Raw genomic sequence first — 144,179 nt, forward strand, 5'->3', positions numbered from 1 at the left:
AATATTAATAAAATAATGTAAATTTGTATGAAAATAAAGATGCAAAATTCCCATAAAATAGCGCATTTCTTATAAAAATATATATACCACAATACACATAAAATATTTAAATTTGTATTGAAATAAATATACAAAATGCACATACAATAAGGTAAATTTGTATTGAAAGAGATATGCAAAAATATATATAAAACAATGTAAATTTGTTTCAAAATATATATACGAATACAAATAAAAAACGTAGATTTCTATAAAAATATATATACAAAATACACATAAAATTAAGTAAATACGTATAAAAAAATGTATACAAAATACACATAAAATAATGTAAATTCGATTTAAAATAAATAAACAAAATACCAATAAAAGAATGTGTATTTGGATAAATATAAATATACAAAATACATATACAAAATAAACATAAAATAAGGTAGATTTGTAATAAAATATATGTACAAAATACACATAAAATAATGTAAATTTATATGAAAATATATATAGAGATACACATAAAATATCATGAATTTGTATAAAAATATATATTCAAAATAAAAATTAAATAATGTAAAAGCGTATAAAATATATATACAAAGTACATATAAAATAATGTAAATTCGTATCAATATAAATCAACAAAACACCAATAAAATAATATATATATATGAATAAAAATAAATTTACAAAATACACATAACATAACTAAAATTTGCATTAAAATATATACAAAAATACATAGAAATAATTTGAGTTTGTATGAAAATAGATATACAAAATACACATAAAACTAGGTAAATTTCTTTTGAAATGTATATACAAAATAGCCATAAAATATTGTAAATTTGTGTCAAAATATATAAACAAATACAGATAAAATAACGTAAATTTGTATGAAAAATATATACAAAATACACATAGACAATTCGTATCAAAATGAATGAGCAGAATATCAATAAAATAATGTATATTTGTATGAAAATAAAGATGCAAAATACCCAAAAAATAAAGCATATGTTTACAAAAATACAGATACAAAAATACACATCGAATAATTAAATTTGTATCAAAATTAATATACAAAATGCGTATATAATAAGGTAAATTTGTATTGAAAAAATATGCAACATACACGTTTACTCATACAAATTTATATTATTTTATTGGTATTTTGTTTATTTATTTTGATACGAATACATGATTATTGTGTATTTTGTACACATTTTTTATACGTATTTACATTATTTAATGTATTTTGTTTATATATTTTCATACAAATTTACGTTATTATATGTGTATTTGTATAAATATTTTGATACAAATTTACTTTATTTCATGTATTTTGTATATATATTTCAATTCAAATTTAGCTTATTTTATGTGTATTTTGTATATCTATTTTCATAAAAAATTAAATACTTTTGTGTATTTTTATATATAGTTTTATACAAATTTACGTTATTTTATGGGTATTTTGTATATTTACATTTATTCATATACACTTTTTTTTATTGGTATTTTGTTTATTTATTTTGATTCGATTTTACATTATTTTATGTCTATTTTGTATACATTTTTTATACGTATTTACTTAATTTTATGTGTATTTTTTATATATATTTTTATATATATATAATTTTTTTTTTGTTTCTTCTTATATATATATATATATATATATATATATATATATATATATATATATATATATATATATATATATATATATATATATATATATATATATATATATATATATATATATATATATATATATATATATATATATCTACGTTATTTTATGTGTATTCGTATACATATTTTGAAACAAATTTACATTGCTTTATATGTATTTTGCGTATCTATTTCAATACAAATTTACATTATTCTATGTATTTTTTATATATTTATTTTAATACATATCTAATTTTTTTTTATGTGTATTTTGGTATATATATTTTTATAAATAAAAAAAATGTGTTATTTTATGGGTATTTTGCCTCTTTATATTCATACAAATTTACATTATTTTATTAATATTCTGTGTATTTATTTTGATACGATTTTACATTATTCTATTTGTGTTTTGTATAAAAAAATTTTATACAAATTTACGTTATTTTAAGTGTATTTGTTTATGTATTTTCATTCAAATTTACATTATTTTATGTGTATTTTGTATATGTATTTCCATACAAATTTACCTAATTTTATGTGTATTTTCTATATTTATTTTCATACAAATTTAAAATATTTTTTGTGTATTTTTGTATATAGTTTGATACAAATTTTGGTTAATTTATGTGTATTTTGAATATCTATTAAATATATATACAAAATACATATGAATTTATGTAAATACGTATAAAAATATATATACAAAATACATATCAAATAATGTAAATTCGTGTCAAAATAAATAAACGAAATATCATAAAAAGAATGTGTATTTGAATGAAAATAGATAATAGATAATAAATTTGTATAAAATATATATGCAAGATACACATTAAATAATGTAAATATGTATAAAAAAGTATATACAAAAAACAAATAGAGTAATGTAAAATCATATCAAAATAAATACACCGAATATTAATAAAATAATGTAAATTTGTATGAAAATAAAGATGCGAAATTCCCATAAAATAGCGCATTTCTTATAAAAATATATATACCAAAATACACATAAATTTTTTTAATTTGTATTGAAATAAATATACAAAATGCATATACAATAAGATAAATTTGTATTGAAAGAGATATGCAAAAATACATATAAAACAATGTAAATTTGTTTTAAAATATATATACGAATACAAATAAAAAAACGTAGATTTCTATAAAAATATATATACAAAATACACATAAAATTAAGTAAATACGTATAGAAAAATGTATTCAAAATACACAAAATAATTAAATTCGAATTAAAATAGATAAACAAAATACCAATAAAAGAATGTGTATTTGGATAAATATAAATATACAAAACACATATACAAAATAAACATAAAATAAGGTAGATTTGTAATAAAATATATGTACAAAATACATATACAATAATGTAAATTTATATGAAAATATATATACAAATACACATAAAATACCATGAATTTGTATAAAAATATATATTCAAAAGAAATATTAAATAATGTAAGAGCGTATAAAAATATATATACAAAGTACATATAAAATGAAAATTAAGATGCAAAATACCTATAAAATAATGCATTTTTTTATAAAATTATTGATACCAAAATACACATAAAATATTTGAACTTGTATTAAAATAAATATACAAAATGCACATACAATAAGGTAAATTTGTATTGAAATAGATATGCAAAATACATATAAAATAATGTAAATTTGTTTCAAAATATATATACGAATACACATAAAATAACGTAGATTTCTATGAAATACATATACAAAATACACATAAAATTAAGTAAATACGTATAAAAAAATGTATACAAAATACACATAAAATAATGTAAATTCGTATAAATGTAAATAAACAATATACCAATAAAATAATGTGTATTTCTATAAATATAAATATACAAAATGCACATAAAATAACGTAAATTTATATAAAACTATATACATAAAATAACGCAAATTTCTATAAAAATATGTACAAAAATGAACATTAAATAAATTTGCATATAAATATATATACAAAACACACATTAGATAATGTAAATGAGTATAAAAATACAAACACAATAAAATAACGTAATTTTTTTATGAAAATGTATATACAAAATACACATCAAATAATTTAAATACGTAGAAAAATATATATACAAAAAAAAACATAAAATAATGTAAATATGTATGAAAATATATACACAAATACACATAAAATAATGTAAATTTGGATAAAATATATATCATAAAATAATGTAAATTCGTATCAAAATAAATAAACAAAATACCAATAAAAGAATGTGTATTTGCATGAATATAAATATACAAAATACACATAAAATAACGTAAATTTATATAAAACTATATACAAAAATACACAGAAGTAATTAAATTTGTATGAAAATATATACAAAATACACACGAAATAAGCTAAATTTGTATTGAAATATATATACAAAATACATGAAATAAAGTAAATTTGTATCAAAATATTTATACAAATACACATATAATAACGTAAATTTGTATGAAAATATATAAACAAAATACACATTAAATAATGTAAATACGTATAAAAAATATGTACAAAATACACATATAATCATGTAATTCGTATCAAAATAAATAAACAAAATACCAATAAAATAATATAAATTTGTATGAGTAAACGTGTATGTTGCATATTTTTTTAATACAAATTTACCTTATTATATACGCATTTTGTATATTAATTTTAATACAAATTTAATTATTCGATGTGTATTTTTGTATCTGTATTTTTATGAACATATTCTTTATTTTTTGAGTATTTTGCATCTCTATTTTCATACAAATTTATATTATTTTATTGATATTCTGGTCATTCATTTTGATAGGAATTGACATTATTCTATGTGTATTTTGACACAAATTTACAATATTTTATGGGTATTTTGTATATACATTTCAAAAGAAATTTACCTAGTTTTATGTTTTTTTTTTATATCTATTTTCATACAAACTCAAATTATTTCTATGTATTTTTGTATATATTTTAATACAAATTTTAGTTATGTTATGTGTATTTTGTAAATTTATTTTCATTCAAATATATATTATTTTATTGGTGTTTTGTTGATTTATATTGATACGAATTTACATTATTTGTACTTTGTATATATATTTTTATACGCTTTTCCATTATTTAATATTTATTTTAAATATATATTTTTATACAAATTCATGGTATTTTATGTGTATTTGTATATATATTTTCATATAAATTTACATTATTTTATGTGTATAGTGTACATATATTTTATTACAAATCTACCTTTTTATGTTTATTTTGTATGTGTATTTTGTATATTTATATTTATCCAAATACACATTCTTTTATTGGTATTTTGTTTATTTATTTTAATTCGATTTTACGTTCTTTTATCGGAATTTTATTTATTTATTTTGATACGAATTTTCATTTTTTTTAGGTGTATTTGATATATATATTTTTATACTTATTTACATAATTTTATATGTATTTTTAATATATATATATATTCATAGAAATTTACTCTATATGTATATGTATAGAAAATACACATGAAATACTCTAAATTCGTATCGAAATAAATGAACAAAATACCGATAAAATAATTTAATTTTGTATGAAAATATATATAGAAAATACACATAAAATAACGTAAATACAAATAAATATATACACATAAAATGATTTGAATTTGAATGAAAATAGATATAAAAATAAACTTAAAATAAGGCAAATTTATAATGAAATATATATACAAAATACACATAAATTAATATAGATTTGTTTCAAAATATATATATACGAATACACATAAAATAACGTAGATTTCTATAGAAATATATATACAAAATACACATGAAAAGTGGAAATACGTATAAAAATATATATACAAAATACACATTAAATAATGTAAATTCGTGTCAAAATAAATAATTAAAATATCAATAAAAGAATGTGTATTTGTATTAAAAAAATATACAAAATACACATACAATAAGGTAAATTTGTATTGAAATAGATATGCAAAATACATATAAAACAATGTAAATTTGTTTCAAAATATACATACGAATACACATAAAATAACGTAGATTTGTATAAAAATATATATACAAAATACACACAAAATGAAGTAAATACGTATAAGAAAATGTATACAAAATACACATAAAATAATGTAAATTCGTATCAAAATAAATAAACAAAATACCTATAAAGAATGTGTTGTATATATATAAATATACAAAATACACATAAAATAACGTAAATTTGTATAAAACTATACAAAAATACACAGAAGTAATTAAACTCGGATGAAAATAGATATACAAAATACAGATAAAATAAGCTAAATTTGAATTGAAATGTATATAGAAAATACATAAAATAATGTAAATTTGTATCAAAATATTTATAAAAATACATATAATAACGTAAATTTGTTTAAAAATATATAAACAAAATACACATTAAGTAATGTAAATACGTATAAAAAATATGTACAAAATACACATATAATCATGTAATTCGTATCAAACTAAATAAACAAAATATCAATAAAATAATGTAAATTTGTATGAGAAAACATATACAAATACATATAAAATAACGCTAATTTCCATAAAAATATATGTCCAAAAATGAACGTAAAATAAAGTAACTTTGGATAAAAATATATATACAAAACACACATTAAATAATGTAAATGCGTACATAAAATAACCTAAATTTGTATAAAACTATATACAAAAATACACAAAAATAATTTAAATTTGTATGAAAATAAATATACAAAATACATATAAAATTAGGTTAATTTGTATTGAAATACATATACAAAATACATATAAAATAATATAAATTTGAAAGAAAATATATAAACAAATACACATATAATAACGTAAATTTGTATGAAATATATAATCAAAATACACATTAAACAATGTAAATATGTATAAAAAAATATATACAAAACAAAAATAGAATAATGTAAAATCGTATCAAAATATATACACAGAATATTAATAAAATAATGTAAATTTGTATGAAAATTAAGATGCAAAATACCTATAAAATAACGCATTTTTAAAAAAAATATTGATACCAAAATACACATAAAATATTTGAATTTGTATTAAAATAAATATACAAAATGCACATACAATAAGGTAAATTTGTATTGAAATAGATATGCAAAATACATATAAAATAATGTAAATTTGTTTCAAAATATATATGCGAATACACATAAAATAACGAAGATTTCTATTAAAATACATATACAAAATACACATAATATTAAGTAAATACGTATAAAAAAATGTATACAAAATACACATAAAATAATGTAAATTCGTGTAAATGTAAATAAACAATATACCAATAAAAGAATGTGTATTTGTATAAATATAAATATACAAAATGCACATAAAATAACGTAAATTTATATAAAACTATATACATAAAATAACGCAAATTTCTATAAAAATATGTACAAAATGAACATAAAATAAATTTGCATAAAAATATATATACAAAACACACTTTAGATAATGTAAATGAGTATAAAAATATGTATACAAAATACCTATGAAATAATCTAAATTCGTATCGAATTAAATTAAGAAAATATCAATAAAATAATGTAATTTTGGATGAAAACATATATACAAAATACACATAAAATAACCTAAATACAAATACAAGTATACACGTAAAATAATTTAAAATTGAATGAAATAAATATACAAAATAAACATAAAATAAAAAAACTTGTAATGAGATATATGAAAAAATACACATAAAATAATATAAATTTGTATGAAAATATATATACAAATACACTTAAATAACATGAATTTGTATAAAATTTGTATCAAAATATATACTTATACACACAATAAAATAACGTAATTTTTTTATGAAAATGTATATACAAAATACACATAAAATAATTTAAATACGTAGAAAATATATATACAAAAACACATAAAATAATGTAAATTTGTATGAAAATATATAAACAAATACACATAAAATAATGTAAATTTGGATAAAATATATATACAAAATGAACATTAAATAATGTAAATATGTATAAAAAAAAATATACAAAAAACACATAGAATAATGTTAAATCGTATCAAAATAAATAAAGAAAATATCAATAAAATAATGTAAATTTGTATGAAAATAAAGATGCAAAATATCCATATAATAACGCATATTTGCATAAAAATATATATACAAAAATACATATAAAATAGTTAAGTTTGTATTAAAATAAATATACAAAATGCACGTACAATAAAATAAATTTGTATTGAAATAGATATGCAAAATACACATCAATAATGTAAATTTGTATCAAAATATATATACGAATACTCATAAAATAGAGTAAATTTCTGTGAAAATATACATACAAAATAGATATACAAAATACACATATAACTAGTTAAATTTGTATTTAAATACATGTACAAAAAACACATAAAATAATGTAGATTTGTATGAAATGAAAACAAATACATTTTATATAAAATATATATACAAAATACACATAGAATAATTTAAAATCATATTAAAATAAATACACACAATATCAATAAAATAATGTAAATTTGTATGAAAATAAAGATGCAAAATACCCATAAAATAAAGCATATTTTTATAAAAATACATATACAAAAATACACATAGATTAATCAAATTTGTATTAAAATTAATATACAAAATGCACATTCAATAAGGTAAATTTGTATTGAAAAAATATGCAAAATACACATAAAATAATGTAAATTTGTTTCAAAATATATATACGAATACACATAAAATAACGCAGATTTCTATAGAAATATATATACAAAATACACTTGAAATAATGTAAATACGTATAAAAATATATATATAAAATACACATTAAATAATGTTAATTCGTGTCAAAATAAATAAACAAAATATCATGAAAAGAATGTGTATTTGTATGAAAATAGATATACAAAATACACATAAAATAACCTAAATTTGTATAAAACTATATACAAAATACACAAAAATAATTTAAACTTGTATGAAAATAAATATACAAAAAACATATAAAAATAGGTAAATTTGTATTGAAATACATATACAAAATACACATAAAATAATGTAAATTTGAATGAAAATATATAAACATATAGACTTAAAATAACGTAAATTTGTATCAAATATATATACAAAAAAAACATTAAATAATGTAAATATGTATAAAAAAATATATACAAAACACAAATAATGTATAATCGTATCAAAATAAATACAGAAAATATTAATAAAATAATGTAAATATGTATGAAAATTAAGATGCAAAATACCCATAAAATAACGCATTTTTTATAAAAATATAAATACGAAAAAACATAAAATATTTGATTTTGTATTAAAATAAATAGATATACAAAATACACATAAAATAAGCTAAATTTGAATTGAAATATATATACAAAATACATAAAATAATGTAAATTTGTATCAAATTACCTATACAAACACACATATAATAACGTAAATTTGTATAAAAATATATAAACAAAATACACATTAAATAATGTAAATACGAATAAAAAAAATGTAAAAAATACACAAATAATCATGTAATTCGTATCAAAATAAATAGACAAAATACCAATAAAATAATGTAAATTCTATGAGAAAACATATACAAAATACTCATAAATAACGCAAATATCAATAAAAATATATATAATATAATATATTTTTATACATATTTAAAATATTTGATGTATATTTTGTATATATATATTTTATCCAAATTTACGTGATTTTATATGTATTTGTTTATATATTTTCATACAAATTTACATTATTTTATGAATTTTGTATATGTATTCAATACAAATTTGCCTAACTTTATGTGTATTTTGCATATCTATTTTCAAACAAATTTAAACTATTTTGTGTATATTTGAGTATATTTTATACAAATTTTAGTTCTTTTATTTGTTTTTTGTATATATTTTCTACAAATATCCATTCTTTAATTGGAATTTTGTGTATTTAATTTTTTACAATTTACTTTATTTTATGTGTATTTTGTATACATATTTTCTACGTATTTAAACTATTTTATGTGTATTTTATATATATATTTTCATAAAATTTACGTTATTTTATTGTGTGTATTCGTATATATTTTGAAACATTTTATACAAATTCATTTTATTTTATGTGTATTTGTATATATATTTTCATACAAATTTATATTATTTTATGTATTCTTACATATATTTTATTACAAATTTACCTTATTTTATGTTTATTTTGTATATTTATTTCATTCAATTTTAAATTATTTAATGTATATTTGTATTTGTATTTAGGTTATTTTATGTGTGTTTTCTATATATATTTTCATCCAAAATTACATTATTTTATTGTTATTTTCTTAATTTAACTCGATACAATTTAGATTATTTCATAGGTATTTTGTATACATATTTTATACTCATTTACATTATCTAATGTGTGTTTTGTATATATTTTTTGCAAACTAGTTTTATGTGCATTTTGTACATATATTTTATAGAAACTTAAAACGTTATTTTATGTGTATTTTGTATATGTTTTCTCATACAAATTTACATTATTTAATTAGTTTTGTTTATTTATTTTGATACGAATGACTTGATTATTGGTGTATTTTTAAATATTTTTATACGTATTTACATTACTTAATGTGTATTTTGTTTATATATTTTTTACAAATTTACGTTATTATATGTGTATTTGTAAAAATATTTTGAAAAGAATTTACTTTATTTTATGTATTTTGTATATATATTTCAATTCAAATTTAGCTTATTTTTGTGTGTATTTTGTATATCTATTTTCATACAAATTTAATTACTTCTGTGTATTTTGGATATAGTTTTATACAAATTTACGTTATTTTATGTGCATTTTGTATATTTATATTTATACAAATACACATTCTCTTATTGATATTTTGTTTATTTATATTTATACGAGTTTACATTATTTTATGTGTATTTTGTATACATTTTTGATTCGTATTTACTTAATTTTATTTGTATTTTGAATATATATATTTATAGAAATCTACGTTATTTTATGTATATATATATTTTGAAACAAATTTACATTGTTTTATATGTTTTTGCATATCTATTTCAATACAAATTTACATTATTGTATGTGCATTTTGTATATTTATTTTAATACAAATTGAAATATTTTATGTGTATTTTGGTATATATAATTTTATAAAAAATGCGTTATTTTATAGGTATTTTGCATCTTAGTTTTCATACAAATGTACATTATTTTATTAATATTCTGTGTATATATTTTGATACGATTTTATATTATACTATTTGTGTTTTGTATATATTTTTTTATACATATTTTCATTATTTAATGTGTATTTTTTATATATATTTTATACAAATTAACGTCATTTTAAGTGTATTTGTTTATATTTCATTCAAATTTACATTATTTTAAGTGTATTTTGTATATGTATTTCAATACAAGTTTACCTAATTTTATGTGTATTTTGTATATTTATTTTCATACAAATTTAAATTATTTTTGTGTTTTTTTGTATATACATATAGAGTAAATTTCTATGAAAATATATATTCAAAATACATATAAAATTATGTAAATAAGTATAAAAATATATATATCAAATACACTTAAAAAAATGAAAATTCGTATCAAAATAAATAAACAAAATTCCGATAAAAGAACGTATATTTGTAGGAAAATAAATATACAAAATACACATAAAATTACGAAAATTTGAATAAAAGTATATACAAAAAAAAAAAAAAATAAATTTCAATTTGTATGAAAATAGATATACAAAATACACATATAATTAGTTAAATTTGTATTTAAATACATGTACAAAATACACATAAAATAATGTAAATTTGTATGATATGAAAACAAATTCACATAAAATAACGTACATTTGTATAAAATAGATATACAAAATATAAATAGAATAATGTAAAATCGTATCAAAATAAATACACAGAATATCAATAAAATAATGTAATTTTGTATGAAAATAAAGATGCAAAATACCCATAAAATAAAGCATATTTTTTTAAAAATACATATACAAGAATACACATAGAATAATCAAATTTGTATTAAAATTAATATACAAAATGCACGTACAATAAGGGAAATTTGTATTGAAAAAATATACAAAAAGCACATAAAACAATGTATATTTGTTTCAAAATATATATACGAATACACATAAAATAACGTATATTTCTATAGAAATATATATACAAAATACATTTGAAATGACGTAAATACGTATAAAAATATATATACACAATACACATTAAATAATGTAAATTCGCATTAAAATAAATAAACAAAATATCAATAAAAGAATGTGTATTTGTATGAAAATAGATATACAAAATACACATAAAATATTGTAAATTTGTATGAAACTCTATTAAAAAAATACACAAAAATAATTTAAATTTGTATAAAAATATATACAAAAGACCTAGAAAACTCGGTAAATTTCTATGGAAATACATATACAAAATACACATAAAATAATGTAAATTTGAATGAAAATATATAAACAAATGCACTTAAAATAACGTAAATTTGTATGAAATATATATAGAAAATACACATTAAATAATGTAAATATGTATAAAAAAATATATACAAAACACATATAGAACAATGTAAAATAGTACCAAAATAAATACACAGAATATTAATAAAATAATGTAAATTTGTATGAAAATAAAGATGCAAAATACCCATAAAACAACCCATTTTTTATGAAAATATATATACCAAAATACACATGAAATATTTAAATTTGTATTACAATACATATACAAAATGCACATACAATAAGGTAAATTTGTATTGAAATAGATATGCAAAATACACATAAAACAATGTAAATTTGTTTCAAAATATATATACGAATATACATAAAATAACGTAGATTTCTATAAAAAAAATATATACAAAATACACATAAAATGAAGTAAATACGTATAAAAAAATGTATACAAATACACATAAAATAACGTAAATTCGTATCAAAAGAAATAAACCAAATGCCAATAAAAGAATGTTTACTTGTATAAATATAAATATACAAAATACACATAAAAAATAACGTAAAATTGTATAAAACTATATACAAAAATAAACAAAAATAATTAAATTTGTATGAAAATAGATATACAAAATACAGATAAAATAAGCTAAATTTGAATTGAAATGTATATAGAAAATACATAAAATAATGTAAATTTGTATCAAAATATTTATAAAAATACATATAATAACGTAAATTTGTTTAAAAATATATAAACAAAATACACATTAAGTAATGTAAATACGTATAAAAAATATGTACAAAATACACATATAATCATGTAATTCGTATCAAACTAAATAAACAAAATATCAATAAAATAATGTAAATTTGTATGAGAAAACATATACAAATACATATAAAATAACGCTAATTTCCATAAAAATATATGTCCAAAAATGAACGTAAAATAAAGTAACTTTGGATAAAAATATATATACAAAACACACATTAAATAATGTAAATGCGTACATAAAATAACCTAAATTTGTATAAAACTATATACAAAAATACACAAAAATAATTTAAATTTGTATGAAAATAAATATACAAAATACATATAAAATTAGGTTAATTTGTATTGAAATACATATACAAAATACATATAAAATAATATAAATTTGAAAGAAAATATATAAACAAATACACATATAATAACGTAAATTTGTATGAAATATATAATCAAAATACACATTAAACAATGTAAATATGTATAAAAAATATATACAAAACAAAAATAGAATAATGTAAAATCGTATCAAAATATATACACAGAATATTAATAAAATAATGTAAATTTGTATGAAAATTAAGATGCAAAATACCTATAAAATAACGCATTTTTTTAAAAAATATTGATACCAAAATACACATAAAATATTTGAATTTGTATTAAAATAAATATACAAAATGCACATACAATAAGGTAAATTTGTATTGAAATAGATATGCAAAATACATATAAAATAATGTAAATTTGTTTCAAAATATATATGCGAATACACATAAAATAACGAAGATTTCTATTAAAATACATATACAAAATACACATAATATTAAGTAAATACGTATAAAAAAATGTATACAAAATACACATAAAATAATGTAAATTCGTGTAAATGTAAATAAACAATATACCAATAAAAGAATGTGTATTTGTATAAATATAAATATACAAAATGCACATAAAATAACGTAAATTTATATAAAACTATATACATAAAATAACGCAAATTTCTATAAAAATATATGTACAAAAATGAACATAAAATAAATTTGCATAAAAATATATATACAAAACACACTTTAGATAATGTAAATGAGTATAAAAATATGTATACAAAATACCTATGAAATAATCTAAATTCGTATCGAATTAAATTAAGAAAATATCAATAAAATAATGTAATTTTGGATGAAAACATATATACAAAATACACATAAAATAACCTAAATACAAATACAAGTATACACGTAAAATAATTTAAAATTGAATGAAATAAATATACAAAATAAACATAAAATAAGGTAAACTTGTAATGAGATATATGAAAAAATACACATAAAATAATATAAATTTGTATGAAAAGATATATACAAATACACTTAAATAACATGAATTTGTATAAAATTTGTATCAAAATATATACTTATACACACAATAAAATAACGTAATTTTTTTATGAAAATGTATATACAAAATACACATAAAATAATTTAAATACGTAGAAAAATATATACAAAAAAACATAAAATAATGTAAATTTGTATGAAAATATATAAACAAATACACATAAAATAATGTAAATTTGGATAAAATATATATACAAAATGAACATTAAATAATGTAAATATGTATAAAAAAAAATATACAAAAAACACATAGAATAATGTTAAATCGTATCAAAATAAATAAAGAAAATATCAATAAAATAATGTAAATTTGTATGAAAATAAAGATGCAAAATATCCATATAATAACGCATATTTGCATAAAAATATATATACAAAAATACATATAAAATAGTTAAGTTTGTATTAAAATAAATATACAAAATGCACGTACAATAAAATAAATTTGTATTGAAATAGATATGCAAAATACACATCAATAATGTAAATTTGTATCAAAATATATATACGAATACTCATAAAATAGAGTAAATTTCTGTGAAAATATACATACAAAATAGATATACAAAATACACATATAACTAGTTAAATTTGTATTTAAATACATGTACAAAAAACACATAAAATAATGTAGATTTGTATGAAATGAAAACAAATACATTTTATATAAAATATATATACAAAATACACATAGAATAATTTAAAATCATAATAAAATAAATACACACAATATCAATAAAATAATGTAAATTTGTATGAAAATAAAGATGCAAAATACCCATAAAATAAAGCATATTTTTAAAAAAATACATATACAAAAATACACATAGATTAATCAAATTTGTATTAAAATTAATATACAAAATGCACATTCAATAAGGTAAATTTGTATTGAAAAAATATGCAAAATACACATAAAATAATGTAAATTTGTTTCAAAATATATATACGAATACACATAAAATAACGCAGATTTCTATAGAAATATATATACAAAATACACTTGAAATAATGTAAATACGTATAAAAATATATATATAAAATACACATTAAATAATGTTAATTCGTGTCAAAATAAATAAACAAAATATCATGAAAAGAATGTGTATTTGTATGAAAATAGATATACAAAATACACATAAAATAACCTAAATTTGTATAAAACTATATACAAAAATACACAAAAATAATTTAAACTTGTATGAAAATAAATATACAAAAAACATATAAAAATAGGTAAATTTATATTGAAATACATATACAAAATACACATAAAATAATGTAAATTTGAATGAAAATATATAAACATATAGATTTAAAATAACGTAAATTTGTATCAAATATATATACAAAAAAAACATTAAATAATGTAAATATGTATAAAAAAATATATACAAAACACAAATAATGTATAATCGTATCAAAATAAATACAGAAAATATTAATAAAATAATGTAAATATGTATGAAAATTAAGATGCAAAATACCCATAAAATAACGCATTTTTTATAAAAATATAAATACGAAAAAACATAAAATATTTGATTTTGTATTAAAATAAATAGATATACAAAATACACATAAAATAAGCTAAATTTGAATTGAAATATATATACAAAATACATAAAATAATGTAAATTTGTATCAAATTACCTATACAAACACACATATAATAACGTAAATTTGTATAAAAATATATAAACAAAATACACATTAAATAATGTAAATACGAATAAAAAAAAATGTAAAAAATACACAAATAATCATGTAATTCGTATCAAAATAAATAGACAAAATACCAATAAAATAATGTAAAATTCTATGAGAAAACATATACAAAATACTCATAAATAACGCAAATATCAATAAAAATATATATAATATAATATATTTTTATACATATTTAAAATATTTGATGTATATTTTGTATATATATATTTATCAAATTTACGTGATTTTATATGTATTTGTTTATATATTTTCATACAAATTTACATTATTTTATGTGAATTTTGTATATGTATTTCAATACAAATTTGCCTAACTTTATGTGTATTTTCCATATCTATTTTCAAACAAATTTAAACTATTTTTGTGTATATTTGAGTATATTTTTATACAAATTTTAGTTCTTTTATTTGTTTTTTGTATATATATTTTCCTACAAATATCCATTCTTTAATTGGAATTTTGTGTATTTAATTTTTTTACGAATTTACTTTATTTTATGTGTATTTTGTATACATATTTTTCTACGTATTTAAACTATTTTATGTGTATTTTATATATACATTTTCATAAAAATTTACGTTATTTTATTGTGTGTATTCGTATATATTTTGAAACATTTTATACAAATTCATTTTATTTTATGTGTATTTGTATATATATTTTCATACAAATTTATATTATTTTATGTGTATTCTTACATATATTTTATTACAAATTTACCTTATTTTATGTTTATTTTGTATATTTATTTCATTCAATTTTAAATTATTTAATGTGTATATTTGTATTTGTATTTAGGTTATTTTATGTGTGTTTTCTATATATATTTTCATCCAAAATTACATTATTTTATTGTTATTTTCTTAATTTAACTCGATACGAATTTAGATTATTTCATAGGTATTTTGTATACATATTTTTATACTCATTTACATTATCTAATGTGTGTTTTGTATATATTTATTTATGCAAACTAATTTTATGTGCATTTTGTACATATTTTTATAGAAACTTAAAACGTTATTTTATGTGTATTTTGTATATGTTTTCTCATACAAATTTACATTATTTAATTAGTTTTTTGTTTATTTATTTTGATACGAATGACTTGATTATTGGTGTATTTTTTAAATATTTTTTATACGTATTTACATTACTTAATGTGTATTTTGTTTATATATTTTTTTTACAAATTTACGTTATTATATGTGTATTTGTTAAAAATATTTTGAAAAGAATTTACTTTATTTTATGTATTTTGTATATATATTTCAATTCAAATTTAGCTTATTTTGTGTGTATTTTGTATATCTATTTTCATACAAATTTAATTACTTCTGTGTATTTTGGATATAGTTTTATACAAATTTACGTTATTTTATGTGCATTTTGTATATTTATATTTATACAAATACACATTCTCTTATTGATATTTTGTTTATTTATATTTATACGAATTTACATTATTTTATGTGTATTTTGTATACATTTTTGATTCGTATTTACTTAATTTTATTTGTATTTTGAATATATATATTTATAGAAATCTACGTTATTTTATGTGTATTCGTATATATATTTTGAAACAAATTTACATTGTTTTATATGTTTTTTGCATATCTATTTCAATACAAATTTACATTATTGTATGTGCATTTTGTATATTTATTTTAATACAAATTGAAATATTTTATGTGTATTTTGGTATATATAATTTTATAAAAAATGCGTTATTTTATAGGTATTTTGCATCTTAGTTTTCATACAAATGTACATTATTTTATTAATATTCTGTGTATATATTTTGATACGATTTTATATTATACTATTTGTGTTTTGTATATATTTTTTTATACATATTTTCATTATTTAATGTGTATTTTTTATATATATTTTATACAAATTAACGTCATTTTAAGTGTATTTGTTTATATAATCTCATTCAAATTTACATTATTTTAAGTGTATTTTGTATATGTATTTCAGTACAAATTTACCTAATTTTATGTGTATTTTGTATATTTATTTTCATACAAATTTAAATCATTTTTGTGCTTTTTTGTATATACATATAGAGTAAATTTCTATGAAAATATATATTCAAAATACATATAAAATTATGTAAATAAGTATAAAAATATATATCTCAAATACACCTAAAAAAAAGAAAATTCGTATCAAAATAAATAAACAAAATTCCGATAAAAGAACGTATATTTGTAGGAAAATAAATATACAAAATACACATAAAATTACGAAAATTTGAATAAAAGTATATACAAAAAAACTAAAAAATAAATTTCAATTTGTATGAAAATAGATATACAAAATACACATATAATTAGTTAAATTTGTATTTAAATACATGTACAAAATACACATAAAATAATGTAAATTTGTATGATATGAAAACAAATTCACATAAAATAACGTACATTTGTATAAAATAGATATACAAAATATAAATAGAATAATGTAAAATCGTATCAAAATAAATACACAGAATATCAATAAAATAATGTAATTTTGTATGAAAATAAAGATGCAAAATACCCATAAAATAAAGCATATTTTTTTAAAAATACATATACAAGAATACACATAGAATAATCAAATTTGTATTAAAATTAATATACAAAATGCACGTACAATAAGGGAAATTTGTATTGAAAAAATATACAAAATGCACATAAAACAATGTATATTTGTTTCAAAATATATATACGAATACACATAAAATAACGTATATTTCTATAGAAATATATATACAAAATACATTTGAAATGACGTAAATACGTATAAAAATATATATACACAATACACATTAAATAATGTAAATTCGCATTAAAATAAATAAACAAAATATCAATAAAAGAATGTGTATTTGTATGAAAATAGATATACAAAATACACATAAAATATTGTAAATTTGTATGAAACTCTATTAAAAATACAAAAATAATTTAAATTTGTATAAAAATATATATACAAAATACATATAAAACTAGGTAAATTTCTATTGAAATACATATACAAAATACACATAAAATAATGTAAATTTGAATGAAAATATATAAACAAATGCACTTAAAATAACGTAAATTTGTATGAAATATATATAGAAAATACACATTAAATAATGTAAATATGTATAAAAAAATATATACAAAACACATATAGAATAATGTAAAATAGTACCAAAATAAATACACAGAATATTAATAAAATAATGTAAATTTGTATGAAAATAAAGATGCAAAATACCCATAAAACAACCCATTTTTTATGAAAATATATATACCAAAATACACATGAAATATTTAAATTTGTATTACAATACATATACAAAATGCACATACAATAAGGTAAATTTGTATTGAAATAGATATGCAAAATACACATAAAACAATGTAAATTTGTTTCAAAATATATATACGAATATACATAAAATAACGTAGATTTCTATAAAAAAATATATACAAAATACACATAAAATGAAGTAAATACGTATAAGAAAATGTATACAAATACACATAAAATAACGTAAATTCGTATCAAAAGAAATAAACCAAATGCCAATAAAAGAATGTTTACTTGTATAAATATAAATATACAAAATACACATAAAAAATAACGTAAAATTGTATAAAACTATATACAAAAATAAACAAAAATAATTAAATTTGTATGAAAATAGATATACAAAAGACACATAAAATAAGCTAAATTTGAATTGAAATAAATATAGAAAATACATAAAATAATGTAAATTTGTACCAAAATATATATTCAAATACACATATATTAAAATTAATATACAAAATGCGTATATAATAAGGTAAATTTGTATTGAAAAAATATGCAACATGCACGTTTACTCATACAAATTTATATTATTTTACGTATTGGTATTTTGTTTATTTATTTTGACACGAATTACATGATTATATGTGTATTTTGTACATATTCTTTATACGTATTTACATTATTTAATGTGTATTTTGTTTATATATTTTCATACAAATTTACGTTATTATATGTGAATTTGTATAAATATTTTGATACAAATTTACTTTATTTCATGTATTTTGCATATATATTTCAATTCAAATTTAGCTTATTTCGTGTGTATTTTGTATATATTTTCATACAAATTTAATTACTTCTGTGTATTTTTGTATATAGTTTTATATAAATTTACGTTATTTTATGTGTATTTTGTATATTTATATTTATACAAATACACATTCTTTTATTATTATTTTGTTTATTTATTTTGATACGAATTTACATTATTTTATGTGTTTTTTGTATTCATTTTTTTATACGTATTTACTTCATTTTATGTGTTTTTTGTATATATATTTTTATAGAAATCTACGTTATTTTATGTGTATTCGTATATATATTTTGAAACAAATTTACATTGTTTTATATGTATTTTGCATTTCTATTTCAATACAAATTTACCTTATTGTATGTGTTTTTTGTATATTTATTTTAATACAAATTTAATTTTTTTATGTGTCTTTTGGTATATATATTTTTATAAATAAAAAAAATGCGTTATTTTATGGATATTTTGCTTCTTTATTTTCATACAAATTTACATTATTTTATTAATATTCTGTGTATTTATTTTGATACGATTTTACATTATTCTATTTGTGTTTTGTACATATTTTTTTATACAAATTTACGTCATTTTAAGTGTATTTGTTTATGTATTTTCACTCAGATTTACATTATTTTATGTGTATTTTGTGTATGTATTTCAATACAAATTTACCTAATTTTATGTGTATTTTGTATATTTATTTTCATACAAATTTAAAATATTTTTGTGTCTTTCTGTATATAGTTTGATACCAATTTAGGTTATTTTATGTGTATTTTGTATATCTATTTTCATACAAATACACATTCTTTTATTGATATTTTGTTTATTTATTTTGACGCGAATTTTTTGTGAATTTGTTTTCATTTCATACAAATTTACATTATTTTATGTGTATTTTTTACATGCATTTAAATACAAATTTAACTATTTATATGTGTATTTTGTATATCTATTTTCATACAAATTGAAATTTATTTTTTTGTTTTGTATATATTTTATTCAAATTTTCGTAATCTTATAAAAATATATATACCAAAATACACATAAAATATTTAAATTTGCATTGAAATAAATATACAAAATGCACATACAATAAGGTAAATTTGTATGGAAAGAGATGTGTAAAAGTACATATAAAACAATGTAAATTTGTTTCAAAATATATATACGAATACAAATAAAAAAACGTAGATTTCTATAAAAATATATATACAAAATACACATAAAATTAAGTAAATACGTATAAAAAAATGTATACAAAATACACATAAAATAATGTAAATTCGATTTAAAATAAATAAACAAAATACCAATAAAAGAATTTGTATTTGGATAAATATAAATATACAAAATACACATACAAAAAAAACATAAAATAAGGTAGATTTGTAAAAAAATATATGTACAAAATACACATAAAATAATATAAATTTATATAAAAATATATATACAAATACACATAAAATACCATGAATTTGTATAAAAATATATATTCAAAATAAATATTAAATAATGTAAAAGCGTATAAAAATATATATGCAAAGTACATATAAAATAATGTAAATTCGTATCAATATAAATCAACAAAACACCAATAAAATAATATATATTTGAATGAAAATAAATTTACAAAATACACATAACATAACTAAAATTTGTATTAAAATATATACAAAAATACATAGAAATAATTTGAGTTTGTATGAAAATAGATATACAAAATACACATAAAACTAGGGAAATTTCTTTTGAAATGTATATACAAAATACCCATAAAATATTGTAAATTTGTGTCAAAATATATAAACAAATACACATAAAATAACGTAAATTTGTATGAAAAATATATACAAAATACACATAGAATAATGTCAATTCGCATCAAAATGATTGAGCAGAATATCAATAAAATAATGTAAATTTGTATGAAAATAAAGATGCAAAATACCGAAAAAATAAAGCATATGTTTATAAAAATACATATACAAAAATACACATCGAATAATTAAATTTGTATTAAAATTAATATACAAAATGCGTATATAATAAGGTAAATTTGTATTGAAAAAATATGCAACATACACGTTTAATCATACAAATTTATATTATTTTATTGGTATTTTGTTTATTTATTTTGATACGAATTATGATTATATGTGTATTTTGTACATATTTTTTATTCGTATCTTCATTATTTAATTTGTATTATTGTTAATTATTTTCATACATAATTACGTTATTATATGTGTATTTGTATAAATTTTTTGATACAAATTTACTTTATTTCATGTATTTTGTATATATTTCAATTCAAATTTAGCTTATTTTATGTGTATTTTGTATATATTTTCATACAAATTTAATTACTTCTGTGTATTTTTGTATATAGTTTTATATAAATTTACGTTCTTTTATGTGTATTTTGTATATTTATATTTATACAAATACACATTCTTTGATTGGTATTTTGTTTATTTATTTTGATACGAATTTACATTATTTTATGTGTTTTTTGTTTACATTTTTTTATACGTATTTACTTCATTTTATGTGTATTTTGAATATATATTTTTGTAGAAATCTACGTTATTTTATGTGTATTCGTATATATATTTTGAAACAAATTTACATTGTTTTATATGTATTTTGCATATCTATTTCAATACAAATTTACCTTATTGTATGTGTTTTTTGTATATTTATTTTAATACAAATTAAATTTTTTGATGTGTATTTTGGTATATATATTTTTATAAATAAAAAGAATGCGTTATTTTATGGGTATTTTGCTTCTTTATTTTCATACAAATTTACATTATTTTATTAATATTCTGTGTATTTATTTTGATACGATTTTACATTATTCTATTTTTGTTTTGTACATATTTTTTTTATACAAATTTACGTTATTTTAAGTGTATTTGTTTATGTATTTTCATTCAAATTTACATTATTTTATGTGTATTTTGTGTATGTATTTCAATACAAATTTACCTAATTTTATGTGTATTTTGTATATATATTTTCATACAATTTTAAAATATTTTTGTGTATTTTTGTATATAATTTGATACAAATTTAGGTTCTTTTATGTATTTTGTTAACCTATTTTCATACAAATACACATTCTTTTATTGATATTTTGTTTTTTTGACACGAATTTACATTATTTAATGTGTATTTTGTATATATATTTTTATACGTATTTACATCATTTCATGTGTATTTTGTATAGTTTTAAGCAAATTTATATTATGTAGTGTGTATTTTGTATATATATATATATATATATACACATTCTATATATATATATATATTTTGTTTATTTATTTTGATACTAATTTACATTATTTTATGTGTATTTTGTATACATTTTTTATACGTATTTACTTAATTTTATGTGTATTTTGTATATATATTTTTATAGAAATCTACCTTATTTCATGTGTATTCGTATATATATTTTGAAACAAATTTACATTGTTTATATGTATTTTGCATATCTATTTTTGTGTATTCTGTATTTATTTTTGTTATACATAGAATAATGTAAAATCGTATCAAAATAGGTACACAGAATATCAATAAAATAATTTAAATTTGTATGAAAATAAAGATGCAAAATACCCATAAGATAAAGCAGATTTTTTTTTTAAAATACATATACATAAATAAGCATAGAATAATTAAATTTGTATTAAAATTAATATACAAAATGCACACATACAATAAGGTAAATTTGTATTGAAAAAAAACGCAAAATACAAATAAAACAGTGTAAATTTGTTTCAAAATATATATACGAACACACATAAAATAACGTAGATTTCTATAGAAATATATATACAAAATACACATGAAATTATGTAAATACGTATAAAAATATATATATAAAATACATAATAAGTAATGTAAATTCGTGACAAACAAAATATCATGAAAAGAATGTGTATTTGTATGAAAATAAATAATAGATAATAAATTTGTATGTAATATATATGCAAGATACACATTAAATAATGTAAATATGTTTAAAAAAATATATATACAAAAAACAAATAGAATAATGTAAAATCGTATCAAAATAAATACACCGAATATTAATAAAATAATGTAAATTTGTATGAAAATAAAGATGCAAAATTCCCATCAAATAGCGCATTTCTTATAAAAATATATATACCAAAATACACATAAAATATTTAAATTTGTATTGAAATAAATATACAAAATGCACATACAATAAGGTAAACTTCTGTTGAAAGAGATATGCAAAAATACATATAAAAATTTGTAAATTTGTTTCAAAATATATATACGAATACACATAAAATAACGTAGATTTCTATAAAAATATATATACAAAATACACATAAAATTAGGTAAATACGTATAAAAAAATGTAAACAAAATACACATAAAATAATATTAATTCGAAACAAAATAAATAAACAAAATACCAATAAAAGAATGTGTATTTGTTCTGTGTATTTTTGTATATAGTTTTATACAAATTTACGATATTTTATGTGCATTTTGTATATTTATATTTATACAAATACTCATTCTTTTACTGGTATTTTGTTTATTTATTTTGATACGATTTTTATGTGTATTTTGTATTCATTTTTTTATACGTATTTACTTCATTTTATGTGTATTTTTTATATATATTTTTATAGAAATCAACGTTATTTTATGTGTATTCGTATATATATTTTGAAACAAATTTACATTGTTTTATATGTATTTTGCATATCTATTTCAATACAAATTTACCTTACAGTATGTGCATTTTTTATATTTATATTAATACAAATTTTAATATTTTATGTGTATTTTGGTATATATATTTTTTAAAAAAATGCGTTATTTTATGGCTATTTTGCATCTTTATTTTCATACAAATTTACATTATTTAATTAATATTCTGTGTATTTATTTTGATACGATTTTACATTATTCTATTTGTGTTTTGTATATATTTTTTATACATATTTACATTATTTAATTAGTATTTTGTATATATATTTGATACAAATTTACGTTATTTTAAGTGTATATGTTTATATATTTTCATTCAAATTTCCTTTATTTTATGTGAATTTTGTATATGTATTTCAATACAAATTTACCTAATTTTATGTGTATTTTGTATATTTATTTTCATACAAATTTAAATTATTTTTGTGTATTTTTGTATATAGTTTTATACAAACTTAGGTTATTTTATGAGTATTTTGTATATCTATTTTCATACAAATACACATTCTTTTATTGATATTTTGTTTATTTGTTTTGACGAGAATTTAAATTATTTAATGTGTATTTTGTATATATATATTTTTATACGTATTTACATCATTTCATGTGTATTTTGTATATATATTTCTATAGAAATCTACGTTATTTTATGTGTATTCGTATATAGATTTTTAAACAAATTTACGCTTTAATGAGCATTTTGTATATTTTTTCAATACAAATTTACCTTATTGTACGTGCATTTTGTATATTAATTTTAATACAAATTTAATTATTCTATGTGTATTTTTATATATGTATTTTTAAAAAAATATGCTTTATTTTATGGGTATTTTGCATCTTTATTTTCATACAAAATTACATTATTTTATTGATATTCTGTGTATTTATTTTGATACGATTTTACATTATTCTATGTGTATTTTGTATATATTTTTCATTTAATTTAGTTTATTTTATGTGTATTTTGTATATCCATTTATTTTAATACAAAATCAAATATTTTATGTTTTTTCGTATATATATTTTTATAAAAAATGCGTTATTTTATGGGTATTTTGTATCTTAATTTTCATACAAATTTACATTATTTTATTAATATTTTCTGTATTTATTTTGATACGATTTTACATTATTTTATTTGTGTTTTGTATATATTTTTTTATACATATTTACATTATTTAATGTGTTTTTTGTATATATATTTGATACAAATTTACGTTATTTCAAGTCTATATGTTTATATATTTTCATTTAAATTTACATTATTTTATGTGTATTTTGTATATGTATTTCAATACAAATTTACCTAATTTTATATGTTTTTTGTATATTTATTTTCATACAAGTTTAAATTATTTTTGTGTATTTTTGTTTATAGTTTTATACAAATTTAGGTTATTTTATGTGTTTTTTGTATATCTATTTTCATACAAATACAAATTCTTTTCATGATATTTTTGTTTATTTATTTTGACACGAATTAACATTATTTAATGTGTATTTTGTATATATATTTTTATACGTATTTACATTATTATAAGTGTATTTTATATTTATATTTATATAGAAATCTGCGGTATTTTATGTGTATTCGTATATATATTTTGAAACAAATTTACATTGTTTTATGTGTATTTTGCATATTTTTTCAATACAAATTTACCTTATTGTATGTGCATTTTGTATATTAATTTTAATACAAATTTGATTAATCTATGTGTATTTTTGTATATGTATTTTTTTAAAAATATGCTTTATTTTATGGGTATTTTGCATCTCTATTTTCATACAAATTTACATTATTTTATTGATATTCTGTGTATTTATTTTAATATGATTTTACATTATTCTATGTGTATTTTGTATATATATTTGATATAAAATGTATTTGTTTTCATTTCATACAAATCTACATTATTTTATGTATTTTTTGTACATGTATACACATAATATATTTAAATTTGTATTGAAATAAATATACAAAATGCACATACAATAAGGTAAACTTCTATTGAAAGAGATATGCAAAAATACATATAAAACAATGTAAATTTGTTTCAAAATATATATACGAATACATATAAAATAACGTAGATTTCTATAAAAATATATATACAAAATACACATAAAATTAAGTAAATACGTATAAAAAAATGTATACAAAATACACATAAAATAATGTAAATTCGAAACAAAATAAATAAACAAAATACCAATAAAAGAATGTGTATTTGTATAAATATAAATGTACAAAATACACATACAAAATAAACATAAAATAAGGTAAATTTGTAATGAAATATATGTACAAAATACACATAAAATAATGTAAATTTATATGAAAATATATATACAAATACACATAAAATACCATGAATTTGTATAAATTATATATTCAAAATAAATATTAAATAATGTAAATGCGTATAAAAATATATATACAAAGTACATATAAAATAATGTAGATTCGTATCAATATAAATCAACAAAATACCAATAAAATAATATATATTTGAATAAAAATAGATGTACAAAATACACATAACATAACTAAAATTTGTATTGAAATATATACAAAAAAACAAAAATAATTTGAGTTTATATGAAAATAGATATTCAAAATACATATAAAACTAGGTAAATTTCTTTTGAAATATATATACAAAATACCCATAAAATATTGTAAATTTGTGTCAAAATATATAAACAAATACACATAAAATAACTTAAAATAACGTAAATATGTATCAAATATATATACAAAAAACACATTAAATAATGTAAATATGTATAAAAAATATATATACAAAACATAAATAAAATAATGTAAAATCGTATCAAAATAAATACAGAAAATATTAATAAAATAATGTAAATTTGTATGAAAATTAAGATGCAAAATACCCATAAAATAACGCATTTTTTATAAAAAATATATTTACGAAAAACATAAAATATTTGATTTTGTATTAAAATAAATAGATATACATTCTTTTATTGGTATTTTGTTTATTTATTTTGTTTCGAATTTACATTATTTTATGTGTATTTTGTTTACATTTTTTATACGTATTTACTTAATTTTATGTGTATTTTGTATATATATTTTTATAGAAATCTACGTTATTTTATGTGTATTCGTATATATATTTTGAAACAAATTTACATTGTTTTATATGTATTTTTGCATATCTCTTTCAATAGAAGTTTGCCTTGTTGTATGTGCATTTTGTATATTTATTTCAATACAAATTTAAATATTTTATGTGTATTTTGGTATATATATTTTTATAAGAAATGCGCTATTTGATGGGAATTTTGCATCTTTATTTTCATACAAATTTACATTATTTTATAAATATTCGGTGTATTTATTTTGATACGATTTTATATTATTCTATTTGTTTTTTGTATATATTTTTTTTATACATATTTACATTATTTAAATGTATCTTGCATATATATTACATACAAATTTATTATCTATTATTTATTTTCATACAAATACACATTCTTTTCATGATATTTTGTTTATTTATTTTGTCACGAATTTACATTACTTAATATGTATTTTATATATATATATTTATACGTATTTACATAATTTCATGTGTATTTTATATATATATTTCTATAGAAATCTACGTTATTTTATGTGTATTCGTATATATACTTTGAAACAAATTTACACTGTTTTATTTGTGTTTTGTGTTTTTTTTTTTCAATACAAATTTACCTTATTGTATGTGTGCATTTTGTATATTAATTTTAATACAAATTTAATTATTCTTTGTGTATTTTTGTATATGTATTTAAAAAAAAATATGGTTTATCTTATGGGTATTTTGCATATTTATTTTCATACAAATTTAAATTATTTTATTGATATTCTGTGTACTTATTTTGATACGATTTTACATTATTCTATGTATAACAAAAATAAATACAGAATACACAAAAATAGATATGCAAAATACATATAAACAATGTAAATTTGTTTCAAAATATATATACGAATACATATGAAATAAGGTAGATTTCTATAAAAATATATATACAAAATACACATAAAATTAAGTAAATACGTATAAAAAATGTATACAAAATACACATAAAATAATGTAAATTAGTATCAAAATAAATAAACAAAATACCAATAAAAGAATGTGTATTTGAATAAATATATATATACAAAATACACATTAAATAATATAAATTTGTTTAAAACTATACAAAATGCACATGAAATAATGTAAATACGTATAAAAATATATATACAAAATACACATTAAATAATGTAAATTCGCGTCAAAATAAATAAACAAAATATCAATAAAAGAATGTGTATTTGTATGAAGATAGATATAGAAAATACACATAAAATAACCTAAATTTGTATCAAACTATATACAAAAATACACAAAAATATTTTAAATTTGAATGATAATAAATATACAAAATACTCATAAAATTAGGTAAATTTGTATTGAAGTACATACAAAAAATCAACATAAAATAATGTAAATTTGAATGAAAATACATAAACAAATACACATAAAATAACGTAAATTTGTATAAAAAATATGTACAAAACACAAATAGAATAATGTAAAATCGTATCAAAATAAATACACAGAATATTAATAAAATAATGTAAATTTGTATGAAAATAAAGAAGCAAAATACCCATAAAATAACGCAATTTTTTTATTTATAAAAATATATACCAAAATACACATTAAAAATTTAATTTGTATTAAAATAAATATACAAAAAACACATACAATAAGGTAAATTTGTATTGAAATAGATATGCAAAATACATATGAAAAATGTAAATTTGTTTCAAAATATATATGAATACACATAAAATAACGTAGATTTCTATAAATATATATATACAAAATACACATAAAATTAAGTAAATACGTATAAAAAATGTATACAAAATACACATAAAATAATGTAAATTCGTATCAAAATAAATAAACAAAATACCAATAAAAGAATGTGTATTTGTATGAATATAAATATACAAAATACACATAAAATAACGTAAATTTATATAAAACTATATAAAAAAATACACAGAAGTAATTAAATTTGTATGAAAATATATACAAAATACACACGAAATAAGCTAAATTTGAATTGAAATATATATACAAAATACATGAAATAAAGTAAATTTGTATCAAAATATTTATACAAATACACATATAATAACGTAAATTTGTATGAAAATATATAAACAAAATAAACATTAAATAATGTAAATACGTATAAAAAAATATGTACAAAATACACATATAATCATGTAATTCGTATCAAAATAAATAAACAAAATACCAATAAAATAATATAAATTTGTATGAGTAAACGTGTATGTTGCATATTTTTTCAATACAAATTTATCTTATTATATACGCATTTCGTATATTAATTTTAATATATGTGTATTTGAACATATATTTTGATACAAATTTACATTATTTTATGTATTTTCTATATTTATTTCAATTCAAATTTAGCTTATTTTATGTGTCTTTTGTATATCTATTTTCATACAAATTTAATTATTTTTGTTTATTTTTGTATATAGTTTTATACAATTTTACGTTATTTTATGTGTATTTTGTATATTTATATTTATACAAGTAAACATTATTTTATTGGCATTTAGTTTATTTATTGTGATACGAATTTACTTTATTTTATGTGTATTTTGTATACATTTTCTTATACGTATTTACTTCATTTTATGTGTATTTTGTATATATATTTTTTTGGAAAGCTACGTTATTTTATGTGTATTCGTATATATATTTTGAAACAAATTTACATTGTTTTATGTGTATTTTGCATATCTATTTCATTATAAATTTACCTTATTGTATGTGCATTTTGTATATTTATTGTAATACAAATTTAAATAATTTATGTGTATTTTGGTATATATATTTTCATAAAAAATGCGTTGTTTTATGGGTATTTTGCTTCTTTATTTTCATACAAATTTACATTATTTTATTAATATTCTGTGTATTTATTTTGATACTATTTTACATTATTCTATTTGTGTTTTGTATATATTTTTTTATACATATTTACATTATTTAATGTGTATTTTCTATATATTTTCATACAAATTTACATTATTTTTAGTGTATTTGTTTATCTATTTTCATTCAAATTTACATTATTTTATGTGTATTTTGTATATGTATTTTTATACAAATTTAAATTGTTTTTGCGTATTTTTTTAATAGAGTTTTATACAAATTTACAATATTTTATGTGTATTTTGTATATCTATTTTCATACAAATACACATTCTTTTATTGATATTTTCTTTATTTATTTTGATGCGAATTTACATTATTTAATGTGTATTGTGTATTTATTTTTATACGTATTTACGTCATTTCATGTGTATTTTGTATATATATTTCTATAGAAATATACGTTATTTTATGTGTATTCGTATATATATTTTGAAACAAATATACATTGTTTTATATGCATTTTGTATATTTTTTCAATACAAATTTACCTTATTGTACGTGCCTTTTGTATATTAATTTTAATACAAATTTAATTATTCTATGTGTATTCTTGTATATGTATTTTTAAAAAAATATGCTTTATTTTATGGGTATTTTGCATCTTTATTTTCATACAAAATTACATTATTTTATCGATATTCTGTGTTTTTATTTTGATACGATTTTACATTATTCTATGTATATTTTGTATATCTATTTTATACAAATGTACGTTATTTTATGTGAATTTGTTTTCATTTCATACAAATTTACATTATTTTATGTGTATTTTGTACATGTATTTAAATACAAATTTAACTAATTATATGTGTATTTTGTATATCTATTTTCATACAAATTGAAATTTATTTTTTTGTTTTTTTGTATATATTTTTATTGAAATTTTCGTAATTTTATGTGTATTTTGTATATTTATTTTCCTACAAATATACGTTCTTTTATCGGAATTTTGTTTATTTATTTTGATACGAATTTTTATTTTTTAGGTGTATTTGATATATATATTTTTATACTTATTTACATAATTTTATATGTATTTTGAATATATATTTTCATAGAAAGTTTCTCTATATGTATATACAAAAAAACACAAAAATAATTAAAATTTGTATGAAAATAAATATACAAAATACACATAAAATTAGGTAAATTTGTATTGAAATACATATACAAATTACACTTAAAATAATGTAAATTTGAATGAAATTATATAAACAAATACACTTAAAATAACGTTAATTTGTATAAAATATATATAAAAAATACATTAAATAATGAAAATATGTTTAAAAAAATATATACAAAACACAAATAGTATAATATAAAATCTTATCAAAATATATACACAGAATATTAATAAAATAATGTACATTTGTATGAAAACTAAGGTGCAAAATACCTATAAAATAACGCATTTTTTTTTAAATTATATATACCAAAATACACATAAAATATTTGAATTTGTATTAAAATAAATATACAAAATGCACATACAATAAGGTAAATTTGTATTGAAATAGATATGCAAAAACATATAAAACAATGCAAATTTGTTTCAAAATATATATACGAATACACATAAAATAACGTAGATTCCTATAAATATATATATACAAAATACAAATAAAATTAAGTAAATACGAATCAAAAATGTATACAAAATACACAAAATAATGTAAATTCGTATAAATATAAATAAACAAAATACCAATAAGAGAATGTGTATTTGTATAAATATAAATATACAAAATGCACAAAAAATAACGTAAATTTGTATAAAACTATATACAAAAATACACAGAAGTAATTAAATTTGTATGAAAATAGATATACAAAATACACACAAAATAAGCTAAATTTGAATTGAAATATATATACAAAATACATAAAATAAAGTAAATTCGTGTCAAAATATTTTTAACAAATACACATATAATAACGTAAATTTGTAAAAAAAATATATAAACAAAATACACATTAAGTAATGTAAATACGTATACAAAAAATATTTACAAAATACAGAAATAATCAAGTCATTCGTATCAAAATAAATAAACAAAAAACTAATTAAATAATGTCAATTTGTATGAGAAAACATATACAAAATACACATAAAATAACGTTTTAAGTTTCTATAAAAATATATGTACAAAAATGCACATAAAATTAGTTTGCATAAAAAAATATATACAAAACACACATTAGATAATGTAAATGAGTATAAAAATATGTATACAAAATACCTATGAAATAATCTAAATTCGTATCGAGTTAAATTAAGAAAATAACAATAAAATAATGTAATTTTGGATGAAAATATATATAGAAAACACACATAAAATAACCTAAATACAAATACAAATATACACATTAAGTAATTTAAAATTGAATGAAATAAATATACAAAATATACATAAAATAAGGTAAATTTGTAATAAAATATATGTAAGAATACACGTAAAATAATATAAATTTGTATGAAAATATATATACAAATACACAAAATAACATGAATTTGTATAAAATTTGTTTCAAAATAAATACGAATACACACAATAAAATAACGTAAATTTTTATGAAAATGTATATATAAAATACACATAAAATAGTTTAAATACGTAGAAAAATATATATACAAAATACACATAAAATAATGTAAATTCGTAAAAAATTAAATACACAAAATTCCAATAAAAGAATGTATATTTGTAGGAAAATATATATACAAAAAACAAATAAAATAACTAAAATTTGTATAAAAATATATACAAAAAACACAAAAATAATTTAAATTTGTTTGAAAATAGATATGCAAAATACACATAAAGTTAGGCAAATTTGTATTGAAATACATATACAAAACTCACATAAAATAATGTAAATTTGTATGAAAATATATAAACAAATACATATAAAATCACGTAAATTTGGATAAAATATATATATACAAAATATACATTAAATATTTTAAATATGTATAAAAATATATTATATTATATATATTTTTATTGATATTTGCGTTATTTATGTATTTTGTATATGTTCTCATAGAAATTTACATTATTTTATTGGTATTTTGTCTATTTATTTTGATACGAATTACATGATTATTTGTGTATTTTTTACATTTTTTTATACGTATTTACATTATTTAATGTGTATTTTGTTTATATATTTTTATACAAATTTACGTTATTATATGTGTATTTGTATAGGTATTTTGATACAAATTTACATTATTTTATGTATTTTGTATATATATTTCAATTTAAATTTAGCTTATTTTATGTGTATTTTGTATATCTATTTATTTTAATACAAAATCAAATATTTTATGTTTTTTCGTATATATATTTTTATAAAAAATGCGTTATTTTATGGGTATTTTGCATCTTAATTTTCATACAAATTTACATTATTTTATTAATATTTTCTGTATTTATTTTGATACGATTTTACATTATTTTATTTGTGTTTTGTATATATTTTTTTTATACATATTTACATTATTTAATGTTTTTTTTGTATATATATTTGATACAAATTTACGTAATTTTAAATCTATATGTTTATATATTTTCATTCAAATTTACATTATTTTAAGTGTATTTTGTATACGAATTTACATTGTTTTATATGTACTTTGTATATATATATATTTTTATACGCATTTACATTATTTAATATCTATTTTTATATATTTACATTTTTATACAAATTCATGGTATTTTATGTGTATTTGTATATATATTTTCATATAAATTTACATTATTTTATGTGTATTTTGTACATATATTTTATTACAAATCTACCTTATTTTATGTTTATTTTGTATGTGTATTTTGTATATTTATATTTATCCAAAGTCACATTCTTTTATTGGTATTTTGTTTATTTATTTTAATACAAATTTACATTATTTTATGTGTATTTTGTATATATATATTTTTACGTATTTACATAATTTTATGTGTATTTTGAACATATATTTTTTTATAGAAATTTACGTTATTTTATGTGAATTCGTATATATATATTTTGAAACAAATTTACATTGTTTTATATGTGTTTTTGCATATCTCTTTCAATACAAATTTACCTTATTGTATGTGCATTTTGTATATTTATTTCAATACAAATTTAAATATTTTATGTGTATTTTGGTATATATATTTTTATAAGAAATGCGCTATTTTATGGGAATTTTGCATCTTTATTTTCATACAAACTTACATTATTTTATTTTCATAGAAATTTACTCTATTTTATGAGTATTCGTATATATATTGTGATACAAATTTACATTATTGATGTGTATTTTGCATATCTATTTCAATACAAATTAACTTTATTGTACGTGCATTTGTATATTTATTTTAATACAAATTTAATTATTTTATATGTATTTTTTTATATATATTTTTATGCAAATATGCGTTATTATATGGATATTTTGCATTTTTATTTTCATACAAATTTACATTATTTTATTGATATTCTGTTTATTTATTTTGATACGTTATTTTATTGTGTGTTTTCGTATATATTTTGATACAAATTTTATACAAATTGTTGTTATTTAATGTGTATTTGTATATATGTATTTTGATACAAATTTATATTATTTCATGTGTATTTTTACATATATTTCATTACAAATTAACCTTATTTTATGTTTATTTTGTATATTTATCTCATTCAATTTTAAATTATTTTATGTGTATATTTGTATTTGTATTTAGGTTATTTTATGTGTATTTTCTATATATATTTTCATCCAAAATTACATTATTTTATTGGTATTTTCTTAATTTAATTCCATACGAATTTAGATTATTTCATAGGTATTTTGTATACATATTTTTATACTCATATTTTTTTTATACTCATATTTTTATGCAAATTTATTTGATGTGCATTTTTGTACATATATTTTCATAGAAATTTGCGTTATTTTATGTTTTTTGTATATGTTTTTTCATTCAAATTTATATTATTTCATTGGTATTTTGTTTATTTATTTTGATACGAATTACATGATTATATGTGTATTTTGTACATATTTTTTATACGTATTTACATTATTTAATGTGTATTTTGTTTATATATACAAATTTACCTTATTATATGTGTATTTGTATAAATATTTTGATACAAATTTAATATATATATATATATATATATATATATATATATATATATATATATATATATATATATATATATATATATATATATATATATATATATATATATATATATATATATATATATATATATATATATATATATATATATATATATTTCAATTCAAATTTAGCTTATTTTATGTGTATTTTGTATATCTATTTTCATACAAATTTAATTACTTTTGTGTATTTTTGTATATAGTTTTATACAAATTTACGTTATTTTATGTGTATTTTGTATATTTATATTTATACAAATACACATTCTTTTTTTGGTATTTTGTTTAATTATTTTGTTACGAATTTACATTATTTTATGTGTAATTTGTATACATTTTTTTATACCTATTTACTTCATTTTATGTGTATTTTGCATATCTATTTTCAAACAAATTTAAATTATTTTTGTGTATTTTTGTATATATTTTTATACAAATTTTAGTTATTTTATTTGTTTTTTGTATATATATTTTCCTACAAATATACATTCTTTTATTGGAATTTTGTGTATTTATTTTGTTACGAGTTTACATTATTTTATGTGTATTTTGTATATATATTTTTCTACGTATTTAAATTATTTTATGTGTATTTTATATATACATTTTCATAAAAATTTACGTTATTTTATTGTGTGTATTCGTATATATTTTGAAACAAATTTTATACAAATTCATGTTATTTTATGTGTATATATATTTTCATACAAATTTGTATTATTTTATGTGTATTTTTACATATATTTTATTACAAATTTACCTTATTTTATGTTTATTTTGTATATTTATTTCATTCAATTTTAAATTATTTAATGTGTTTATTTGTATTTGTATTTAGGTTATTTTATGTGTGTTTTCTATATATATTTTCATCCAAAATTACATTAATTTATTGTTATTTTCTTAATTTAACTCGATACGAATTTAGATTATTTCATAGGTATTTTGTATATATATTTTTATACTCATTTACATTATCTAATGTGTATTTTGTATATGTATTTTTTATGCAAATTAATTTTATGTGCATTTTTGTACATATATTTTTATAGAAATTTGCGTTATTTTATGTGTATTTTGTATATGTTTTCTCATACAAATTGACATTATTTAATTAGTTTTTTGTTTATTTTTTTTGATACGAATGACATGATTATTTGTGAATTTTGTACATATTTTTTGTATACGTATTTACATTACTTAATGTGTATTTTGTTTATATATTTTTATACAAATTTACGTTATTATATGTGTATTTGTTAAAAATATTTTGAAACAAATTTACTTTATTTTATGTATTTTGTATATATATTTCAATTCAAATTTAGTTTATTTTGTGTGTATTTTGTATATCTATTTTCATACAAATTTAATTACTTCTGTGTATTTTTGTATATAGTTTTATACAAATTTATGTTATTTTATGTGCATTTTGTATATTTATATTTATACAAATACACATTCTTTTATTGGTATTTTGTTTATTTATATTTATACGAATTTACATTATTTTATGTGTGTTTTGTGTACTTTTTCTATTCGTATTTACTTAATTTTATGTGTATTTAGTATATATATTTTTATAGAAATCTACGTTATTATATGTGTATTCGTATATATATTTTGAAACAAATTTACATTGTTTTATATGTATTTTGCATATCTATTTCAATACAAATTTACCTTATTGTATGTGCATTTTGTATATTTATTTTAATACAAATTCAAATATTTTATGTGTATTTTGGTATATATAATTTTTAAAAAAATGCGCTATTTTATAGGTATTTTGCATCTTAGTTTTCATATAAATTTACATTATTTTATCAATATTCTGTGTATATATTTTGATACGATTTTATATTATACTATTTGTGTTTTGTATATATTTTTTTATACATATTTTCATTATTTAATGTGTATTTTTTATATATTTTATACAAATTTACGTTATTTTAAGTGTATTTCTTTATATAATTTCATTCAAATTTACATTATTTTAAATGTATTTTGTATATGTATTTCAATACAAATTTAGCTAGTTTTATGTGTATTTTGTATATTTATTTTCATACAACTTTAAATTATTTTTGTGTATTTTTTATATTGTTTTATAATTTTAGGTTACTTTTTGTGTATTTTGTATAGCTATTTTAATACAAATACACATTTTTTATTGATATTTTGTTTATTTATTTTGACGCGAATTTACATTATTTAATGGCTTCCTACAAATGAATAGACCATTTATTATTATTATTATTATTTTACTGCTATTTTGTTTATCTATTTTGATACGAATTACATGATTATATGTGTATTTTGTACATGTTTTTTATACGTGTTTACATTATTTAATGTGTATTTTGTTTATATATTTTTTAACAAATTAACGTTATTAAATGTGTATTTGTGTAAATATTTTGATACAAATTTACATTATTTTATGTATTTTGTATATACATTTCAATTCAAATTTAGCTTATTTTATTTTTATTTTGTATATATATTTTCATACAAATTTAATTACTTCTGTGTATTTTTGTATATAGTCCAATACAAATTTACGTTATTTTATGTGTATTTTGTATATTTATATTTATACAAATACACATTCTTTTATTGGTATTTTGTTTATTTATTTTGATACGAATTTACATTATTTTATGTATATTTTGTATACCTTTGTTTATACGTATTTACTTCTTTTTATGTGTATTTTGTATATATTTTTATAGAAATCTACGTTATTTTGTGTGTATTCGTATATATTTTTTGAAACAAATTTACATTGTTTTATATGTATTTTGCATATCTATTTCAATACAAATTTACCTTATTGTATGTGCATTTTGTATATTTATTTTAACACAAATTCAAATATTTTATGTGTATTTTGGTATATATATTTTTATAAAAAAAATGCGTTTCTTTATGGGTATTTTGCATCTTAATTTACATACAAATTTACATTATTTTATTAAGATTGTGTTTTTATTTTGATACTATTTTACATTATTCTATTTGTGTTTTGTATATATATTTTTATACATATTTACATAATTTAATGTGTATTTTTTATATATATTTTATACAAATTTACGTAATTTTAGGTGTATTTTTTATATATTTTCATTCAAATTTAAATAATATTTTATGTGTATTTTGTATATGTATTTCAATACAAATCTACCTAATTTTATGTATATTTTGTACATGTATTTAAATACAAATGTATTTGATTATATGAGTATTTTGTATATCTATTTTCATACAAATTGAAATTAATTTTGTGTATTTTTGTATATATTTTTATACAAATATATTTTGCATATTTTTTTTCCTACATATATACGTTCTTTTATCGTAGTTTTGTTTATTTATTTTTATACGAATTTACATTATTTTAGGTGTATTTGATATGTTTATTTTTATTCTTATTTATATCATTTTATTTGTTTTTTGAATATATATTTTCATAGAAATTTACTTTATTTTATGGGTATTCGTATATATATTTTGATACAAATTTACATTATTTATGTTTATTTTTCATATCTATTTCAATACAAATTTACCATATTGTATGTGTATTTTGTATATCTATTTTAATACAAATTTAATTATTTTATGTGTATTTTTGTAAAAATATGCGTTATTATTTGGGTATTTTGCATCTTTATTTTCATACAAATTTACATTATTTTATTGATATTCTGTTTATTTATTTTGATACGATTTTACATTATTCTATCTGTATTTTGTATATATATTTTTATACACATTTACATTATTTAATGTATATTTTGTATATATATTTTATATAAATTTACGCTATTTTATGTGTATTTGTTTATATATTTTCATACAAATTTACTATATTTTATGTGTAATTTGTATATGTATTTCAATACAGATTTGCCTAAATTTATGTGTATTTTGCATATCTATTTTCAAATAAATTTAAATTATTTTTATGTATTTTTTATATATTTTTATACAAATTTTAGTTATTTTATTTGTATTTTGTATTTATATTTTCCTACAAATATACATTCTTTTAGTGGAATTTTGTTCATTTATTTTCAAAAGAATTTACATAATTTTATGTGTATTTTGTATATATATTTTTCTACGTATTTACATTATTTTATGTGTATTTTTATATATATTTCATAAAATTTACGTTATTTTATTGTGTGTATTCGTATATGTTTTGATACAAATTTACATTATTTTATGTTTATTTTGCATATCTATTTCAATATAGATTTACCTTATTGTATGTGTATTTTGTATATTTATTTTAATAAAAATTTAATTATTTTATGTGTACTTTGTATACATTTTCTTATACGTATTTACTTCATTTAATGTGTATTTTGTATATATATTTTTATAGTAATCTACGTTATTTTATGTGTATTGGTATATATATTTTGAAGCAAATTTACATTGTTTTATATGTATTTAGCATATCTATTTCAATATAAATCTACCTTATTGTATGTGCATTTTGTATATTTATTGTAATACAAATTTAAATATTTTATTATTTTAGTATATATATATTTTTATAAAAAGAGTTTTATACAAATTTAAAATATTTTATGTGTATTTTGTATATCTATTTTCATACAAATACACATTTTTATTGATATTTTATTTATTTATTTTGACGAATTCACATTATTTAATGTGTATTGTGTATATATATTTTATACGTATTTACGTCATTTCATGTGTATTTTGTATATATATTTCTATAGAAATATATGTTATTTTATGTATTCGTATATATATTTTGAAACAAATATACATTGTTTTATGTGCATTTTGCATATTTTTTCAATATAAATTTACCTTATTATACGTGCATTTTGTATATTAATTTTAATTCAAATTTATTTATTCTATGTGTATTTTTGTATATGTATTTTCATAAAAAATGCTTTATTTTATGGGTATTTTGCATCTTTATTTTCATACAAATTTACATTATTTTATTGATATTCTGTGTATTTATTTTGATACGATTTTACATTATTCTATGTATATTTTGTATATATATTTCATACAAATGAACGTTATTTTATGTGAATTTGTTTTCATTTCATACAAATTTACATTATTTTATGTGTATTTTGTACATGTATTTAAATACAAATTTAACTAATTATATGTATTATGTATATCTATTTTCATACAAATTGAAATTAATTTTGTGTATTTTAGTATATTTTTATTCAAATTCTCGTAATTTTATGTGAATTTTGTATATTTATTTTCCTACAAATATACGTTCTTTTATCGGAATTATGTTTATTTATTTTGATACAAATTTTCATTATTTTAGGTGTATTTGATATATATATTTTTATACTTATTTACATAATTTTATATGTATTTTGAATATATATTTTCATAGAAATTTACTCTATTTAATTTGTATTCGTATATATATTTTGATACAAATTTACGTTATTTATGTGTATTTCGCATATCTATTTCAATACAAATTTTCTTTATTGTATGTGCCTTTTGTATATTTATTTTGATGCAAATTTAATTATTTTATGTGTATTTTGTATATATTTTTAAACATATATGCGTTATTATATGGGTATTTTGCATCTTTATTTTCATACAAATTTACATTATTTTATTGATTGTCTGTTTATTTATTTTAATACGATTTTACGTTATTCTTTGTATTTTGTATATATATTTTTAGACATATTTACATTATTTAATGTATATTTTGTACATATATTTTATGGAAATTTACGTTATCTTATGTGTATTTGTTTATATATTTTCATACAAATTTACATTATTTTATGTGTATTTTGTATATGTATTTCAATAAAAATTTGCCTAATTTCATTTGTATTTTGCATGTCTATTTTCAAACAAATTTAAATTATTTTTGTGTATTTTTGTATTATTTTTATACAAATTTTTTTTTATTTTATTTGTATTTTGTATATATATTTTCCTACACATATACATTCTTTTAGAGGAAACTTTGTTTATTTATTTTGATACGAATTTATATTATTTTATGTGTATTTTGTATATATATTTTTCTATGTATTTACATTATTATATGTGTATTTTGTATATATATTTTCATAAAAATTTACGTAATTTTATTGTGTGTATTTGTATATATTTTGATAAAAATTTTCATTATTTTATGTGTTTTTTGCATATCTATTTCAATAAAAATCTACCTTATTGTATGTGTATTTTGTATATTTATTTTAATACAAATTTAATTATTTTATGTGTATTTTTGAATATATATTTTTTTAAATATAAGATATTTTATGGGTATTTTGCATCTTTAATTTTATAAATTTTTACATTACGTACATATCTTTTATACGTATTTACATTATTTAATGTGTATTTTGTTTATATATTTTTATACAAATTTACGTTATTATATGTGTATTTGAATATATATTTTGATACAAATTTACATTATTTTATGTATTTTCTATATTTATTTCAATTCAAATTTAGCTTATTTTATGTGTCTTTTGTATATTTATTTTCAAACAAATTTAATTATTTTTGTTTATTTTTGTATATAGTTTTATACAATTTTACGTTAATTTATGTGTATTTTGTATATTTATATTTATACAAGTAAACATTCTTTTATTGGCATTTAGTTTATTTATTTTGATACGAATTTACATTATATTATGTGTATTTTGTATACATTTTCTTATACGTATTTACTTCATTTTATGTGTATTTTGTATATATATTTTATAGAAATCTACGTTATTTTATGTGTATTCGTATGAATATTTTGAAACAAATTTACATTGTTTTATATGTATTTTGCATATCTATTTCAATACAAATTTACCTTATTGTATGTGCATTTTGTATATTTATTGTAATACAAATTTAAATATTTTATGTGCATTTTGGTATATATATTTTCATAAAAAATGCGTTGTTTTATGGGTATTTTGCATCTTTATTTTCATACAAATTTACATTATTTTATTAATATTCTATGTATTTATTTTGATACTATTTTACATTATTCTATTTGTGTTTTGTATATATTTTTTTATACATATTTACATTATTTAATGTGTATTTTCTATATATATTTCATACAAATTTTCGTTATTTTAAGTGTATTTGTTTATATATTTTTATTCAAATTTACATTATTTTATGTGTATTTTGTATATGTATTTCAATAGAAATTTACCTAATTTCATGTGTATTTTGTATATATATTTTATCCAAATTTAAATTATTTTTTGTGTATTTTTGTATAGAGTTTTATACAAATTTACAATATTTTATGTGTATTTTGTATATCTATTTTCATTCAAATACACATTCTTTTATTGATATTTTGTTTATTTATTTTGATGCGAATTTACATTATTTAATGTGAATTGTGTATATGTATTTTTATACGTATTTACGTCATTTCATGTGTATTTTGTATATATATTTCTATAGAAATATACGTTATTCTATGTGTATTCGTATATATATTTTGAAACAAATATACTTTGTTTTATGTGCATTTTGCATATTTTTTCAATACAAATTTACCTTATTGTACGTTCATTTTGTATATTAATTTTAATACAAATTTAGCTATTCTATGTGTATTTTTGTATATGTATTTTTATAAAAATATGCTTTATTTTATAGGTATTTTGCATCTTTATTTTCATACAAAATTACATTATTTTATTGATATTCTGTGTATTTATTTTGATACGATTTTACATTATTCTATGTATATTTTGTATCTATTTTATACCAATGTACGTTATTTCATGTGAATTTGTTTTCATTTCATACAAATTTACATTATTTTATGTGAATTTTGTACATGTATTTAAATACAAATTTAACTAATTATGTGTATTTTGTATATCTATTTTCATACAAATTGAAATCAATTTTGTGTATTTTGTATATATTTTATTCAAATTTTCGTAATTTTATGTGTATTTTGTATATTATTTTCCTACAAATATACGTTCTTTTATCGGAATTTTATTTATTTATTTTGATTCAATTTTCATTTTTTAGGTGTATTTGATATATATATTTTATACTTATTTACATAATTTTATATGTATTTTGAATATATATTTTCATAGAAATTTACTCTATATGTATATGTATAGAAAATACACATGAAATAATCTAAATTCGTATCGAAATAAATGAACAAAATACCGATAAAATAATGTAATTTTGAATGAAAATATATATAGAAAATACACATAAAATAACGTAAATACAAATAAATATAAACACATAAAATGATTTGAATTTGAATGAAAATAGATATAAAAATAAACCTAAAATAAGGCAAATTTACAATAAAATATATATACAAAATACACATAAAACAATGTAAATGTTTCAAAATATATATACGAATACTCATAAAATAATGCAGATTTCTATAGAAATATATATACAAAATACACTTGAGATGCTGTAAATACGTATAAAAATATTTATTAAATAATGTAAAGTCGTGTAATAATAAATAAAAATATCAATAAAAGAATGTGTATTTGTATGAAAATAGATGTACAAAATACACATAAAATAACGTAAATTTGTATAAAACTATATACAAAAATTTTCAAAAATAGTTTAAATTTGTATGAAAATAAATATACAAAATACACATAAAATTAGGTAAATATGTAAAGAAATACATATACAAAATACACATAAAATAATTTAAATTTGAATGAAAATATATAAACAAATACACTTAAATTAACATAAATTTGTATAAAATATATATAAAAAATACTCATTAAATAATGTAAATATGTATAAAAAATATATATATAAAACACAAATAGAATAATGTAAAATCGTATTAAAATAAATACACAGAATGTAAATAAAATAATGTAAATTTGTATGAAAATAAAGATGCAAAATACCCATAAATTAACGCATTTTTTATAAATATACAAAATACACATGAAAGGATGTAAAAACGAATAAAAATATATATACAAAATACACATTAAATAATGTAAATTCGCGTCAAAATAAATAAACAAAATGTCAATAAAAGAATGTGTATTTGTATGAAAATAAATATACAAAATACACATCAGATAACATAAATTTGTATAAAACTATATACAAAAATACACAAAAATAATTTAAATTTGTATGAAAATAAATATACAAAATACACAAAAAATTAGATAAATTTGTATTGAAATACATATACAAAATACACATAAAATACTGTAAATTTGAATGAAAATACATAAACAGATACACTTAAAATAACGTAAATTTGTATAAAAAAATATATACAAAACATAAATAGAATAAAATCGTATCAAAATAAATACACAGAATATTAATAAAATAATGTAAATTTGTATGAAAATAAAGAAGCAAAATACAAATAAAATAACGCATTTTTTAAAAATATATATACAAAAATACACATAAAAAATTTATTTGTATTAAAATAAATATACAAAATACACATACAATAAGGCAAATCTGTATTGAAATAGATATGCAAAATACATATAAAACAATGTAAATTTGTTTCAAAATATATATACGAATACACATAAAATAACGTAGATTTGTATAAAAATATATATACAAAATACACTTAAAATGAAATAAATACGTATAAAAAATGTATACAAGATACACATAAAATGATGTAAATTCGTATCAAAATAAATAAACAAAATAATAGAAAAAGAATGTGTATTTGTATAAAGATATACAAAATACACATGAAATAACGTAAATTTGTATAAAACTATATACAAAATACACAACTAATTAAATTCTTATGAAAATAGATATACAAAATACAGATAAAATAAGCTAAATTTGAATTGAAATATATATACAAAATACATAAAATAATGTAAATTTGTATAAAAATATTTATAAAAATATATAATAACGTAAATTTGTTTAAAAATATATAAACAAAATACACTTTAAGTAATGTAAATACGTATAAAAAATATGTACAAAATACACATATAATCATGTAATTCGTATCATACTAAATAAACAAAATAGCAATAAAATAATGTAAATTTGTATGAGAAAACATATACAAATACATATAAAATAACGCTAATTTCTATAAAAAATATATGTCCAAAAATGAATGTAAAATAAATTAACTTTGGATAAAAATATATATACAAAACACACATTAAAAAATGTAAATGCGTTCATAAAATAACCTAAATTTGTATAAAACTATATACAAAAATACACAAAAAATATTTAAATTTGTATGAAAAGAAATATACAAAATACACATAAAATTAGGTTAATTTCTATTGAAATACATATACAAAATACACATAAAATAATGTAAATTTGAAAGAAAATATATAAACAAATACACATATAATAACGTAAATTTGTATGAAATATATATACAAAATACACATTAAATAATGTAAATATGTATAAAAAAATATATACAAAACACAAATAGAATAATGTAAAATCGTATCAAAATATATACACAGAATATTGATAAAATAATGTAAATTTGTATGAAAATTAAGATGCAAAATTCCTATAAAATAAAGCATTTTTTATAAAATATATATAATATTCTGTGTATATATTTTGATACGATTTTATATTATTCTATTTGTGTTTGGTATATATTTTTTTATACATATTTTCATTATTTAATGTGTATTTTATATATATATATATTTTATACAAATTAACGTTATTTTAAGTGTATTTGTTTATATAATTTCATTCAAATTTACATTATTTTAAGTGTATTTTGTATATGTATTTAAATACATATAAATAAAATAAATAAACAAAATAAATAAACAAAATACCAATAAAAGAATGTGTATTTGCATGAATATAAATATACAAAATACACATAAAATAACGTAAATTTATATAAAACTATATACAAAAATACACAGAAGTAATTAAATTTGTATTGAAATATATATACAAAATACATGAAATAAAGTAAATTTGTATCAAAATATTTATACAAATACACATATAATAACGTAAATTTGTATGAAAATATATAAACAAAATACACATTAAATAATGTAAATACGTATAAAAATATAAACAAAATACACATATAATCATGTAATTCGTATCAAAATAAATAAACAAAATACCAATAAATAATATAAATTTTTGTGAGTAAACGTGTATGTTGCATATTTTTTAATACAAATTTACCTTATTATATACGCATTTTGTATATTAACTTTAATACAAATTTAATTATTCGATGTGTATTTTGTATCTGTATTTTATGAACATATTCTTTATTTTTGAGTATTTTGCATCTCTATTTTCATACAAATTTATATTATTTTATTGATATTCTGCTCATTCATTTTGATAGGAATTGACATTATTCTATGTGTATTTTGTATATATTTTCATACAAATTTACGTTATTTTATGTATTTGTTTATATATTTTGACACAAATTTACAATATTTTATGGCTATTTTGTATATACATTTCAAAAGAAATTTACCTAGTTTTATGTGTATTTTTATATCTATTTTCATACAAACTCAAATTATTTCTATGTATTTTGTATATATTTTAATACAAATTTTAGTTATGTTATGTGTATTTTGTAAATTTATTTTCATTCAAATATATATTATTTTATTGGTGTTTTGTTGATTTATAATGATACGAATTTACATTATTTGTACTTTGTATATATATTTTATACGCTTTTCCATTATTTAATATTTATTTTAAATATATATTTATACAAATTCAGTGTATTTGAGGTGTATTTGTATATATATTTTGATATAAATATACATTAGTTTATGTGTATTTTGTACCTATATTTTATTAAAAATCTACCTTTTATGTTTATTTTGTATGTATTTTGTATATTTATATTTATCCAAATACACATTCTTTTTATTGGTATTTTGTTTATTTATTTGAAATCAATTTACATTATTTTGTATCTTGTATACATTTTTTTATACGTATTTACTTAATTTTAAGTGTATTTTGTATATATATTTTATAGAAATCTACGTTTTTATGTGTATTCGTATATATATTTTTAAACAAATTTACATTGTTTTATATGTATTTTTGCATATCTCTTTCAATACAAATTTACCATATTGTATGTGGATTTTGTATATTTATTTCAATACAAATTTAAATATTTTGTGTATTTTCGTATATATATTTTTATAAAAAATGCGCTATTTTATGGGAATTTTGCATCTTTATTTTCATACAAATTTACATTATTTTATTAATATTCTGTGTATTTATTTTGATACGATTTTACATTATTCTATTTGTTTTTTTATATATTTTTTTATACATATTTACATTATTTAATGTGTATCTTGCATATATATTTCATACAAATTTATTATCTATTATTTATTTTCATACAAATACACATTCTTTTCATGATATTTTGTTTATTTATTTTCACACGAATTTACCTAGATATGTATTTTGTATATATATTTTTATACGTATTTACATAATTTCATGTGTATTTTGTATATATATTTCTATAGAAATCTACGTTATTTTATGTGTATTCGTATATATATTTTGAAATAAATTTACTTTGTTTTATATGTATTTTTGAATATCTCTTTAAATACATATTTACCTTACTGTATATGCATTTTGTATATTTATTTCAATACAAATTTAATATTTTATGTGTATTTTGGTATATATATTTTTATAAAAAATGCGCTATTTTATGGGAATTTTGCATCATTCTTTTCATACAAATTTACATTATTTTATTGATATTCTGTGTATTTATATTGATAGGATTTTACATTATTCTATTTCTTTTTTGTATATATTTTTTTATACACATTTACATTATTTAATGTGTATCTTGCATATATATTTTATACAAATTTACGTTATTTTAAGTGAATTTGTTGATATATTTTCATTCAAAATTACATTATTCTATGTGTATTTTGTATATGTATTTCAATACAAATTTACCTAATTTTATGTGTATTTTGTATATTTCTTTTCATACAAATTTTAAATATTTTTGAGTATTTTTGTATATAGTTTTATACAAATTTAGGTTATTTTATGTACGCATTTACTTCATTTAATGTGTGTTTTGCATATATATTTTTATGCAAATTTACGTTATTTTATGTGCATTTTGTATATATTTTTTAGAAATTTGCGTTAATTTATGTGTTTTGTATATGTTTTCTCATAAATTTACATTATTTTATTGCTATTTTGTTTATTTATTTTGATACGAATGAAAATAGATATACAAAATATACAAAAAATAAACTAAATTTGTATTGAAATATATATACAAAATACATAAAATAATGTATATTTGTATCAAAAATTTTTAACAGATGCGCATAAAATAACGTAAATTTGTTTTAAAATATACAAATACACATTAAATAATGTAAATATGTATAAAAGAATATATACAAAACACAAATAGAATAATGTAAAATCGTATCAAAAGAAATACACATAATATAAATAAAACAATGTAAGTTTGTATGAAAATAAAGATGCAAAATACCCATTAAATAACGCATTTTTATAAAATATATATACCAAAATACACATGAAAAAATTAATTGGTATTAAAATAAATATACAAAATACACATACAATAAGGTAAATCTGTATTGAAATAGATATGCAAAATACATATAAAACAATGTAAATTTGTTTCAAAATATATATACGAATACTCATAAAATAACGTAGATTTGTATAAAAATATATATACAAAATACACATAATATGAAGTAAATACGTATAAGAAAATGTATACAAAATACACATAAAATAATGTAAACTCGTATCAAAATAAATAAACAAAATACCAATAAAAGAATGTGTATTTGTATAAATATAAATATACAAAATACACTTTAAATAACGTAAATTTGTATAAAACTATACACAAAAATACACAAAAGTAATTAAATTCGTATGAAAATAGATATACAAAATACAGATAAAATAAGCTAAATTTGAATTGAAATGTATAATATATATTTTTATGCAAATTTATTTTATGTTCATTTTTGTACAAATATTTTTATAGAAATTTGCGTTATTTTATGTATATAGTTTTATATAAATTTACGTTATTTTATGTGCATTTTGTATATTTATATTTATACAAATACACATTCTTTTATTGGTATATTGTTTATTTACATTTAAACGAATTTACATTATTTTATGTGTATTTTGTATACTTTTTTTTATACGTATTTACTTAATGTTATGTGTATTTTGTATATGTATTTTTATAGAAATCTACGTTATTTCATGTGTATTCGTATATATATTTTGAAACAAATTTACATTATTTTATATGTATTTTGCATATCTATTTCAATACAAATTTACCTTATTGTATGTGCATTTTGTATATTTATTTTAACACAAATTGAAATATTTTATGTGTATTTTGGTATCAATAATTTTATAAAAAAACGTAAATTTGTATAAAAAAATATGTACAAAACACAAATAGAATAATGTAAAATCGTTCAAAATAAATACACAGAATATTAATAAAATAATGTAAATTTGTATGAAAATAAAGAAGCAAAATACCCATAAAATAACGCATTTTTTTTATTTATAAAAATACATATACCAAAAAACACATCAAAAAATTAAATTTGTATTAAAATAAATATACTAAAAACATATACAATAAGGTAAATTTGTATTGAAATAGATATGCAAAATACATATAAAACAATGTAAATTTGTTTCAAAATATATATACGAATAAATAACGTAGATTTCTATAAAAATATATATACAAAATTCACATAAAATGAAGTAAATACGTATAAAAAAATGTATACAAAATACACATAAAATACTGTAAATTCGTATCAAAATAAATAAACAAAATACCAGTAAAAGAATGTGTATTTGTTTGAATATAAATATACAAAATACACATAAAATAACGTAAATTTATATAAAACTATATACAAAGATACACAGAAGTAATTAAATGTGTATGAAAATATATACAAAATACACACGATATAAGCTAAATTTGAATTGAAATATATATACAAAATACATGAAATAAAGTAAATTTGTATCAAAATATTTATATAAATACACATATAATAACGTAAATTTGTATGAAAATATATAAACAAAATACACATTAAATAATGTAAATACGTATAAAAAATATGTACAAAATACACATATAATCATGTAATTCGTATCAAAATAAATAAATAAAATACCAATAAAATAATATAAATTTGTATGAGTAAACGTGTATGTTGCATATTTTTTTCTCAACAAATATACCTTATTATATACGCATTTTGTATATTAATTTTAATACAAAATTAATTATTCGATGTGTATTTTTGTATCTGTATTTTTATAAACGTATGCTTTATTTTTTGGGTATTTTGCATCTTTATTTTCATACAAATTTACATTATTTTATTGATATTCTCCTCATTCATTTTGATACGAATTGACATTATTCTATGTGTATTTTGTATATATTTTTCATACAAATTTACGTTATTTTATGTGTAAAAATATGTACAAAATACACATATAATCATGTAATTCGTATCAAAATAAATAAACAAAATACCAATAAATAATATAAATTTGTATAAGTAAACGTGTATGTTGCATATTTTTTCACTACAAATTTTCCTTGTTATATACGCATTTTGTATATTAATTTTAATACAAATTTAATTATTCGATGTATTTTTGTATCTGTATTTTATAAACATATGCTTTATTTTTGGGTATTTTGCATCTTTATTTTCATACAAATTTACATTATTTTATTGATATTCTGCTCATTCATTTTGATACGAATTGACATTATTCTATCTGTATTTTGTATATATTTTTCATACAAATTTACGTTATTTTATGAGTATTTGTTTATATATTTTGACACAAATTTACAATATTTTATGGGTATTTTGTATATACATTTCAAAAGAAATTTACCAAGTTTTATGTGTATTTTGTATATCTATTTTCATACAAACTCAAATTATTTCTATGTATTTTTGTATATATTTTAATACAAATATTAGTTATGTTATGTGTATTTTGTAAAAACACATAAAATAACGTAAATTTATATAAAACTATATACAAAAATTCACAGAAGTAATTAAATTTGTATGAAATTATATACAAAATACACACAAAATAAGCTAAATTTGAATTGAAATATATATACAAAATACATGAAATAAAGTCAATTTGTATCAAAATATTTATACAAATACACATATAATAACGTAAATTTGTATGAAAATATATAAACAAAATACACATTAAATAATGTAAATACGTATAAAAAATATGTACAAAATACACATATAATCATGTAATTCGTATCAAAATAAATAAACAAAATACCAATAAAATAATATAAACTTGTATGAGTAAACGTGTATGTTGCATATTTTTTCAATACAAATATATCTTATTATATACGCATTTTGTATATTAATTTTAATACAAAATTTATTATTCGATGTGTATTTTTGTATCTGTATTTTTATAAACATATGCTTTATTTTTTGGGTATTTTGCATCTTTATTTTCATACAAATTTACATTATTTTATTGATATTCTGCTCATTCATTTTGATACGAATTGACATTATTTTATGTGTATTTTGAATATATTTTTCTTACAAATTTACGTTATTTTATGTGTAAAAATATGTACAAAATACACATATAATCATGTAATTCGTATCAAAATAAATAAACAAAATACCAATAAATAATATAAATTTGTATGAGTAAACGTGTATGTTGCATATATTTTCACTACAAATTTTCCTTATTATATACGCATTTTGTATATTAATTTTAATACAAATTTAATTATTCGATGTGTATTTTTGTATCTGTATTTTTATAAACATATGCTTTATTTTTTGGGTATTTTGCATCTTTATTTTCATACAAATTTACATTATTTTATTGATATTCTGCTCATTCATTTTGATACGAATTGACATTATTCTATCTGTATTTTGTATATATTTTTCATACAAATTTACGTTATTTTATGAGTATTTGTTTATATATTTTGACACAAATTTACAATATTTTAAGGGTATTTTGTATATACATTTCAAAAGAAATTGAATTGAAATATATGTACAAAATACATGAAATAAAGTAAATTTGTATCAAAATATTTATACAAATACACATATAATAACGTAAATTTGTATGAAAATATATAAACAAAATACACATTAAATAATGTAAATATGTATAAAGAAATATGTACAAAATACACATATAATCATGTAATTCGTATCAAAATAAATAAACAAAATAACAATAAAATAATATAAATTTGTATGAGTAAACGTGTATGTTGCATATTTTTTCAATACAAATTTACCTTATTATATACACATTTTGTATATTAATTTTAATATATGTTTATTTGAATATATATTTTGATACAAATTTACATTATTTTATGTATTTTCTATATTTATTTCAATTCAAATTTAACTTATTTTAAGTGTCTTTTGTATATCTATTTTCATACAAATTTAATTATTTTTGTTTATTTTTGTGTATAGTTTTATACAATTTTACGTTATTTTATGTGTATTTTGTATATTTATATTTATACAAGTAAACATTCTTTTATTGGCATTTAGTTTATTTATTTTGATACGAATTTACATTATTTTATGTGTATTTTGTATACATTTTCTTATACGTATTTACTTCATTTTATGTGTATTTTGTATATATATTTTTATAGAAATCTACGTTATTTTATGTGTATTCGTATATATATTTTGAAACAAATTTACATTGTTTTATGTATATTTTGCATATCTATTTCAATACAAATTTACCTTATTGTATGTGCATTTTGTATATTTATTGTAATACAAATTTAAATATTTTATGTGTATTTTGGCATATATATTTTCATAAAAAATGCGTTGTTTTATCGGTATTTTGCATCTTTATTTTCATACAAATTTACATTATTTTATTAATATTCTGTGTATTTATTTTGATACTATTTTACTTTATTCTATTTCTGTTTTGTATATATTTTTTTTATACATATTTACATTATTTAATGTGTATTCTCTATATATATTTCATACAAATTTACGTTATTTTAAGAGTATTTCTTTATATATTTTCATTCAAATTTACATTATTTTATGTGTATTTTGTATATGTATTTCAATAGAAATTTAACTAGTCTTATGTGTATTTTGTATAAATATTTTTATACAAATTTAAATTATTTTTGTGTATTTTTTTAATAGAGTTTTATACAAATTTACAATATTTTATGAGTATTTTCTATATCTATTTTCATACAAATACACATTCTTTTATTGATATTTTGTTTATTTATTTTGATGCGAATTTACATTATTTAATGTGTATTGTGTATATATATTTTTATACGTATTTACGTCATCGTTATTGTATGTGTGCATTTTGTATATTAATTTTAATACAAATTTAATTATTCTATGTGTATTTTTGTATATGTATTTTTAAAAAAAAATATGCTTTATCTTATGGGTATTTTGCATCTTTATTTTCATACAAATTTAAATTATTTTATTGATATTCTGTGTACTTATTTTGATACGATTTTGCATTATTCTATGTATAACAAAAATAAATACAGAATACACAAAAATAGATATGCAAAATACATATAAACAATGTAAATTTGTTTCAAAATATATATACGAATTCACATGAAATAAGGTAGATTTCTATAAAAATATATATACAAAATACATAAATTAGTAAATACGTATAAAAAATGCATACAAAATGCACATAAAATAATGTAAATTAGTATCAAAATAAATAAACAAAACACCAATAAAAGAATGTGTATTTGTATAAATATATATATATACAAAATACACATTAAATAATATAAATTTGTTTAAAACTTTACAAAATACACATGAAATGATGTAAATACGTATAAAAAATATATATACAAAATACATATTAAATAATGTAAATTCGCGTCAAAATAAATAAACAAAATATTTTTGTGTATTTTTGTATATAGTTTTATACAAATTTAGGTTATTTTATGTATGCATTTACATTATTTAGTGTGTGTTTTGTGTATATATTTTTATGCAAATTTACTTTATTATATGTGCATTTTTGTACATATATTTTTATAGAAATTTGCGTAATTTGTATATGTTTTCTCATACAAATTTACATTATTTTATTGCTATTTTGTTTATTTATTTTGATACGAGTTACATGATTATATGTGTATTTTGTACATATTTTTTTATACGTATTTACATTACTTAATGTGTATTTTGTTTATATATTTTTAAACAAATCTACGTTATTATATGTATTTGTATAAATATTTTGATACAGATTTACATTATTTTATGTATTTTGTATGTACATTTCAATTCAAATTTAGCTTATTTTAGCTGTATTTTGTATATATATTTTCATACAAATTTAATTACTTCTGTGTATTTTTGTATATAGTTTTATACAAATTTACGATATTTTTTGTGTATTTTGTATATTTATATTTATACAAATACACATTTTTTTTTGGTATTTTGTTTATTTATTTTGATACGATTTTTATGTGTATTTTGTATTCATTTTTTTATACGTATTTACTTCATTTAATGTGTATTTTGTATATATTTTTATAGAAATCTACGTTATTTTATGTGTATTCGTATATATATTTTGAAACAAATTTACATTGTTTTATATGTATTTTTGAATATCTCTTTCAATACAAATTTACCTCTCCATATATACCAAAATACACATAAAAAAATTAAATTTGTATTAAAATAAATATTTAAAAACACATACAATAAGGTAAATTTGTATTGAAATAGATATGCAAAATACATATAAAACAATGTAAATTTGTTTCAAAATATATATACGAATACACATAAAATAACGTAGATTTCTATAAAAATATATATTCAAAAAACACAAAAAATGAAGTAAATACGTATAAAAAAATGTATACAAAATACACTTAAAATAATGTAAATTCGCATCAAAATAAATATACAAAATACCAATAAAAGAATGTGTATTTGTATAAATATAAATATACAAAATACACATAAAATAACGTAAATTTATATAAAACTATATACAAAAATACACAGAAGTATTTTAATTTGTATGAAAATAGATATGCAAAATAAGGTATATATTTGTTTCAAATTCAATAAACAAAATTCAGATTTTATAAAAATAATATAAAATCAGATTATCAGATTTTGTATATCTATTTTCATACAAACTCAAATTATTTCTATGTATTTTTGTATATATTTTAATACAAATTTTAGTTATGTTATGTGTATTTTGTAAATTTATTTTCATTCAAATATATATTATTTTATTGGTGTTTTGTTGATTTATATTGATACGAATTTACATTATATAAATGTACTTTGTATATATATTTTTATACGCTTGTACATTATTTAATATTTATTTTGAATATATATTTTTATACAAACTCATGGTATTTTATGTGTATTTGTATATATATTTTCATATAAATTTACATTATCTTATGTGTATTTTGTACATATATTGTATTACAAATCTACCTTATTTTATGTTTATTTTGTATATGTATTTTGTATATTTATATTTATCCAAATACACATTCTTTTATTGGTATTTTGTTTATTTATTTTAAATCGAATTTACATTATTTTATGTGTATTTTGTATACATTTTTTTTATACGTATTTACTTAATTTTATGTGTATTTTGTAAATATATTTTTATAGAAATCAACGTTTTTTTTATTTGTATTCGTATATATATTTTGAAACAAATTTACATTGTTTTATATGTATTTTTGCATATCTCTTTCAATACAAATTTACCTTATTGTATGTGCATTTGTATATTTATTTCAATACAAATTTAAATATTTTATGTGTATTTTGGTATATATATTTTTATAAGAAATGCGCTATTTTATGGGAATTTTGCATCTTTATTTTCATACAAATTTACATTATTTTATTAATATTCGGTGTATTTATTTTGATACGAATTTACATTAGTCTATTTGTTTTTTGTATATTCTTTTTTATACATATTTACATTATTTAATGAGTATCTTGCATATATATTTTATACAAATTTATTATCTATTATCTATTTTTATACAAATACACATTCTTTTCATGATATTTTGTTTATTGATTTTGACACGAATTTACATTATTTGATATGTATTTTGTATATATATTTTTATACGTATTTACATAATTTCATATGTATTTTGTATATATATTTCTATAGAAATCTACTTTATTTTATGTGTATTCGTGTATATATTTTGAAACAAATTTACATTGTTTTTTATGTATTTTTGAATATCTCTTTTAATACAAATCTACCTTACTGTATATGCATTTTGTATATTTATTTCAATACAAATTTAAATATTTTATGTGTATTTTGGTATATATATTTTTATAAAAAATGCGATAATTTTTGGGAATTTTGCATCTTTATTTTCATGCAAATTTACATAATTTTATTGATATTCTGTGTATTTATTTTGATACGATTTTACATTATTCTATTTCTTTTTTGTATATATTTTTTTATACACATTTACATTATTTAATGTGTATCTTGCATATATATTTTATACAAATTTACGTTATTTTAAGTGTATTTGTTTTTATATTTTCATTCAAATTTACATTTATTTTAATTCAAAATTTCATTATTTTATGTGTATTTTGTATACATTTTTTTTTACGTATTTACTTTATTTTATGTGTATTTTGTATATATATTTTTTTAGAAATCTATTTTTTTTTATTTGTATTCGTATATATATTTTGAAACAAATTTACATTGTTTTATATGTATTTTTGCATATCTCTTTCAATACAAATTTACCTTATTGTATGTGCATTTTGTATATTTATTTCAATGCAAATTTAAATATTTTATGTGTATTTTGGTATATATATTTTTATAAGAAATGCGCTATTTTATGGGAATTTTGCATCTTTATTTTCATACAAATTTACATTATTTTATTAATATTCGGTGTATTTATTTTGATACGATGTTACATTATTCTATTTGTTTTTTGTATATACTTTTTTATACATATTTACATTATTTAATGTGTATCTTGCATATATATTTTACATAAATTTATTATCTACTATCTATTTTCATTCAAATACACATTCTTTTCATGATATTTTGTTTATTTATTTTGACACGAATTTACATTATTTGATATGTATTTTGTATATATATTTTTATACGTATTTACATAATTTCATATGTATTTTGTATATATATATATATATATATATATATATATATATATATATATATATATATATATATATATATATATATATATATATATATATATATATATATATATATATATATATATATATATATATATATATATATATATATATATATATATATATATATATATATATATATATATATATATATATATATATATATATATATATTTGTATATATATATAGAAATCTACTTTATTTTATGTGTATTCGTATATATATTTTGAAACAAATTTACATTGTTTATATGTATTTTTGAATATCTCTTTTAATACAAATTTACCTTACTGTATATGCATTTTGTATATTTATTTCAATACAAATTTAAATATTTTATGTGTATTTTGGTAAATATATTTTTATAAAAAATGCGATAATTTTTGGGAATTTTGTATCTTTATTTTCATACAAATTTACTTTATTTTATTGATATTCTGTGTATTTATTTTGATACGATTTTACATTATTCTATTTGTTTTTTGTATATATATATTTTTATACACATTTACATTATTTAATGTGTATCTTGCATATATATTTTATACAAATTTACGTTATTTTAAGTGTATTTGTTTATATATTTTCATTCAAATTTACATTATTTGATGTGTATTTTGTATATGTATTTCAATACAAATTTACCTAATTTTATGTGTATTTTGTATATTTCTTTTCAAACAAATTTAAATTATTTTTGTGTATTTTTGTATATAGTTTTATACAAATTTTATTTTATGTACCCATTTACATTATTTAGCGTGTGTTTTGTATATATATTTTTTTGCAAATTTACTTTATTTTATGTGCATTTTTGTACATATATTTTTATAGAAATTTGCGTAATTTGTATATGTTTTCTCATACAAATTTACATTATTTTATTGCTATTTTGTTTATTTATTTTGATACGAATTACATGATTATATGTGTATTTTGTACATATTTTCTATACGTATTTACATTACTTAATGTATTTTGGTTATATATTTTAAAACAGATCTACGTTATTATATGTATTTGTATAAATATTTTGATACAGATTTACATTATTTTATGTATTTTGTATGTACATTTCAATTCAAATTTAGCATATTTTAGCTGTATTTTGTATATATATTTTCATACAAATTTAATTACTTCTGTGTATTTTTGTATATAGTTTTATACAAATTTACGATATTTTATGTGTATTTTGTATATTTATATTTTTATAAATACACATTCTTTTACTGGTATTTTGTTTATTTATTTTGATACGATTTTTATGTAATTTTTGTATTCATTTTTTTATACGCATTTACTTCATTTTACGTGTATTTTGTATATATGTTTATAGAAATCTACGTTATTTTATGTGTATTCGCATAGATGGCGCCACTATAAACACTCGCCTGCGCCAGAACGGGCCGGGCCGACCATCAGGACCTACCGGAAAAAAGCGGGAGGACCCATTAGGATCACAGGGAAGAAGCCTACCTTCATGATAGGCTGCAATGTCGCCTGCGCCAGAACGGGCCGGGCCGACCATCAGGACCTACCGGAAAGAAGCCTTGGACCGACCATTAGGATCCACCGGGAAGAAGCCTACCTTCGCAATAGGCTGCAATGTAAAAAAAAAATATATATATATTTTGAAACAAATTTACATTGTTTTATATGTATTTTGCATATCTATTTCAATACAAATTTGCAAATTTACTTTATTTTATGTGCATTTTTGTACATATATTTTTTTAGAAATTTTTATTTTATTTTATGTGCATTTGTATATGTTTTCTCATACAAATTTACATTATTTTATTGCTATTTTGTTTATTTATTTTGATACAAATGAAAATAGATATACAAAATATACATAAAATAAACTAAATTTGTTTTGAAATATATATACAAAATACATAAAATAATGTAAATTTGTATCAAAGTATTTTAACAGATGCGCATAAAATAACGTAAATTTGTTTTAAAATATACAAAATACACATCAACTAATGTAAATATGTATAAAAAATATATATACAAAACACAAATAGAATAATGTAAAATCGTATCAAAATAAATACACAGAATATTAATAAAACAATGTAAATTTGTATGAAAATAAAATTGCAAAATACCCATTAAATAACGCATTTTTTATAAAAATATTTATACCAAAATACACATGAAAAAATTAGTTTGTATTAAAATAAATATACAAAATACACATACAATAAGGTAAATCTGTATTGAAATAGATATGCAAAATACATATAAAACAATGTAAATTTGTTTCAAAATATATATACGAATACACAAAAAATAACGTAGATTTTTATAAAAATATATATACAAAATACACATAAAATGAAGTAAATACGTATAAGAAAATGTTTACAAAATACACATAAAATAATGTAAATTCGTATCAAAATAAATAAACAAAAAACCAATAAAAGAATGTGTATTTGTATAAATATAAATATACAAAATACACATAAAATAACGTAAATTTGTATAAAACTATATACAAAAATACACAGAAGTAATTAAATTCGTATGAAAATAGATATTCAAAATACAGATAAAATAAGCTAGATTTGAATTGAGATGTATATACAAAATACATAAAATAATGTAGATTTGTATCAAAATATTTATAAAAATACCCATAAAATAACGCATTTTTTTTATTTTTAAAAATATATATACCAAAATACACATAAAAAAATTAAATTTGTATTAAAATAAATATACAAAAAACACATACAATAAGGTAAATTTGTATTGAAATAGATATGCAAAATACATATAAAACAATGTAAATTTGTTTCAAAATATATATACGAATACACATAAAATAACGTAGATTTCTATACAAATATATATACAAAATACACATAAAAAGAAGGAAATACGTAAATATAAATGTATACAAAATACACATAAAATAATGTAAATTCGTATCAAAATAAATATACAAAATACCAATAAAAGAATGTGTATTTGTATAAATATAAATATACAAAATACAAATAAAATAACGTAAATTTAAATAAAACTATATACAAAATAAAAGGTAAATTCGTTTCAAATTCAATAAACAAAATTCATATAAAGAACGAATATTTGTAGAAAAATAAATATACAAAATACATAAAATAACGAAAATTTGTATGAAATATATAAAAAAAATAAACAAAATAATTTCAATTTGTATGAAAATAAATATACAAAATACACATGTATTTTGTATCTATTTTCACACAAATCTAATTACTTTGTATTTTTGCATATAGTTTATATAAATTTACGTTATTTTATTTGTATTTATAAATTATATATATATATACAATACACATTCTTTTATTAGTATTTTGTTTATTTATTTTGATACAATTTACATTATTTTATGTGTATTTAGTATACCTTTTTTATACGTATTTACTTCATTTTATGTATTTTGTATATATATTTTATAGAAATCTACGTTATTTTATGTGTATTCGTATATATTTTTGAAACAAATTTACATTGTTTTATATATTTTGTATATCTATTTCAATACATATTTACCTTATCGTCTGAGTTTTTTGTATATTTATTTTAATACAAATAAAATTTTTGATGTGTATTTTGGTATATATATTTTTATAAATAAAAAATGCGTTATTTTATTTTGCTTCTTTATTTTCATACAAATTTACATTATTTTATTAATATTCTGTGTATTTATTTTGATACGATTTTACATTATTCTATTTGTTTTTTGTACATATTTTTTTATACAAATTTACGTTATTTTAAGTGTATTTGTTTATGTATTTTCATTCAAATTTACATTATTTTATGTGTATTTTGTGTATGTATTTCAATACAAATTTACCTAATTTTATGTGTATTTTGTATATTTATTTTCATACAAATTTAAAATATTTTTGTGTATTTTTGTATATAGTTTGATACAAATTTAGGTTATTTTATGTGTATTTTGTATATCTATTTTCATACAAATACACATTCTTTTAATGATATTTTGTTTATTTATTTTGACTATAATTTACATTATTTAATGTGTATTTTGTATATATATTTTTATACGTATTTACATCATTTCATGTGTATTTTGTATAGTTTTAAACAAATTTATATTATTTAATGTGTATTTTGTATATATATATTTTTACAAATACACATTCTTTTATTGGTATTTTGTTTATTTATTTTGATACTAATTTACATTATTTTATGTGTATTTTGTAAACATTTTTTATACGTATTTACTTAATTTTATGTGTATTTTGTATATATATTTTTATAGAAATCTACCTTATTTCATGTGTTTTCGTATATATATTTTGAAACAAATTTACATTGTTTATATGTATTTTGCATATCTATTTTTGTGTATTCTGTATTTATTTTTGTTATACATAGAATAATGTAATATCGTATCAAAATAAGTACACAGAATATCAATAAAATAATTTAAATTTGTATGAAAATAAAGATGCAAAATACCCATAAGATAAAGCTTTTTTTTTTTTAACATACATATACAAAAATACACATAGAATAATTAAATTTGTATTAAAATTAATATACAAAATGCACACATACAATAAGGTAAATTTGTATTGAAAAAAAACGCAAAACACAAATAAAAGTGTAAATTTGTTTCAAAATATATATACGAATACACATAAAATAACGTAGATTTCTTTAGAAATATATATACAAAATGCACATGAAATTATGTAAATACGTATAAAAATATATATATATATATATAAAATACATATTAAGTAATGTAAATTCGTGACAAAATAAATAAACAAAATATCATGAAAAGAATGTGTATTTGTATGAAAATAAATAATAGATAATAAATTTGTATGTAATATATATGCAAGATACATTTAAATAATGTAAATATGTATAAAAAATATATATACAACAAACAAATAGAATAATGTAAAATTGTATCAAAATAAATACACCGAATATTAATAAAATAATGTAAATTTGTATGAAAATAAAGATGCAAAATTCCCATCAAATAGCGGATTTCTTAAAAAAATATATATATACCAAAATACACATAAAATATTTAAATTTGTATTGAAATAAATATACAAAATGCACATACAATAAGGTAAACTTCTATTGAAAGAGATATGCAAAAATACATATAAAACAATGTAAATTTGTTTCAAAATATATATACGAATACACATAAAATAACGTAGATTTCTATAAAAATATATTTACAAAATACACATAAAATTAAGTAAATACGTATAAAAAAATGTAAACAAAATACACATAAAATAAGGTAAACTCGAAACAAAATAAATAAACAAAATACCAATAAAAGAATGTATATCTATTTATTTTAATACAAAATCAAATATTTTATGTTTTTTCGTATATATTTTTATAAAAAATGCGTTATTTTATGGGTATTTTGCCCCTTAATTTTCATACAAATTTACATTATTTTATTAATATTTTCTGTATTTATTTTGATACGATTTCACATTATTTTATTTATGTTTTGTATATATTTTTTTATACATATTTACATTATTTAATGTGTTTTTTGTATATATATTTGATACATATTTACGTTATTTTTAGTTATTTTATGTGTATTTGTTTATATATTTTGACACAAATTTACAATATTTTATGGGTATTTTGTATATATATTTCAAAAGAAATTTACCTAGTTTTATATGTATTTTGAATATCTATTTTCATACAAACTCAAACTATTTTTATGTATTTTTGTATATATTTCAATACAAATTTTAGTTTTGTTATGTGTATTTTGTAAATCTATTTTCATTCAAATATATATTATTTTATTGGTATTTTGTTGATTTATATTGATACGAATTTACATTATTTTATATGTACTTTGTATATATATTTTTATACGGATTTACATTATTTAATATTTATTTTGAATATATAATTTTATACAAATTCATGGTATTTTATGTGTATTTGTATATATATTTTCATATAAATTTACATTATTTTATGTGTATTTTGTACGTATATTTCATTACAAATCTACCTTATTTTATGTTTATTTTGTATGTGTATTTTGTACATTTATATTTATACAAATACACATTCTTTTATTGGTATTTTGTTTATTTATTTTGTTTCGAATTTACATTATTTTATGTGTATTTTGTTTACATTTTTTTATATGTATTTACTTAATTTTATGTGTATTTTGTTTATATATTTTTATAGAAATCTACGTTATTTTATGTGTATTCGTATATATATTTTGAAACAAATTTACATTGTTTTATTTGTATTTTTGCATATCTCTTTCAATAGAAGTTTACCTTATTGTATGTGCATTTTGTATATTTATTTCAATACAAATTTAAATATTTTATGTGTATACATGTACAAAAAATACATAAAATAATGTAGATTTTTATGAAATGAAAACAAATACATTTTATATAAAATATATATACAAAATACACATAGAATAATGTAAAATCATATTAAAAATCAATACAGAGAATATCAATAAAATAATGTAAATTTGTATGAAAATAAAGATGCAAAATACCCATAAATACACATAGATTAATCAAATTTGTATTAAAATTAATATACAAAATGCACATACAATAAGGTAAATTTGTATTGAAAAAATATGCAAAATACACATAAAACAATGTAAATTTGTTTCAAAATATATATACGAATACACATAAAATAACGCAGATTTCTATAGAAATATATATACAAAATACACTTGAAATAATGTAAATACGTATAAAAATATATATACAAAATACACATTAAATAATGTTAATTCGTGTCAAAATAAATAAACAAAATATCATGAAAAGAATGTGTATTTGTATGAAAATAGATATACAAAATACACATAAAATAACCTAAATTTGTATAAAACTATAAACAAAATACACAAAAATAATTTAAACTTGTATGAAAATAAATATACAAAAAACATATAAAATTAGGTAAATTTGTGTTGAAATACATATACAAAATACACATAAAATAATGTAAATTTGAATGAAAATATATAAACATATAGACTTAAAATAACGTAAATTTGTATCAAATATATATACAAAAAACACATTAAATAATGTAAATATGTATAAAAAAATATATACAAAACACAAATAAAATAATGTAAAATCGTATCAAAATAAATACAGAAAATATTAATAAAATAATGTAAATTTGTATGAAAATTAAGATGCAAAATACCCATAAAATAGCGCTTTTTTTTTAAATATATATACGAAAAAACATAAAATATTTGATTTTGTATTAAAATAAATAGATATACAAAATACACATAAAATAAGCAAAATTAAATGAAAAATATATACAAAATACACATAGAATAATGTAAAATCGTATCAAAATAAATACACAGAATATCAATAAAATAAGGTAATTTTGTATGAAAATAAAGATGCAAAATACCCATAAAATAAAGCATATTTTTTTAAAAATACATATAAAAAAATAAATATAGAATAATTGAATTTGTGTTAAAATTAATATACAAAATGCACGTACAATAAGGTAAATTTGTATTGAAATAATATACAAAATGCACTTTAAAGCGTAAATTTGTTTAAAAATCTATATACGAATACACATAAGATAACGTAGTTTTCTATAGAAATATATATACAAAATACACATGAAATGATGTAAATACGTATAAAAATATATATATATATATATATATACAAAATACACATTAAATAATTTAAATTCTCGTCAAAATAAATAAACACAAAATCAATAAAAGAATGTGTATTTGTATGAAAACAGATATACAAAATACTCATAAAATAACCTAAGTTTGTATAAAACTATATACAAAAATACACAAAAATAATTTAAATTTGTATGAAAATAAATATACAAAATACACATAAAATTAGGTAAATTTGCATTGAAATACATATACAAAATACACATAAAATAATGGAAATTTTAATGAAAATATATAAACATGTACACTTAAAATAACGTAAATTTGTATCAAATATATATACAAAATACTAATTAAATAATGTAAATATGTATAAAAAAATATATACAAAACACAAATAGAATAATGTAAAATCGTATCAAAATAAATACACAGAATATTAATTAAATAATGTAAATTTGTATGAAAATAAAGATGCAAAATAGCCATAAAATAACGCATTTTTTATAAAAATATATATACCAAAATACACATAAAATATTAAAATTTGTATTAAAATAAATATAAAAAATGCACATACTGTAAGGTAAATTTGTATTGAAATAGATATGCAAAATACATATAAAACAATGTAAATTTGTTTCAAAATATATATAGGAATACACATAAAATAACGTTGTTTTCTGTAAAAATATATACAAAATACACATAAAATGAAGTAAATACGAATAAAAAAATGATTAAAAAAAACATAAAAATCGTATCAAAATAAATAAACAAAATACCAGTAAAAGAATGTGTATTTGTATAAATATAAATATACAAAATACACATAAAATATCGTAAATGTGTATAAAACTATATACAAAAATACACAGAACAAATACACATTCTTTTATTGGTATTTTGTTTATTTATTTTGTTTCGAATTTATATTATTTTATGTGTATTTTGTTTACATTTTTTCATACGTATTTACCTAATTTTATGTGTATCAAAATAAATAAACAAAATACTATTCAATGAATGTGTATTGTATATATATAAATTTACAAAATACAAATAAAATAACGTAAATTTATATAAAACTATATGCAAAAATACACAAAAGTAATTAAATTTGTGTGAAAATATATATACAAAATACATGAGTATTTTGTATATTTATTTTCATACAAATTGAAATTATTTTTGTATATTTTTTTATATATTTTCATACAAATTTTCGTTATTTAATGTGTATTTTGTATATTTATTTTTTCTACAAATATACGTTCTTTTATCTGAATTTTGTTTATTGAATTTGAAACGAATTTACCTTATTTTGTATATCTATTTTCATACAAATTAAAATACTTCTGTGTATTTTTGTATATAGTTTTATATAAATTTACGTTATTTATACAAATACACATTCTTTTATTGGTATTTTGTATATTTATTTTCATACAAATTTACATTATTTTATGTGTATTTTGTATACATTTTTTTATACGTATTTACTTCATTTTATGTGTATTTTGTATATATATTTTTATAGAAATCTACGTTATTTTATGTGTATTCGTATATATATTTTGAAACAAATTTACTTTGTTTTATATGTATTTTTGCATATATCTTTCTATAGAAGTTTACCTTATTGTATGTGCATTTTGTATATTTATTTCAATACAAATTTAAATATTTTATGTGTATTTTGGTATATATATTTTTATAAGAAATGCGCTATTTGATGGGAATTTTGCATCTTAATTTTCATACAAATTTACATTATTTTATTAATATTCGGTGTATTTATTTTGATACGATCTTACATTATTCTATTTGTTTTTTGTATATATATTTTTTTTATACATATTTACATTATTTAATGTATATCTTGCATATATATTTCATACAAATTTATTATCTATTATTTATTTTCATACAAATACACATTCTTTTCATGATATTTTGTTTATTTATTTTGACACGAATTTACATTACTTAATTTGTATTTTATATATATATTTTTATACGTATTTACATAATTTCATGTGTATTTTGTATATATTTCTATAGAAATCTACGTTATTTTATGTGTATTCGTATATATATTTTGAAACAAATTTACAATGTTTTATTTGTATTTTGCGTTTTTTTTTCAATACAAATTTACCTTATTATATGTGTGCATTTTGTATATTAATTTTAATAAAAATTTAATTATTCTATATGTATTTTTGTATATGTATTTAAAAAAAATGCTTTATCTTATGTTTTCATACAAATTTAAAGTATTTTATTGATATTCTGTGTACTTATTTTGATACGATTTTACATTATTCTATGTATAACAAAAATAAATACAGAATACACAAAAATAGATATGCAAAATACATATAAACAATGTAAATTTGTTTCAAAATATATATACGAAAACACATTACATGGGTATTTTGAATCTTAATTTTCATACAAATTTACATTATTTTATTAATATTTTCTGTATTTATTTTGATATGATTTTACATTATTTTATTTGTGTTTTGTATAATTTTTTTTATACATATTTACATTATTTAATGTGTTTTTTTGTATATATATTTGATACAAATTTACGTTATTTTAAGTCTATATGTTTATATATTTTCATTCAAATTTACATTATTTTATGTGTATTTTGTATATGTATTTCAATACAAATTTACCTAATTTTATGTTTTTAGTATATTTATTTTCATACAAGTTTAAATTATTTGTGTTTATTTTTGTATATAGTTTTATACAAATTTAGGTTATTTTATGAGTATTTTGTATATCTATTTTCATACAAATACACATTCTTTTCATGATATTTTTTTTTTATTTATTTTGACACGAATTAACATTATTTAATGTGTATTTTGTATATATATATATATATATATATATATATATATATATATATATATTTTTATACGTATTTACATTATTTCAAGTGTATTTTGTATATATATTTCTATAGAAATCTACGTTATTTTATGTGTATTCGTATATATATTTTGAAATAAATTTACATTGTTTTATGTGTATTTTGCATATTTTTTTAATACAAATTTACATTATTGTATGTGCATTTTCTATATTAATTTTAATACAAATTTGATTAATCTATGTGTATTTTTGTGTGCGTATTTTTATAAAAATATGCTTTATTTTATGGGTATTTTGCATCTTTATTTTCATACAAATTTACATTATTTTATTGATATTCTGTGTATTTATTTGGTATGATTTTACATTATTCTATGTGTATTTTGTATATATATTTTATATAAAATGTATTTGTTTTCATTTCATACAAATCTACATTATTTTATTTGTTTTTTGTACATGTATTTAAATACAAATTTAACCAATTATATGTGTATTTTGTGTATCTATTTTGTATGTATATTTTCATAGAAATTTACTCTATTTTATGAGTATTCGTATATATATTTTGATACAAATTTACATAATTGATGTGTATTTTGCATATCTATTTCAATACAAATTTTCTTTATTGTACGTGCATTTTGTATATTTATTTTAATACAAATTTAATTATTTTATATGCATTTTTCTATATATATTTTTATGCAAATATGCGTTATTATTTGGATATTTTGCAGCTTTATTTTCATACAAATTTACATTATTTTATTGATATTCTCTTTATTTATTTTGATACGATTTAACATTATTCTATGTGTATTTTGTATATATTTTTTATACATATTTATATTATTTAAGGTTTATTTTGTATATATATTTTATCCAAATTTACATTATTTTATGTGTATTTGGTTATATATTTTTATACAAATTTACATTATTTTATGTGTATTTTGTATATACATTTTCATAAAAAAAATTACGTTATTTTATTGTGTGTATTCGTATATATTTTGATACAAATTTTATACAAATTCATGTTATTTAATGTGTATTTGTATATATATTTTCATACAAATTTATATTATTTTATGTGTATTTTTTCATATATTTCATTACAAATTTACCTTATTTTATGTTTATTTTGTATATTTATTTCATTCAATTTTAAATTATTTTATGTGTATATTTGTATTTGTATTTAGGTTATTTTATGTGTATTTTGTATATATATTTTCATCCAAAATTACATTATTATATTAGTATTTTCTTAATTTAATTCGATACGAATTTAGATTATTTCATAGGTATTTTTTATACATAATTTTATACTCATTTACATTATCTAATGTGTGTTTTGTGTATATATTTTTATGCAAATTTATTTTATGTTCATTTTTGTACATATATTTTTATAGAAATTTGCGTTATTTTATGTATATAGTTTTATATAAATTAACGTTATTTTATGTGCATTTTGTATATTTATATTTATACAAATACACATACTTTTATTGGTATATTGTTTATTTATATTTATACGAATTTACATTATTTTATGTGTATTTTGTATACATTTTTTTATACGCATTTAATTAATTTTATGTGTATTTTGTATATGTATTTTTATAGAAATCTACGTTATTTTATGTGTATTCGCATATATATTTTGAAACAAATTTACATTATTTTATATGTATTTTGCATATCTATTTCAATACAAATTTACCTTAATGTATGTGCATTTTGTATATTTATTTTGATACAAATTCAAATATTTTATGTGTATTTTGGTATCAATAATTTTATAAATAATGCGTTATTTTATAGGTATTTTGCATCTTAATTTTCATACAAATTTACATTATTTTATTAATATTCTGTGTATATATTTTGATACGATTTTACATTATTCTATTTGTGTTTTGTATATATTTTTTTTTATACATATTTACATTATTTAATGTGTATTTTGTAAATATATTTCATACAAATTTATCGTTATTATATGTGTATTTGTTTATATATTTTCTTTCAAATTTACATTATTTTATGTGTATTTTGTATATGTATTTCAATAGAAATTAACCTAATTTTATGTGTATTTTGTATATTTCTTTTCATACAAATTTAAATTATTTTTGTGTACTTTTGTATATAGTTTTATACATATTTAGGTTATTTTATGTACGCATTTACATTATTTAATGTGTGTTTTGTATATATGTTTTTATCCAAAGTTAATTTATTTTACGTTCATTTTTGGACATATATTTTTATAGAAATTAGCGTTATTTTATATGTATTTGTATTTGTTTTCTCATACAAATTTACATTATTTTATTGCTATTTTTTTTATTTAGTTTGATACGAATTACATGATTATATGTGTATTTTGTACATATTTTTTATATGTATTTACATTACTTAATGTGTATTTTGTTTATATATTTTTAAACAAATTTACGTTATTATATGTATTTTTATAAATATTTTGATAAAAATTTACATTATTTTATGTATTTTGTATATACATTTCAATTCAAATTTAGCTTATTTTATCTGTATTTTGTATATCTATTTTCATACGAATTTAATTACTTTTGTGTATTTTTCTATATAGTTTTATACAAATTTTCGTTATTTTATATGTATTTTGTATATTTATGTTTATACAAATACACATTCTTTTATTGGTATTTTGTTTATTTATTTTGATACGAATTTACATTATTTTATGTGTATTTTGTATACATTTTTTTTATTCGTATTTTCTTCATTTTACATGTATTTTGTATATATATTTTTATACAAATCTACGTTATTTTATGTGTATTCGTATATATATTTTGAAACAAGTTTACATTGTTTTATATGTATTTTGCATATCTATTTCAATACAGATTTACCTTATTGTATGTGTATTTTGTATATTTATTTTAATACAAATTAATTTTTTTATGTGTATTTTTGTATATATTTAAAAAAAAAAGCGTTATTTTATGGGTATTTTGCTTCTTTATTTTCATACAAATTTACATTATTTTATTAATATTCTGTGTATTTATTTTGATACGATTTTACATTATTCTATTTGTGTTTTGTATATATTTTTTTATACAAATTTACGTTATTTTAAGTGTATTTGTTTATGTATTTTCATTAAAATTTACAGTATTTTATGTGTATTTTGTATATGTATTTCAATACAAATTTACTTAATTTTATGTGTATTTTGTATATTTATTTTCATACAAATTTAAATTATTTTTGTGTAGTTTTGTATATAGTTTTATACAAATTTATGCTATCTTATGTGTATTTTGTATATTTATTTTCATACAAATACACATTCTTTTATTGACATTTTGTTTATTTATTTTGACGCGAATTTACATTATTTAATGTGTATTTTGTATATATATTTTTATGCGTATTTACATCCTTTCATGTGTATTTTGTATATTTATAAAAAAATGCGTTATTTTATGAGTATTATGCATCTTTATTTTCATACAAATTTACATTATTTTATTTACATTCTGTGTATTTATTTTAACTCGATTTGTGTTTTGTATATATATTTTTTATACATATTTACATTATTTAATGAGTATTTTTTATATATATTTTATGCAAATTTATGTTAATTTAAGTGTATTTGTTTATATATTTTCATTCAAATTTACATTATTTTATGTGTATTTTGTATATGTATTTCTTTACAAATTTACCTAATTTTATGTGTATTTTGTATATTTATTTTCATACAAATTTAACTTATTTTTCTGTATTTTTATATATAGTTTTATACAAATTTACGTTATTTTATGTGTATTTTGTATATGTATTTTCATACAAATACACATTCTTTTATTGATATTTTAATTATTTGTTTTGACACGAATTTACATTATTTAATGTGTATTTTGTATATATATTTTTATACGTATTTACAACATTTCATGTGTATTTTGTATATATATTTCTATAGAAATCTACGTTATTTTATGTGTATTCGTATATATATTTTGAAACAAATTTACATTGCTTTATATGTATTTTGCGTATCTATTTCAATACAAATTTACCTTATTGTATTATATATTTATTTTAATTTTATTTTATTTTTATATCTATTTTCATTCAAATTCAAATCATTTTATGTGTATATATTTATTTGTATTTACGTTATTTTATGTGTATTTTCTATATATATTTTCATTCAAAATTACATTATTTTATCGGTATTTTGTTCATTTATTTCGATACGAATTTAGATTATTTCATGTGTATTTTCTATACATATACATATAGAGTAAATTTCCATGAAAATATATATTCAAAATACATATAAAATTATGTAAATAAGTATAAAAATATATATATCATATACACCTAAAAAAATTAAAATTCGTATCAAAATAAATAAATAAAATTCCGATAAAAGAACGTATATTTGTATGAAAATAGATATACAAAATACACATATAATTAGTTAAATTTGTATTTAAATACATGTACAAAATTCACATAAAATAATGTATATTTGTATGAAATGAAAACTAATTCACATAAAATAACGTACATTGGTATAAAATAGATATACAAAGTGTATTTTGTATATATATATTTATAGAAATCTACGTTATTTTATGTGTATTCGTATACATATTTTGAAACAAATTTACATTGCTTTATATGTATTTTGCGTATCTATTTCAATACTAATTTACTTATTGTATGTGTTTTTTATATATTTATTTTAATACAAATCTAATTTTTTTATGTATATTTTGGTATATATATTTTTATAAATAAAAAAATGCGTTATTTTATGGGTATTTTGCCTCTTTATTTTCATACAAATTTACATTATTTTATTAATATTCTGTGTATTTATTTTGATACGATTTTTCATTATTCTATTTGTGTTTTGTATATATTTTTTTATCCAAAACTACGTTATTTTAAGTGTATTTGTTTATGTATTTTTATTCAAATTTACATTATTTTATGTGTATTTTGTATATGTATTTCCATACAAATTTCCCTATTTTTATGTGTATTTTGTATATTTATTTTCATACAAATTTAAAATATTTTTGTGTATTTTTGTATATAGTTTGGTACAAATTTAGGTTATTTTATGTGTATTTTGAATATCTATTAAATATATATACAAAATACATATGAAATTATGTAAATACGTATAAAAATATATATACAAAATACATATCAAATAATGTAAATTCGTTTCAAAATAAATGAACAAAATATCATGAAAAGAATGTGTATTTGTATGAAAATAGATAATAGATAATAAATTTGTATAAAATATATATGCAAGATACACATTAAATAATGTAAATATGTATAAAAAAGTATATACAAAAAACAAATAGAATAATGTAAAATCGTATCAAAATAAATACACCAAATATTAATAAAATAATGTAAATTTGTATGAAAATAAAGATGCAAAATTCCCATAAAATAGCGCATTTCTTATAAAAATATATATACCAAAATACACATAAAATATTTAAATTTGTATTGAAATAAATATACAAAATGCACATACAATAAGGTAAATTTGTATTGAAAGAGATATGCAAAAATACATATAAAACAATGTAAATTTTTTCAAAATATATATACGAATACAAATAAAAAAACGTAGATTTCTATAAAAATATATATACAAAATTCACATAAAATTAAGTAAATACGTATTAAATAGAATAATGTAAAATCGTATCAAAATAAATACACCAAATATTAATAAAATAATGTAAATTTGTATGAAAATAAAGATGCAAAATTCCCATCAAATATCGCATTTCTTATAAAAATATATATACAAAATACATAAAATATTTAAACTTGTATTGAAATAAATATACAAAATGCACATATAATAAGGTAAATTTGTATTGAAGAGATATGCAAAATACAAATAAAACAAAGTAAATTTGTTTCAAATATATATAAGAATAAAAATAAAAAACGTAGATTTTTAAAAATATATATAAAATACATAAAATTAAGTAAATACGTATAAAAAAATATGTATTTGTAAAAATATAAATATACAAAATACACATAAAATATCGTAAATTTGGATAAAACTGTATACAAAAATACACAGAAGTAATTAAATTTGTATGAAAATATATATACAAAATACAGCTAAAATAAGCTAAATTTGAATTGAAATGTACATACAAAATACATAAAATAATGTAAATCTGTATCAAAATATTTATACAAATACATATAATAACGTAGATTTGTTTAAAAATATATAAACAAAACTCACATTAAGTAATGTAAATACGTATAAAAAATATGTACAAAATACACATATAATCATGTAATTCGTATCAAAATAAATAAACAAAATAGCAATAAAATAATGTAAATTTGTATGAGAAAACATATACAAATAACGCAAATTTCTATAAAAATATATGTACAAAAATGCACATAAAATAAAGTAAATTTGCAAAAAAATATATATACAAAACACACACTAAATAATGTAAATGCGTACATAAAATAACCTAAATATGTATAAAACTATATACAAAAATACAGAAAAATAATTTAAATTTGTTTGAAAAGATATATACAAAATACACATAAAATTAGGTAAATTTGTATTGAAATACATATACAAAATACACATCAAATAATGTAAATTTGAATGAAAATATATAAACAAATACACTTAAAATAAAGTAAATTTGTATAAAATATATATGCAAGATACACATTAAATAATGTAAATGTGTATAAAAAATATATATACAAAAAACAAATAGAATAATGTAAAATCGTATCAAAATAAATACACAGAATATCAATAAAATAATGTAAATTTGTATGGAAATAAATATACAAAATGCATATACAGTAAGGTAAATTTGTATTGAAAGAGATATTCAAAAATACATATAAAACAATGTAAATTTGTTTCAAAATATATATACGAATACACATAAAATAAAGTAGATTTCTATAGAAATATATATACAAAATACATATGAAATTATGTAAATACGTATAAAAATATATATACAAAATACATATCAAATAATGTAAATTCGTGTCAAAATAAATAAACAAAATATCATGAAAAGAATGTGTATTTGTATAAAAATAGATAATAGATAAAAAATTTGTATAAAATATATATGCAAGATACACATTAAATAATGTAAATATGTATAAAAAAGATATATACAAAAAACAAATAGAATAATGTAAAATCGTATCAAAATAAATACCCAGAATATTAATAAAATAATATAAATTTGTATGAAAATAAAGATGCAAAATTCCCATCAAATAGCGCATTTCTTATAAAAATATATATACCAAAATACATATAAAATATTTAAATTTGTATTGAAGTAAATATACAAAATGCACATACAATAAGGTAAACTTGTATTGAAAGAGATATGCAAAAATACATATAAAACAATGTAAATTTGTTTCAAAATATATATACGAATACACATAAAATAACGTAGATTTCTATAAAAATATATATACAAAATACACATAAATTAAGTAAATACGTATAAAAATAGATATACAAAATACAAATTGGCCTAACTTTATGTGTATTTTGCATATCTATTTTCAAACAAACTTAAACTATTTTTGTGTATTTTTGTATATATTTTTATACAAATTTTAGTTTTTTTTTTTTGTTTTTTGTTTATATATTTTCCTACAGATATACATTCTTTTATTAGAATTTCGTGTATTTAATTTTTTACGAATTTACATTATTTTATGTGTATTTTGTATATATATTTTTCTACGTATTTAAATTATTTTATGTGTATTTTATATATACATTTTCATAAAAATTTCATAATTTCATTACAAATTTAAATATTTTATGTGTATTTTGGTATATATATTTTTATAAGAAATGCGCTATTTGATTGGAATTTTGCATCTTTATTTTCATACAAATTTACATTATTTTATTAATATTCGGTGAATTTATTTTGATACGATTTTACATTATTCTATTTGTTTTTTGTATATATATTTTTTTATACATATTTACATTATGTATCTTGCATATATATTACATACAAATTTATTATCTATTATTTATTTTCATACGAATACACATTCTTTTCATGATATTTTGTTTATTTATTTTGTCACGAATTTACATTACTTAATATGTATTTTATATATATATTTTTATACGTATTTACATAATTTCATGTGTATTTTGTATATATATTTCTATAGAAATCTACGTTATTTTATGTGTATTCGTATATATATTTTAAAACAAATTTACAGTTTTATTTGTATTCTGCGTTTTTTTTAATACAAATTTACCTTATTGTATGTGTGCATTTTGTATATTAATTTTAAAACAAATTTAATTATTCTATGTGTATTTTTGTATATGTATTTAAAAAAAAATGCTTTATCTTATATGTATTTTGCATCTTTATTTTCATACAAATTTAAATTATTTTATTGATATTCTGTGTACCTATTTTGATACGATTTTACATTATTCTATGTATAACAAAAATAAATACAGTATACACAAAAATAGATATGCAAAATACATATAAACAATGTAAATTTGTTTCAAAATATATATACGAATACACATGAAATAAGGTAGATTTCTATAAAAATATATATGCAAAATACACATAAAATTAAGTAAATACGTATAAAAAATGTATACAAAATACACATAAAATAATGTAAATTAGTATCAAAATAAATAAACAAAATACCAATAAAAGAATGTGTATTTGTATAAATATTTATATACAAAATAAACATTAAATATTATAAATTTGTTTAAAACTATAAAAAATACACATGAAATGATGTAAATATGTATAAAAATATATATACAAAATACACATTAAATAATGTAAATTCGCGTCAAAAAAAATAAACAAAATATCAATAAAAGAATGTGTATTTGTATGAAAATAGATATACAAAATACACATAAAATAACCTAAATTTGTATCAATCTATATACAAAAATACACAAAAATATTTTAAATTTGTATGAAAATAAATGTACAAAATACACATAAAATTAGGTAAATTTGTATTGAAATACATACACAAAATACACATAAAATAATGTAAATTTGAATGAAACATAAACAAATACACTTAAAATAACGTAAATTTGTATAAAAAATATGTACAAAACACAAATAGAATAATGTAAAATCGTATCAAAATAAATACACAGAATATTAATAAAATAATGTAAATTTGTATAAAAATAAAGAAGCAAAATATTCATAAAATAACGCATTTTTTTTATTTATAAAAATATATATACCAAAATACACATAAAAAAATTAAATTTGTATTAAAATAAATATACAAAAAACACATACAATATGGTAAATTTGTATTGAAATAGATATGCAGAATACATGCAAAACAATGTAAATTTGTTTCAAATTATATATACGAATACACATAAAATAACGTAGATTTCTATAAAAATATATATACAAAATACATATAAAATGAAGTATATACGTATAAAAAAATGTATACAAAATACACATAAAATAATGTAAATTCGTATCAAAATAAATAAACAAAATACCAATAAAAGAATGTGTATTTGTATGAATATAAATATACAAAATAAACATAAAATAACGTAAATTTATATAAAACTATTTACAAAAATACACAGTAATTAAATTTGTATGAAAATATATACAAAATACACACAAAATAAGCTAAATTTGAATTGAAATATATATACAAAATACATGAAATAAAGTAAATTTGTTTAAAAATATTTATACAAATACTCATATAATAACGTAAATTTGTATGAAAATACATAAACAAAATACACATTAAATAATGGAAATACGTATAAAAAAAATATGTACAAAATACACATATAATCATGTAATTCATATCAAAATAAATAAACAAAATACCAATAAAATTATATAAATTTGTATGAGTAAACGTGTATGTTGCATATTTTTTCAATACAAATTTACCTTATTATATACGCATTTTGTATATTAATTTTAATACAAATTTAATTATTCGATGTGTATTTTTGTATCTGTATTTTTATAAACATATGCTTTATTTTTTGGGTATTTTGCATCTTTATTTTCATACAAATTTACATTATTTTATTGATATTCTGCTCATTCATTTTGATAGGAGTTGACATTATTCTATGTGTATTTTGTATATATTTTTCATACAAATTTACGTTATTTTATGTGTATTTGTTTATATATTTTGACACAAATTTACAATATTTTATGGGTATTTTGCATATACATTTCAAAAGAAATTTACCTAGTCTTATGTGTATTTTGTATATCTATTTTCATACAAACTCAAATTATTTCTATGTATTTTTGTATATATTTTAATACAAATTTTAGTTATGTTATGTGTATTTTGTAAATTTATTTTCATTCAAATATATATTATTTTATTGGTGTTTTGTTGATTTATATTGATACGAATTTACATTATTCTATATGTACTTTGTATATATATTTTTATACGCTTTTCCATTATTTAATATTTATTTTGAATATATATTTTTATACAAATTCATGGTATTTTATGTGTATTTGTATATATATTTTCATAAAATTTACATTATTTTATGTGTATTTTGTACATATATTTTATTACAAATCTACCTTATTTTATGTTTATTTTGTATGTGTATTTTGTATATCTATATATATCCAAATACACATTCTTTTATTGGTATTTTGTTTATTTATTTTAATTCGAATTTACATTATTTTATGTGTATTTTGTATACATTTTTTTATACGTATTTACTTAATTTTATGTGTATTTTGTATATATATATTTAAAGAAATCTACGTTTTTTTATTTGTATTCGTATATATATTTTGAAACAAATTTACATTGTTTTATATGTATTTTTGCATATCTCTTTCAATACAAATTTACCTTATTGTATGTGCATTTTGTATATTTATTTCAATGCAAATTAAAAAAATTTATGTGTATTTTGGTATATATATTTTTATAAGATTACGAAAATTTGAATAAAAATATATACAAAAAAACAAAAAAATAAATTTCAATTTGTATGAAAATAGATATACAAAATACAACTATAATTAGCTAAATTTGTATTTAATTACATGTACAAAATACACATAGAATAATGTAAATTTGTAGTAAATGAAAACAAATTCACATAAAATAACGTACATTTGTATAAAATAGATATACAAAATAATTTTATGTGTATTTTGTATATTTATTTTCATACAAATTTAAACTATTTTTGTGTATTTTTGTATATAGTTTTATACAAACTTAGGTTATTTTATGAGTATTTCGTATATATATTTTCATACAAATACACATTCTTTTATTGATATTTTGTTTATTTATTTTGACGAGAATTTAAATTATTTAATGTGTATTTTGTATATATAATTATATACGTATTTACATCATTTCATGTGTATTTTGTATATATATTTTTATAGAAATCTACGTTATATTATGTGTATTCGTATATAGATTTAAACAAATTTACACTTTTATGTGTATTTTGCATATTTTTTCAATACAAATTTACATTATTGTATATGCATTTTGTATATCAATTTTAATACAAATTTAATTATTCTATGTGAATTTTTGTATATGTATTTTTATAAAAATATGCTTTATTTTATGGGTATTTTGCATCTTTATTTTCATACAAATTTACGTTATTTTATTGATATTCTGCTCATTCATTTTGATACGATTTGACATTTTTCTATGTGTATTTTGTATATATTTTTCAAACAAATTTACGTTATTTTATGTGTATTTGTTTATATATTTGGACACAAATTTACAATATTTTATGGGTATTTTGTATTTATATTTCAAAAGAAATTTACCTAGTTTTATATGTATTTTGAATATCTATTTTCATACAAACTCAAATTATTTTATGTATTTTTATATATATTTCAATACAAATTTTAGTTATGTTATGTGTATTTTGTAAATCTATTTTCATTCAAATATATATTATTTTATTGCTATTTTGTTGATTTATATTGATACGAATTTACATTATTTTATATGTACTTTTTATATATATTTTTATACGCATTTACATTATTTAATATTTATTTTGAATATATAATTTTATACAAATTCATGGTATTTTATGTGTATTTGTATATATATTTTCATATAAATTTACATTATTTTATGTGTATTTTGTACATATATTTCATTAAAAATTTACCTTATTTTATGTTTATTTTGTATGTATTTTGTACATTTATATTTATACAAATACACATTCTTTTATTGGTATTTTGTTTATTTATTTTGTTTCGAATTTATATTATTTTATGTGTATTTTGTTTACATTTTTTTATACGTATTTACCTAATTTTATGTGTATTTTGTATATATATTTTTATAGATATTTACGTTATTTTATGTGTATTCGTATATATATTTTGAAACAAATTTACATTGTTTTATATGTATTTTTGCATATCTCTTTCAATAGAAGTTTACCTTATTGTATGTGCATTTTGTATATTTATTTCAATACAAATTTAAATATTTTATGTGTATTTTGGTATATATGTTTTTATAAGAAATGCGCTATTTGATGGGAATTTTGCATCTTTATTTTCATACAAATTTACATTATTTTATTAATATTCGGTGTATATATTTTGATACGATCTTACATCATTCTATTTGTTTTTTGTATATATATATATTTTTTATACATATTTACATTATTTAATGTATATCTTGCATATATATTTCATTCAAATTTATTATCTATTATTTATTTTCATACAAATACATTCTTTTCATGATATTTTGTTTATTTATTTTGACACGAATTTACATTACTTAATATGTATTTTATATATATATTTTTATTCGTGTTTACATAATTTCATGTTTATTTTGTATATATATTTCTATAGAAATCTACGTTATTTTATTTGTATTCGTGTATATATTTTGAAACAAATTTATAATGTTTTATTTGTATTTTGCGTTTTTTTTCAATAAAAATTTACCTAATTTTATGTGTGCATTTTTTATATTAATTTTAATACAAATTTAATTATTCTATGTGTATTTTTGAATATGTATTTAAAAAAAAAATGCTTCATCTTATGGGTATTTTGCATCTTTATTTTCATACAAATTTAAATTATTTTATTAATATTCTGTGTACTTATTTTGATACGATTTTACATTATTCTATGTATAACAAAAATAAATACAAAATACACAAAAATAGATATGCAAAATACATATAAACAATGTAAATTTATTTCAAAATATATATCCGAATACACATGATATAAGGTTGATTTCTATAAAAATATATATTCAAAAAACACATAAAATTAAGTAAATACGTATAAAAAATGTATATTGAAGTAAATATACAAAATGCACATACAATAAGGTAAACTTGTATTGAAAGAGATATGCAAAAAAACATATAAAACAATGTAAATTTGTTTCAAAACATATTTACGAATACACATAAAATAACGAAGATTTCTATAAAAATATATATACAAAATACACATAAATTAAGTAAATACGTATAAAAATATATATACAAAATACAAATTGGCCTAATTTTATGTGTATTTTGCATATCTATTTTCAAACAAACTTAAATTATTTTTGTGTATTTTTGCATATATTTTTATACAAATTTTAGTTATTTTATTTGTTTTTTGCATATATATTTTCCTACAAATATACATTCTTTTATTGGAATTTAGTGTATTTAATTTTTTACGAATTTACATTATTTTATGAGTATTTTGTATATATATTTTTCTACGTATTTAAATTATTTTAAGTGTATTTTATATATACATTTTCATAAAAATTTACGTTATTTTATTGTGTGTATTCGTATATATTTTGAAACAAATTTTATACAAATTTATGTTATTTTATGTGTATTTGTATATATATTTTCATACAAATTTATATTATTTCATGTGTATTCTTACATATATTTTATTACAAATTTACCTTATTTTATGTTTATTTTGTATATTTATTTCATTCAATTTTAAATTATTTTATGTGTATATATGTATAAAACTATATACAAAAATACACAGAACAAATACATATTCTTTTATTGGTATTTTGTTTATTTATTTTGTTTCGAATTTATATTCTTTTATGTGTATTTTGTTTACATTTTTTTATACGTATTTACCTAATTTTATGTGTATTTTGTATATATATTTTTATAGAAATCTACGTTATTTTATGTGTATTCGTATATATATTTTGAAACAAATTTACAATTTTTTATATGTATTTTTGCATATCTCTTTCAACAGAAGTTTACCTTATTGTATGTGCATTTTGTATATTTATTTCATTACAAATTTAAATATTTTATGTGTATTTTGGTATATATATTTTTATAAGAAATGCGCTATTTGATGGGAATTTTGCATCTTTATTTTCATACAAATTTACATTATTTTATTAATATTCGGTGTATTTATTTTGATACGATTTTACATTATTCTATTTGTTTTTTGTATATATTTTTTTATACATATTTACATTATTTAATGTGTATCTTGCATATATATTACATACAAATTTATTATCTATTATTTATTTTCATACAAATACACATTCTTTTCATGATATTTTGTTTATTTATTTTGTCAAGAATTTACATTACTTAATATGTATTTTATATATATATATATATATATATATATATATATATATATATATATATATATATATATATATATATATATATATATATATATATATATATATCTATATATATATATTTTTTTTTTTTTTATACGTATTTACATAATTTCATGTGTATTTTGAAAATATATTTCTATAGAAATCTACGTTATTTTATGTGTATTCGTATATATATTTTTAAACAAATTTACACTGGTTTATATGTATTTTGCGTTTTTTTCCAATACAAATTTACCTTATTGTATGTGTGCATTTTGTATATTAATTTTAATTCAAATTTAATTATTCTATGTGTATTTTTGTATATGTATTTAAAAAAAAATATGCTTTATCTTATGGGAATTTTGCATCTTTATTTTCATACAAATTTAAATTATTTTATTGATATTCTGTGTACCTATTTTGATACGATTTTACATTATTCTATGTATAACAAAAATAAATACAGAATACACGAAAATAGATATGCAAAATACATATAAACAATGTAAATTTGTTTCAAAATATATATGCGAATACACATGAAATAAGGTAGATTTCTATAAAAATATATATGCAAAATACACATAAAATTAAGTAAATACGTATAAAAAATGTATACAAAATACACATAAAATAATGTAAATTAGTATCAAAATAAATAAACAAAATACCAATAAAAGAATGTGTATTTGTATAAATATATATATACAAAATACACATTAAATAATATAAATTTGTTTAAAACTATCAAAATCGTATCAAAATAAATACACAGAATATTAATCAAATAATATAAATTTCTATGAAAATAAAGAAGCAAAATAACCCATTTATAACTTTTTTATAAAAAATATATACCAAAATACACATCAAAAAATTAAATTTGTATTAAAATAAATATACAAAAAACACATACAATAAGGTAAATTTGTATTGAAATAGATATGCAAAATACATATAAAACAATGTAAATTTGTTTCAAAATATATATACGAATACACATAAAATAATGTAAATTTCTATAAAAATATATATTTACAAAATACACATAAAATGAAGTAAATACGTATAAAAAAATGTATACAAAATACACATAAAATAATGTAAATTCGTATCAAAATAAATAAACAAAATACCAATAAAAGAATGTGTATTTGTATGAATATAAATATACAAAATACACATAAAATAACGTAAATTTATATAAAACTATATACAAAAATACACAGAAGTAATTAAATTTGTATGAAAATATATACAAAATACACACGAAATAAGCTAAATTTGAATTGAAATATATATACAAAATACATTAAATAAAGTAAATTTGTATCAAAATATTTATACAAATACACATATAATAACGTAAATTTGTATGAAAATATATAAACAAAATACATTAAATAATGTAAATACGTATAAAAAAATATGTACAAAATACACATATAATCATGTAATTCGTATCAAAATAAATAAACAAAATACCAATAAAATAATATAAATTTGTATGAGTAAACGTGTATGTTCCATATTTTTTCAATACAAATTTACCTTATTATATACGCATTTTGTATATTAATTTTAATACAAATTTATTTATTCGATGTGTATTTTTGTATCTGTATTTTTATAAACATATGCTTTATTTTTTGGGTATTTTGCATCTTTATTTTCATACAAATTTACATTATTTTATTGATATTCTGCTCATTCATTTTGATACGAATTGACATTATTCTATGTGTATTTTGTATATATTTTTCATACAAATTTACGTTATTTTATGTGTATTTGTTTATATATTTTGACACAAATTTACAATATTTTATGGGTATTTTGTATATACATTTCAAAAGAAATTTACCTAGTTTTATGTGTATTTTGTATATCTATTTTCAAACAAACTCAAATGATTTCTATTTATTTTTGTATATATTTTAATACAAATTTTAGTTATGTTATGTGTATTTTGTAAATTTATTTTCATTCAAATATATATTATTTTATTGGTGTTTTGTTGATTTATATTGATACGAATTTACATTATTTTATATGTACTTTGTATATATATTTTAATACGCTTTTCCATTATTTAATATTTATTTTGAATATATATTTTTATACAAATTCATGGTATTTTATATGTATTTGTATATATATTTTCATATAAATTTACATTATTTTATGTGTATTTTGTACATATATTTTATTACAAATCTACCTTATTTTATGTTTATTTTGTATGTGTGTTTTGTATATTTATATTTATCCAAATACACATTCTTTTATTGGTATTTTGTTTATTTATTTTAATTCGAATTTACGTTCTTTTATCGGAATTTTGTTTATTTATTTTGATACGAATTTTCATTTTTTTTTAGGTGTATTTGATATATATATTTTTATACTTATTTACATAATTTTATATGTATTTTGAATATATATTTTCATAGAAATTTACTCTATATGTATATGAATAGAAAATACACATGAAATATTCTAAATTCGTATCGAAATAAATGAACAAAATACCGATAAAATAATGTAATTTAGAATGAAAATATATATAGAAAATACACATAAAATAAGGTAAATACAAATAAATATATACACATAAAATGATTTGAATTTGAATGAAAATAGATATAAAAATAAACTTAAAATAAGGAAAATTTATAATGATATATATATACAAAATACACATAAAATAATGTAGATTTGTTTCAAAATACATATACGAATACACATAAAATAACGTAGATTTCTATAGAAATATATATACAAAATACACATGAAATGTTGTAAATACGTATGAAAATATATATACAAAATACACATTAAATAATGTAAATTCGTGTCAAAATAAATAATTAAAATATCAATAAAAGAATGAGTATTTGTATGAAAATACATATACAAAATACACATAAAATAACGTAAATTTGTATAAAACTATATATAAAAATACACAAAAATAAGTTAAATTTGTATGAAAATAAATATACAAAATACACATAAAATTAGGTAAATTTGTAAAGAAATACATATACAAAATACACATAAAATAATGTAAATTTGAATGAAAATATATAAACAAATACACTTAAATTAACATAAATTTGTATAAAATATATATATAAAAAATACTCATTAAATAATGTAAATATGTATAAAAAATATATATACAAAACACAAATAGAATAATGTAAAATCGTATTCAAATAAATGCACAGAATGTAAATAAAATAATGTAAATTTGTATGAAAATAAAGATGCAAAATACCCATAAAATAACGCATTTTTTATAAATATACAAAATACACATGAAAGGATGTAAATACGTATAAAAATATATATACAAAATACACATTAAATAATGTAAATTCGCGTCAAAATAAATTAACAAAATGTCAATAAAAGAATGTGTATTTGTATGAAAATAAATATACAAAATACACATAAGATAACATAAATTTGTATAAAACTATATAAAAAAATACACAAAAATAATTTAAATTTGTATGAAAATAAATATACAAAATACACATAAAATTAGGTAAATTTGTATTGAAATACATATACAAAATACACATAAAATACTGTAAATTTGAATGAAAATACATAAACAAATACACTTAAAATAACGTAAATTTGTATAAAAAAATATATACAAAACACAAATAGAATAATGTAAAATCGTATCAAAATAAATACACAGAATATTAATAAAATAATGTAAATTTGTATGAAAATAAAGAAGCAAAATACCCATAAAATAACGCATTTTTTTTAAATATATATACAAAAATACACATAAAAAAAATTTATTTGTATTAAAATAAATATACAAAATACACATACAATAAGGTAAATCTGTATTGAAATAGATATGCAAAATACATATAAAACAATGTAAATTTGTTTCAAAATATATATACGAATACACATAAAATAACGTAGATTTGTATAAAAATATATACAAAATACACGTAAAATGAAGTAAATACGTATAAAAAAATGTATACAAAATACACATAAAATAATGTAAATTCGTATCAAAATAAATAAACAAAATACCAATAAAAGAATGTGTATTTGTATAAATATAAATATACAAAATACACATAAAATAACGTAAATTTGTATAAAACTATATACAAAAATACACAGAAGTAATTAAATTCGTATGAAAATAGATATACAAAATACAGATAAAATAAGCTATATTTGAATTGAAATGTATATACAAAATACATAAAATAATGTAAATTTGTATCAAAATATTTATAAAAATACATATAATAACGTAAATTTGTTTAAATATATATAAACAAAATACACATTAAGTAATGTAAATACGTATAAAAATATGTACAAAATACACATATAATCATGTAATTCGTATCAAACTAAATAAACAAAAAAGCAATAAAATAATGTAAATTTGTATGAGAAAACATATACAAATACATATAAAATAACGCTAATTTCTATAAAAATATATGTCTAAAAATGAACGTAGAATAAATTAACTTTGGATAAAAATATATATATAATATATACGTTATTTTATGTTTAAAAATATGTACAAAATACACATATAATCATGTAATTCGTATCAAAATAAATAAACAAAATACCAATAAAATAATATAAATTTGTATGAGTAAACGTGTATGTTGCATATTTTTTCAATACAAATTTACCTTATTATATACGCATTTTGTATATTAATTTTAATACAAATTTAATTATTCGATGTGTATTTTTGTATCTGTATTTTTATAAACATATGCTTTATTTTTTGGGTATTTTGCATCTTTATTTTCATATAAATTTACATTATTTTATTGATATTCTGCTCATTCATTTTGATACGAATAGACATTATTCTATGTGTATTTTGTATATATTTTTCATACAAATTTACGTTATTTTATGTGTATTTGTTTATTTATTTTGACACAAATTTACAATATTTTATGGGTATTTTGTATATACATTTCAAAAGAAATTTACCGTTTTATGTGTATTTTGTATATCTATTTTCATACAAACTCAAATTATTTCTATGTATTATTGTATATATTTTAATACAAATTTTAGTTATGTTATTTGTATTTTGTAAATTTATTTTCATTCAAATATATATTATTTTATTGGTGTTTTGTTGATTTATATTGATACGAATTTACATTATTTTATATTTACTTTGTATATATATTTTTATACGCTTTTACATTATTTAATATTTATTTTTAATATATATTTTTATACAAATTCATGGTATTTTATGTGTATTTGTATATATATTTTTATATACATTTACATTATTTTATGTTTATTTTGTATGTGTATTTTGTATATTTATATTTATCCAAATACACATTCTTTTATTGCTATTTTGTTTATTTATTTTGATACGAATGAAAATAGATATACAAAATATACATAAAATAAACTAAATTTGTATTAAAATATATATACAAAATACATAAAATAATGTAAATTTGTATCAAAATATTTTAACAGATGCGCATAAAATAACGTAAATTTGTTTTAAAATATACAAAATACACATTAAATAATGTAAATATGTACAAAAAAATATATACAAAACACAAATAGAATAATGTAAAATCGTATCAAAATAAATACACTGAATATTAATAAAACAATGTAAATTTGTATGAAAATAAATATGCAAAATACCCTTTAAATAACGCATTTTTTTATAAATATATATATACCAAAATACACATGAAAAAATTTATTTGTATTAAAATAAATATACAAAATACAAATACAATAAGGTAAATCTGTATTGAAATAGATATGCAAAATACATATAAAACAATGTAAATTTGTTTCAAAATAGATATACGAATACACATAAAATAACGTAGATTTGTATAAAAAATATATATACAAAATACACATAAAATGAAGTAAATACGTATAAGAAAATGTATACAAAATACACATAAAATAATGTAAATTCGTATCAAAATAAATAAACAAAATACCAATAAAAGAATGTGTATTTGTATAAATATAAATATACAAAATACACATAAAATAACGTATATTTGTATAAAACTATATACAAAAATACGCAGAATTTATTAAATTCGTATGAAAATAGATATACAAAATACAGATAAAATAAGCTAAATTTGAATTGAAATGTATATACAAAATACATAAAATAATGTAAATTTGTATCAAAATATATATAAAAATACATATAATAACGTAAATTTGTTTAAAAATATATAAACAAAATACACATTAAGTAATATAAATACGTATAAAAAATATGTACAAAATACACATATAATCATGTAATTCGTATCAAACTAAATAAACAAAATATCAATAAAATAATGTAAATTTGTATGAAAAAACATATACAAATACATATAAAATAACGCTAATTTCCATAAAAATATGTCCAAAAATGAACGTAAAATAAAGTAACTTTGGATAAAAATATATATACAAACCACACATTAAATAATGTAAATGCGTACATAAAATAACCTAAATTTGTATAAAACTATATACAAAAATACACAAAATAATTTAAATTTGTATGAAAAGAAATATACAAAATACACATAAAATTAGGTTAATTTGTGTTGAAATACATATACAAAATACACATAAAATAATGTAAATTTGAAAGAAAATATATAAACAAATACACATATAATAACGTAAATTTGTATGGAATATATAATCAAAATACACATTAAATAATGTAAATATGTATAAAAAAAATATATACAAAACACAAATAGAATAATGTTAAATCGTATCAAAATATATACACAGAATATTAATAAAATAATGTAAATTTGTATGAAAATTAAGATGCAAAATACCTATAAAATAACGCATTTTTTATAAAAATATTGATACCAAAATACACATAAAATATTTAAATTTGTATTAAAATAAATATACAAAATGCACATACAATAAGATAAATTTGTATTGAAATAGATATGCAAAATACATATAAAATAATGTAAATTTGTTTCAAAATATATATACGAATACACATAACATAACGTAGATTTCTATAAAAATACATATACAAAATACACATAATATTAAGTAAATACGTATAAAAAAATGTATACAAAATACACATAAAATAATGTAAATTCGTATAAATGTAAATAAACAATATACCAATAAAAGAATGTGTATTTGTATAAATATAAATATACAAAATGCACATAAAATAACGTAAATTTATATAAAACTATATACATAAAATAACGCAAATTTTTATAAAAATATATGTACAAAAATGAACATAAAATAAATTTGCATAAAAATACATATACAAAACACACTTTAGATAATGTATGTGAGTATAAAAATATGTATACAAAATACCTATGAAATAATCTAAATTCGTATCGAATTAAATTAAGAAAATATCAATAAAATAATGTAGTTTTGGATGAAAATATATATACAAAATACACATAAAATAACCTAAATACAAATACAAATATACACATAAAATAGTTTAAAATTGAATGAAATAAATATACAAAATAAACATAAAATAAGGTAAATTTGTAATGAAATATATGAAAAAATACACATAAAATAATATAAATTTGTATGAAAATATATATACATATACACATTAAATAACATGAATTTGTATAAAATTTGTATCAAAATATATACTTATACACACAATAAAATAACGTAATTTTTTTATGAAAATGTATATACAAAATACACATAAAATAATTTAAATACGTAGAAAAATATATTTACAAAAAACACATAAAATAATGTAAACTTGTATGAAAATATATAAACAAATACACATAAAATAATGTAAATTTGGATAAAATATATATACAAAATGAACATTAAATAATGTAAATATGTATAAAAAAATATACAAAATACACATAGAATAATGTTAAATCGAATCAAAATAAATAAAGAGAATATCAATAAAATAATGTAAATTTGTATGAAAATAAAGATGCAAAATATCCATATAATAACGCATATATGCATAAAAATATATATACAAAAATACATATAAAATAGTTAAATTTGTATTAAAATAAATATACAAAATGCACGTACAATAAAGTAAATTTGTATTGAAATAGATATGCAAAATACACATCAATGATGTAAATTTGTATCAAAATAAATATACGAATACTCATAAAATAGAGTAAATTTCTATGAAAATATACATACAAAATAGATATACAAAATACACATATAACTAGTTAAATTTGTATTTAAATACATGTACAAAAAACACATAAAATAATGTAGTTTTGTATGAAATGAAAACAAATACATTTTATATAAAATATATATACAAAATACACATAGAATAATGTAAAATCATATCAAAATAAATAAACAGAATATCAATAAAATAATGTAAATTTGAATGAAAATAAAGATGCAAAATACCCATAAAATAAAGCATATTTTTATAAAAATACATATACAAAAATACACATAGATTAATCAAATTTGTATTAAAATTAATATACAAAATGCACTTACAAGAAGGTAAATTTGTATTGAAATAATATGCAAAATACACATAAAATAATGTAAATTTGTTTCAAAATATATATACGAATACACATAAAATAACGCAGATTTCTATAGAAATATATATACAAAATACACTTGAAATAATGTAAATACGTATAAAAATATATATACAAAATACACATTAAATAATGTTAATTCGTGTCAAATAAATAAACAAAATATCATGAAAAGAATGTGTATTTGTATGAAAATAGATATACAAAATACACATAAAATAACCTAAATTTGTATAAAACTATATACAAAAATACACAAAAATAATTTAAACTTGTATGAAAATAAATATACAAAAAACATATAAAAATAGGTAAATTTGTATTGAAATACATATACAAAATACACATAAAATAATGTAAATTTGAATGAATATATATAAACATATAGACTTAAAATAACGTAAATTTGTATCAAATATATATACAAAAAAAAACATAAAATAATGTAAATATGTATAAAAAAATATATACAAAACACAAATAAAATAATGTAAAATCGTATCAAAATAAATACAGAAAATATTAATAAAATAATGTAAATATGTATGAAAATTAAGATGCAAAATACCCATAAAATAACGCATTTTTTATAAAAATATAAATACGAAAAAGCATAAAATATTTGATTTTGTATTAAAATAAATAGATATACAAAATATACATATGATAAGCTAAATTTGAATTGAAATATATATACAAAATACATAAAATAATGTAAAATTGTATCAAAATACCTATACAAATACACATATAATAACGTAAATTTGTATAAAAATATATAAACAAAATACACATTAAATAATGTAAATACGTATAAAAAAAATGTAAAAAATACACAAATAATCATGTAATTCGTATCAAAATAAATAGACAAAATACCAATAAAATAATGTAAATTTCTATGAGAAAACATATACAAAATACACATAAATAACGCAAATATCAATAAAAATATATATAATATAATATATTTTTATTCATATTTAAAATATTTAATGTATATTTTGTATATATATATATATATATTATCCAAGTTTACGTGATTTTATATGTATTTGTTTATATATTTTCATACAAATTTACATTATTTTTTGTGAGTTTTGTATATATATTTAAATACAAATTTGCCTAACTTTATGGTATTTTGCATATATATTTTCAAACAAATTTAAATTATTTTTGTGTATATTTGTATATATTTTTATACAAATTTTAGTTATTTTATTTGTTTTTTGTATATATATTTTCCTACAAATATACATTCTTTTATTGGAATTTTTGTATTTAATTTTTTACGAATTTACATTATTTTATGTGTATTTTGTATATATATTTTTCTACGTATTTAAACTATTTTATGTGTATTTTATATATACATTTTCATAAAAATTTACGTTATTTTATTGTGTGTATTCGTATATATTTTGAAACAAATTTTATACAAATTCATGTTATTTTATGTGTATTTCTATATATATTTTCTTACAAATTTATATTATTTTATGTGTATTCTTACATATATTTTATTACAAATTTACCTTATTTTATTTTTATTTTGTATATTTATTTCATTCAATTTTAAATTATTTAATGTGTATATTTGTAATTGTATTTAGGTTATTTTATGTGTGTTTTCTATATATATTTTCATCCAAAATTACATTATTTTATTGTTATTTTCTTAATTTAACTCGATACGAATTTAGATTATTTCATAGGTATTTTGTATACATATTTTATACTCATTTACATTATCTAATGTGTTTTGTATATATTTTTATGCAAACTAATTTTATGTGCATTTTTGTACATATATTTTTATAGAAACTTAAAACGTTACTTTATGTGTATTTTGTATATGTTTTCTCATACAAATTTACATTATTTAATTAGTTTTTTGTTTATTTATTTTGATACGAATGACTTGATTATTTGTGTATTTTGTAAATATTTTTTATACGTATTTACATTACTTAATGTATTTTGTTTATATATTTTTTACAAATTTACGTTATTATATGTGTATTTGTTAAAAAATATTTTGAAACGAATTTACTTGATTTTATGTATTTTGTTTATATATTTCAATTCAAATTTAGCTTATTTTGTGTGTATTTTGTATATCTATTTTCATGCAAATTTAATTACTTCTGTGTATTTTTGTATATAGTGTTATACAAATTTACGTTATTTTATGTGCATTTTGTATATTTATATTTATATAAATACACGTTCTCTTATTGGTATTTTGTTTATTTATATTTATGCAATTTACATTATTTTATGTGTATTTTGTATACATTTTTGATTCGTTTTTACTTAATTTTATTTGTATTTTGTATATATATATTTATAGAAATATACGTTATTTTATGTGTATTCGTATATATATTTTGAAACAAATTTACATTGTTTTATATGTTTTTTGCATATCTATTTCAATACAAACTTACCTTATTGTATGTGCATTTTGTATATTAATTTAATACAAATTCAAATATTTTATGTGTATTTTGGTATATATAATTTTATAAAAAATGCGTTATTTTATAGGTATTTTGCATCTTAGTTTTCATACAAATGTACTTTATTTTATTAATATTCTGTGTATATATTTTGATACTATTTGTGTTTTGTATATATTTTTTTATACATACTTTCATTATTTAATGAGTGTTTTTTATATATATATATTATACAAATTAACGTCATTTTAGGTGTATTTGTTTATATAATTACATTCAAATTTACATTATATTAAGTGTATTTTGTATATGTATTTCAATACAAATTTACCTAATTTTATGTGTATTTTGTATATTTATTTTCATACAAATTTAAATAATTTTTGTTTTTTTGTATATACATACAGAGTAAATTTCTATGAAAATATATAATCAAAATACATATAAAATTATGTAAATAAGTATAAAATTATATATATCAAATACGCCTAAAAAAATGAAAATTCGTATCAAAATAATTAAACAAAATTCCGATAAAAGAACGTATATTTGTAGGAAAATAAATATACAAAATACACATAAAATTACGAAAATTTGAATAAAAGTATATACAAAAAAACAAAAAAATAAATTTCAATTTGTATGAAAATAGATATACAAAATACACATATAATTAGTTAAATTTGTATTTAAATACATGTACAAAATACACATAAAATAATGTAAATTTGTATGAAATGAAAACAAATTCACATAAAATAACGTACATTTGTATAAAATAGATATACAAAATATACATAGAATAATGTAAAATCGTATCAAAATAAATACACAGAATATCAAGAAAATAATGTAATTTTGTATGAAAATAAAGATGCAAAATACCCATAAAATAAAGCATATTTTTTTAAAAATACATATACAAGAATACACATAGAATAATTAAATTTGTATTAAAATTAATATGCAAAATGCACGTACAATAAGGGAAATTTGTATTGAAAAAATATACAAAATGCACATAAAACAATGTATATTTGTTTCAAAATATATATACGAATACACATAAAATAACGTATATTTCTATAGAAATATATATACAAAATACACATGAAATGACGTAAATGCGTATAAAAATATATATACACAATACACATTAAATAATGTAAATTCGCATCAAAATAAATAAACAAAATATCAATAAAAGAATGTGTATTTGTATGAAAATAGAAATACAAAATACACATAAAATATTGTAAAATTGTATAAAACTCTATTAAAAAAATACACAAAAATAATTTAAATTTGTATAAAAATATATATACAAAATACACATAAAACTAGTTAAATTTCTATTGAAATACATATACAAAATACACATAAAATAATGTAAATTTGAATGAAAATATATAAACAAATACACTTAAAATAACGTAAATTTGTATGAAATATATATAGAAAATACATATTAAATAATGTAAATATGTATAAAAAAATATATACAAAACACAAATAGAATAATGTAAAATAGTATCAAAATAAATACACAGAATATTAATAAAATAATGTAAATTTGTATGAAAATAAAGATACAAAATACCCATAAAACAAAGCATTGTTTATGAAAACATATATACCAAAATACACATAAAATATTTAAATTTGTATTACAATAAATATACAAAATGCACATACAATAAGGTAAATTTGTATTGAAATAGATATGCAAAATACACATAAAACAATGTAAATTTGTTTCAAAATATATATACGAGTACACATAAAATAACGTACATTTCTAAATAAATATATATACAAAATACACATAAAATGAAGTAAATACGTATAAGAAAATGTAAACAAAATACACATAAAATAATGTAAATTTGTATCAAAATAAATAAACTAAATGCCAATAAAAGAATGTTTACTTGTATAAATATATATATACAAAATACACATAAAATAACGTAAAATTGTATAAAACTATATACAAAAATAAACAAAAATAATTAAATTTGTATGAAAATAGATATACAAAAGACACATAAAATAAGCTAAATCTGAATTGAAATATATATAGAAAATACATAAAATAATGTAAATTTGTATCAAAATATATATTCAAATACACATATATTAAAATTAATATACAAAATGCGTATATAATAAAGTAAATTTGTATTGAAAAAATATGCAACATTCACGTTTACTCATACAAATTTATATAATTCTCTTGGAATTTTGTTTATTTATTTTGATACGAATTACATGATTATATGTGTATTTTGTACATATTTCTTTATACGTATTTACATTATTTAATGTGTATTTTGTTTATATATTTTCATACAAATTTACGTTATTATATGTAATTTGTATAAATATTTTGATACAAATTTACTTTATTTCATGTATTTTGTATATATATTTCAATTCAAATTTAGCTTATTTTATTGTATTTTATATATTTTCATACAAATTTAATTACTTCTGTGTATTTTTGTATATAGTTTATATAAATTTACGTTATTTTATGTATTTTGTATATTTATATTTATTCATATACACATTCTTTTATTGGTATTTTGTTTATTTATTTTGATACGAGTTTACATTATTTTATGTGTATTCTATACATTTTTTATACATATTTACATCATTTTATGTATTTTTGTATATATATTTTATAAAATCTACGTTATTTATGTGTATTCGTATATATATTTTGAAACAAATTTACATTGTGTTATCTGTTTTGCATATCTCTTTCAATACAAATTTACCTTATTGTATGTGTTTTTTGTATATTTATTTTAATACAAATTTAATTTTTTGATGTGTATTTTGGTATATATATTTTTATAAATAAAAAAATGCGTTATTTTATGGGTATTTTGCTTCTTTATTTTCATACAAATTTACATTATTTTATTAATATTCTGTGTATTTATTTTGATACGATTTTACATTATTCTATTTGTGTTTTGCACATATTTTTTTATACAAATTTACGTTATTTTAAGTGTATATGTTTATGTATTTTCATTCAAATTTACATTATTTTATGTGTATTTTGTGTATGTATGTCAATACAAATCTACCTAATTTTATGAGTATTTTGTATATTTATTTTCATACAAATTTAAAATATTTTTGTTTATTTTTGTATATAGTTTGATACAAATTTAGGTTATTTTATGTATTTTGTATATCTATTTTCATACAAATAAACATTCTTTTATTGATATTTTGTTTATATATTTAGACACTTAATTTTATGTGAATTTGTTTTCATTTTATACAAATTTTCATTATTTTATGTGTATTTTGTACATGTATTTAAATACAAATTTAGCTAATTATATGTGTATTTTGTATATCTATTTTCATTCAAATTGAAATTTAAGTTTTTGTTTTTTTGTATATATTTTTATTCAAATTTTCGTAATCTTATAAAAATATATATACCAAAAAACACATAAAATATTTAAATTTGCATTGAAAAAAATATACAAAATGCACATACAATAAGGTAAATTTGTATTGAAAGAGATATGCAAAAATACATATAAACAATGTAAATTTGTTTCAAAATATATATACGAATACAAAGAAAAAAAGGTAGATTTCTATAAAAATATATATACAAAATACACATAAAATTAAGTAAATACGTATAAAAAAATGTATACAAAATATACATAAAATAATGTAAATTCGAATTAAAATAAATAAACAAAATACCAATAAAAGAATGTGTATTTGGATAAATATAAATATACAAAATACACATAGAAAATAAACATAAAATAAGGTAGATTTGTAAAAAAATATATGTACAAAATACACATAAAATAATGTAAATTTATATAAAAATATATATACAAATACACATAAAATACCATGAATTTGTATAAAAATATATTCTCAAAATAAATATTAAATAATGTAAAAGCGTATAAAAATATATATATACAAAGTACATATAAAATAATGTAAATTCGTATCAATATAAATCAACAAAACACCAATAAAATAATATATATTTGAATGAAAATAAATTTACAAAATACACATAACATAACTAAAATTTGTATAAAAAATATATACAAAATACACATAGAATAATGTCAATTCGTATCAAAATGAATGAGCAGAATATCAATAAAATAATGTAAATTTGTATGAAAATAAAGATGCAAATACCCAAAAAATAAAGCATATGCTTATAAAAATACAGATACAAAAATACACATCGAATAATTAAATTTGTATTAAAATTAATATACAAAATGCGTTTATAATAAGGTAAATTTGTATTGTAAAAATATGCAACATTCACGTTTACTCATACAAATTTATATTATTTTATTGGTATTTTGTTTATTTATTTTGATACGAATTACATGATTATATGTGTATTTTGTATATATATTTTTATACGTATTTACATTATTTAATGTGTATTTTGTTTATATATTTTCATACAAATTTACGTTATTATATGTGTATTTGTATAAATATTTTGATACAAATTTACTTTATTTCATGTATTTTGTATATATATTTCAATTCAAATTTAGCTTATTTTGTGTATTTTGTATATATTTACATACAAATTTAATTACTTCTGTGTATTTTTGTATATAGTTTTATATAAATTTACGTTATTTTATGTGTATTTTGTATATTTATATTTATACAAATACACATTCTTTTATTGGTATTTTGTTTATTTATTTTGATACGAATTTGCATTATTTTATGTGTTTTTTATACATTTTTATACGTATTTACTTCATTTTATGTGTATTTTTTATATATGTTTATAGAAATCTACGTTATATTATGTGTATTCGTATATATATTTTGAAACAAATTTACATTGTTTTATATGTATTTTGCATATCTATTTCAATACAAATTTACCTTATTGTATGTGTTTTTTGTATATTCATTTTAATACAAATTTTTTGATGTGTATTTTGGTATATATATTTTTATAAAAAATGCGTTATTTTATGGGTATTTTGCTTCTTTATTTTCATACAAATTTACATTATTTTATTAATATTCTGTGTATTTATTTTGATACGATTTTACATTATTCTATTTGTGTTTTGTACATATTTTTTATACAAATTTACGTTATTTTAAGTGTATTTGTTTATGTATTTTCATTAAAATTTACATTATTTTATGTGTATTTTGTGTATGTATTTCAATACAAATTTACTTATTTTATGTATTTTGTATATTTATTTCTATACAAATTTAAAATATTTTGTGTATATTTGTATATAGTTTGATACAAATTTAGGTTATTTTATATGTATTTTGTATATCTATTTTCATACAAATACACATTCTTTTATTTATATTTTGTTTATTTATTTTGACATGAATTTTATGAATTTGTTTTCATTTCATACAAATTTACATTATTTTATGTGTATTTTGTACATGTATTTAAATACAAATTTAACTAATTATATGTTTATTTTGTATATCTATTTTCATACAAATTGAAATTTATTTTTTTGTTTTTTTGTATATATTTTTATTCAAATTTTCGTAATATAAAAATATATATACCAAAATACATAAAATATTTAAATTTGCATTGAAGTAAATATACAAAATGCACATACAATAAGGTAAATTTGTATTGAAAGAGATATGCAAAAATACATATAAAAGAATGTAAATTTGTTTCAAAATATATATACGAATACAAATAAAAAAACGAAGATTTCTATAAAAAAAATGTATACAAAATACACATAAAATAATGTAAATTCGAATTAAAATAAATAAACAAAATACCAATAAAAGAATGTGTATTTGGATAAATATAAATATACAAAATACACATACAAAATAAACATAAAAAAAGGTAGATTAGTAAAAAAATATATGTACAAAATACACATAAAATAATGTAAATTTATATAAAAATATATATACAAATACACATGAAATACCATGAATTTGTATAAAAATATATATTCAAAATAAATATTAAATAATGTAAAAGCGTATAAAAATATATATACAAAGTACATATAAAATAATGTAAATTCGTATCAATATAAATCAACAAAACACCAATAAAATAATATATATTTGAATGAAAATAAATTTACAAAATACACATAACATTACTAAAATTTGTATTAAAATATATACAAAAATACATAGAAATAATTTGAGTTTGTATGAAAATAGATATACAAAATACACATAAAACTAGGTAAATTTCTTTTGAAATGTATATACAAAATACCCATAAAATATTGTAAATTTGTGTCAAAATATATAAACAAATACACATAAAATAACGTAAATTTGTAAGAAAAATATATACAAAATACACATAGAATAATGTCAATTCGTATCAAAATGAATGAGCAGAATATCAATAAAATAATGTAAATTTGTATGAAAATAAAGATGCAAAATACCCAAAAAATAAAGCATATGTTTATAAAAATACAGATACAAAAATACACATCGAATAATTAATTTTGTATTAAAATTAATATACAAAATGCGTATACAATAAGGTAGATTTGTATTGAAAAAATATGCAACATACACGTTTCCTCATACAAATTTATATTATTTTATTGGTATTTTGTTTATTTATTTTGATACGAATTTCATGATTATATGTGTATTTTGTACATATTTTTTTATACGTATTTACATTATTTAATGTGTATTTTGTTTATATATTTTCATACAAATTTACGTTATTATATGTGTATTTGTATAAATATTTTGATACAAATTTACTTTATTTCATGTATTTTGTATATATTTCAATTCAAATTTAGCTTATTTTGTGTGTATTTTGTATATATTTTCATTCAAATTTAATTACTTCTGTGTATTTTTGTATATAGTTTTATATAAATTTACGTTATTTTATGTGTATTTTGCATATTTATATTTATACAAATAGACATTCTTTTATTGGTATTTTGTTTATTTATTTTGATACAATTTACAATATTTTATGTGTTTTTGTATTCATTTTTTATACGTATTTACTTCATTTTATGTATTTTGAATATATATTTTATAGAAATCTACGTTATTTTATGTGTATTCGTATATATATTTTGAAACAAATTTACATTGTTTTATATGTATTTTGCATATCTATTTCAATACAAATTTACCTTATTGTATGTGTTTTTGTATATTTATTTTAACACAAATTTAATTTTGATGTGTATTTTGGTATATATATTTTATAAATAAAAATGCGTTATTTTATGGGTATTTTGCTTCTTTATTTTCATAAAAATTTACATTATTTTATTAATAATTTTACATTATTCTATTTGTGTTTTGTACATATTTTTTTATACAAATTTACGTTATTTTAAGTGTATTTGTTTATGTATTTTCATTGAAATTTACATTATTTTATGTGTATTTTGTGTATGTATTTCAATACAAATTTACCTAATTTTAAGTGTATTTTGTATATTTATTTTCATACAAATTTAAAATATTTTTGTGTCTTTTTGTATATAGTTTGATACAAATTTAGGTTATTTTATGTGTATTTTGTATATCTATTTTCATAGAAATACACACTCTTTTATTGATATTTTATTTATTTATTCTGACGCGAATTTACTTTATTTAATGTGTATTTTGTATATATTTTTAAACGTATTTACATCATTTCATATGTATTTTGTATAGTTTTAAACAAATTTATATTATTTAATGTGTATTTTGAATATATATATATATATATATATATATATATATATATATATATATATATATATATATAAATATATATATATATATATATATATATATATATATATATATATATATATATATATTTATACAAATACACATTCTTTTATTGGTATTTTGTTTATTTATTTTGATACTAATTTACATTATTTTATGAGTATTTTTTTATACATTTTTTATACGTATTTACTTAATTTTATGTGTATTTTGTATATATATTTTTATAGAAATCTACCTTATTTCATGTGTATTCGTATATATATTTTGAAACAAATTTACATTGTTTATATGTATTTTGCATATCTATTTTTGTGTATTCTGTATTTTTTTTTTGTTATACATAGAATAATGTAAAATCGTATCAAAATAGGTACACAGAATATCAATAAAATAATTTAAATTTGTATGAAAATAAAGATGCAAAATACCCAAAAGATAAAGCAGATTTTTTTAAAAAACACATATACAATAATACACATAGAATAATTAAATTTGTATTAAAATTAATATACAAAATGCACACATACAATAAGGTAAATTTGTATTGAAAAAAAAAAAACGCAAAATACAAATAAAACAGTGTAACGAATACACATAAAATAACGTAGATTTCTATAGCAATATATATACAAAATACACATGAAATTATGTAAATACGTATAAAAATATATATATAAAATACATATTAAGTAATGTAAATTCGTGACAAAATAAATAAACAAAATATCATGAAAAGAATGTGTATTTGTACGAAAATAATTAATAGATAATAAATTTGTATGTAATATATATGCATGATACACATTAAATAATGTAAATAAGTATAAAAAAAATACACAAAAAACAAATAAAAAATGTAAAATCGTATCAAAATAAATACACCGAATATTAATAAAATAATGTAAATTTGTATGAAAATAAAGATACAAAATCCCCATCAAATAGCGCATTTCTTATAAAATATATATACCAAAATACACATAAAATATTTAAATTTGTATTGAAATAAATATACAAAATGCACATACTATAATGTAAACTTCTGTTGAAGAGATATGCAAAAATACATATAAAAATTGTAAATTTGTTTCAAAATATATATGAATACACATAAAATAACGTAGATTTCTATAAAATATATATACAAATACACATAAAATTAGGTAAATACGTATAAAAAGATTGTAAACAAAATACACATAAAATAATATAAATTCGAAACAAAATAAATAAACAAAATACCAATAAAAGAATGTGTATTTGTTCTGTGTATTTTTGTATATAGCTTTATACAAATTTACGATATTTTATGTGTATTTTGTATATTTATATTGATACAAGTACACATTCTTTTACTGGTATTTTGTTTATTTATTTTGATTCGATTTTTATGTATTTTGTATTCATTTTTATACGTATTTACTTCATTTTATGTATATATTGTATATATTTTTATAGAAATCAACGTTATTTTATGTGTATTCGTATATATATTTTGAAACAAATTTACATTGTTTTATATGTATTTTGCATATCTATTTCAATACAAATTTACTTTACAGTATGTGCATTTTTTATATTTATTTTAATACAAATTTTAATATTTTATGTGTATTTTGGTATAAATATTTTTATAAAAAATGCGTTATTTTATGGCTATTTTGCATCTTTATTTTCATACAAATTTTACATTATTTAATTAATATTCTGTGTATTTATTTTGATACGATTTTACATTATTCTATTTGTGTTTTGTATATATTTTTTTAAACATATTTACATTATTTAATTAGTATTTTGTATATATATTTGATACAAATTTACGTTATTTTAAGTGTATATGTTTATATATTTTCATTCAAATTTACATTATTTTATATGTATTTTGTATATATTTCAATACAAATTTACCTAATTTTATGTATTTTGTATATTTATTTTCATACAAATTTGAATTATTTTGTGTATTTTTGTATATAGTTTTATACAAATTTAGGTTATTTTATGAGTATTTTGTATATATATTTTCATACAAATACACATTCTTTTTATTGATATTTTGTTTATTTATTTTGAGAATTTAAATTATTTAATGTGTATTTTGTATATATATATATATATATATATATATATATATATATATATATATATATATATATATATATATATATATATATATATATATATATATATATATATATATATATATATATATATATATATATATTTTTATACATATTTACATCATTTCATGTGTATTTTGTATATATATTTTTAGAATACGTTATTTTATGTGTATTCTATATATATTTTAAACAAATTTACTGTGCATTTTGTATATTTTCAATACATTATTTTATTGTACGTGCATTTTGTATAAATTTAATTATTCTATAAAATTTTTGTATATATTTTAAAAATATGCTTTATTTTAGTATTTTGCATCTTTATTTTCATACAATTTACATTATTTTATTGATATTCTGTATATTTATTTTCATACGTATTTACTTATTTTATGTGTATTTTTATATATATTTTTATAGAAATCACATTTTTTTATGTGTATTTTATATATATTTTGATACAAAATTACATTATTTATGTATTTTGCATATCTCTTTCATACAAATTTACATTATTTTATGTATTTTGTATATTTATTTCAATACAAATTTAAATATTTTATTTGTGTTTTGTATATATATTTTTATACATATTTACATTATTTAATGTGATTTGTATATATTTGATACAAATTTATAAATTTAATTAAATATATATGTTTATATATTTTCATACAAATACACATTATTTTATTAAATTTGTATATTTATTTCAAACAAATTTACATTATTTATGTGTATTTTGTATATATATTTTTTACAAATTCACATAAAATTGTGTATTTTGTATATATATTTATACAAATTTGCAATATTTTATGTGTATTTGTATATAGATTTTGATACAAAATACATTGTTTATTTGTATCAAATATACACAAATACACATAAAATAATGTAAATTTGTGTGAAAATAAATATACAAAATACATAGAATAATGTAAATTTGTATAAATAAATACACAGAATACACATAAAATAATGTAAATTTGTATGAAAATAAAATAAGCAAAATACCCATAAAATAACGCATTTTTTATTTATAAAAATATATACCAAAATACACATCAAAAAATTAAATTTGTATTAAAATAAATATACAAAAACACATACAATAAGTAAATTTGTATTGAAATAGATATGCAAAATACATATAAAACAATGTAAATATGTTTCAAAATATATATACGAATACACATAAAATAACGTAGATTTCTATAAAAAATATATACAAAATACACATAAAAAAATAAAATTCGTATCAAAATAAATAAACAAAATACCAATAAAATGTGTATTTGTATAAATATAAATATACAAAATACATAAAATAACGTAAATTTATATAAAACTATATACAAAAATACACAAGTAATTAAATTTGTATGAAAATATATACAAAATACACAAAATAAGCTAAATTTGAATTGAAAAATATATACAAAATACATGAAATAAAATAAATTTGTATCAAAATATTTATACAAATACACATATAATAACGTAAATTTGTATGAAAATATATAAACAAAATACACATTAAATAATGTAAATACGTATAAAAATATGTACAAAATACACATATAATCATGTAATTCGTATCAAAATAAATAAACAAAATACCAATAAAATAATATAAATTTGTATGAGTAAACGTATATTTGCATATTTTTTCAATACAAATTTACCTTATTATATACGCATTTTGTATATTAATTTTAATACAAATTTAATTATTCGATGTGTATTTTGTATCTATTTTATAAACATATGCTTTATTTTTGTATTTTGCATCTTTATTTTCATACAATTTACATTATTTATTGATATTCTGCTCATTCATTTTGATACAATTGACATTATTATATGTATTTTGTATATATTTTCATACAAATTTACGTTATTTTATATATATTTTGCTATTTTGTATACATTTCAAAAGAAATTTACCTAGTTTTATTATTTTGTATATTTATTTTCATACAAACTCAAATTATTTCTATGTATTTTTGTATATATTTTAATACAAATTTAGTTATGTTATGTGTATTTGTAAATTTATTTTCATTCAAATATATATTATTTTATTGGTGTTTTGTTGATTTATATTGATACAATTTACATTATTTTATATGTACTTTGTATATATATATTTTATACGCTTTTACATTATTTAATATTTATTTTGAATATATATTTTATACAAATTCATAGTATTTTATGTATTTGTATATATATTTTTATATAAATTTACATTATTTATGTGTATTTTGTACATATATTTTTACAAATCTACCTTATTTTATGTTTATTTTGTATGTGTATTTTGTATATTTATATTTATCCAAATACATTCTTTTATTATTTTGTTTATTTATTTTAATTCAATTTACATTATTTTATGTGTATTTTGTATACATTTTTATACGTATTTACTTAATTTTATGTGTATTTTGTATATATATTTTATAGAAATCTACGTTTTTTATTTGTATTCGTATATATATTTTGAAACAAATTTACATTGTTTTATATGTATTTTGCATATCTCTTTCAATACAAATTTACCTTATTGTATGTGCATTTTGTATATTTATTTCAACGCAAATTTAAATATTTTATGTGTATTCTGGTATATATATTTTTATAAGATTACGAAAATTTGAATAAATATATACAAAAAACAAAATAAATTTCAATTTGTATGAAAATAGATATACAAAATACACATATAATTAGTTAAATTGTATTTAAATACATGTACAAAATACACATAAAATAATGTAAATTTGTATGAAATGAAAACAAATTCACATAAAATTCGCGTCAAAATAAATAAACAAAATATCAATAAAAGAATGTGTATTTATGAAAATAGATATACAAAATACACATAAAATAACCTAAATTTGTATCAAACTATATACAAAATAAACAAAATATTTTAAATTTGTATGAAAATAAATATACAAAATACATAAAATTAGGTAAATTTATGTGTTGAAATACATACACAAAATACACATAAAATAATGTAAATTTGAATGAAAATACATAAACAAATACACTTAAAATAACGTAAATTTGTATAAAAAATATGTACAAAACACAAAATGAATAATGTAAAATCGTATCAAAATAAATACACAGAATATTAATAAAATAATGTAAATTTGTATGAAAATAAAAGCAAAATACCCATAAAATAACGCATTTTTATTTATAAAATATATATACCAAAATACACATCAAAAATTAAATTTGTATTAAAATAAATATACAAAAACACATACAATAAAGGTAAATTTGTATTGAAATAGATATGCAAAATACATATAAAAAAATGTAAATTTGTTTCAAAATATGTATACGAATACACATAAAATAACGTAGATTTCTAGTAAAATATATATACAAAATAAAAATAAAATGAAGTAAATACTTATAAACAATGTATACACAATAAACATAAAATAATGTAAATTATTATCAAATTAATTAAACAAAATACCAAAAAAAGAATGTGTATTTGTATAAATATAAATATACTAAATACACATAAAATAACGTAAATTTATATAAAACTATATACAAAATACACAGAAGTAATTAAATTTGTATGAAAATATATACAAAATACACACAAAATAAGCTAAATTTGAATTGAAATATATATACAAAATACATGAAATAAAGTAAATTTGTATCAAAATATTTATACAAATACACATATAATAACGTAAATTTGTATGAAAATGTATACACAAAATACACATTAAATAATGTAAATACGTATAAAAATATCTACAAAATACACATATAATCATGTAATTCGTATCAAAATAAATAAACAAAATACCAATAAAATAATATAAATTTGTATGAGTAAACGTGTATGTTGCATATTTTTTCAATACAAATTTACCTTATTATATACGCATTTTGTATATTAATTTTAATATATGTGTATTTGAATATATATTTTGATACAAATTTACATTATTTATGTATTTTCTATATTTATTTCAATTCAAATTCAGCTTATTTTATGTGTCTTTTGTATATCTATTTTCATACAAATTTAATTATTTTGTTTATTTTTGTATATAGTTTTATACAATTTTACGTTATTTATGTGTATTTTGTATATTTATATTTATACAAGTAAACATTCTTTTATTGGCATTTAGTTTATTTATTTTGATACAATTTACATTATTTTATGTGTATTTTGTATACATTTTCTTATACGTATTTACTTCATTTTATGTATTTTGTATATATATTTTATAGAAATCTACGTTATTTTATGTGTATTCGTATATATATTTTGAAACAAATTTACATTGTTTTATGTGTATTTTGCATATCTATTTCAATACAAATTTACCTTATTGTATGTGCATTTTGTATATTTATTGTAATACAAATTTAAATATTTTATGTGTATTTTGGTATATATATTTTCATAAAAATGCGTTGTTTTATGGGTATTTTGCATCTTTATTTTGATACAAATTTACATTATTTTATTAATATTCTGTGTATTTATTTTGATACTATTTTACATTATTCTATTTGTGTTTTGTATATATTTTTTATACATATTTACATTATTTAATGTGTATTTTCTATATATATTTCATACAAATTTACGTTATTTTAAGTGTATTTGTTTATATATTTTCATTCAAATTTACATTATTTTATGTGTATTTTGTATATGTATTTCAATAGAAATTTAACTAGTTTTATGTGTATTTTGTATATATATTTTTATACAAATTTAAATTATTTTGTGTATTTTTTGAATAGAGTTTTATACAAATTTACAATATTTTATGTGTATTTTGTATATCTATTTTCATACAAATACACATTCTTTTATTGATATTTTGTTTATTTATTTTGATGCAAATTTACATTATTTAATGTGTATTGTGTATATATATTTTATACGTATTTACGTCATTTCATGTGTATTTTGTATATATATTTCTATAGAAATATACGTTATTTTATGTGTATTCGTATATATATTTTGAAACAAATATACATTGTTTTATGTGCATTTTGTATATTTTTTCAATACAAATTTCCCTTATTGTACGTGCATTTTGTATATTAATTTTAATACAAATTTAATTATTCTATGTGTATTCTTGTATATGTTTTTAAAAAAAATATGCTTTATTTGATGGGTATTTTGCATCTTTATTTTCATACAAAATTACATTATTTTATTGATATTCTGTGTATTTATTTTGATACGATTTTACATTATTCTATGTATATTTTGTATATCTATTTTATACAAATGTACGTTATTTTATGTGAATTTGTTTTCATTTCATACAAATTTACATTATTTTATGTGTATTTTGTACATGTATTTAAATACAAATTTAACTAATTATATGTGTATTTTGTATATCTATTTTCATACAAATTGATATTTATTTTTTTGTTTTTTTGTATATATTTTTATTCACATTTTCGTGTTTTTATGTGTATTTTGTATATTTATTTTCCTACAAATATACGTTCTTTTATCGGAATTTTGTTTATTTATTTTGATACGAATTTTCATTTTTTTAGGTGTATTTGATATATATATTTTTATAATTATTTACATAATTTTATATGTATTTTGAATATATATTTTCATAGAAATTTACTCTATATTTATATACAAAAAACAGAAAAATAATTTAAATATGTATGAAAATAAATATACAAAATACACATAAAATTAGATAAATTTGTATTGAAATACATATACTAAATACACTTCAAATAATGTAAATTTAAAAGAAATTATATAAACAAATACACTTAAAATAACGTTAATTTGTATAAAATATATATAAAAAATACACATTAAATAATGAAAATATGTATAAAAAAAATATATACAAAACACAAATAGTAATATAATCAAAATATATACACAGAATATTAATAAAATAATGTACATTTGTATGAAAACTAAGATGCAAAATACCTATAAAATAACGCATTTTTTTTAAAATTATATATACCAAAATACACATAAAATATTTTAATTTGTATTAAAATAAATATACAAAATGCACATACAATAAGGTAAATTTGTATTGAAATAGTTATGCAAAAAACATATAAAACAATGTAAATTTGTTTCAAAATATATATACGAATACACATAAAATAACGTAGATTTCTATAAATATATATATACAAAATACAAATAAAATTAAGTAAATACGTATCAAAAATGTATACAAAATACACATAAAATAATGTAAATTCGTATAAATATAAATAAACAAAATACCAATAAGAGAATGTGTATTTGTATAAATATAAATATACAAAATGCACATAAAATAACGTAAATTTGTATAAAACTATATACAAAAATACACAGAAGTAATTATATTTGTATGGAAATAGATATACAAAATACACACAAAATAAGCTAAATTTGAATTGAAATATATATACAAAATACATAAAATAAAATAAATTCGTTTCAAAATATTTTTAACAAATACACATATAATAACGTAAATTTGTAAAAAAAATATATAAACAAAATACACATTAAGTAATGTAAATACGTATAAAAAATATTTACAAAATACACCAATAATCAAGTCATTCGTATCAAAATAAATAAAAAAAAACTAATTAAATAATGTAAATTTGTATGAGAAAACATATACAAAATACACATAAAATAACGTTTTAAGTTTCTATAAAAATATATGTACAAAAATGCACATAAAATTAGTTTGCATAAAAAAATATATACAAAACACACATTAGATAATGTAAATGAGTATAAAAATATGTATACAAAATACCTATGAAATAATCTAAATTCGTATAGAGTTAAATTAAGAAAATAACAATAAAATAATGTAATTTTGGATGAAAATATATATAGAAAACACACATAAAATAACCTAAATACAAATACAAATATACACATTAAATAATTTAAAATTGAATGAAATAAATATACAAAATAAACATAAAATAAGGTAAATTTGTAATAAAATATATGTAAGAATACACATAAAATAATATAAATTTGTGTGAAAATATATATACAAATACACATAAAATAACATGAATTTGTATAAAATGTTTCAAAATATATACGAATACACACAATAAAATAACGTAAATTTTTATGAAAATGTATATATAAAATACACATAAAATAGTTTAAATACGTAGAAAAATATATATACAAAATACACATAAAATAATGTAAATTCGTAAAAAATTAAATACACAAAATTCCAATAAAAGAATGTATATTTGTAGGAAAATATATATACAAAAAACAAATAAAATAACTAAAATTTGTATAAAAATATATACAAATATACACAAAATAATTTAAATTTGTTTGAAAATAGATATGCAAAATACACATAAAGTTAGGCAAATTTGTATTGAAATACATATACAAAACTCACATAAAATAATGTAAATTTGTATGAAAATATATAAACAAATACATATAAAATCACGTAAATTTGGATAAAATATATATATACAAAATATACATTAAATATTTTAAATATGTATAAAAATATATTATATTATATATATTTTTATTGATATTTGCGTTATTTATGTATATTTTGTATATGTTTTCTCATAAATTTACATTATTTTATTAGTATTTTGTCTATTTATTTTGATACAATTACATGATTATTGTGTATTTTTACATTTTTATACGTATTTACATTATTTAATGTGTATTTGTTTATATATTTTATACAAATTTACGTTATTATATGTGTATTTGTATAGGTATTTTGATACAAATTTACATTATTTTATGTATTTTATATATATTTCAATTCAAATTTAGCTTATTTTATGTGTATTTTGTATATCTATTTATTTAATACAAAATCAAATATTTTATGTTTTTCGTATTTATATTTTTTTATAAAAAATGCGTTATTTTATGGTATTTTGCATCATAATTTTCATACATATTTACATTATTTTTTTAATATTTTCTGTATTTATTTTGATACGATTTTACATTATTTTATTTGTGTTTTGTATATATATTTTTTATACATATATACATTATTTAATATTTTTTTTGTATATATATATATATTTGATACAAATTTACGTTATTTTAAGTCTATATGTTTATATATTTTCATTCAAATTTACATTATTTTATGTGTATTTTGGATATGTACTTCAATACAAATTTATATAATTTTATATGTTTTTTGTATTTATTTTCATACAAGTTTAAATTATTTTTGTGTATTTTTGTATATAGTTTTATACAAATTTAGGTTATTTTATGTGTATTTTGTATATCTATTTTCATACAAATACACATTCTTTTCATGATATTTTGTTTATTTATTTTGACACGAATTAACATTATTTAATGTGTATTTTGTATATATATTTTTATACGTATTTACATTATTTCAAGTGTATTTTGTATATATATTTCTATAGAAATCTGCGTTATTTTATGTGTATTCGTATATATATTTTGAAACAAATTTACATTATTTTATGTGTATTTTGCATATTTTTTTCAATACAAATTTACCTTATTGTATGTGCATTTTGTATATTAATTTTAATACAAATTTGATTAATCTATGTGTATTTTTGTATATGTATTTTTATAAAAATATGCTTTATTTTATGGGTATTTTGCATCTTTATTTTCATACAAATTTACATTATTTTATTGATATTCTGTGTATTTATTTTGATATGATTTTACATGAATAATGTATTTTGTATATATATTTTATATAAAATGTATTTGTTTTCATTTCATACAAATCTACATTATTTTATGTGTTTTTGTACATGTATTTAAATACAAATTTAACTAGTTATATGTGTATTTTGTATATCTATTTTGTATGTATATTTTCATAGAAATTTACTCTATTTTATGAGTATTCGTATATATATTTTGATACAAATTTACATTATTGATGTGTATTTTGCATATCTATTTCAATACAAATTTACTTTATTGTACGTGCATTTTGTATATTTATTTTAATACAAATTTAACTATTTTATATGTATTTTTGTATATATATTTTTATGCAAATATGCGTTATTATATGGATATTTTGCATCTTTATTTTCATACAAATTTACATTATTTTATTGATATTCTCTTTATTTATTTTGATACGATTTAACATTATTCTATGTGTATTTTGTATATTTTTTATACATATTTACATTATTTAATGTTCATTTTGTATATATATTTTATCAAAATTTACATTATTTTATGTGTATTTGTTTATATATTTTCATACAAATTTACATTATTTTATGTGTTTTTTTATATATATTTTTCTACGTATTTAAATTATTTTATGTGTATTTTGTATATACATTTTCATAAAAAAAATACGTTATTTTATTGTGTGTATAAGTATATATTTTGATACAAATTTTATACAAATTCATGTTATTTAATGTGTATTTGTATATATATTTTCATACAAATTTATATTATTTTATGTGTATTTTTTCATATATTTCATTACAAATTTACCTTATTTTATGTTTATTTTGTATATTTATTTCATTCAATTTTAAATTATTTTATGTGTATATTTGTATTTGTATTTAGGTTATTTTATGTGTATTTTGTATATATATTTTCATCATAAATTACATTATTTTATTGATATTTTCTTAATTTAATTCGATACAATTTAGATTATTTCATAGGTATTTTGCATACATATTTTATACACATTTACATTATCTAAAGTGTGTTTTGTATATATATTTTATGCAAATTTATTTTATGTTCATTTTTGTACATATATTTTTATAGAAATTTGCGTTATTTTATGTATATAGTTTTATATAAATTTACGTTATTTTATGTGCATTTTGTATATTTATATTTATACAAATACACATTCTTTTATTAGTATATTGTTTATTTACATTTATACAAATTTACATTATTTTATGTGTATTTTGTATACATTTTTTTTATACGTATTTACTTAATATTATGTGTATTTTGTATATGTATTTTTATAGAAATCTACGTTATTTTATGTGTATTCGTATATATATTTTGAAACAAATTTACATTATTTTATATGTATTTTGCATATCTATTTCAATACAAATTTACCTTATTGTATGTGCATTTTGTATATTTATTTTAATACAAATTTAAATATTTTATGTGTATTTTGGTATCAATATTTTTATAAAAAAATGCGTTATTTTATAGGTATTTTGCATCTTAATTTTCATACAAATTTACATTATTTTATTAATATTCTGTGTATATATTTTGATACGATTTTACATTATTCTATTTGTGTTTTGTATATATTTTTTATACATATTTACATTATTTAATGTGTATTTTGATTATATATTTCATACAAATTTACGTTATTATATGTGTATTTGTTTATATATTTTCTTTCAAATTTACATTATTTTATATGTATTTTGTATATGTATTTCAATACAAATTAACCTAATTTTATGTGTATTTTGTATATTTCTTTTCATACAAATTTAAATTATTTTTGTGTATTTTTGTATATAGTTTTATACAAATTTAGGTTATTTTATGTACGCATTTACATTATTTAATGTGTGTTTTGTATATATTTTTATCCAAAGTTACTTTATTTTACGTTCATTTTTGGACATATATTGTATGGAAATTAGCGTTATTTTATATATATTTGTATATGTTTTCTCATACAAATTTACATTATTTTATTGATATTTTGTTTATTTAGTTTGATACGAATTACATGATTATATGTGTATTTTGTACATATTTTTATACGTATTTACATTACTTAATGTGTATTTTGTTTATATATTTTTAAACAAATTTACGTTATTATATGTATTTTATAAATATTTTGATACAAATTTACATTATTTTATGTATTTTGTATATACATTTCAATTCAAATTTAGCTTATTTTATCTGTATTTTGTATATCTATTTTCATACGAATTTAATTACTTCTGTGTATTTTTGTATATAGTTTTATACAAATTTACGTTATTTTATGTGTATTTTGTATATTTATATTTATACAAATACACATTCTTTTATTGGTATTTTGTTTATTTATTTTGATACGAATTTACATTATTTTATGTATATTTTGTATACATTTTCTTATACGTATTTACTTCATTTTATGTGTATTTTGTATATATATTTTTATACAAATCTACGTTATTTTATGTGTATTCGTATATATATTTTGAAACAAATTTACATTGTTTTATATGTATTTTGCATATCTATTTCAATACAGATTTACCTTATTGTATGTGTATTTTGTATATTTATTTTAATACAAATTAATTTTTCATGTGTATTTTGGTATATATATTTTTATAAAAAATGCGTTATTTAATGGTTATTTTGCATCTTTATTTTCATACAAATTTACATTGTTTATTAATATTCTGTGTATTTATTTTGATACGATTTTACATTATTCTATTTTTGTTTTGTATATATTTTTTTATACATATTTACATTATTTAATGTGTATTTTGTATATTTTAAAACAAATTTACGTTATTTATGCGCATCTGTTAAAGTATTTTGATACAAATTTACATCATTTTATGTATTTTGTATATATATTTTAATACAAATTTAGTTTATTTTATGTATATTTTGTATATCTATTTTCATTCGTATCAAAATAAATAAACAAAATAGCAATAAAATAATATTTGTAAATATAAATGTATGAAAATACATATACAAATACACATAAAATAACAAATTATATAAAAATATATATACAAAATGCACATAAAATACCATGAATTTGCATAAAATATATATTCAAATAAATATTAAATAATGTAAAAGCGTATAAAATACATATACAAAATAAATATAAATAATGTAAATTCGTATCAATATAAATCAACAATAAAATAATATATATTTGAATAAATAAATTTACAAAATACAAATAACATAACTAAATTTGTATTAAATATATACAATAATACATAAATAATTTAAGTTTGTATGAAATAGATATACAAAATACTACATAAAACAATAAATTCTTTTGAAATGTATATACAAAATACCATAAAATATTGTGGTTGTGTAAAATAAATAAACAAATACACATTAAATAACGTAAATTTAATGAAAAATATATACAAATACACATAGAATAATGTAAATTCTATCAAATAAATGACAGAATATCAATAAAATAATGTAATTTATATGAAAAGAAAGATGCAAAATACCCATAAAATAAGCATATATTTATAAAATACAGATACAAAATACACATCGAATAATTAAATTTGTATTAAAATTAATATACAAAATGCGTATATAATAAAATAAATTTGTATTGAAAATATACAACATACGTTTACTCATACAAATTTATATTATTTTATTGGTATTTTGTTTATTTATTTTGATACAGAATTACATGATTATATGTGTATTATTTGTACATATTTTTAAACTGATAAAATAACGTATATATTATATATATATTTTATCAAAGTTAATTTATTCTACGTTCATTTTTAGACACATATATTTTTTATAGAAATTAGCGTTATTTTACATATGTATTTGTATATGTTTTTCTCATACAAATTTACATTATTTTATTGCTTTTTTACATTTTATTTAGTTTGATACAGATACATGATTATATGTTACAAATTATTTTGTACATATTTTTTATACGTATTTACATTACTTAATGTATTTTGTTTATATATTTTAAACAAATTTACGTTATTATTTTTTATAAATATTTTTGATACAAATTTACATTATTTTATGTATTTTATATCCACATTTCAATTCAAATACAAGCTTGTTTTATCTCATATTTTGTATATCTATTTTCATACCAATTTAATTACTTCTGTGTATATTTGTATATAGTTTTATACAAATTTACGTTATTTATGTATTTTGTATATTTATATTTATACAAATACACATTACTTTTCAACCGATATTTTGTTTATTTATTTTGATACGAATTTACATTATTTTATATTGTATTTTGTCATACATTTTTTATACGTATTTACTTCATTTTACGTGTATTTTGTATATATATATTTTGTACAAATCTACGTTATTTTATGTGTATTCATCATATATATTTTTGAAACAAATTTACATTGTTTTATGTGTATTTTGCATATCTATTTCAATACAGATTTACCTTATTGTATGTATTATATTTTTATATTTATTTAATACAAATAAATTTTTTATGTGTATTTTTGTATATATATTTAAAAAAAATATGTTTATTTTATGGAGTATTTTGCTTCTTTATTTTCATACAAATTTACATTATTTTTATTAATATTCTGTGTATTTATTTTGATACGATTTTTTTACATTATTCTATTTGTGTGTTTTTGTACATGTATTTTTTATACAAATTTACGTTATTTAAGTGTATTTGTTTATGTATTTTCATTCAAATTTACAGTATTTTATGTGTATTTTATGTATTTCAATACAAATTTACCTAATTTTATGTGTATTTTGTATATTTATTTTCATTTAAATTTAAATTATTTTTGTGTATTTTTTATATAGTTTTATACAATTTATATTTATCTTATGTGTATTTTGTATATTTATTTTCATACAAATACACATTCTTTTATTGACATTTTGTTAATTTATTTTGTTGAATTTACATTATTTAATGCCATATTTTGTATATATATATTTTATACATGTTTACATCCTTTCATATGTATTTTGTATATTTATAAAATGCGTTATTTTATGGGTATTTTGCATCTTTATTTTCATACAAATTTACATTATTTTATTTACATTCTGTGCATTTATTTGAATACATTTTACATTATTCTATTTGTGTTTTTGTATATATATTTTTTATACATATTTACATTATTTAATAAGTATTTTTTATATATATTTTATACAAATTTAATGTTAATTTAAGTGTATTTGTTTTATATATTTTCATTCAAATTACATTATTTTATGTGTATTTTGTGTATATATTTCTTTACAAATTTACCTAATTTTATGTGTATTTTGTATATTTATTTTCATACAAAATTTAGCTTATTTGTATTTTATATATAATTTGCCTACTAGGTACGTTATTTTGTGTGTATTTTGTATATGTATTTTCATGTGACATTCTTTATTAAATATTTTTAATTATTTATTTTGACACGATTTACATTATTTAATGTATTTTGTATATATATTTTCATACGTATTTACAACATTTCATGTATTTTGTATATATTTCTATAGAAATCTACGTTATTTTATGTGTATTCGTATATATGTTTGAAACAAATCTACATTATTTTGTGTATTTTGTATATATATATCATTATAAATTTTCCTTATTTTAAGTTTATTTTTATATCTATTTTCATTCAAATTCAAATCATTTTATGTGTATATATTTATTTGTATTTACCTTATTTTATGTGTTTTTCTATATATATTTTCATTTCTAAATTACATTATTTTATCAGTATTTTGTTCATTTATTTCGATACAATTTAGAATATTTCATGTGTATTTTCTATTCATATACATATGAGGTAAATTTCTGTGAAATATATATTCAAATACATATAAAATTATGTAAATAAATATAAAATATATATATCAAATACACCTAAAAAAATGAAAATTCAAATCAAAATAAATAAAAGAAATTCCGATCAAAGAACGTAAATACGAATTAAAATAAAAAAACAAAATACCAATAAAAGAATGTGTATTTGGATAAATATAAATATACAAACACACATACAAAATAAACATAAAAATAAGGTAGATTTGTAATAAAATATGTACAAATACACATAAAATAATATAAATTTATGAAAATAATATACAAATACATATAAAATACCATGAATTTGTATAAAATATATATTCAAAATAAATATTAAAATGGAAAAGCGTGTTAAAATATATACAAAGTACATATAAAATAATATGAAATTCGTCATCCAATATAAACAAAACACCAATAAAATAATATATATTTGAATGAAAATAAATTTACAAAATACACATAACATAACTAAAATTTGTATTAAAAATATATACAAAATAAATAAATCATTTGAGTTTGTTTGAAAATAGATATACAAAATACACATAAAACTAGGTAAATTTCTTTTGAAATGTATATACAAATACCCATAAAAATATTGTAAATTTGTGTCAAAATTAAAATATAAACAAATACATAAAATAACGTAAATTTGTATGAAAAATATATACAATACACACATAGAATAATGTCAATTCGTATCAAAATGAATGAGCAGAATATCAATATGTTTGTAATAAAAGTGCAAAATACCCAAAAATAAAAGCATATGTTTATAAAAATACAGATACAAAATACACATCAGATAAATAAATTTGTATTAAATTAATATACAAAATGCGTATATAATAAAATAAATTTGTATTGAAAAAATATGGAACATACACGTTTACTCATACAAATTTATATTATTTTATTGGTATTTTGTTTATTTATTTTGATACAATTACATGATTATATGTTTATTTTGTACCTATTTTTTATACGTATTTACATTATTTAATTTGTATTTTGTTTATATATTTTCATACAAATTTACGTTATTATATGTGTATTTGTATAAATATTTTGATAAAAATTTACTTTATTTAATGTATTTTGTATATATATTTCTATTCAAATTTATGTTATTTTTTTTTTTTTTTATATTTTTTCATACTTATTTTTTTACTTCTGTGTATTTTTGTATATAGTTTTATATAAATTTACGTTATTTTATGTGTATTTTGTATATTTATATTCATACAAATACACATTCTTTTTATTGGTATTTTGTTTATTTATTTTGATACGAATTTACATTATTTTATGTGTATTTTGTATACATTTTTTTATACGTATTTACTTCATTTTATGTGTATTTTGTAAATATATATTTTTATAGAAATTTACATTATTTTATGTGTATTCGTATATATATTTTGAAACAAATTTACATTGTTTTATATGTATTTTGCATATCTATTTCAATACAAATTTACCTTATTGTATGTGTTTTTTGTATATTTATTTTAATACAAATTTAATTTTTTGATGTGTATTTTGGTATATATATTTTTATAAAAAAAAAAATGCGTTATTTTATGGGTATTTTGCTTCTTTATTTTCATAGAAATTTATATTATTTGATTAATATTCTGTGTATTTATTTTGATACGATTTTGATAGTTTTAAACAAATTTATATTATTTAATGTGTATTTTGTATATATATTTATACAAATACACATTCTTTTAATGTATTTTGTTTATTTATTTTGATACTAATTTACATTATTTATGTGTATTTTATACATTTTTTATATATTTACTTAATTTTATGTGTATTTTGCATATATATTTTATAGAAATCTACCTTATTTCGTATGTTATTCATATATATATTTTGAAACAAATTTACATTGTTTATATGTATTTTTGCATATCTATTTTCGTGTATTCTGTATTTATTTTGTTATACATAGAATAATGTAAAATCAAAACAAATTTACACAGAATATCAATAAAATAATTTAAATTTGTATGAAAATAAAGATGCAAATTCCCATAGATAAAACATATTTTTTAAATACATATACAAAATACACATAGAATAATTAAATTTAATTAAAATTAATATACAAAATACTTACTTATACAATAAGGTAAATTTGTATTGGAAAAAAAACGCAAAATACATATAAACCAGTGTAAATTTGTTTAGAAATATATATACGAATACACATAAATAACGTAATTTCTGAAATATATTTTCAAATACATGAAATTATGTAAATACATTATAAAAAAAAAAATATATATATATATATATATATATATATATATATATATATATATATATATATATATATATATATATATATATATATATATATATATATATATATATATATATATATATATATAAATACATATTAAAGTAATGTAAATTCTTGACAAAATAAATAAACAAAATATCATGAAAGAATGTATTTGTGTAGAAATAAATAATGAATAATAAATTTGTATGTAATATATATGCAAGATACACATTAAATAATGTAATATGTATAAAAAAATATATACAAAAACAAATAGAATAATGCAAATCGTATCAAAATAAATACACGAATATTAATAAAATAATATAAATTTGTATGAAAATAAAAATACAAAATTCCCATCAAATAGCACATTTCTTATAAAAATATATACCAAAATACACATAAATATTTAAATTTGTAATGAAATAAATATACAAAATGCACATACAATAGGTAAACTTCTGTTGAAAGAGATATGCAAAATACATATAAAAATTATGAATTTGTTTCAAAATATATATACGAATACACATAAAATAACGTAGATTTGTATAAAAATATATATACAAAATACACATAAAATTAAGGTAAATACGTATAAAAATGTAAACAAATACACATAAGAATATAAATTCGAAACAAAATAAATAAAACAAAATACCAATAAAAGATATGTATTTGTTCTGTGTATTTTTTTGTATATAGTTTATACATATATACACATAAATAATTTAAAATTGAATGAAATAAATATACAAAATAAACATAAAATAAAGGTAAATTTGTAATAAATATATGTAAGAATACACATGAAATAATATAAATTTGTATGAAAATATATATACAAATACTACATAAATAACATAAATTTGTATAAATTTGTTTCCAATATATACGAATACACACAATAAAATAACGTAAATTTTTTATGAAAATGTATATAAAATACACTTAAAATAATTTAAATACGTGAAAATATATATACAAAATACTCATAAAATAATGTAAATTCGTAAAAATTAAATACACTAAATTCCAATAAAAGAATGTATATTTGTAGGAAAATATATATGCAAAAAACAAATAAAATAACTAAAATTTGTATAAAAATATATGCAAAATACAAAATAATTTAAGTTTGTTTGAAAATAGATATGCAAAATACACATAAAATTAGGCCAATTTGTATTTTGTATATATATTTTATACGTATTACTTAATTTATGTATTATTTTGTATATATATTTTATAAAATCTTCGTTATTTAATATTATTGATTCGTAAATATGTTTTGAAACAAATTTACATTTATTTTATATGTTTTTGCATATCTCTTTCTAATACAAGTTTACCTTATTAGCGCTATGTGCATTTTATATTTACTTCAATATACATTTTTATACATATTTACTTAATTTTATGTGTTTTTTTGAATATATATATTTAATAGAAATCAACCTTATATCATGTGTATTGGATATATATTTTGAAATAAATTTACATTGTTTATATATATTTTGCATATCTATTACTATGTATTTTGTATTTATTTTTGTTATACATAGAATAATGTAAAATCGTATCAAATAAGTACACAGAATATTAATAAAATAATTTAAATTTGTATGAAAATAAAGATGCAAAAATACCCATAAGATGAAGCATTTTTTTTTTTTTTAAATACATATTCAAAAATACACATAGAATAATTAAATTTGTACATTAAAATTAATATAAAATGCACACATAAAATTAGGTAAATTTTTATTGAAAAAACGCAAAATAAATAAAACATTATAAATTTGTTTCAAAATATATACACGAATACAAATAAAATAACGTAGATTTCTATAAAATAATATATATACAAAATAAACATGAAATTATGTAAACACGAATAAAAATATATATATAAAATACATATTAAGTAATGTAAATTCGTGTCAAAATAAATAAACAAAATATCATGAAAAGAGATGTATTTGTATGAAAATAAATAATAGATAATAAATTTGAATGAAATATATATGCAAGATATACATTAAATAATGTAAATATGTATAAAAAAAATATATATACAAAAAACAAATAGAATGATGTAAGATCGTATCAAAATATATACACCGAATATTAATAAAATAATGTAAATTTGTATGAAAATAAAGATAAAATTCCCATCAAATAGCACATTTCTTATAAAATATATATAAAATACACATAAATAATTAAATTTGTATTAAAATAAATATACAAAATGCACATACAATATGGTAAATTTGTATTGAAATAGATATGCAAAACACACATAAATCAACGGAAATTTGTTTCAAAATATATATACGAATACACATAAAAAAAACGTAAATATCTATAAAAATATATATACAAAATACACATAAAATAATGTAAAATACGTATAAAAAATGTAAACAAATACACATAAAATAATATAAATTCGAAACAAAATAAATAAACAAAATACCAATAAAAGAATGTGTATTTGTATAAATATAAATGTACAAATACATACAAAATAAACATAAAATAAGGTAAATTTTAATGAAATATATGTACCAAAATACATATAAAATAATGTAAATTTATATGAAATATATATACAAATACATAAATACCATGAATTTTAATAAAATATATATATTCAAAATAAATATTAAATAATGTAAATGCATATAAAATATATATAAAAAGTACATATAAAATAATGTAAATTCATATCAATATAAATCAACAAAATAGCAATAAAATAATATATATTTGAATGAAAATAGATTTACAAAATACACATAACATAACTAAAATTTGTATTGAAATATATATAAAATACATAAAATAATTTGAGTTTGTATGAAAATAGATATTCAAAATACATATAAAACTAGGTAAATTTCTTTTGAAATATAAATACAAAATACCCATAAAATATTGAAATTTGTGTCAAATATATAAACAAATACATAAAATAACGTAAATTTGTTTGAAAATATATACAAAATACACATAGAAAAATGTCAAATCATTATCAAAATGAATGACAGAATATCAATAAAATAACGTAAATTTATGAAAATAAAAAGATGCAAAAATACCCATAAAATAAAGCATATTTTATAAAAATACATATACAAAATTCACATAGAATAATTAAATTTGTATTAAAATTGATATACAAAATGCATATACAATAATGTAAATTTGTATTGAAAAAAATATGCAAAATACATAAAGGTGTAAATTTGTTTAAATCTATATACGAATACATAATATAACAATGATTTCTATAAAATATATATACATACTACACATGAAATTATGTACATAAGTATATAATTATATATACAAGATACACTTTAAATAATTTAAATTCTCGTCAAAATAAATAAACAAAAATATCAATAAAAGAATGTGTATTTGTATGAAAATATATACGAAATACTCATAAAATAACCTAAGTTTGTATAAACTATATACAAAAATACACAAAAATAGTTTAAATTTGTATGAAAATAAATATACAAAATACACATAAAATTATTTTGTATATCTATTTTATACAAATGTACGTTATTTATGTAATTTGTTTTCATTACTACAAATTTACATTATTCTATGTATTTTGTACATGTAATTAAATACAAATTTAGCTAATTATAGTTGTATTTTGTATATCTATTTTCATACAAATTGAAATTTATTTTTTTGTTTTTTTGTATATATTTTTATTCAAATTTTCGTAATCTTATAAAAATATATACCAAAATACACATAAATTTTTTAATTTGCATTGAAATAAATATACAAATGCACATACAATAATGAAATTTATTATTGAAAGAGATATGCAAAAATACATATAAAACAATGTAAATTTGTTTCAAAATATATATACGAATACAAATAAAAAAACGTAGATTTCTTTAAAAATATATATACAAAATACACATAAAATTAAGTAAATACGTATAAAAAATGTATACAAAATACACATAAAATAATGTAAATTCGAATTAAAATAAATAAACAAAATACCAATAAAAGAATGTGTATTTGGATATATATAGATATACAAAACACATACAAAATAAACATAAAATAAGGTAGATTTGTAAAAAAATATATGTACAAAATACACATAAAATAATGTAAATTTATATGAAAATATATATACAAATACACATAAAATACCATGAATTTGTATAAAAATATATATTCAAAATAAATATTAAATAATGTAAAAGCGTATAAAAATATATATACAAAGTACATATAAAATAATGTAAATTCGTATCAATATAAATCAACAAAACACCAATAAAATAATATATTTTTGAATGAAAATAAATTTAAAATACATAACATAACTAAAATTTGTATTAAAATATATACAAAAATACATAAAATAATTTGAGTTTGTATGAAAATAGATATACAAAATACACATAAGACTAGGTAAATTTCTTTTGAAATGTATATGCAAAAATACCCATAAAATATTGTAAATTTGTGTCAAAATATAAACAAATACACATAAAATAACGTAAATTTGTATGAAAATATATACAAAATACACATAGAATAATATCAACTCCTATCAAAATGAATGAGCAGAATATCAATAAAATAATGTAAATTTGTATGAAAATAAAGATGCAAAATACCCAAAAAATAAAGCATATGTTTATAAAATACAGATACAAAATACACATCGAATAATTAAATTTGTTAAAATTAATATACAAAATGCGTATATAATAAAAAAATTTGTATTGAAAAATATGCAACATACGTTTACTCATACAAATTAATATAATTTTATTGGTATTTTATTTATTTATTTTGATATGAATTACATGATTATATGTGTATTTTGTATATTACATACATATTTCCATTATTTAATGTGTATTTTGTTTATATTTTCATACAAATTACGTTATATATAGTATTTGTATAAATATTTTTAAACAAATTTGCTTTATTTCATGTATTTTGTATATATATTTCAATTCAAATTTAGCTTATTTTGTGTGTATTTTGTATATATTTTCATACAAACCAATTACTATGTATTTTTGTAAATAGTTTATATAAATTTACGTTATTTATATGTATTTTGTATATTTATATTCATACAAATACACATTCTTTATTGGTATTTTGTTTATTTATTTACAATGCAATTTACATTATTTTATGTGTATTTGTATACATTTTTTATACGTATATACTTCATTTATATGTATTTTGTATATATATTTATAGAAATCTACGTTATTTTATGTGTATTCATATATAATTTGAAACAAATTTACATTGTTTTATGTATTCTGCATATCTATTTCAATACAAATTTTCCATGTATGTGTTTTTTGTATATTTATTTTAATACAAATTTAATTTTTTATGTATTTTGGTATATATATTTTTATAAATAAAAAAATGCGTTATTTTTATGAATATTTTGCTTCTTTATTTTTATACAAATTTACATTATTTTATTAATATTCTGTGTATTTATTTTGATACGATTTTACATTATTCTATTTGTGTTTTGTACATATTTTTATACAAATTTACGTTATTTAAAGTGTATTTGTTTATCATTTCATTCAAATTTACATTATTTTATGTGTATTTTGTGTATGTATTTCAATACAAATTTACCCTAATTTTATGTATTTTGTACATTTATTTTCATACAAATTTAAAATATTTTTGTGTATTTTTTTGTAGATTGATACAAATTTGGGTTATTTTATGTGTATTTGTATATATTTTCATACAAATACATTCTTTATCAAATATTTTGTTATTTTTTTTTGACAATTTACATTATTTAATGTGTATTTTGTATATATTTTTATACATATTTACATCATTTCATGTGTATTTTTATAGTTTTAAACAAATTTATAATATTTAATGTTTATTTTGTATATAAATATTTATGCAAATACACATTCTTTTATTAGTATTTTGTTTATTTATTTTGATACTAATTTACATTATTTTATGTGTATTTTGTATACATTTTTTATACGTATTTACTTAATTTTATGTGTATTTTGCATATATATTTTATAGAAATCTACCTTATTTCGTAATGTATTCGTATATATATTTTGAAACAAATTTACATTGTTTATATGTATTTTTGCATATCTATTTTGTGTATACTGTATTTATTTTGTTATACATAGAATAATGTAAAATCGTATCAAAATAGGTACACAGAATATCAATAAAATAATTTAAATTTGTGAAAATAAAGATGCAAAATACATATAAAATAAAGCATTTTTTTAAATACATATACAAAAATACACATAGAATAATTAAATTTGTTTTAAAATTAATATACAAAATGCACACACACAATAAAATGAAATTTGTATTAAAAAACACTAGAATACCAAATAAAACTGTAAATTTGTTTTAAAATATATATACGAATACACATAAAATAACGTAGATTTCTATAGAAATATATATACAAAATACACATGAAATTATGTAAATACGTATAAAAATATATATATAAAATACATATTAAGTAATGTAAATTCGTGACAAAATAAATAAACAAAATATCATGAAAAGAATGTGTATTCGTATGAAAATAAATAATGAATAATAAATTTGTATGTAATATATATGCAAGATACATAATGTAAATATGTATAAAAAAATATATATACAAAAAACAAATAGAATAATGTAAAATCGTATCAAAATAAATTCACCGAATATTAATAAAATAATGTAAATTTGTATGAAAATAAAGATGCAAAATTCAATCAAATAACATTTCTTATAAAATATATATACCAAAATACACATAAAATATTTAAATTTGTAATGAAATTATGAAATTTTTGAAAATGTATATATAAAATACACATAAAATAATTTAATACGAAAATATATATACAAAATACACATAAAATAATGTAAATTCGTAAAAAATTAAATACACGAAATTCTAATAAAAGAATGTATATCTGTAGGAAAATATATAAACAAAAACAAAAAAAAAAATAAAATTTGTATAAAATATATACAAAAATACACAAAAATAGTTTAAGTTTGTTTGAAATAGATATGTAAAATACACATAAAGTTAAGCCAATTTGTATTTTGTATATCTATTTATACATATTACTTAATTTATGTGTATTTGTATATATATTTTATACAAATCTACGTTATTTAAGTGTATTCGTATATATATTTTGAAACAAATTTACATTATTTTATATGTATTTTACATATCTCTTTCAATACAAGTTTACCTTATTTTATGTGTATTTTGTATATTTACTTCAATACAAATTTAAATATTTTATATGTATTTTGGTATATATATTTATACAGATATTTAAATAATTGTATTATTTTATACACATTATTGTATATTTATTTACGCATTTACATTATTTAGTGTGTTTTGTATATATTTTTTATATAAATCTACTTTATTTTATGTGCATTATATATTTTTATACAAATTACATTTTTTTATGTATTTTGAATATTTATTCATACAAATTTACATTATTTTATTGATATTTTGTTTATTTATTTTGATACGAATTTACATTTGTATATGTGTATTTTATATATATTTTTATAAGTATTTATATTATTTAATGTGAAATTAGTTTCTATGTTTTTAAACAAATTTACTTTATTCTATGTGAATTTGTTTAAATATTTTGATACAAATTTACATTATTTTATTTATTTTGTGTATATGTATTTCAATTCAAATTTTATTTTAGCTGTATTTTGTATATATCTTTTCAAACAAATTTAAATTATTTCTGTGTATTTTGTATATATAGTTTTTATACAAATTTACGATATTTTATGTGTATTTTGTATATTTATATTTTACAAATATATTTTATACAAATTTACTTTATTTTATGTGTATTTGTATATATATTTTTATAAACAAATTTGTTATTTTATGTGTATTTTGTATATATATTTCAAACAAATTTACATTGTTTTATGTATTTTGTATATATCTTTTCAAACAAATTTATTATTTTTATTATATGTTTTGTATATATTTTTATACAAATTTACCTTATTATATGTGCATTTTGTATTTTTATTTCAATACATTTTTTATTATTTTATGTGTATTTTGGTATATATATTTTTATAAGAAATGCGATATTTGATGGGAATTTTGCATCTTTATTTTCATACAAATTTACATTATTTTATTAATATTTGGTGTATTTATTTTGATACGATTTTACATTATTCTATATAATACTAATTTAATAAAATTTAATAGAATTTTGTATATATATTTTTATAGAAATCTACGATTTATTATTTTTATTAGTATATAAATTTAGAAAAATTTACATTGTTTTATATGTATTTTTGCATATCTCTTTCAATACAAATTTACCTTATTATATGTGCATTTTGTATATTTATTTCAATACAAATTTAAAAATTTATGTGTATTTTGGTGTATATATTTTTTTAAGAAATGCGCTATTTTATGGGAATTTTGCATCTTTATTTTCATACAAATTTACATTATTTTATTAATATTTGGTGTATTTATTTTGATACGATTTTACATTATTCTATTTGTTTTTTGTATATACTTTTTTATACATATTTACATTATTTAATGTGTATCTTGCATATATATTTTATACAAATTTATTATTATCTATTTTCATACAAATACACATTCTTTTCATGATATTTTGTTCATTTATTTTGAAACGAATTTACATTATTTGATATGTATTTTGTATATATATTTTTATACGTATTTACATAATTTCATATGTATTTTGTATATATATTTAATAGATATTCAAAATACACATAAAATAACCTAAATTTGTACCAAACTATATACAAAAATACACAAAAATATTTTAAATTTGTATGAAAATAAATATACAAAATACACATAAAAATAGGGAAATTTGTATGGAAATACATATACAAAATACACATAAAATAATGTAAATTTGAATAAAAATACATAAACAAATACACTTAAAATAACGTAGTTTTGGATAAAAAAATATATACAAAACACAAATAGAATAATGTAAAATCGTATCAAAATAAATACACAGAATATTAATAAAATAATGTAAATTTGTATGAAAATAAAGAGGCAAAATACCCATAAAATAACGCATTTTTTTTATTTATAAAAATATATATACCAAAATATACATAAAAAAATTAGATTTGTATTAAAATAAATATATAAAAAACACATACAATAAGGTAAATTAGTATTGAAATAGATACGCAAAATACATATAAAGCAATGTAAATTTGTTTCAAAATATGTATACGAATACACATAAAATAACGTAGATTTCTATAAATATATATATACAAAATACACTTTGTATATCTATTTTATACCAATGTACGTTATTTTATGTGAATTAGTTTTCATTTCATACAAATATACATTATTTTATGTGAATTTTGTACATGTATTTAAATACAAATTTAACTAATTATATGTGTATTTTGTATATCTATTTTCATACAAATATACGTTCTTTTATCGGAATTTTATTTATTTATTTTGATACGAATTTAATTTTTTAGGTGTATTTGATATATATATTTTATACTTATTTACATAATTTTATGTATTTTGAATATATATTTTCATGGAAATTTACTCTATGTATATGTATAGAAAATACATGAAATAATCTAAACTCGTATCGAAATAAATGAACAAAATACCGATAAAATAATGTAATTTTGAATGAAAATATATATAGAAAATACACATAAAATAACGTAAATACAAATAAATATATACACATAAAATGATTTGAATTTGAATGAAAATAGATATAAAAATAAAATTAAATTAAAATAAATATATAATACAATAAGGTAAATTTGTATTGAAATAGATACGCAAAATACATATAAAGCAATGTAAATTTGTTTCAAAATATATATACGAATACACATAAAATAACGTAGATTTCTATAGAAATATATATACAAAATACACATGAAATGTTGTAAATACGTATAAAAATATATATACAAAATACACATTAAATAATGTAAATTCGTGTCAAAATAAATAGTTAAAATATCAATAAAAGAATGTGTATTTGTATGAAAATACATATACAAAATACACATAAAATAACGTAAATTTGTATAAAACTATATATAAAAATACAGAAAAATAAGTTAAATTTGTATGAAAATAAATATACAAAATACACATAAAATTAGGTAAATTTGTAAAGAAATACATATACAAAATACACATAAAATAATGTAAATTTGAATGAAAATATATAAACAAATACACTTAAATTAACATAAATTTGCATAAAATATATATAAAAAATACTCATTAAATAATGTAAATATGTATAAAAAATATATATACAAAACACAAATCGAGTTAAAATAAATACACAGAATGTAAATAAAATAATGTAAATTTGTATGAAAATAAAGATGCATAATACTCATAAAATAACGCATTTTTTATAAATATACAAAATACACATGAAAGGATGTAAATACGCATAAAAATATATATACAAAATACACATTAAATAATGTAAATTCGCGTCAAAATAAATAAACAAAATGTCAATAAAAGAATGTGTATTTGTATGAAAATAAATATACAAAATACACATAAGATAGCATAAATTTGTATAAAACTATATACAAAACTACACAAAAATAATTTAAATTTGTATGAAAATAAATCTACAAAATACACATAAAATTAAGTAAATTTGTATTGAAATATATATACAAAATACACATAAAATACTGTAAATTTGAATGAAAATACATAAACAAATACACTTAAAATAACGTAAATATGTATTAAAAAATATATACAAAACACAAATAGAATAATGCAAAATCGTATCAAAATAAATACACAGAATATTAATAAAATAATGTAAATGTGTATGAAAATAAAAAGCAAAATACTCTTAAAATAACGTTTTTTTTTTAAATATATATTCAAAAATACACATAAAAAATTAATTTGTATTAAAATAAATATACAAAATACACATACAATAAGGTAAATTTGTATGGAAATAGACAGGCAAAATACAAATAAAACAATTTAAAATTTGTTTCAAAATATATATACGAATACACATAAAATAAAATGGATTTGTATAAAAATATATATACAAAATACATATAAAATGAAGTAAATATGAATAAAAAAATGTATACAAAATACACATAAAATAATGTAAATTCGTATCAAAATAAATAAACAAAATACCAATAAAAGAATGTGTATTTGTATAAACATAAATATACAAAATACATATAAAATAACGAAAATTTGTATAAAACTATATAGAAAAATACACAAAAGTAATTAAATTCGTATGAAAATAGATATACAAAATACAGATAAAATAAGCTAAATTTGAATTGAAATGTATATACAAAATACATAAAATAATGTAAATTTTTATCAAAATATTTATAAAAATACATATAATAACGTAAATTTGTTTAAAAATATATAAACAAAATACACATTAAGTAATGTAAATACGTATAAAAAATATGTACAAAATACACATATAATCATGTAATTCGTATCAAACTAAATAAAAAAAATAGCAATAAAATAATGTAAATTTGTATGAGAAAACAAATACAAATACATATAAAATAACGCTAATTTCTATAAAAAATATATGTCCAAAAATGAACGTAAAATAAATTAACTTTGGATAAAAACATATATACAAAACACACATTAAATAATGTAAATGCGTACATAAAATAACCTAAATATGTATAAAACTATATACAAAAGTACACAAAAATAATTTAAATTTCTATGAAAAGAAATATGCAAAATACACATAAAATTAGGTTAATTTCTATTGAAATACATATACAAAATACACATAAAATAATGTAAATTTGAAAGAAAATATATAAACAAATACACATATAATAACGATAAATTTGTATGAAATATATTTACAAAATACACATTAAATAATGTAAATATGTATAAAAAAATATATATACAAAACACAAATAGAATAATGTAAAATCGTATCAAAATATATACACAGAATATTAATAAAATAATGTAAATTTGTATGAAATTAAGATGCAAAATACCTATAAAATAACGCATTATTTATAAAATTATTGATACCAAAATACACATAAAATATTTGAATTTGTATCAAAATAAATATACAAAATGCACATACATTAAGGTAAATTTGTATTGAAATAGATATGCAAAATACATATAAAATAATGTAAATTTGTTTCAAAATATATATGCGAATACACATAAAATAACGTAGATTTCTATAAAAATACATATACAAAATACACATAAAATTAAGTAAATGCGTATAAAAAAATGTATACAAAATACACATAAAATAATGTAAATTCGTATAAATATAAATAAACAATATAGCAATAAAAGAATGTGTATTTGTATAAATATAAATATACAAAATGCACATAAAATAACGTTAATTTATATAAAACTATATACATAAATTAACGCAAATTTCTATAAAAATATATGTACAAAAATGAACATAAAATAAATTTGCATAAAAATATATACACAAAACACACATTAGATAATGTAAATGAGTATAAAATTATGTATAAAAAATACCTATGAAATAATCTAAATTCGTATCGAATTAAATTAAGAAAATACCAATATAATAATGTAATTTTGGATGAAAATATATATACAAAATACACATAAAATAACCTAAATACAAATACAAATATACACATAAAATAATTTAAAATTGAATGAAATAAATATACAAAATAAACATAAAATAAGGTAAATTTGTAATGAAATATATGAAAAAATACACATAAAATAATATAAATTTGTATGAAAATATATGTACAAATACACATTAAATAACATGAATTTGTATAAAATTTGTATCAAAATATATACGAATACACACAATAAAATAACGTAATTTTTTTATGAAAATGTATATACAAAATACACATAAAATAATGTAAATTTGTATAAAAATATATAACCAAATACACATAAAATAATGTAAATTTGGATAAAATATATATACAAAATAAACCTTAAATAATATAAATATGTATAAAAAATATATACAAAATACACATAGAATAATGTTAAATCGTATCAAAATAAATAAAGAGAATATCAATAAAATAATGTAAATTTGTATGAAAATAAAGCTGCAAAATATCCATATAATAACGCATATTTGCATAAAAATATATATACAAAAATGCATATAAAATAATTAAATTTGTATTAAAATAAATATACAAAATGCACGTACAATAAAGAAAATTTGTATTGAAATAGATATGCAAAATACACATCAATTATGTATCAAATTTTGTATCAAAATATATATACGAATACTCATAAAATAGAGTAAATTTCTATGAAAATATACATACAAAATAGATACACAAAATACACATATAATTGGTTAAATTTGTATTTAAATACATGTACAAAAAACAAATAAAATAATGTAGATTTGTATGAAATGAAAACAAATACATATTATATAAAATATATATACAAAATACACATAGAATAATGTAAAATCATACCAAATAAATACACAGAATATCAATAAAATAATGTAAATTTGTATGAAAATAAAGATGCAAAATACCCATAAAATAAAGCATATTTTTATAAAAATACACACACAAAAATACACATAGATTAATCAAATTTGTATTAAAATTAATATAGAAAATGCACATACAATAATGTAAATTTGTATTAAAAAAATATGCAAAATACACATAAAACAATGTAAATTTATTTCAAAATATATATACGAATACACATAAAATAACGTAGATTTCTATAGAAATATACATACAAAATACACTTGAAATAATGTAAATATGTATAAATATATATATATATATATATACAAAATACACATTAAATAATGTTAATTCGTGTCAAAATAAATAAAAAAATATCAAGAATGTGTATTTGTATGAAAATAGATATACAAAATACACATAAAATAACCTAAATTTGTATAAAACTATATACAAAAATAAACAAAAATAATTTAAACTTGTATGAAAATAAATATACTAAAAACATAAAATTAGGTAAATTTGTATTGAAATACATATACAAAATACACATAAAATAATGTAAATTTGAATGAAAATATATAAACATATAGACTTAAAATAACGTAAATTTGTATCAAATATATATACAAAAAACACATTAAATAATGTAAATATGTATAAAAAAAATATATACAAAACACAAATAAAATAATGTAAAATCATATCAAAATAAATACAGAAAATATTAATAAAATAATGTAAATTTGTATGAAAATTAAGATTCAAAATACCCATGTCATATATATTCGTATATATATTTTGAAACAAATTTACATTGTTTATATGTATTTTGCATATCTATTTTTGTGTATTCTGTATTTATTTTTGTTATACATAGAATAATGTAAAATCGTATCAAAATAAGTACACAGAATATCAATAAAATACTTTAAATTTGTATGAAAACATAAGATAAAGCATTTTTTTTTTAAATACATATACAAAAATACATATAGAATAATTAAATTTTTATTAAAATTAATATACAAAATGCACACATATAATAAGGTAAATTTGTATTGAAAAAAAAACGCAAAATACAAATAAAACATTGTAAATTTGTTTCAAAATATATATACGAATACACATAAAATAACGTAGATTTCTATAGAAATATATACAAAATACACATGAAATTATGTAAATACGTATAAAAATATATATATAAAATACAAATTAAGTAATGTAAATTCGTGTCAAAATAAATAAACAAAATATCATGAAAAGAATGTGTATTTGTATGAAAATAAATAATAGATAATAAATTTGTATGAAATATATATGCAAGATATACATTAAATAATGTAAATATGTATAAAAAAAAATATATACAAAAAAGAATTAGAATAATGAATCGTATCAAAATAAATACCGAATATTAATAAAATAATGTAAATTTGTATGAAAATTAAGATGCAAAATTCCCATCAAATAGCGCATTTCTTATAAAATATATATACCAAAATACACATAAAATATTTAAATTTGTATTGAAATAAATATACAAAATGCACATACAATAAAGGTAAACTTCTATGAAAGATATATGCAAAATACATCTAAAACAAAATAAATTTGTTTAAAAAAATATAAACGAATACACATAAAATAAAGAACATTTATATAAAAATAAATACAAAATAAACATAAAATTAGGTAAATACGTATGAAAAAATGTAAACAAAATACATAAAATAATGTAAATTCGAATCAAAATAAATATACAAAATACCAATAAAAGAATGTGTATTTATTTGTTCTGTGTATTTTGTATATAGTTTTATACACATTTACGATATTTTATGTGTATTTTGTATATTTATATTTATACAAAATACATTCTTTTACTGGTATTTTGTTTATTTATTTTGATACGATTTTATTTTTATTTTTTTAATTTTATTTATTATTTACTTCATTTTATGTGTATTTTGTATATATTTTTACAGAAAACAACGTTAATTTATGTGTATTCCTATAAATATTTTGAAACAAATTTACATTGTTTTATATGTATTTTGCATATCTATTTCAATACAAATTTACCTTACAGTATGTGCATTTTTTATATTTATTTTAATACAAATTTTAATATTTTATATGTATTTTGGTATATATATTTTAATAAAAAATGCGTTATTTTATGGCTATTTTGCATCTTTATTTTCATACAAATTTACATTATTTGATTAATATTCTGTGTATTTATTTTGATACGATTTTACATTATTCTATTTGTGTTTTGTATATATTTTTTTATACATATTTACATTATTTAATTAGTATTTTGTATATATATTTGATACAAATTTACGTTATTTTAAGTGTACATGTTTATATATTTTCATTAAAATTTCCATTATTTTATGTGTATTTTGTATATTATTTTCATACAAATTTAAATTATTTTGTGTATTTTTGTATATAGTTTTATCCAAACTTAGGTTATTTTATGAGTATTTTGTATATCTGTTTTCATACAAATACACATTCTTTTATTGATTTTGTGTTTATTTATTTTGACTAGAATTTAAATTATTTAATGTGTATTTTGTATATATATATATATATATATATATATATATTTTTATACGTATTTACTTCATTTCATGTGTATTTTGTATATATATTTCTATAGAAAACTACGTTATCTTATGTGTATTCGTATATAGATTTTTAACAAATTTACGCTTTAAAGTGCATTTTGTATATCTATTTATTTTAATACAAAATCAAATATTTTATGTTTTTCGTAGATATATTTAAAAAAAAAGCGCTATTTTATGGGTATTTTGCATCTTAATTTTCATACAAATTTACATTATTTTATTAATATTTTCTGTATTTATTTTGATACGATTTTACATTATTTTATTTGTGTTTTATATATTTTTTTTATACATATTTACATTATTTAATGTGTTTTTTGTATATATATTTGATACAAATTTACGTTATTTTAAGTCTATATGTTTATATATTTTCATTCAAATTTACATTATTTTATGTGTATTTTGTATATGTATTTCAATACAAATTTACCTAATTTTATATGTTTTTTGTATATTTATTTTCATACAAGTTTAAATTATTTTTGTGTATTTTTTTTATAGTTTTATACAAATTTAGGTTATTTTATGTGTATTTTGTATATCTATTTTCATACAAATACACATTCTTTTCATGATATTTTGTTTATTTATTTTGACACGAATTAACATTATTTAATGTGTATTTTGTATATATATTTTTATACGTATTTACATTATTTCAAGTGTATTTTGTATATATATTTCTATAGAAATCTGCGTTATTTTATGTATTCGTATTCGTATATATTTTGAAAAAAATTTACATTGTTTTAAGTGTATTTTTAATATTTTTTCAATAAAAATTTACCTTTTTATATGCGAATTGTGTATATTAATTTTAAAACAAATTTGATTAATCTAATTGTATTTTTTTATATGTATTTTTAAAATATGCTTTATTTTATATGGGTATTTTGCATCTTTATTTTCATACAAATTTACATTATTTTATTGATATTCTCTGTATTGATTTTTAATATGATTTTACATTATTCTATGTGTATTTTGTATATATATTTTATATAAAATGTATTTGTTTTCATTTCATACAAATCTACATTATTTTATGTATTTTTTGTACATGTATACACATAAAATATTTAAATTTGTATTGAAATAAATATACAAAATGCACATACAATAAGGTAAACTTCTATTGAAAGAGATATGCAAAAATACAAATAAAACAATGTAAATTTGTTTCAAAATATATATACGAATACACATAAAATAACGTAGATTTCTATAAAAATATATATACAAAATACACATAAAATTAAGTAAATACGTATAAAAAAAATGTAAACAAAATACACATAAAATAATGTAAATTCGAAACAAAATAAATAAACAAAATACCAATAAAAGAATGTGTATTTGTATAAATATAAATGTACAAAATACACATACAAAATAAACATAAAATAAGGTAGATTTGTAATGAAATATACGTACAAAATACACATAAAATAATGTAAATTTATATGAAAATATATATACAAATACACATAAAATACCATGAATTTGTATAAAATTATATATTCAAAATAAATATTAAATAATGTAAATCCGTATAAAAATATATATACAAAGTACATATAAAATAATGTAAATTCGTATCAATATAAATCAACAAAATACCAATAAAATAATATATATTTGAATGAAAATAGATTTACAAAATACACATAACAACTAAAATTTGTATTGAAATATATACAAAAATACATAAAAATAGTTTGAGTTTGTATGAAAATAGATATTCAAAATACATATAAAACTAGGTAAATTTCTTTTGAAATATATATACAAAATACCCATAAAATATTGTAAATTTGTGTCAAAATATATAAACAAATACACATAAAATAACTAAAAATAACGTAAATACGTATCAAATATATATACAAAAAACACATTAAATAATGTAAATATGTATAAAAAAATATATACAAAACATAAATAAAATAATGTGAAATCGTATCAAAATAAATACAGAAAATATTAATAAAATAATGTAAATTTGTATGAAAATTAAGGGGCAAAATACCCATAAAATAACGCATTTTTATAAAATATATACGAAAAAACATAAAATATTTGATTTTGTATTAAAATAAATAGATATACATTCTTTTATTGGTATTTTGTTTATTTATTTTGTTTCGAGTTTACCTTATTTTATGTGTATTTTGTTTACATTTTTTTATACGTATTTACTTAATTTTATGTGTATTTTGTAAATATATTTTTATAGAAATCTACGTTATTTTATGTGTATTCGTATATATATTTTGAAACAAATTTACATTGTTTTATATGTATTTTTGCATATCTCTTTCAATAGAAGTTTACCTTATTGTATGTGCATTTTGTATATTTATTTCAATACAAATTTAAATATTTTATGTGTATTTTGGTATATATATTTTTTTTTAAGAAATCCGCTATTTGATGGGAATTTTGCATCTTTATTTTCATACAAATTTACATTATTTTATTAATATTCGGTGTATTTATTTTGATACAATTTTACATTATTCTATTTGTTTGTTGTATATATATTTTTTTTTATACATATTTACATTATTTAAATGTATCTTGCATATATATTACATACAAATTTATTATCTATTATTTATTTTCATACAAATACACATTCTTTTCATGATATTTTGTTTATTTATTTTGTCACAATTTACATTACTTAATATGTATTATATATATATATATATATATATATATATATATATATATATATATATTTTATATATATATATATATATATATATATATATATATATATATATATATATATATATATATATATATATATTTTTATACGTATTTACATAATTTCATGTGCATTTTGTATATATATTTCTAAAGAAATCTACGTTATTTTATGTGTATTCGTATATATATTTTGAAACAAATTTACACTTTTATTTGTGTTTTGCGTTTTTTTTCAATACAAATTTACCTTATTGTATGTGTGCATTTTGTATATTATTTTAATACAAATTTAATTATTCTATGTGTATTTTTGTATATGTATGTTAAAAAAAAATATGCTTTATCTTATGGGTATTTTGCATCTTTATTTTCATACAAATTTAAATTATTTTATTGATATTCTGTGTACTTATTTTGATACGATATTACATTATTCTATGTATAACAAAAATAAATACAGAATACACAAAAATAGATATGCAAAATACATATAAACAATGTAAATTTGTTTCAAAATATATATACGAAAACACATGAAATAAGGTAGATTTCTATAAAAATATATATACAAAATACACATAAAATTAAGTAAATACGTATAAAAAATGTTTACAAAATACACATAAAATAATGTAAATTAGTATCAAAATAAATAAACAAAATACCAATAAAAGAATGTGTATTTGTAAAAATATATATATACAAAATACACATTAAATAATATAAATTTGTTTAAAACTATACAAAATACACATGAAATGATGTAAATACGTATACAAATATATATACAAAATACACATTAAATAATGTAAATTCGCGTCAAAATAAATAAACAAAATATCAATAAAAGAATGTGTATTTGTATGAAAATAGATATACAAAATACACATAAAATAACCTAAATTTGTATCAAACTATATACAAAAATACACAAAAATATTTTAAATTTGTATGAAAATAAATATACAAAATACACATAAAATTAGGTAAATTTGTATTGAAATACATACACAAAATACACATAAAATAATGTAAATTTGAATGAAAATACATAAACAAATACACTTAAAATAACGTAAATTTGTATAAAAAAAATATGTACAAAACACAAATAGAATAATGTAAAATCGTATCAAAATAAATACACAGAATATTAATAAAATAATGTAAATTTGTATGAAAATAAAGAAGCATAAAATAACGCAGTTTTTTTATTTATAAAAATATATATACCAAAATACACATCAAAAAATTTAATTTGTATTAAAATAAATATACAAAAAACACATACAATAAGGTAAATTTGTATTGAAATAGATATGCAAAATACATATAAAACAATGTAAATTTGTTTCAAAATATATATACGAATACACATAAAATAACGTAGATTTCTATAAAAATATATATACAAAATACACATAAAATGAAGTAAATACGTATAAAAAAATGTATACTAAATACACATAAAATAATGTAAATTCGTATCAAAATAAATAAACAAAATACTAATAAAAGAATGTGTATTGTATATATATATATATAAATTTACAAAATACAAATAAAATAACGTAAATTTATATAAAACTATATGCAAAAATACACAAAAGTAATTAAATTTGTGTGAAAATAGATATACAAAATAAATGTGTATTTTGTATATTTATTTTCATACAAATTGAAATTATTTTTGTTTATTTTTTTATATATTTTCATACAAATTTTCGTTATTTTATGTGTATTTTGTATATTTATTTTTTCTACAAATATTCGTTCTTTTATATGAATTTTGTTTATTGCATTTGAAACGAATTTACCTTATTTTGTATATCTATTTTCATACAAATTAAAATACTTCTGTGTATTTTTGTATATAGTTTTATTTAAATTTACGTTATTTTATTTGTATTTTGTATATTTATATTTATACAAATACACATTCTTTTATTGGTATTTTGTATATTTATTTTGATACGAATTTACATTATTTTATGTGTATTTTATACATTTTTATACGTATTTACTTCATTTTATGTGTATTTTGTATATATATTTTTATAGAAATCTACGTTATTTTATGTGTATTCGTATATATATTTTGAAACAAATTTACATTGTTTTATATGTATTTTGCATATCTATTTCAATACAAATTTACCTTATTGTATGTGTTTTTTGTATATTTATTTTAATACAAATTTAATTTTTTGATGTGTATTTTGGTATATATATTTTTATAAATAAAAAAATGCGTTATTTTATGGGTATTTTTATAAATATTTTGATACAAATCTACATTATTTTATGTATTTTGTATATACATCTCAATTCAAATTTAGCTTATTTTATCTGTATTTTGTATATCTATTTTCATACGAATTTAATTACTTCTGTGTATTTTTGTATATAGTTTTATACAAATTTACGTTATTTTATGTGTATTTTGTATATTTATATTTATACAAATACACATTCTTTTATTGGTTTTTTGTTTATTTATTTTGATACGAATTTACATTATTTTATGTGTATTTTGTAAACATTTTCTTATACGTATTTACTTCATTTTATGTGTATTTTGTATATATATTTTTATACAAATCTACGTTATTTTATGTGTATTCGTATATATATTTTGAAACAAATTTACATTGTTTTATATGTATTTTGCATATCTATTTCAATACAGATTTACCTTATTGTATGTATTTTTGTATATTTATTTTAATACAAACTAATTTTTTCATGTGTATTTTGGTATAAATATTTTTATAAAAAATGCGTTATTTAATGGGTATTTTGCAATTTTATTTTCATACAAATTTACATTGTTT

This window comes from Eriocheir sinensis, unplaced genomic scaffold, assembly GCF_024679095.1.
Source record: "Eriocheir sinensis breed Jianghai 21 unplaced genomic scaffold, ASM2467909v1 Scaffold57, whole genome shotgun sequence".
Lineage (NCBI taxonomy): Eukaryota > Metazoa > Arthropoda > Malacostraca > Decapoda > Varunidae > Eriocheir > Eriocheir sinensis.